The sequence below is a fragment of the Heloderma suspectum genome, chromosome 1 (assembly GCF_057233095.1).
Source record: "Heloderma suspectum isolate Gila_16-S chromosome 1, 16-S_ref, whole genome shotgun sequence".
Taxonomy (NCBI): domain Eukaryota; kingdom Metazoa; phylum Chordata; class Lepidosauria; order Squamata; family Helodermatidae; genus Heloderma; species Heloderma suspectum.
In genome coordinates, this window is record NC_139458.1 from 10,278,585 (window position 1) to 10,422,763 (window position 144,179).

Consider the following 144,179-nt stretch of genomic DNA (forward strand, 5'->3'; position numbering starts at 1 on the left):
CGTGCAATTTCATTTGGCCCTCAGATGGCAGACTGTGGGCATTGCTTAAAAGCAGCAAATTTTCAATTATTTAAATTTTGTATCAGGTCAACTTTATTTTATTTATTTGCAACTATGTTTATATAGCCGCCCCATAGCAGAAGTTTTCTGGGCAACTCACAAACAAGTGAAACATTAACATACAGTATAAAAACAGTGCAATCTTGTATATGTCTACCCATAAGTAAGTCCCATAGAGTTTAATGGGGCTTATTTCCAAGTAAGTAGACATAGGATTCACAGCCTGAGGCCTGTTGCATCTTGGCTGAAGTGAAGCTCGGTGTGATATAATATGATGTTCCTCCGCAACACACACAGGGCTTCTTCACATGGAGCTTTTATCCTGCTATTGAGATTGATTACTCATGGACATTGGTGGATCCTTTAGATGACGTTGTCAACCTCCCACACGAATGACCTTTATTCCATTATTTAAAAGATCAGAGATAATGAGCTATCAAATTATCACGCTTGAGTTCCACTTAAGTTCCCTCATGAAAAAGGAAAAGCCGCGAGAAGAAGAGCTGGACCACAGCGCCATCTAGCGGCTGTATAATGAAACATATGGAAGACTCAGATAAGGGGGAAAAGGAGGGGAAAAGTGGGAGGAGAGGAAGCGTGTGTAAAAGGAGTCCATTGTGATCCTGCATTTAAAACAGAAGCAGAAAGCCCTGTTTTAAATGCGGGATTTTAGGCTGGTGTAGAGATGCTCACAGTCACACCAAGATGTCTTATTTTTGAAAGCCAACCATCGACTCCCTCTGAACATCTCCTGGCCCTTCGTCAGTTCTACCACAGGCCAGTCTCTGAGGACCACCCCTATCCAGTTAAGTGAGAGCAATTCTGATGAGGAGACCAGAACGTTACACAGTGTTCTGACTGAGTAAGGGCAGGCCATTGATTTGTATAATAGCATTATAATCCCTCTGAATTAGTTTGCTTCCCCATTCGTAATGCATTCTAACACCCTGTTCCCATTTTTATCCTTAGCGGCACGATAATCTTATTTATGCAATTACATTTATCTGAATGACCTGAGGGATGCCCCAAACATTCAAATAACCAAATGCTTTGGATAACTGGGAGTGTTGTTTATGTTGGGCGACAAAGGCACACTGCTGTATGTACACCACCGAATATACTGACATCTCTGGAAAATGAAGCCAAAGGTTATACGCTGGGCAATGTTGGTGCTTAGCATGTTTTGAAAAACTGCCAGTGTCTTCACTCTGTTCCCACTCACCCTTGTGCTTAATTGAAAGAGGACAGCTTTTTCATGGTTTTGGTAATCCCAGAGAATGGGACATCCCCAGCCCAGAACCGCACCTATCCCTCTCAGTCCCAAAGACATGATCATGCCATGGAGCAAGTGGTTGTTGGGAAAATGCTGGCATTTTCTGGTAAAGACTTTAAGAGCACTTTTTGTGTTGTCTATAAAGACAATTCATTGCGTTCTCTTGGACTATGTTCCTCAATGCAAGAAGCAGAAAGGGAAAATTCAGTTACTTCCATACCACCCAGGAAGCTTAACAACATTACTGGAATGGTCAGAATATGGAACTTTGGCACCAAACTGAGGACTCAAAGGGCCAAACTATACATCATAAGCTGATGTATGTTACATTCCTCCATTTTCTTTTAAATTTAAAAGCAACCTTCGGAAGGCAGAACTGGGAACAAGATAATGGCATGGGGGAAAGGGTTGTTTAAGTCTTTCGCACCAGCCATTTCCCCACTAAAAATGGATCCCCCTTGTTGCTTACTAGGAGGACCAGGGCCTTTTCATTTGCCATGACAAGCTTACAAAATACCTTCCCCAGGGAGGCCTGTCAGGTCCCGGTACTTCGGGCCTCCCGGCACCAGGTCAAAACTTAGCTCTTGAAGAAGGCTTTTCGGATTCATTAATTGATTTGGTGTTTTTGTGTCTCAGTGTGGTGATAGTTTATTTCTGCTCCGCTGTTTTGTTTTATGAGGCCCAACTGTAATGCGATATGATGTGATAGCAATAAGACAAAATGCCCCTTCCTGTAAACCTGTCACTTCATTTGCAGGTGGCAAAAATGAAAGGGCATTTCATCCATAGTGGGAAGAAGTAACATTCCTTGAACATTTGGGGGCTTTATCTTTGCTGACAAGCAGCAGGGGTAATTCCTTCTTTCTTCCTTTATACTTATTTTTTGCTGCTGTTTGTTGCATCAGTGAAGCTCCTTGCAATTGTCAATAGCGGCCATTTTCTCCTACCAGAATGTCTCTGGAATGACCCAACGCCGTGATGTAAAATCATTCTGAGGGGAGCATCTAAGAAAAAAAAGGCAGCTGCCAGTGGGGCTGCTATTTGCCTCCTCAGAATAATGCTACGGCAGGACACAGCATCATTCTGAAGGGGCTTCTGAGGAAAAGTTTCCAGGGAAAAGTTGCTATTTCCCCACACACACACTCCCTCAGAATGACACTGCCTCTTATGTCGTGCCGTTCCGGGGGAAGTCTGGAGTAGAAAATGGTGGCTGTGAGCCAACGGCAGGTGTGAGAAGCTCTGTTTCTACCGCCGCCACCGGCAACAAAAAGAAATTCTAAAAGAAAAGAGAAAAGGAACTGCTGTCACTGCTGTCAAAGGTAAGGCCCTGAAATGTTCAAGGGTTTTTTCTCCTCCACCCATCCCAAATCAGCCCCCTTAATATAATAATGTCGTTGCTGTGGCTTTCGTGTAGGTGTGCGTAACCTTGTTTTATTTTTGATATTTTACTCTTTTAACTTTTCGTGTAAACTGCTTTGTGTTATGGGAGGGGCTCATGGGTTTAATCCAGCCCAGGGGCTGAGCTGTAGGGTAGCCAGGTGTCCTACTTCTCAGACGACAGTCCTCTGTTTGAAGATGTTCTCTGTTTGAAGGGGTGTCCAGTCCAAGGCAGGTTTAAAGATAAAGAAACATAAGAAACCATAAGGATTGGGAGCAGGCCGGGGCCTTGAAGTTGCCCATCCACTGTTGGCACCTGGGCAGCAAACTGAACAACAGGCACACATATCACATGGCTGCCATCTTCCCTGCAATGGTGGGATGTGCTGCATTTCTATCTCTAGTTATTATTCCTAAATTTGCAACTATACATATACATGTGCATTCATGGTGTCCTCTTTTCTCCTCTTTTTTGGGTGGTGCAATTCCTCTTGGTTGGCAATGCGTAAGTTCCCCACCCCTGGTGTATGCGAAGCATTCCCTGTCAGGAGGACCACAGGTGAGCTGAGAGCAGTCATGGAGTGAGGGCTGCACCCTGGGGCTGAAGTCCAGGGCCCCATAGCCCAGCCCCCCAAATGACCACCCAGAGAGTGGCAAGTGATAGTGGCTGGCATGGGCATGCCTCAGGCATTCCACCGGGGCTGACACTGCTTACCGCAGCATCCTTTCCTCTTATTTTTAAGAACATTCCATAGACAGGGGGCAGGCGGGCAGGCATGTACACGGTCACAGGTGCCCCTTTTATTATTATTTTTGCTTTAAAATAGATATTGCCCCTTTCTACAACAACATGGTGCTTATTCCCAAGTAGGGATGTACAAAATTGACTCACCGTTTTGTCCGGGGTCATTTGCGGTGGGGGGGAAGTGCTCTGTTCCTCTCCCCGAAATTCTTCCTGGCTGGCTTCGCTCCGTGGCAACTCTGCAGAGCCACCGGCCGGGGCCACCCGCAGCCAGACATCCGGCCGCTGGGCTGCGCAGGGATGCAAATGGCGGCCGCCATAGCCACTGCCATTTGCGTCCCTGTCTTTTGCTGTGATAGGCTACGTAAATATATACATAGCCTATTATGGCAATAGGCAGGAACGCAAATGGAGGCCGCCGTAGCCGCCGCCATTTGCGCCCCTGTCTTTTACCGTGATAGGCTACGTAAATATATACATATAAAAGACAGGGACGCAAATGGCGGGGGCTACACTGGCCGCCATTTGTGTTCCTGCCTATTGCCAAGATATATATATACTTACGTATATATTTACGTAGCCTATTCACACAAATGGCGTCCCTCTGTTAGCCTTGATAGGCTACGTAAATACTTACGTAGCCTATCACGGCCATTCGAGGAGCACCGGAACAGCTGACAAAGGTATGCTCCATTCCGGGCCCATTTTGCGGGGTGGTGGGGCGGGTGGCTTTGTTCCACCGTGGATTCCAGGGGGCTGAATGCGCTGGCATTCGGCCTCCCTGGAATCCGTGGCGAAACTCTCCAACATCCCTATTCCCAAGTCAATTTGTTCGGTATCAAGGCAGCAGAAGCAAAGTCCATTTTAGTCTTGTAGTCATGACTACATAGCTATGATTTCATTGAATTTGAAGTGCAAAACTGCACATCTCAGAGTATTATTATTTTTTAAATCAGCATTAGCGAACGGTTTATTTGTTTGTTTGTTTTGCTCTAACATGTCAGGAAGGTGGAAGCACTGCTAAAGCATGGAATGGAGGAGCAGGGGAGAGAAATGCTACCTATGTGCTTCACCGTTGAAATAATACACTTGGCCATATAAAGCCTCCCCTTCCCCCCCCCCATTAAATCCAGCTGCACCACTGGCTAAGAGTGCCCACCCTATGCTAAAGTCCAGATTTGGCATTTATATGGTGATTATATAATACACAGAATATTGTCATGGGCTATATGTAAAATAATAGATAGATTTGAGCGGGACTTGGCAGTGCTTGAGTATATTCTGTGATTCATTTAGCCCTGCTAGTACCTGATAGCCTCATGGACACAACAATTCCAGAAAGATGTAGCTATTCTCAGTGGGTTATAATAATGACATAACAACATCACCGCCTCCTTCGCTAGCCACCCCGAACCCAAGGAATGCCACACTTTTCACAATTGCCCTTGTGGGATTGTCAACAAAGCCCACTGCGACGACCCAGGCTTGCTGCTTGCAAACCACCAACCGCCAACAGAATTCAAACTGATCTTGATAGGCTGGAGTGCTGGGCAGAAAACAACAGAATGGAATTTAATAGGGATAAATGCCAAGTTCTGCACCTAGGAAAAAGAAACCAAATGCAGTTACAAGATGGGGGATACTTGGCTCAACAATACAAGCGAGAAGGATCTTGGAATTGTTGTCGATCACAAGCTGAATATGAGCCAACAATGTGATGTGGCTGCAAAAAAGGCAAATGCTATTTGGGGCTGCATTACTAGAAGCATAGCTTCCAAATCCTGGGAAGTACTAGTTCCTCTCTACTCAGCACTGGTTAGGCCTCATCTGGAGTACTGTGTCCACCACCCTTTAAGAAGGATGCAGACAAGCTGGAGAGGGTTCAGAGGAGGGCAACAAAGATGATCAGGGGACTGGAAACAAAGCCCTGTGAAGAGAGACTGAAAGAACTGTGCATGTTTAGCCTTGAGAAGACTGAGGGGAGATAGGATGGCACTCTTCAAGTACTTGAAAGGTTGTCACAGAAAGGAAGGCCAGGATCTCTTCTTGATCATCCCAGAATGCAGGACACGGAATGATGGTCTCAAGTGACAGGAAGCCAGATTCCGGCTGAACATCAGGAGAAACTTCCTGACTGTTAGAGCAATACAGCAACGGAACCAATGACCAGGGAATGTGGCGGGCTCTCCCACCCTGGAGGCATTCAAGACGAGGCTGGACAGCGACCTGCCAGGGATGCTCTGACTTGGATTCCTGCACTGAGCAGGGGGTTGGACTCAATGGTCTTATAGGCCCCTTCCAACCCTACTATTCCATGATTCCATGATTCCATGATTCTAACCCAACAGAGAGAGGGGAATGAGTGGATTAGCCACAGGAACAGCCAGTGTACTATGAAAATAAATAAATAAAAAGTGCACAGAGTGATTTGCTATTGGCACACGCAGTGGTTTGACCATGAGGGAGAAATGCAGCCAACCCGCAGGCTGTTCCAATAAAGCTTTCTCTGACACCAAAATCGCCCACCACTTACACACGTGTTTACATACTTTGAAATTAAACTTGTGTTCTGCAAGCCTTGAGATACATGCTTGTGCTTACAAAATAAAATCCTCCCTAAGCTGATTCAAGCGAGCAAAAGGGGGCAATGGAATGGCCCATAAACCTGTATGAGGGGGCTGCTGCCCTATATTATGAAGCAAAGCCCATGCCCTGTATTTCAACTCTTAGAAGCAAAGCTGTTTCCAGACATTTCTAGTAATCAGGATCGCTTGGGCAATGAGTATACCAATTGCCAGCTTCCTAGCTAGCGTGGGAGCTGCGTAACCATTTCGTGGTACTCTCTGTGCCCCCTATTTAAGGGAGAGACGTACAAATGCCCAGTTTTCAGACTTTTCTAGCAATCAGAGTGGTGTATTCCAAATTTCAGCTTTTGCAGTAGTGAATGTAAAATGCTGCTTTCTGCAGAGTTACGCCTGCCCATCTAGACTAGGGGTGGACAACCTACAGCCCTTGGCTCAGTTTTATGCAGCCCTCTGCCTCATTTCAAAAGCCCTCTTGAAGTGATCAGTTCAGATCTCTGGCAAGAACAATCTGTCCTTCCCTTGACAGCCCTCTAGGTAGGGAGGAAGAGGGGGGGAAGAGAAGGAAGTGGCAAAAAGAGGGAGGAGATGGGGGGTGCCTGCCACCCACTTTGGCTCTGGCCCCACCTACTGTTGGCTTCAGCTATACCCACAGCCAGCATGCAGCCCGCCTATATGTGCCCCCACTCATGTGCCCCCACCAACAGAGGCAACGCAACCCTTGACAGAAAAAAAAGTCCCCATCCTTGATCTAGACCAGTATTAAGAACATAAGAAGAGCCCTGCTGGATCAGACCAAGGGTCCATCTAGTCCAGCATTCTGTTCACACAGTGGCCAACAGTGGCAGGTCGTCAAGGTATCAAGCAGAGGTATTTTCCCAGCATTGCCTGAGATCTTTAAGCAATCCCTCTCTCACACATTTATATCTTGGCTTTCCATGGAAGAACTTGAGGCAGCTAACGACAAAATGAAAAACATAAATTAACAGTTTTAAAACAGTCTAACACTTAAACAGCAGCTGGAAATAACGGAATACAGCAACGATATGAGCATCTCTACACCAGCCTAAAATCCCCCATTTAAAACTGGGTTTTCTGCTTCCATTTTAAATGCAGGATCACAACGGGCTCCCTTTACACGTGCTTCCTTTCCCCCTCCTTTCCCCCCTTATCTGAGTTTTCCATATGTTTCATTATACAGTTGCTAGATGGTGCTGTGGTCCAGCTCCTCTTATCGCTAGTTTTCCTCTTTTCACAGAGAGAACTCAAGAGGAACTTGAGCACTGTAATTTGATAGCTCGTTATCTCCGATCTTTTAAAAAATGAAATCAATAAAGGTCATTTCGTGCAGGAGACACCCTGGAGGTTGACAACATCATCTAAAGGACGCTCAAACATTGTGAGTAATCTCAAAGCAGGATAAAAGCCCCGTGTGGAGAAGACCTCCGTAACTGATACTTCTACGCAGTTATGTTGCAATTTTAATTCATAAGTGACGTTCCTTTTCAGTTCAACAGGTGGTTATTAAAGCCCTATATGCCAACAATTGAATCTGGCATCTTCTGCATGCAAAACATGTGATCTGTCAGTGAGCTAAGGACGTTGGAGTACACCTTGACTACTCCATTTTCAAGAAGAGATTACAAAGGTCCCCACTCCGGAGTATTCTAATAATTCGTGTGTCTTGCGATAAGACGCCTACCAAATTTCAGTTTTCTGTATGTTGTAAACACAACACCTTAAACAGTTAGAAGTACATTTTTGGCCAAAACAGTCATTATATGTGGATTCTCGTATTATACTCATTTTTTTTAAGGAAACGCAACCCCAGAATAGTTGGGGACATGCAGAGCTTCCAGGAGTTGGCGCTTCAAGACACCCCGAGGCAGCAGCTCCCAAGGAAGCCGGTTCCATGTGCCACTCCCCTTTCCGGAAGTCTCTCGGTGCCTCGAAGTTCCAGTTCCTGAGAGAGCCATCTCCATGTGTCCCTCACCTTTCCCAATGGTGAAGCACTTTGAATACCCTTGTGCCCTGCCTCTGTTTTCCTCCCCTCCCTCCCTGTAAGGTTGGAATAATAATAATCTGTAATAATAAAACAGAATGTGTGTCCATCTGTCTATCTATCTGTCAGCGCCCTAGTGGCAGGACTGTGAAACCTAGACACAATCTGAGAATGCACAGGCGGGCATCCAGGAAAGTGCCCGCTTCGACAGTCTTCATGAGAACCTGTATTACTTGTGATGATGAATACCATCGAAACGGGCACTGTACCAGCTACCTGTCTGTGTGCTCTCAGATTGTGCATCTTTGAATGGATCTCCATTTGTGTATTTTGAAAGTGTAGACCTGTTTCTTTGTAATTTCCCCTTCTTTGTACATGGGCTTTGTAGTGCTGTATTTTGCACAATTGAATGTCCACCTTTTGTATAATAAATCACACCTTTGATATTGTTAATTACAACTTTGGGCGCTGTTTAGCTTTTCCTTTTCTTGTTGTTTGCTGGTCTGCAATGGTTGCTCTCCTTTTTGCTTTGTTTCTTGGCAGGTACACTAGACCAGCTGTAGTGTTTGATCTGTGATGGTTCAATCACACATGTGGCATCTCTTGATGCTGCTGTGCGAGAGACAGAGTGCATGTATGAACCAGACCTTCATTTTTTCTAAACCAGAATTACTATTTACATCACTATAACCTCACTAGACTTCAAGTCATTCCCTACTCCCCATTTCCCATTCCCTTCTTTTTAATTCACTCATTAAATGTACATACCGTAAGACTAAAACTTAGCAAACAGAATCTATGCCCGGGAGCAAATCCTTTGCACAATATTTGAGGAAAAGAGAAAATAGTTATCTTGGGTATTGAATGACAGAGGTGAAAAATAATTAAATTAGTCCTGCCTCAAATGCAGCAATTACTCAGGAGGAAGACTCCTCTGTTTAAATATTAATTTGAAATTTGGCATTGCATTGATCCATAAAGATGGGTTGGTGGTGCATTTGTGTGATTTAATGTGTGTGTACTAAAGGTGTATTGACATAGCTGGCTGTAATTACTGCTCAAGGAAATGTTATAGGCTTCAGTCCGTTATGTAAGTTGAGCCGCGATTTGGGACATCTCCTACTGGATCGTCTTAATAGTGTTGGTCATATATGCTCATATTAAGAGCTTTTGGAAGGCTTTTCTGTGTCAGGTTATTCAGCCCAGATCAAATGCCACCTTCATCCAGACTGATCATTAAAGAAGAGTAGATCACCACTCCACACGTATACTTACAGCTGACCCGTTAATGACTTCTATTGGATATCATGCATAGAGGACAGCTAATTAAATCATGGCATCAACAAAAGCTTGCTTAGCCTAGTGGCTAAAAGACTGAGCTGGTTCAGTTCTCACCTCTGCCATGAAGTGGCCTTAGGCAAGGCACAAACTCATAGCCTCATGAGATATTGACCTACCTTACTGAGTTATTGTAAGAAGAATTATTGAAAAAAATGTATGTGATTTGTTTCTGTACTTCCATCCCTGCCAACTCTGATATTCGAAGTGGCAAACAAATGGTCACGCCTCGAGATTTGAAAGGACACCCACATTAAAAACAATCACACAATAGAAACACATGAAACCCAACCAATACCAATCACAGGCACAGCCATAGAAAATCCCCAGCAGTCAAGAAATAAAGGGTTGCAGCTGGCTCGCTCGTTGTAATTGGAAAACAGCTAGAGCTGAGGTGAAATTTCTCAGAAGGCATTTTTCTGAGAAAATTTGTACGTTTCCTTTTTCTCATCCCCATAGAAAAAGAAGGCCACTTTGCTGAATTTTCTGCAAATATTCCTCACCCTATGGGGAGAGGGGCACCTCCCCCCATACACACACACACACACACACGTCTAGAATGACACTGCATCCAAGGCATTGCAGAGAATCAACAATGGTGACCAGGCTGTCAAGACAGTGCGAGGGGAGTGAAGGTGGTGGTGGGGGGAACATTGGGGAAAAGAAATAAGGTGTGCTACCACCACTGCTAATGGGGAGCCCCACCCTGAGAAACTGTTGGATAATTTCTTCTTCTGGGAAAATTCTGTGATACGATTCATCACCGATTCTCTGCCCACCAATAGGGTGGAAAACATTGAGAGGCCATTTGCACACATCTCTAGCCTGGCCACCTGGGCAATATTACCATGTGAGTCTCACTGCAAAGGGCTTTGCAGAGTCAGGGTGCAGGCTCAAGGGATGTAGTGCCCCGTGCCCTGGCTGAACGAACCCGCCTAATTTAGGGTAATAGAAAACTACCTTATTCCAAGTCAGGCAATCTAGCTCAGGTTTGCCTGTTCCAGCCTTCCCCAACCCGGTGCCCTCCTGATGAGTTGGACTACAACTCCCATCATCCACAGCCACCATGCTGGCTAGGGATGATGGGAGCTGTAGCCCAACACAGTTCGGGGAAGGCTGCTCTGCACTGACTGGCAGCGGCTCTCCAGGCTTTCAGCCTTCTCAGACGTATTTGGAGATGCCAGCGATCGAACCCGGGACCTTCTGCATGCAAAGCAGGGGCTCTGCCTCGAAGTTAGTCCCTCCTGTAACATTTTTTGAAACATGGAGAAAGGCTTCAGCCTCAGATGTGAATGAATGTGGTGGGGGACATACAGGGGAAGGTATGGACCTAGACCTTGTATGGCTTTAAAAGTACCAGATGTTGAACTGGAGCTGGAAACCATTTGGGCAGAATGGCCGGTTCAGTTCTGCCCAATTGGATGAAATTAGGGATGTCAGAGAAATCTGCAATGGAACCAAATGCGTTGGGTTTTTGTGACTGATTCCATAGTGGACTGGCTTTTCCCCTGCAGGGCGGATTCCACAGACTTGCAGACCAATTTTCTAACTTTCCCAAATTTTGAGCAAATTTCATAGTAGAAAAATATGCAAATTTTTTTTAAAAAAGGCCCCAAATGCATATTTCCCTCATAGGATTAAATGTGAAAATGAGCATTTTGGGGGAATTTGTGCATTTTCGCACATGCAAAATTGCACAATCATGCATTTGTGCAAAAGTGCATTTGTGCAAATTTGGAAACAAAAAATTTGATTCTGTTGCTGGGTGTTGCTGATTCTGTTGCAATCTGCGAAACACAGACAGAATGGATTTTACACAGCCCATACATCCCTAAGATGAAAAGTATGATCCCAGCAGTTTCTTCATTGATCTTCAGCAATATTCAGCGAATGAGTTTGGACGCAATACTGGGTTGCAGCCCAGCCTAAGGTGGGTTGTAACACCATATGGATGGATGGATGGATGGATGGATGGATGGATGGACGGATAGCTCGATAGAGATGGGCCTCCTGATGTATGTGTCTGGGTCTGAAGAGGCTGAAGACTTATATCAAATTATTAACAAATGAGCCATAGAATTCTACACAAGCGGTGGCATCTTAACCGTCATCAAGGGCAGTCCCATGCAGAGCTTGTTGCAATAAACTAAACAAGTGGTTACCAGTAGGGCTGTGCACCGCTTCGGCGCAAGGCCTGAACCCTGAGTCGAAGCAGGCTGCTTCAGGTCACTTTGAGCCCCTTCCGAGGTGAGGCGGAGGGGGCACAAAGCGAACTGGAGTGGGTCAGGGGCTCTCCGAAGTGCTCAGTGCCCTTTGGAGTTTCAGCACCCCCCACTCAGCCACGCTGGCACCTCCAGGTCCTTAACTGAGCCGCCCACTTCTCATCCTTCGCTGCCTTCTCGTCTTCCACCGCCTTCTCGTCCTTCGCCGCCTTCTTGTCCTCCACCGTCTTCTAATCCTTTGCCGCCTTCTCATCCTCCACCTCCTTCTCGTCCTTCGCCGCCTTCTCGTCTTCCACCGCCGTCATCACCACCGCCACCTTCTTGTCCACCACCTTCGCATCTTTCGCCACCTTTGTGTCCTCCACCACCTTCTCGTCCTTCGCCGCCTTCTCGTCCTCCACCGCCTTCTCATCCTTTGCTGCCTTCTCATCCTCCACCACCTTCTCGGCCTTTGCCGCCTTCTCGTCCTCCACCTCCTTCGCCGCCTTCTCGTCTTCCACCGCCGTCATCACCACCGCCACCTTCTCGTCCACCACCTTCGCGTCTTTCGCCACCTTTGCGTCCTCCACCACCTTCTCGTCCTTCGCCGCCTTCTCGTCCTCCACCACCTTCTCATCCTTTGCTGCCTTCTCATCCTCCACCACCTTCTCGTCCTTTACCGCCTTCTCATCCTCCACTGCCTTCTCCTCCACCCCTCCACCACCACCTTCTGCTCCTGCCGCCATCATTGCCACCACCGCCACCTCCACCACCATCATCATTGCCACCAGGTCCTGAGGCCTGGATGCGCGCTGACTCTTATTGCAGTGAAGTTCTTCCAGGATCTTCCAGGAGGCTGCCATCTTAAAAATGGCAATTCCCTGCAAATAAGGGTCAGCATGTGTCCAGGCCTCAGGAGCTGGCGGTGGCAATGGTGGCAGCAGTGGTCAAGGCGGAGAAGGTTGCGGCGAGGAGAAAGCAGCAGCAGAGGTGGCAGCGATGTCAGAGGAGAAGGCAGTGGCAGCAGCAGGGGAGGCGGTGGCAAGGTAAGGAGCTAGGGGCTTGTGTGTGGGTGTCGGCGGGGGGGACCCAAAGCAGGGTTTGGCATCTGAATCCCACTTTGGGTTTGGGGCCGAGTCGGGTCATGGGCCCCCCAAACTAGCCCAAGCCGAATTGGGCCCGCCTCTGAAGCCATGAAGCGGGTTCCGAGTCAGATTGGAGGGTCTCTGCACAGCCCTAGTTACCAAGGCACGGATGACAGAAGCAAGATTTTGGTCTGAGAGGAATGGATCACAGTTGGCTCACTTGCCTACATGGAAAAAGTGCTCTTAGTAGGGATGTCAGAGAATTCTGCGACAGATCTCGGTGAGGCTGAATGCCAGTGCATTTGGCCCCCCAAAATCCGTCACGGAATGAAGCCCCTGCCCCCCCAACCCTTGAAAGGTGCGCGGGATGAAGTCTTCACCACCCCCACTCCATGAAAGGTGCGCGAAAAGGAGCACTTACCTGCTCCCGTCCGCACTGCTTTGTGAATGGCAGCCGTCCTGCGGCCGCCATTCGCTTCCTCCTCTTCATAGCCCTGATAGGCTATGTCGTAGCCACCGCCATTTGCGTCCCTGCAGAGGCCATGATAGGCTACATAAGTATTTACGTAGCCGCGGGGGGGGGAGGGAACCCAGCGTACGCAAATGGCGGCGGCTACCGCCATTTGCGTACGCTGGGGTTTTCCCCCCTGCCGTGATAGGCTACGTAAATATTTATGTAGCCTATCATGGCTCAATACAGGGACGCAAATGGCGGTGGCTACGACAGCCGCCATTTGCGTTCCTGCAGGGCTGCCCAGTGGCCGGATGTCTGGCTGCGGGCGGCCGGAGCCAGCTGGCGGCTCCGCGGCTTGGCCGTGGAGTGGAGCCGGCCAGGCAGGATTCCAGGGGCAGGGACGGAGCGCCTCCCCCCTGTCGAGGATTCCAGGGGGAGGGACGGAGCGCCTCCCCCCCACCGTGGATGCCCCTGCGTGGAGCCAGGTAAGGGATTCGTAGATCCCTAGCTCTTAGAAGCTGACACCAGCTCAGAATCCAGAGCAAAGCTGTATCTAGTAGACACCCCCTCCCCACAAGCCGTGTGATATCATCAAGAAAAAACCCCCTAAAAACTCGTTCTCTTGCTTGCCCACCCTCAATGCTTCTTGTCTGAAATGAGTTTAAGTCATAGAATCATAGGATCATAAAATAGTAGGGTTGGAAGGGGCCTACAAGACCATCGAGTCCAGCCCCCTGCTCAATGCAGAAATCCAGGTCAGAACATCCCTGACAGATGGCTGTCCAGCCTCATCTTCAACGCCTCCAGTGTGGGAGAGCCTGACACCTCCCTGGGTCATTGGTTCCATTGTCGTATTGCTCTAACAGTCAGGAAGTTTTTCCTGATCTTCAGCCGGAATCTGGATTCCTGTCACTTCAGCCCATGATTCCGTGTCCTGCACTCTGAGATGATGGAGAAGAGATCCTGGCCTTCTTCTCTGTAACCACCTTTCAAGGTCTTGAAGAGCGCTATCCTATCTCCCCTCGGTCTTCTCTTCTCAAGGCTAAACATGCCCAGTTCTTTCAGTCTCTCCTCACAGAGCTTGTTTCCAGTCCCCTGATCATCTCCATTTCCCTCCTCTTAACCCTCTCCAGTTTGTCTGCATCCTTCTTCGAGTGTGGTGCCCAGAACTGGACACAGTACTCCAGATGAGGCCTAACCAGTGCTGAGTAGAGGGGAACTAGTACTTCCCTGGATTTGGAAGCTATGCTTCTATTAATGCAGCCCAAAAGAGCATTTCCCTTTTTTGCAGCCACATCACGTTGTTGGCTCATATTCAGCTTGTGGTCAACAACAATTCCAAGATCCTTCTCACTTGTAGTATTGTTGAGCCAAGTATCCCCCATCTTGTAACTGTGCATTTGGTTTTGTTTTCCTAGGTGCAGAACTTGGCATTTATCCCTGTTAAATTTCATTCTGTTGTTTTCTGCCCAGCGCTCCAGTCTACCAAGATCACTTTGAATTTTGTTTCTGTCTTCCAAGGTATTAGCTTTCCCACCCAGTTTTGTGTCATCTGCATCTGTAATGCTCAATCATCAGTCCTTAATCGTAGAATCACAGAATCCTAGAATCACAGAATCCTAGAATCACAGAATCCTAGAATAGCAGGGTTGGAAGGGGCCTACAAGGCCATCAAGTCCAACACCCTGTCCAGCCTCCCTCGTCTTGAACGCCTCCAGTGTGGGAGAGCCCATCATATCAGGAGACACAGATTCAAGGAACATACTGCTTCTCCTGGATCAGATGTGAAATTTTGCTAAAGAGGTGAAGCGGGTTGATCAAAGCGTTCCATCGAGGAAGGGCAGAATTCGCAGCCAGGTTCAAGACTGAGGGTTGGATCCAATAGGACCCTTGCGCTGGTGACCCAGGCCTGCCTCAACAGTGCATGTGTGGTCCCTGTTGCTGGTGGCCGTGATGTAGCGCTTCTGTGGCCAAGCAGCGAAATGAGTGGAAACACTGGTTTCTGGAAGGGGCAGGTTGCGTTCATTTTGGTGCCTGGCCACAGAAGCGCTATATTGCGGCAGCCAGTGGCAGGGGCCACACATGCGCTGCCACTGGCAGGCCTGGGGCACTTGCACAAAGGTCCTGTTGGATCCAACCCTTTGGCTGCAATCTTATGCACACTTGCTTAGGAGTAAATCCCGCTGGACTCAGTGGAATTCTCAAACAATGAGTAGGACTGGGCTCTAAATTTATTGGCATTGCTTTGAGCACCTCATCATAACCAGAGATGCAGACCTTCTTACGGCATAATCACATGAAACCTAAAATACAGGCATGTACCCTCCATGTTCCCTAAATACCCCCCCCCCATACACACACACACACACGCTTGCAGAGAGGTGATATAGAAATATTTTAAACTACTGGGGTTTGAACTACTGGGCTTGGGGCCCAGACGTAGGCCATGCCAAAGCCAGTGGCTCCACCACCATTTTCATTGTCTTTTTTTAAAAAAAAAAAATTATGGGGAGTTGTTGTCTCTTAAGTGGAGAGAGAGAGAGACTGAGAGTAGGACAGAGAATGTGGAGACACAGAGAGAAGGAGAAAAATCAAGGAAGATGGGCATGTATGGCGTTTTTTAAAAGAAGTGGTTCCCTTGTGTAGAAGTCAGGCAAAAGGTGAGCCCCAGATCCGAAAGAGTTAAAGACTACTGCTTTCCTCAAATAAATAAAATACATTTCTTGACTTCACCCCTTGGCAGTGATTCCTTTTCTAAAAGCCCCTCTATTCGGCTTAATCCACATGGGACAGTCTTCAAAACACCAGGAAACACCAGGCCTGAAACAGGTCAACAAATAGAACACCCCTTTCCACATTTTTGTTCTCTAGCATGTTTTGTGGGTGTGCAGGTGTGGAAAACTGCTTGACTTCCTGAAAGCAAGGAAGGCCATTGCCGTGAGCCATGTCTGTGCTGGCAGAATGCTCATTCTCATCACCATAATTAGAGGGGGAAACAAAACCAAAAAAACCCCTCTCAGAACAACACCCAGATCTTTTCAGCTACTTTTCGAGGGTGCTGGAGCTCCAGATTTTGATGATCTGAAACCTTTCCAACAACACATTTCTTAAAAGTGCTATAGCTCCCTAAAGCATCCTGTCCCTGCTTTTCTCACCCGCTCTCCCTCTCTCCCCCCTCTGCTTTTGTGCTCCTTTCAAGGTCTTCTGAAGTGAGGCAATCTTTTTATATATTTTCCCCCCTCCTCCTCTGTCTGCATCAAAGTTAGGACTTTGTTAGGGAAGCTTGCGACCAGCATCTGTTCCCTCTTTTTCTCAGGGGCTAAGGAGCAGACTGCTGTTTGGCTGAAAAAGGCCTGCATTCAGTTTGGAATTGCCTCTCTTTGCTTCTCTGTCACACTGTCAGGCTCAATCAGAAGGCAATGAAAGTGATACAGAAGCAAGACTTTGCTGGCTAGTCTTAGAACAAAGAGAACTCCGGAGCCTAGTACAGATTTCACATCCAATTTAACTCTTTGCAAAAGGATTTTAGAAAATACATAGTCAAGAGTTGGGAGAAAAAAATAGAGTTGGGTCTACTATAAAGGCTAAAGTATTATCCAGGCTTAGATAAGCCACAAAGATAGGTTGATAGTATTTTCGAGCATAAACCACATTAGCCGGTATTACACGTTGAGCTTTCTTTACTCGTTAAGTTGCAAGGAGATTTGAGGGGAATTTAGCAGCTATATAAAATGACTCTTTCATGATTCTTAGCCTTAACAGTCATTTTACTTGTACAAGGTGCATGAATAGCAGGGGCTGAAATCACGTTGTTTAACAAATCTGGTATTAGAGGGTTAGTCTCAGTTTACTTATTAAGAATTTAGTTGAGTAAAGGATTTTAGGCTTCAAGTCTTTGTGCGGGTGACAATGAAGCAAGGCCAATTCTTGTATTTTTGGATACATAGATTGGCTCCTCTTGTTTGATCTCTCTTGTTAGGCCTGCAATTAAACCTCTTCTTAATTAGACGTTGCAGTTTGTACACACAGAGGGAAACCTCCATCTTTGGGAATGGTGATGGTTATTTCTGGAGCCTTACACCCATAGTATATTTCTCCTCTTTATATTTACAGATCATTTTGCAAAAGATCAAAATATGTTGAGGGTTCAGTCATGAACTTTTGTTATTTGTATTGTTTTTACTGGAGAAAGTGAGAGGCAAAATAAGCCTTTGAGCTTTCTTATTTTCTTCTACTGGCACAAGCTGAAGTTCTTGGCAATGAAAATGATCAGCTGCTTTATCTTACACAGGTTTGCTCAGAAGTAAGTCTCATTGTGTTCAGTGAGACTTACTCTCAAGATAGCACTGCTGCCTTAGTGCAACTAAACTTAGTGGTCCACAGCCAAAATGAAATCCACAAACTTCATTGCTGTGATGGAGAGGACACCAACTCTCTGTTGCTCAGTATGAATGCTAGTTTGCAAGTATGTGCACAAAGGCAATTCCTTAAAGAATCAGTGTGGTGTGATGACTATTCTCTATTCTTTTTTTGTCTTTCTTATGAAAGAAAGACAATAAAACACATAAAACACAGATCAAACAATGCAACTTTTAGTTGACAATTAATTCATTTTGTTAAAAAATGTCAATTACTGTGAAGTTTCCGTGGCCGTTCCCATTTACTCCAAAAAAGACTTTTGTGGTTTTGCAAATGCATTATTCACCCAGTATTCCAAGGCTGCTAATATTTTGTAATCATCCCCTATAAGAGCCGACACTGGCTCCCCATGAAATATTATATTATAGTCGTGGAAAGAAATGCCTCTTCGAAAAGTCATCTACCTTGGAGAGAATTTATCTCTTTAGAAATTCCCCAAGAACAGGAGATGATTACAAGGAAGCAATATGACGGACAGTAACATTTCATCTCTGCATACAATTATGGTACAAATTAGAAATGCTATTATGTTAGTGCTTCATAATTAAGTAAGCAATTAAAAACAAAAACAGTTCATTAGCAAATTGTCAGCGCTATGCAGGCAAGTGCCCAGGAAGGTCATGGAAGGCATGAGCAACGAGTGAATGTGTGTGTGTGTGTGGGGGGGGGAGTTGGAGAGCAAGCCAGACTAACATGTTGGCAATTTGCAGGTTTTAGTTATGGTAGGAGAGAGGGGGGAAGATTGGGGGGTGCTCTTATCCCCTATAAAATGATTATTTCAGGAAGTTGGTGAAGTAGACAGTTAGTGAAGTATCTTCATTTTGACTTGTTTGAAAGGCTTGCATGGTGGAGGGTGTGTGTTGTAGCAAAGCACTGTTTCCATAACCCTTTGATTGTGTGGGATACATCTTCCCATGAGATTGCAAGGAAACTGCCTTTTGCCAGAACTCCAACTGAAAATTGGGCTTGCTGGCAAGATGCAGTTCTTGCTACAGACAGCGCAACCAATGAAATGGATAGAGAGCACAAGGGTGAAAGCAGATGTAGTATGTTAAGAGTGGCAGAAACGGTTTGGTAATACCTTTGCTGCATTGTAAACAATGCCTGTTTTTCTTTCTTGGGATGAGAATTCGGGTACAACTGGTTGTATGGGTTTTCAGAATGGTTCACCCTGAATAGGTAAAAGCTGGCCATGGAGGAAGCTTATTGGCTAGCACCTGTGACATCACCAATGCACCTCTGCCCAGTCCCTGGAGACTGCTGTTTACATGTTTGTGAAGATATTTGTTTTCCGCGGGAGAACAATGAAGGATATGTGTGTGTGTATGAATAAACGTACACTGTGTAGCATGCTTGAAGTACATCAGGAAGAGCAAGATTCAAGACTGATCTGGCATTTGATGTATGTTGCATAGGTGTAGAATGGAATGAGGCTTACACTCAGTTATGTTATGTGCCTGCAAAATAGGCTCATACTGCAGGTACATAAAGTAATCCAATATGATTGCACTTTATTATAAACCTCTCTTCTTCTAACATGCTTGTGCAAGTGTCTGTTAGACAGCGTTTGTCATATCACTTAGAATGAGGAACATAACTCTAACCTCCCCCCACACACACACACACACACGTTGATCTGTTGCATTTTGGAGGGTTTAAATTTTTTTGAAGTTCTTTAAGAGCGAGTATTTATATAGCCTTCCTGAAAAGGGATAACACCTTTCCAAAATAACTCACCCTATCCCTGTTCAGTAACCTTTAAAATGTTGTGTTAAATGTTCTTAATTGAAGTGGATCTCCTTTCCACCAAGCCTCTCATTCTTGCAGCAGTGGTCCTCTGCCATATTGTTCAAAGTTCCTCTACTGCAGTAGGATCAGAACTAGAATGAGTGTAATGCTAAGAGGGGGGTTACTCCCATTGCTCCTAAAAATGATCAAACTTGCACTCCGTTGTGCATGTGAAAGTTCCACTGTTTACATTAGTATATGCAAGACTGCAGCTCAAGGTGATAGCTATGGCTTCTAGCCAGTACATGGAAGAAAAAAGTGTCATCTTAATGTTGACAGATTCCAGCAGGGTAGCCATATTAGTCTGTTGCAGTAAAAACAACAAATAATATTGTGGTGCCTTAAAGGCTAACATATTTATTGTGGCATGCGTTCAAGCCATTTAGTGCTGCATGAACTAAAATGGGCTCTGGCTTATGCCATTATAAAAGTTATAGCCTTTAAAGTGCCATGAGGCTTTTTGTTGTTATTTTACATCTCAGTGTTATGTTGTACCTCAAATTGCTAGAGGCCTAATTCTAAAGGCACAACACAGAAGTCATTCCTATTGTCATCAGCAGGACTTATTTCCACTATGCCGAATGTTTAGGACTGGATATGGTCCTCAAATGGTTTGATTTAAAAACAACAACACCCATGTTATATGTGAGCTGTTTTTCTAGCAATGTATTCAGAATAAACCCTATTAAAGTTAGCAGGATGTATGTCCAAATAATGTATTCAGGAATAGGGTGTCAGACTGCTATTGGAGGGAAAATGTGTGCAGATAAATAAAAAAAAAAATGCTTATTTATAAAAATATTTCCTCTAACAACATTCTGAGATTCACCTTCAAAATATTTTGCTCCCCAGCTCCAACACTACTGTTTGTCTTGAGTTTTATCAAGCCACAGAATTGTGCACTCTTAATGACCATCGTGTTTCCTAGCAAAATATGTATTTGGCTGAACAATATTTTCTTAAAGACAAACAGTTCATCTTTGCTAGTGATACCTCTCACTTTTTAAATAAATGCTGGTAATATACATGACACATTTCACTTGGTTAATGGCAACTTTGAACAAATGGTTTCATAAACTGTTGAACTGACTTTGAAATGAATTCTGGGGAAAGTAGAGGAAAAAATATGGCATGATCCAGACTTGGCAGTGGGCCGTCTCTAGTGGGAACAGATGCCCACCAATTTTGGCGAGGAGTTTTTTTCTCTTCTATCTGTTGCCGTTCACAATCCTAATGAATGTTATGTTTAAATAACATGAATAAAGATAAAGTGAAAATGAATTCAACTCCAGTTTGAGCAGCGGAATAAAAATGAGCAAGCCGTATTATCTCTTGCCACCTAATCTGGGTTGAATTTCCTCTGTATCTTTGTGTGTGTATGTGTGTGTGTTTGTTGAAGAATCCTTTTCTTGAGTCTCCTTGGCCATTGACAAGGTCTTTTGAGATGAATATGAAAAGATAGATTTAAAGGTTAAGGCCAGGGTCAGTTGGTTGCAGATGTTTTGTGAGAGATTGTTCGGTTGAGTTGCGGCTACTTCTCCTGACGATGGAATTTCAAGCAAGCAGTCATGACCGGTGGGGCTGTCGATGAAATGGGGTTTTGTTTCACAATTGATCCTCACAAACACAAACACACATGAGATGAAGTGTTTGCTCTCTTTTTTTTTAATGAAAAAGGGGGGACAGTTGGGGCCTATTCCGTACACCCTCCATTTGTTTATTGATATGCTTCTTAGATATGCTTCCTAACCTGTATCCTTCATGGCTCAGAGCAGGTGACCCCCAAAAGGGTGGTGGGAAGAATATACCCTAACCAACAATCAGTGGGAGCATACGTATAACTGTTAGGGAGGTGGGAGACATCAAAGAAACGTTTTATACACTACAACCACACAAGGGAAATCTAATATAATCACAAAAAGGTTTTAATATATGATACAGGACGTACTTCTTCCAAATAAGCAAGAGATCAGATGACAACAACATTTAAAAATCTCCCGATATAGTGAGCAAAATAAAATGGCCATTAAAAACAAAGCATGCGGAAACAAATTCTTAGAGCAACAAAGAGTTTTGTGGAATCCGATGAAGTGGAACATGTCCACAAAAGCTTGTGGCATCAGATGCCACTGATGAAGTGGGACAGTGTCCACGAAAGCTCATGCCAGAATTTATTAGTTAGTCTACAAGGTGCCACAAGACTCTTTGTTGTTTCTGCTGCAACAGAAACAACAAAGCTCTCAATTGCTGAGGTTTTCTTTTTCTTTTGGTGGGTGTGCGGGCACAAGAATGTTTACACACTTCACCAGTTGCATTAACTTTGGGTACATGACTGAGTGGTTATTTTTTTTACTCTAAGCTATAGAGTTTTTATCAGCTCAGATTCTGGGGGTTTCTGTATTTGAGTTCTTGATCATGATATCATTTGCTTCTTTACATGCAGCGTGATATAAATATCAAACCATGATTAAAATAATAACATCCAATAACTATAAAAACAACCATACCAATAAAAATAACAGTGTCAGACCAGCATAACCAATGAAATAATAATAATAATAATAATAATAATAATAATAATAATAGTCTGCTAAAGCAAAGAAGGGATTTCACACAATTGGAAATGAGGCACGATTTTAGAATTCATATTTGTTTTCAGGCTCAGAAACATTCCGGTTTACATTTTGAAATTCAGCTATTATGGGCACTTTTCTTTTTAAGTCCTCAGAGACTTATATAGCTGTTGTTTCTCTGTTGCCCTCATGTCCTGCTTGTGGGCTTCCCAGGGGCATCTGGCTGGCTACTGGGAAACAGGATGCTGTAGAGAGGTCTTTTGCCTGATCCAGCCACAGCGCTCTTCATAAGGGTGCGATCCTATGCATGTTTAGACAGAAAAAAGTCCTACAACTCCCATGGCTGACTGGGGAATGCTGGGAATTGTGGGACTTTCTTCTGTCTAAACATGCATAGGATTGTGCCCTAAATTGCTGTTGTTTGGACTATTGTTATTAAAGATAGCTGCCTTTCAACCAGAGTGACTCAGGGGTTACATGAACTGAAAAACCACAAAACTCCAGATACTATAAAGCAAGGGTGGGCAAAAGCAGAGCTAGCCACCCAGGTGGAACTGCAGCTTTATTTAAGATTTCTGCTTGTTGCTCAAGCAACATGTGAGCCTGCTCCTATGACTCTCCAGCCTGAGCTTCAAATGGAACTATCCAGGGTGCTACCTGCTCTTCTTGGCCTTGGCCTTATCAGAATGTGAACTCTTCTTTGCTTGGACTTTGCCTTGCTTCCCTTGCTAGAACTCAAACTCACGCCTCCTCCATGTTTGGCTAGAACCCCATCCAGCTGAGACCATCATCTGGGACAGAACAAGCAACCCCTGAACCAGTGTAGGAATACATGAAGGGTGCAGGCCCTCCCAAAATGGCTGGAGGTAATCTAGCTATGTTACTTCATGGAAACACTTATGCCATGGGGAGATCCCATTTTCAGTACAGTCTTGCTGAGAAAATGCAGTTCTGTGTCTTCTTCCAAAAGTAGCTAAGTTTTAACAGAGAGAGAAATGATTTGTGGGACATTTCTAGGTTACAGCAAAGGAACATTTTGAGTAGCCCTACTCAAATACTCAAACACACATTCCCCTTTTTTTTCAACGGAGAGTGCAGCAACAGTACTCACACATGCACAGAACCTTCTATAAGCTCGGAGCTGCCTCTCCTTTGACATGAATGGACTCTCTTCAGGGTGAGGGAGCTCCACATAGATGTCATTGAATCCCTATTGGGTTATTTTAACTCTCTTGGCTGTGGGTTGGCCTTCTAGTGATGCACAACCATATTTTGGGTTTGAGATGACCTCATTTCATCCTAAATTATCTTCTGGTCTATTTGAGAAGAGGTCCTCTTGCAGCAGCAGCAGCAGCAGCAGTCCAGAGTGACTGAACAGCCCATGTTACCATAGTGATGACACCTGTCCCCAATGTGTACTGGTAAGAATAAGAAACCAGAGCGGTTTGAAGCCCCCAGCCTGTGAGGTACTGCTGGCATCAGATATACCAATACCACATACCAAGTCTCCTAAATTAAGAACATAAGAACATCAGAAGAGCCATGCTAGATCAGACCAAGGGTCTACCTAGTCCAGCATTCTGTTCACACAGCGGCCAATCAGCCGTTGAACAGGAACCTGCAAACAGGAAACGAATGCAACAGCACCTTCCCACCCATGTTCCTAGATCCATGTGGATGTGCCTTTTGAAATAGAAATTAGATATGTCTCAGAAATAAATACCAGTATGGCAATGGAGTCAGGGCTTGCAAGGTCAAAGCAATGGGTCATTTTGGTTAGTGGGGATGATGACATCATCTGCCACCCTCCCTCAGACTTTCCTCTGAGCTTAGCTGCAATCCTCACAGAAGCTGAGATGGGGATGGATTTTTTCAGCATCACTATATTGTTGTGAACTATCCCTGTTGTCATGCAAAGTATTTCCGGGTGGCTTGGTCTTGCATGGGCAATGAAGACCCATTAGCTTTACAAAAGACCTGCTCCTGGTGGAGATAAAAACATCTAGGACTGGTATGTTGATATGGATCCACACAGCTGCCTGCATTTTGGACTCTCCTTGGGGACCTGGCTATGGGCGACTGTCATACTCATAATGAACCCCTGCACTTCAAAATTTACCACTATGCCACTGGGCTGCACTGAATATTCTGTTTTGATTTTTTTGATGGAACAGAGCAATTTAGGTTGGACTAAATTCAGGATATTTCCTGAAAAATCCCTTTGTAAAAATAATCATCTTTTAACATTCTGTTTGGAGGCATTCTCCCCCCCCCCCCCGCCACCCTGCCAATACCTGCTGGTTTTGCCTTTCTGGATTATTCACTGTGACCTGGTTCCTGTGATTGCAGAGTGGTTAATAAGCCGTGGTGGCTTGTTAACCACCCTGCGCTTGCCAATCACATGCCAGCTGGATTGACGTAATTATCCTCACTGACGCAGCTTGTTGTGATGTCCAAACATGGCAAGGGTGGATGGTTGGGGTGGTTAACAAACCACCCAGAACCCATGTTTTAGGACTGATAACCACCCTGCAATTGTGCAAACCAGCCCACTGGGTGATCTCAGTCAATTAGGGACCACATAGCAAACAGGATGATAGCATAATGCCATATCGCCAATTAGATCTGCTTAGCTGATGATGTCACCCAAGGGCAAAGGAAGGGCCTTGGGAGTGTGGGCATTGTTTCCTGGCTTAATCCAATGGACATCACACCATAAGATTGGCTACAGGAGGACAACACTTAGGCCTAGTAAAGTCATGTCAGAATAATTATTTTATTTATTGCATTTATATCCCGCCTTTTTTCCTCTTGCAAGGAACCCAAGGCGACATACATAATCCTCCTCTCCTCCATTTTATCCTCACAACAACAACCCTGTGAGGTAGGTTGGGCTGAGAGTCAGTGATTGGCCCAAAGTCACCTGGTGAGCTTCCATGGCTGAGTGGGGACTAGAAGAACCTGGATTTCCCGGCTCCCAGTCCAACACTCTCACCACTACACCACACAGCTGCCTGCATTTTGGACTGTCCTTGGGGACCTGCTTTGCATAAGGCTTCACCAGATGTTATTATAGACATGGAGCAGGAGCTGCTCTTTCCCCCTCTTCCTCATAAAATTGAGGTAAACACAATCTGTGACCTGATGTGATGTAGGGAGGGGTGAGAAAATTTCATTTCAGTTTTGATAAGAATTTACCAAAATTTGCAAAGTTCTCCATATTTGGGACAAAAAGAACTAAAGGTTTTAAAAAATTGAATGTGGGAGAAAACAGACCCAGACCCAGGGCTTTGAGTGCCTAACTCTTAAAAGTGTGGGGTTGAATCCATGCTAATACTTAATGAGGATGGCCACCTCTTTGTTCCGACAGGCTCCTTGTCATTATAAGCTGCGTGGCAGGCAGATGTACCATGTCCTCCCTTCAATCATTGTACCTACTGAATTTGTACCTAGTGCAGATGGGTAAAATTTTTGACTTCGTTTTTCAAAAGAATTTACCAAAATTCATGGAAGTTCTTCATATTCAGGAGAGAAAGAACTTAAAATGTTCAAATGTGGAAGTAAGTGAAACAGACAGATTCACCTGTCCCTAAAGTGATGTCGCTGTGCCTTACATTGAATGTTGTCCCACCTCTGTCTCACACCCTTGGCTAGTAGTCTGGAGATGGGGCAATGCGCAAACAAAATGATGATGTAGTGTGTTGCACACCAGAGTTTACAGAGCAGAGGCAGCAAAGCGACATGGTGTGTTGCACAACAATGTATATTAAAGGTGGCGGGCCGTGGCCCTCTAGATGTTGTTGGACTACAAGTCCCATCAGTCCTGGCAATTGGCTGTACTGCCTGGGGCTGATGGGAATTAGAATCCAACAATGGAAAGTCACAGGTTCCCTACCCCTGATGTAAATGAACAGGCAAACATATTTGTACATGGATTGCTAAGACATAATTAACAAAGGGAAGCATTTTTCAACACTGCCAAAAACATTCATGGAAAACTGAGAATAGTTTTGGTTTGTTCCTAGAAAGAGATATCCATTGCCTAAGCATTGCCCAGAGCCCTTGGTTTGTGCAAAATGTTGGGAATTATAAGAAAATCCTTCCAGAACTTTAGAAATCTAAGATGTTCCCAGATGACAACTAGATTGCGATCTTCTAGTGCTCTTTCCTTCAGTTATCGCTTTCCTATCAGTCGCTTCTCACATTAACATTCCTGCAAGTTTTGTCCTGCATAATATTAGCAATATAATGTTATATAAGCCTTTTGTGCATTGTTCTGACGTGATACGTCATAAAAAACCAACCAACCAGGTATAAAGATTAAATGTATAAACCCCAAAGTGGCTAATCTCACAAACTTTGTTTAAAGGAGAAGAAGGTGATGATCCTTTTTCATGGCAAAGGAAAATTCATGTTTCTCTTGATTAATCTGCTTCCTGGCACATTTGCTCAAAAACAAGTCTCCCTGAAAGCCAACTCGCAAGGAAGTTTTAATTCTGTGCCCCATATTTATCTGTTGTGCTCTGACACCAAATTGAAATGTTGTAGCTACAGTAGTGTAGCGTAGTGGCTAAGAGGTTGTGCTGTGGACCAAGAAATTCTGGGTTCAAATCTCATCAATGCTACCAACTCATGAGGTGGCCTTAGGCAACGCCACCCACATCCTTTCCCAGCTGCACACCTGGCACAAAGAGGTCTTGTCCTCCCCACAAGACCCCCCCCCCAAGGGCTCCGCATGTGTTACAAGGTGTCTGAGGGAGCATGATTTCCAGTGTTGTAGTCGTAAATTTTGAAGTGCAGGTGCTTATCATGATAGTCCCCATAGGCATAGCCACATCCCCAAGGAGAGCCCAAAAATGCAGGTAGCTGTGTTGAACCAATGCATGCATTATCGACAGACACACACACACAGCTCAAGATTTCCAGGACTTTCTTTTTCCAGCACCAGGGAGAAACATTTGATCAACAAACCAGGTCTAGCAGCTTTTACCTCCACCAGGAGCAGGTCTCTTGTAAAGCTAATGGATCTAAATTGTCCATTCAAGAGCAAGCCACCCCAAAACACTCTGCGTTAGAACAGGGATAGCTCACAACAAGATGTCAGGATCGCCCTAGCTGCCTCTTGCAGTCCCCACCAATAGCCAACTCAGGACACAGACAATGAGGAATTCTTTCCAAGGCTTTATTCCTTTATTCCTTTATGATTCTTTCAGAATACTAGTTGCTAGCGCCAAAGCAAGGAACAGCACTGGGGAAAGATAGCTGGGTAGCCTAAGCTCCAGGTAAGGCAGTTGGTCCCCATTTGAAGGAGAACCACAGGAAGACCCTGAACTTATGGGCTATGGAGAGATCCTCCCTCTTTCCCTTGGGTCCTTGGGACGCGACCGTTGTTTGCACGCCAAACGAGCGCTACACCTCCTTTCCGTGCCCTCCATCTGTCGCCGCTCCCTGTGTCTGCGCCGAGCGTCCAGCAAGCCCCCCTCCAGCGCTCTCTCACTGCCAGGGTCACTATCTCTCCCAAGAATGCTGGCAGGAGGAATCTCTGCCAGCTGCTGTGCTTGTGAGAGATGAGCGAGCTCCTCTCCCACGGATTGCTGATCCTCCTCAGAATCAGAACTGCTCTGGGGCTCTATTGGCTCAGTTTCCACCCTGACACAAGATAATGTTCCTGGGAAAATTAATCCCCCCCCCAGCTACTGTGAGGATCACAGCTGAGTTCAGAGGGAACAAGAAAGTCTCAGGCCAGAGGCTGATGATGCTGTCATCCCTGCTAATCAAAAGGTGTTGGTGCTTCGACCCTGTGAAGCCAGCCTCCACTACACTGCTGGTGATTTCTCATTTTATAGAGAGCGCTCTGGACAGTCTGGCACTCTAACCTTGTGTGGGGCCTTCTTGAGAAACAGAAGCAGCAGCACCCTTAGCTCGGTGCAGCTCTTAGCAGCCTCTGGTCCTTGACAAGAGGCCCCCCAACTTTCTGACTGCTGGCATTCGATGTCTTGATTATCCATCTGTTACATTTAGACTCTGCTTCTCAGCCATGACTGGTTCCCAAAGCAGCTTACGCTTAAAATCCACAGAGATGCGCAATATAATTAGTGATGTGTTGGGAGCAGTATAGGAGTCTGGCAAGAGGTGATACCGTCCAGATTCCAGGCCCTTCCCTCAGTTGGAGAGGGGGGAAAGTGCAGGGAGACAAAGGGGCTGGCTGATGGTAAAGATGCCACCTGGCTGGACCAAACAGAAGGCAGCAGTCTCCCATTTATTATTCACTGGCCTGAGATAAGCATGGAAACAGGAAGCAGCTGATAGCTGGCACGAGGAGTAGAAAGAAACCTCTGCCCATTTTTTGGCCTTGAAAAACCTTAAACCGGTGTTCAAATGGAGAAGCAAATATATTTTACTTCTGACGACGACTTTCGAAATGGGCTACACTACCGGATGCCTGTCACTCGTCTTCTATGATTTGTGCTTGATTTGAGTGTTTCTCCGTTGTGTATCTTGACATTTATTTATTATTTATTTTAAAAATTTATTGGCTGCCTTTCAGGGCAGAAGCCCTCCCGAGGCGGCTCACAGCACTGAAAGTTCAATCCTGTTTTATTGGAATTTCCCCTGCTTTTTTTACATGGGCCTATTAGTGCTGCTTTTGCACAGTTTCACCTTTGGGCACATTGGTTTTTGTTACATCACAACAGGTGGGTGCTTCAGTTTACATGCAGTAACTCGCAGAAGCGGCCATTGACTCCGATGTGCCTGGGCCAATGCTGCCAGACACTTACACTTGTCCCACAGTAATTATAAGCATATATACAGCTCCAAACACACACTCCCTTACATCTCTTTTCTCTTCTGTGAGCAAGGGAACACTCCACGCATGCAGTGGGAAAGTTTCACACCCATCTGGAGCATCTCGCTTTACAGAAGAGACTGTGGAGCTTGCTTGCTGAACATGAGAGGTATTGGATAAAGCCTATGTAAGAGGACAACATGCATCCCCCATGTGCCGCCATCTGGATTAGCAGCACCGTGCATTCCCAATATGGCTGCCACACATGATGCATGCTGACCCTGCAATCCAATGGCCAGTCTTAGCCCAGTAAGGCAACTAGAAAGCATTGGTAGCAGTCCGGAAGGCAAAGTCGTGCAAGAGTTGAGACCAATCAGAAAGTTAAGCTTAGGTGCAAGCTGGCCAGGCCTTACCAATATTTATTTATTACCGAGTGGCTGGGTGACCGGCCAGATGGGCGATTAATACATTTAATTAATAAATAATAAATTTATATCCCGCCTTTTCTCCTCCTTAAGGAACCTAAGGCAACATACATAATCCTCCTCTCCATTTTATTCTCACAACAAGAACCCTGTGAGGTAGGTTGGGCTGAGAGTCCGTGACTGGCCCAAAGTCATCCAGTGAGCTTCCATGGCTGAGTGGGGACTAGAACCCGGATCTCCCAATGCCCAGTCCAACACTCTAGCCGCTACACCACACTGACTCTCCAATGTGTAACAACACGTAGGACCTGCAAGAAAATATTTCATGGAAGGCTGTGTGTGTCTGCCCATTGGGTTCTTTTTTCTTGCCCCGGGAGTTGGGGGGGAGGTTTGGGGGAGTTTGCTGTGAAGGGAGGGGCCATTGCTCTTTCTTGAGCTCCAGCTAAGGCTCGAGTAACTGCTTTGCCTTGCTGCACAAGCTTTCATTCCATGCTTTTCCCCGACCCCCCCACTCTCCACATGAGCACACCTATGTGCCATTTTTTCTCTTTATGTTGTCCTTTTTAATAAATAAACTGCTTCCTCCAAGCTTGCAGATATATCCCTCTTGCTTCATTGTGGGCCTATTTTGCTTACAAAGTAGTTGAGTTCATCATTAGAGGGAGTGATTTCAACCCAGATTTTAAATATCCCAATCTAACACCATCAGATCAGCTGCACTATGTGGGCTGTCGTAAAGACAGGTCAAATATTCATCCTCTAATGCAGCCATGACAGGAAGGATGCATACGCTATTTTCCCATTTTTTATTTTCTTTTTTGGCTGATTTCAGATGGAAATGATGTCTGTCCTACATTGCATTCAGCTATAACCCTGTCTTGCAAATATCAGGGATAGGGGATATCAGGTCTTGAGCTTTGGGATTTTGGTTGATTAAGTAGCATCCCTGTCTCATTTATTGTGTCGAAGTGGAATGTCATTTCAAGAAGTCAGGGTTTTTAAAATTTGTTCTCCTAGATATATACAATGTATTTTTATTTTTTTTAAAATGTAATCTATAGCTCAAGTAGTCAACTGCTTGGGGAAAAAAAACACATGTAACTGACAGTTTGTGGGTTTTATGGAAGTGTTGGCATTAAAGGGCATTATTTAAATTTGCTTCTAAATACTTGTTTGATAAGTAGGGATCCGTATGATTTATTCATATCACAATTTACTAAAGCATGTTAGATAGCTTCCTTCTCATTCATGTCCTCCTGTCATTCTGTTTTTATATATGTTAGTTTAAAAAGATTTACCCAATGTAAATAAGAACAATTATAGAATTACAGAGCAGGATTAAGTCTGAGAGAATCACGGTGTGGCGGGACGGGGCCGGGGGGGATGGGGAGAAATAACCCTACAGTGTGTTCTTAGTGGCTATTCTCTTTGACTCTATCATTAAGGGAGGTATTCAAGAATGTCTAGAGGGTGAAGAGAGCAAAAGTGTGTTTTCTTTTCGATATGATAGCCGCATTGAAGATATTCTTCCCTGTACAATGGATTTTACCTAGCATTATCTTTGTAGGAAGCTGCTTTCAGCTGAAAAGCAGAAGTGAATAGGGGTGTCATGACACGGGATTAACAGTACAACCGGATAGTAAATCAAATGTTTGAGATGAGGGGTGTGTGTGGGGGAAGCGAGGCTGGAGGGGGTGGGTAGGAGAGAAATGTCTAATGTGACATGCATCACTTGAATGAACTGGCAGTATTTCATGGAGACGAGCGGAAAAGATAATATATAATTATCCAGCAAGGTTCTTGAGACCTGTACTTTAATGCAACTTTGGGGAAACACGCAACCCATTTTAACCAGTCAATCTCTCTGTAATGAATCTAATCGCAATGTAAAACATTCCCAAAGACTGTAGGCCATACTGAGTACTAATTAGGGAGGAAGCCAGTCTTTAGAGGGAGGGAGGGAACACAACACTTCAGCCTGGTGGTAATCAAATAGGCTTGAGATACCAATTCTGTGCAGATGGTTTCGAAAGCTGGCAAGTACCAAAGAATTATTATTTTTATCCTTCGTTTTCTAGCCAGCCCCATCCTACAGGTTCGGGGCAGGTAACAGCGTATATCTAAAAGAGCCAATTGATATGAACAAAACGAATTGTAATTTTCATAAGCAGCAGATGAGGTGGTAAGGACCTGTGTTAGGACTGTACCATTTCAGACTGCAGATGAAGGTAAGGTATGACTGAAGGGTGCTCTATATTAAAAAAAACCACAACAAAAATGCCTCACAAACGTGGCTCATGTCAGGGGAAAGGGTGGGATGGAACCCTTCTCCTTGACATGCTAACTTTGTGTCTGGAGTGGATTCTAAAAATTTTGCACAGAAGAGAACTCAGTCATCTGAGCCCTTGCTGGCAGTCTGACATGAGATAATTCAGACACATGTTTACCACCATTTCTGCTGCTTGTGAGAATAAATTTCCACTAAAAGGTACCATCTGCCATGTATTTGCCCATTTTGTGACCTGTCACCACCAAACCAGGTAGGTAACTGCCAGATACCACCCTTTTCTGGAAGTTCAGGGGGGATAAGAGCAGCAGCAGCAGCAGCAGCAACAACAACAATGTGCAAGAATATCAACCACAAAAGCAATTAATTAAATACAGAAATAAAAAAGATAGAGTATAGAAATGTTATTTGCATCAGCCACAAGCCACTGCAACATCATGCACAAAACACAACAGAACCGATAAAATTGGCAGACTAAAAACTATAAAAATTTACAGTTGCCACAAAATGCATCAAATATAAAACACTAATAAGCAAATAGAATTGACAGGCTAAAATAAAAATATAACAATAGAACTCAGGGCACAATAATAGTTGTTGTTGTTCATTCGTTCAGTCGTGTCCGACTCTTCGTGACCCCATGGACCACAGCACGCCAGGCCTTCCTGTCCTGCGCTCTCTCCCGGAGTGTGCTCAAGTTCATATTCATTGCATCGGTGATGCTATCTAGCCATCTCATCCTCTGTCGTCCCCTTCTCCTTTTGCCTTCAGTCTTTCCCAGCATCAGGGTCTTTTCCAGAGTTTTCTCTTCGCATTAGGTGGCCAAAATATTTCAGCTTCAGCTTCAGGATCTGTCCTTCCAATGAGCACTCAGGGTTGATTTCCTTTAGGATGGACTGATTTGACCTCCTTGCAGTCCAGGGGACTCGTAAGAGTCTCCTCCAGCACCACAGTTCGAAAGCATCAATTCTTCGGCGCTCAGCCTTCCTTATAGTCCAGCTCTCACAGCCATACATTACTACTGGGAAAACCATAGCTTTGATTAGACGGACCTTTGTCGGCAAGGTGATGTCTCTGCTTCTTACTATGCTGTCTAGGTTGGCCATAGCTTTCCTCCCAAGGAGCAAGCGTCTTTTAATTTCATGGCTACAGTCACCGTCTGCGGTGATCTTGGAGCCCAAGAAAATAAAATCTGTCACTGCTTCCATTTCTTCCCCTTCTATATGCCAGGAAGTGATGGGGCCAGATGCCATGATCTTAGTTTTGTTAATGTTGAGTTTCAAACCAGCTTTTGCACTCTCCTCTTTCACCCTCAACAAGAGGCTCTTTAGATCCTCTTCGCTTTCTGCCATTAGGGTGGTATCGTCTGCGTATCTGAGGTTGTTGATAATTCTCCCGGCAATCTTATTTCCGACCTGTGATTCATCCAACCCGGCGTTTCTCATGATGTACTCTGCATATAAGTTAAATAACCTAGGGCGACAATATACAGCCTTGTTGTACTCCTTTCCCAATTTTGAACCACTTGGTTGTTCCATGTCTGGTTCTTACTGTTGCTTCTTGACCCTCGTACAGGTTTCTCAGGAGACAGAATCCTGGCCAGCTGGCTCCGCTCCGCAGGGATTCTGCGGAGCTGCCGGCCGGCTCCAACAGCAGCCGGACATCCGGCCGCTGGCTAGCAGGGACGCTAGCCGCCACCGTTTGCGTCCCTGCAGTCAGCCGTGATAGGCTATGTAAATGTTTACGTAGCCTATCACGGCTGATTTAAAACAAAAACCATGGGCTGCCGCCATTTGCGCCAAAACAAAAACAAGTTCTCTTGTTCAGTGTCAAAAATACACTGTCTCAGTAAGGGCACAATCCTATGCATGTTTAGACAGAGAAAAGGCCTACAGCTCCCAGCATACCCCAGCCAGCTGTAGGCCTTTTCTCTGTCTAAACATGCATAGGATTGCAGCCTAAATCTCTTGCTTTAATGAAACCAAGAGTTTGTAACTGTTGTGGTGAAAGGCCAAAATAGCAGAGCCTACGATTGATGGCTTTCAACCAGCTGCTCTCATGAGAGTCGAGTCGCCAATAGTTAAATGTCCTGAGCCAAGCCTGCATAGAAATAGAAGGAAGACCAGCTTCCAAGCTCGAGGAGGCATTTCTGGGGCACAACCTGGGACAGAAAAGCTTAGCCTAAGAAATTTAGACTGCACATCTTCTAGTTGTTTTAAATTAGCATCAGCCCAAACTTGAATTCCATAAAATAGTTGAGCTAAGGGCTTAGCCTTGAAGACTTCAAGCACTGAATGGAAATATAAAATGTCCCCTTTAAAAATCCACAATAGAAGATACTAATTATGGGATATTAATAATAAGTAGAAGATTCTAATAAAGATACCAGTAATACTAAGAGGAGCCACGACTAACATATGTCCCATTGACTTCAGTGGGTCTACTGTAAATATGACTAAGTCTGAATTCAACCCAATAAAACCAGTCATAGAATCATAGAATAGTAGGGTTGGGGCCTACAAGACCATCGAGTCCAACCCCCTGCAGGAATCCAAGTTGGAGCATCCCCGACAGATGGCTGTCCAGCCTCATCTTGAATGCCTCCAGTGTGGGAGAGCCCACTACCTCTCTAGGTACTCCCTTCATCAGGTAAAACTCTCCAATAAAACCAGTTTGGGAGGTGGGGGGTGGGGAGTAAGCATATACTCAAAGGCCAAAGGCCTTTCTAAAAAGGAACATATTTGCCAGGGCAGCCCCAAGACATTTTTCTGCCTGCAGTGAAGGACAAGATGGCACCAGCCCCAGTTTCGTGTACAGAAGGTGACTGGAAGTTCAGTCTTCAACAGTGGCAATGGGGCAGCATCCTCTATCACAGCTGAGGGAAGCAGGTAGGGATGTATGAATCCCTTACCTTGTTCCGGGTGGGGTCATTCGCAGTGGGGGGGAGGCGCTCCTTTCCTCCCCCCGAAATTCTCCCCGGCTGGCTCCGCTCTGCGGTGACTCCATGGAGCCACTGACCGGCGCTGCCCGCAGCCGAACATCCAGCTGCTGGGCTGTGCAGGGACGCAAATGGCGGCTGCCATAGCCACCGCCATTTGCGTTCCTGCATATTGCCATGATAGGCTACGTATATATTTACATTAGGGATGTACAAAAGTCACTTACCTTTTTGAAGGGTGACATTTGCGGTGGAGGGGAGGCGCTCTGTCCCTCCCCCCAAAATTCTCTCCGGCTGGCTCCACTCCATGGCGATTCCGTGGAGCCGCCGGCCAGGGCCGCCTGCAGCCGGACATCCGGCCGCTGGGCAGCCTGCACAGGGACGCAAATGGTGGCTGCCATAGCCGCCACCTTTTGCATAGGGATGGCGGAGAATTTCTCCCCGAATCTTCGGGGGGCCGAGTGCCAACGCATTTGGCCCCCCGAAATCGGCGGTGAAATTCTCCGCCCCCCCCGCGCCCCCCCCCGGGATAGGACTTACTTTTGGCAAATGTCCCTCCCGGCGGCGGATCCCGGCGGCAGTTCATCGGCCTTTCATCAGGGGCGGGGGCGGCAGCTGGTCTTCCGACCGGCTGCCGCCGCCGCCATTACAAAGTGTGAAAAAAAACCAAAACCCCGTGATAGGCTACGTAACGATTAACGTAGCCTATCACGGCTAGATTTCCAAAGTCAGCCATGATAGGCTATGTAAATGGTTACGTAGCCTATCACGGGGGGGGGGGGTGTTTTTGTTTTTACACTTTGTTTCACGGCCGGGGAGACGGGGAGCTTCTCCCCGGCCTGAATTTCGGCCGGGCGAGGCGGGAAGCCTCCCCCCCTGGCCTGAATTTTGGCCGGGCGAGGCGGGACGCCTCCCCCCCCTCGCCTGAACTTCTGGGGGAGAAGCGAAGCGCCTCCCCCCCAACCACGAAGCACCCCTGCGAAAAGGTAAGTGACTTTCGTACATCCCTACTTTTTCATCCCTGTATTTTGCTGTGATAGGCTACATAAATATTTACGTAGCCTATCACGGCAACCCCCCCAAAAAAACAGCGAACGCAAATGGCGGTGGCTACGGCGGCTGCCATTTGCGTTCCCGGTTTTTTTGGCCGTGATAGGCTACGTAAATATTTACGTAGCCTATTATGGCAAAAGAGATGGGCACAAATGGTGGCCACCACGCCATTTGCGCCCCTCTCTTTTGCCGTAATAGGCTATGTAAATATTTACGTAGCCTATCATGGCCAAAAAAAAGGGAACGCAAATGGCGGCCACCGTAGCTGCTGCCATTTGCGTTCCCTTTTTTTTGCTGTGATAGGCTACATAAATACTTACGCAGCCTATCACGGCTTCCTCAGGGACGCAAATGGCATGCCTGCATTAGCCGTGATAGGCTACATAAGTATTTACGTAGCCTATCACGACTATAATTGAAGAAGCGAATTGCAGCTGCAGATGCAGCCACCATTCGCAAAGCAGCGCGAATGGCAGCAGGTAGGTGACCCGTTTCGTGCGCCTTTCGTGGGGTGGGGGTGGGGCTTCGTTCTGCCATGGATTTCGGAGGGCCGAATGCACCGGCATTCGGCCTCACCAAGATCCGTAGCGGAATTCTCTGACATCCCTAATTTACGTAGCCTATCACGGCAAAAGACAGGGGCACAAATAGCATCCCTGCGTTAGCCATGATAGGCTACGTAAATATTTATGTAGCCTATCATAGCCATTCGCAGAGCACCAGATGGCTGACACAAGGTAGGCTCCGTTCTGGGCCTATTTCATGGGGTGGGGGTGGGTTGCTTCGTTCCACCACAGATTCCGGGGGGCCGAATTCACTGGAATTCGGTCTCCCTGGGATCTGTAGCAGAATTCTCTGACATTCCTAGAAGCAGGCTAACTTAGGGTGCAGCTGTGTCCTCAAACACCTTGCTGCTGCCCCCCACCCCACAGCATATGCTGCCCAAGGTGGCCGCTTCATTTGGCCTAATGGTAGAGCTGGCTGGCTCTGGTATTTGTCATTGGGCAAAAAGCCATTTTGATGTGGAAACGAAAGGAGACTCTCTTGGTATGGCATTCTGTTGGCTAGGTGCACTTACCGAGAGGACCCTCTCCCTGATTTTAGACAGAAGGGCCACAGGGATAGATGGAATGGATGAGAGGACCTCTTTTGACTACCTTAGTGAGCGGGCACAAAGGTCAAGAATGATCAAGCCCCCGGTGGGCTACCAAACATGGTTAGTGGGCTGTGTTCAGCATGGTGAGTCATTCGCTCTGTGGGCCTGATCTGCCAGGAAGTTCTTCTGCAGAAGCACCTTGAAATGGGAAGATGTTCTCTTGCACAGCTTCCATTCATGCCAATTCAATGAGGAAGACAATTCAAAACTGGGATTCCTGACAAAGCTCAGCACATATACCTACAGAAATGGCTCATATATTTCATTTGCTCTGAAAACATATATTATTTCTTGTAATTCAAATTATTTTGACACTTCACTGGGGTAAGTGATTTGATTAGTATTTATCTACAACTAAATGTTTTCTTTAAATCATATAGGAAAATATAAATAACAGAACCTTGGCACTGACTTTACTCTCTGAGCTTGGTCTGACCCATAGACTGTAACCATTGTTTAACCTGGCAAACTCTAGGTCAGACCAGCCATTCACCACATTCGTGTAATGGATAGCTAGAGGCATCATTTTAGTTAATTTTATTCTTAAGTGTTATTTCCTTGGTAAGTTTTGAAACCTGTAGACCATCTTTTTATCAGGCAGTGTCAGAGCTCTGGTGCCTTGTAGCCATTTCTTTGCCTATTATCATTTCAGATTGGCTATGAGAAATAGAATGACACACCACGCATTGCATTTCTGCAAATCAAGTTAAACCTCAAGTTCTCTTTTTCTTGCTCTTACTCTTTGCTTTCCTCAGAAAGCCTTCTTTCCAAACACACACTCCCTGCCATTCCAATACAGAGAGGGGTTTTGCCCTGTGTGTTTTCTTCTTTTCTGTCCCTTATAGATGGAGCTGTCCCATCTCTGCCATCCCTGCAATGATGGCCAGTTCCTGCCTTCTCAGGAGTAGTCCTGTGGTTCAAGTATCAGGAAGGCCAGGCTAGCAGAGAGCACTGTAAGAAAGGTGTTGCTTTAGCAAGGACTAGGCTTCAACTGAGCAACTTCATAGGGGATGTTGATGTGCCACCCCTTCCTGTCTTGTCATTAGGGCCCCAATTCAGAGCATATTTCTTCCTCATCAGTATGACTCATGGATATTTGATGTGCTGCCACATGGGCACAGTATCACCGGTTCTGGGTTTCTGCCTGGACACACTGCCACCTTGTTCCTGGGATCCTGGGGTGATTCTGGTAGGCATCAGAGAAATCCACAAATGGATTCAAATGAGTTTGGCTTTCTATGAATCTGATCTGTGGATTCTGCAGAGGACCAGCTTTTTCTGAGTCATGTGGGTTCTGTGTACTTAAAAAAAGAAAAAAAAGAAAACTTTTGAGGTGGATTTGGGTAAATTCCCATTTGTGCTAATGCAAGTGCAAATGCACATTAGTGCAAGTGGAAAGAAATTCTTGTACATCCCTAAAAAAATCTGATTCTGTCCATGAGCAGACAATGGAACAAAAGACATCTGACAATCCGTGAAACACAGATGGAATGGATTTAACAAAATCCATACATCCCTAGATTCTGGTGCGTCTGGAGCAGGGAGACAGGACCAGTTTAGGTGCTTTGGTTCGTCTAAACTTTAGTATCTCAAGCCACGGCCATCTTGGGTCTTGGGAGGGCTATTGACATCTTCCAACTTCCCCGAACCTTCAAAACCACTCTGACCAGCAACAGGATCCCCCTCCTCCTTCAATTCTGTCAATGAGTGGACAACGGGACAAAAGGCAGCTGAAAATCTGTGAAATGCAGATGGAATGGATTTTACCAAATCTGCACATCCCTACAGGAAAGTGATGGGATACGATGGGCGTCCATAGAATATGAATGATTCATTAAAATTATGAATTGTTGACAACCCTAGTCTCATTTAGTGAACTGTGTTATCCTGGCCTCTCTGATCCTTGGCATATCCTCATTTCGGTTTAACCCCCAGAGCTTCTCCACCCTCAGTAACAGGCGAAGGAGCTAAGTTGTGCATACAAAAGGCCCCATGTTCAACCCCCGGCATCCCCAGTTCAAAGGATCACCAGTAGCCAGGCTGGGCTATTTGAACCAATGTTCCAACTCAGTATAAGGCAACTTCATATGTCCATATTGCAGTTATTTCCCAATGAGATTATGTCCCAATTTGGGGAACATGGAACAGGTTTCAATTTGCACCATGTTTTCCACTATCTCTTCTTAATGGAGGAAACATTTGTTTGTATAGGGAAAGGGGTTAAATGAAGGCTCGTATGATGTCCCTCTAATATTTCCCTGCAAAGTTAGTACAAAAATACTCTGTGCTGCCAAAGCCCATTAAATATTCAAACTTTAATATATATTCCTCAGTAACAAATGTACAGTTAGATAACATATAAAGAATTATGAATGACTAATTATATTTTGCATATTTACAGCAAAGACAATTAGCAAATAGCTTTTATATGCAAAATAAATGAAAAAGTAATTAAGATGCACTAACTAGAGCAGCAGTATCAAGTCTGTTGTCTTGTGATTCACTCCTAACAAACATAATAATTATGCATTCATTGTCATATAATTAAAACAGCTCTGTCCTTTAGGAAACTGGTTATTTACTGTATAATAACCTGAAGAGCTGCAGAAGTTCCTCATAATAGTGAGAAGGGTAATTAAAACATTGCTGCATGGAGTCTGCTTGCCTAAACTTGGGCAAGAGACCCATTTCTGATGGGATTGCAAATGTCTACTAAGCAAACCCATGAGTTCCAGAGCACAAAAGTTATGCCTTCTTTGAATGGGCAATCAATAGACCATTCCCACTGCACTGGAAAGCAGCTCGCCATTCTATATGCCACACTTATTTAATATGAACCCAGCTGGCACGCCAATCCAACCCATAAATAAGCTGTGTGATGATCCCCAGTGCAGATAAACTACAGCACACTTGGATTTAGGTAGCTTCAATCCTGTTAGATTCAATAGGACTAATTCATCTTAAATCCAGGTATTGGGTTAACTGGTTTATGGCTCAGACTGTGAAGGTGAAATCAGTCTCCACCCTTCTATGTGTTAGGATTTAGATCCCATTTAACTGAGGTTTCTTGCATGGACCTCAGCTGCTGACATGAAGAGCTGGTTCACAAAACTGATTTGATGTGGTAGATGCTGTTGACTGAGCTTGGGTTGGTTTGCGGACTCAGTTGTGGTTGCTTCACCATGCATCTAGTCTCAGCCCAATCCATATTTATGTGACCACTGCAAAGTTTCTGAAATGTAAATTGGTGGTGGAATGGTAGTAGAAGTGGATTCAGGTCAACTGTAAGTATGGTGAGACAACCCCATAACCACATCACCCCAAGCTCTCAAGTCAGTCTTAAGCCCAACCCATATCCCTGAAGTAGTTGTGTGTGAATCAGCCTTTATAGTGCTGAGGGTAGGGATGTACAAAATGTACTTACCTTTCCATGGATTATGTTTATGGTGGGGGGAGGCGTTCCATCCCTCCCCCCGGAATCCTCGACGGGGGGGGAGGCGCTCCGTTCCTCCCCCCCGGAATCCTCGATGGCCGGCTCTGCTCCGCGGCGGCTCTGCGGAGCAGCTGGCCAGGCCCAGCCAGGCCAGAGCCGTCTGCAGCCAGATTTCCAGCCGCGGAGGGCTCTGGAAAAAAACACACAAAAAACCGCATATGCAAATGGCGGCGGCTACGGCCGCCACCATTTGCGTTCCTTATTTTCGGCCATCTTAGTCTACATAAATATTTCAAGACATGATAGGCTACTCAAAGATTTACGTATCCTATCATGGCTGGGTAAAAAAACCCCAAAACCTGCGTATGCAAATGGCGGCGGCTATGGCCGCCGCCATTTGCGTTCCTTATTTTTGGTGTCTTAGTCTACGTAAATATTTACATAGACTAAGATGGCGAAAATAAGGGGAACGCAAATAGCGTAGTGGGCGCTATTTGCGTCCCTTTTTGATTCGCTGTTTTAGCCTACGTAAATATTTACGTACGCTAAAACGGCAAATCAAAAAGGGACGCAAATAGCGCCCACTACGCTATTTGCGTTCCCCTTATTTTCGCCGTCTTAGTCTATGTAAATATTTATGTAGACTAAGACACCAAAAATAAGGAACGCAAATGGCGGCGGCCATAGCCGCCGCCATTTGCGTACGCAGTGGGTTTTTTTTTACCCAGCCATGATAGGCTACGTAAATCTTTACGTAGCCTATCATGTCTTGAAAAAAAAACAACAACAACCCAGAAGTCTGCAAATGGCGGCGGCAGCAGCCGGTCGGAAGACCAGCCGCTGCTGCCGCCGCCGCCAGAGCCCGGAAGATCCGCCCCAGGTAAGTCCCGTCCCGGGGGGGATTCGCAGGGGGGTGGCAGGCCGTTCCACCACAGATTTTGGGGGGCTGAATGCACTGGCATTCGGCCTCATTGAGATCCGTGGTGGAATTCTCTGCCGTCCCTAGCTGAGGGCAGTATCCAAGTATGTCATTCCATTAGTGCAAATGACGTTGCACTAGCAGAAAATACGTTCTAAACTATGTGTAAGAGAAGAATCCAACTAAAGTTACATTTGCACAAGCACAGTTGTGCAAGTGGTTGTGCATTATGCTTGTGCTATCTCTTGTGCAAACCATTGTGCATAACTCTTGTGCAAACCATTGTGCAAACCACTGTGCAACCAGTTACACATTAGTCTTGTGCAACCTGTTGTGCAATCAATTGTATTTGTGTCCCTGCAGTCAGCCGTGATAGGCTATGTAAATGTTTATGCAAATCAACTGTTTGCAAAACTGGTTGTGCAACTCCTCGCACAACTGGTTGCACAAGTATAATGGGCAACTGCTTGCACAATGGAAAGATTCAGTGGAGCTCCACTAGTGCTATTTGAGTTTGCAGAATGACACCTTTGCATACTGCCCTGAGATTGCCACTCCTTTGCCTTTGATTGGCTGTCCCAAGATGTTCTCAGATTGGCCGCTCCTTAAGAACATCAGAAGAGCCCTTCTGGATCAGACCAAGGGTCCATCTAGTCAGCATTCTGTTCACACAGCGGACAACCAGCTGCCCCTGGGAAGCCCACAAGCAGGACATGAATGCCACAGCACACTCTTTGTAGGTTACCCTTGTAGGAGACAACAGTCAGGTCTATAATCAGTTACTAAGACCCTTGGTTGGTGTTGCTTGACTCTTGGTCTCTTACTTTGGTGTTGGTCAAGACTGTTTGCCAACAGTCAACAAGGAGAGGCACCTGCTAAGGGATGGGCAACACAGAGCCCTTGGTAGAATTTTAATTTCTTGGAAGAATTGGATGAAAGAAAATGCAGGGATAGTTGCCCCTTCTGAGCAGTCAAGTCCGCCAAACTTCAGAAGGATAGCCACAGGGATGTTTGTGCAAGAGCAGCCTTGAAATTTTGAAGTTCTCCAAAAGAGGACAGGCTTATCCCCCTGTATTCCTTGTGGATGACTGTTCTGAAAATTACAGAAAATCTAGAGGTCTCCTTAAGTAAGGAACCTGAAAAGTTCCAGAAGGATAAGTGCAGTGGTTCATTTGGAAAGGGAGTTCCCCAAAGGTAGGGGGCATGATTCATTTCCCTTTCCCTCCCCTGCATGGTTTTTTGTTCAATTTGTATGAAAATGGCACATGTCATAGAGATGTTCCCAGGCAAGAAACTTTGAAGGAATACGAATGATAGCTGCAGGGGCTAGGGAGCTATGATGCTTGAAAACCAGTTTAGGGCTTTTTCATTGTGAAGTGTGGTGGCATTGGAAGAACAGCCATCTGACGGTCCCATTCTTACCCTCCTCCAAAGCACAGTGATTGGAGCCAATGGTAAAATGTGCCCTAGGATTAGGTGAACCTGTCAGTCACTCAACTGCACTCCTTCTCTCCCCTTCCCTTTAGAGAAATGAAACCAAAAGTCGCTCTTTGGAGACATTAAGTCTGTAATTTACAAAGCATTGTTCTGGAGCAGCTTTAGTTCTGTTGGCTTCAGAGGGAAGCTTGCTTCACCTTGGGACCTGACAGAACTGGACTGAAGCAGCCCAATTCTGCTCAGGCTTCAGACTGTGTCCAAATCCAATGTACATCCCAAGATCTAAGCCAGTGTAGGCTTAGAGTGTTGGAGTGGGACTGGGAAGATCCGGGTTCTAGTTTCCACTCGGCCATGAAGCTCATTGGGTGACTTTGTGCCAGTCATAAGAACATAAGAAGAACCATGCTGGATCAGACCAAGGGTCATCTAGTCCAGCATTCTGTTCACACAGTGGCCAACCAACTGTCAACAGGAAACTGCAAGCAGGACGTGAGTCCATCAGCACCCTCCCACCCATGTTCCCCAGCAACTGGTATACATAGGCTCACTGCCTCTGCTACTGGAGGTAGCACACAGCCATCAAGACTAGTAGCCATTGATAGCCTTCTCTTCCAGGAATTTGTCCAACCCCCTTTTAAAGCCATCCAAATTGGTGGCCATCACTACATCCTGTGGTAGCGAGTTCCATAGTTTAACTATACGCTGTGTGAAGAAGTCCTTCCTTTGATCTGTCCTGAAGCTCCCACAAGTAAGCTTCGCAGGATGACCCCTTTGGGTTCTAGTATTTTGAGAGATGGAGAAAAATGTCTCCCTATCCACATTCTCCACACCATGCATGATTTTGTACACCTCTATCATGTCTCCCCTTACCCTCCCCTTACCCTCCATTTTTCTAAGTGAAACAATTCCAGCTATTGTAACCTTCCCTCATAGGGGAGATGCTCCAGCCCCTTGATCATTTTAGTTGCCCTTTTCTGCACTTTTTCCAGCTCTACAATATCTTTTTTTTTAGGTATGGTGACCAGAACTGTACACAGTATTCCAAGTGTGGTCACACCATAGATTTGTATAGGGGCAGTATGATATTGGCAGTTTTATTCTCAATTCCTTTTCCAATTATGTCTAACATGGAGTTTGCCTTTTTCTTTTCTTTTCTTTTCTTTTTTTTATAGTGGCAGCACATTGGGTTGACATCTTCACTGAGCTGTCCATCACAACCCCGATCTCTTTCCTGGCCAGTCACTGACAGTCATTGACTCTTAGCCTAACCTACCTCACAGGGTTGTTGTGAGGATAAAATGGAGAGGAGGACAATACAAGCTGCATTGGGTTTCTTGTAAGAGGGAAAAAGGTAGGATATAAATGTAATAATGAATGCAAATTAAATTAAAATATCTTGTCTTGCTAGTGGTACTGTATTTACTGGGAACTTTGCATTCTGACCGGAAGATGGGTTCCAGGCCCTGTACTGTGCACTGTGTCCAAACCCAGATCATGAATCTATTTCTGAGGTTCTGATCCCACTGCCCCCCAAAAGTGTTTTCACTGGATATTTCATGAATGTGTTCCTAGGACTGGATTCCACAAATCAGTCCCTAAGCAATTTACCACCATTTTTGTTATGGTGGGTATTGTTGTGATAATGAAATGCAGAGAAGGAACCAAAGATTCATGTCCTTGTTACACCTGGGAAGAAGTCTAGGTTACACAGCCAGAAAAATAAATGTAGCAGCCATATTTGTATGTAAGTTTCTCAACACTGTTAAGTGGAGTACTTAGTCTATGCGGTTGTTCTCTGTAGCATTTTATGTGTAATAACTAGGGATGGACGAATCTGTCAATTTTGGTTTCTCTTAGTTTCTCATTTTCCCAGTGTTACATTTGGTTCATCCTGAACTGTTTTTCAGGAAGGCTGAGGAAAAAGATTCTCAGTCAACTCTCCTCTGAGAAATTTCAGCTCAGTTCTACAATAAACCCGCCAACCATCCAAAGTCTCTGTTGGAGAAGGCAGAAGGGACAATTGGAGGTCATTCAATGGCTCTACACTGTGCATGCCTCCAAGTCACAGTGCCACCCCTTAAAATCCCATGCTGCCTCCCTTGATGGGTTGGGAGGGACCGTGGCTTAGTGGAAGAGTGCATGCTTTACATGTGAGGGCCCCAGTTTCAGTCCCCAGCATCTTCAGTTGGGTGGATATCTGGTAGTCAGACTGCCTCTGTCAGACAAACAACCTCTTGTTCCAGTGTTCTTTGCATACCCTGGTCTGACCAGTTATCGGTCAACTACTTCCAACTTCTGCTGCTCTTCTAGGTCAGCTTCCCCAGACCTTGCCCAGCACCCACTGGTCTCTTGGCCTGGCTGGGACACCTCTACCCTCTCATGCACCCACTTCTAGCAACCCTGAGAAACATACATGTCCCAACCAAATTTTAAAAAGTGACTGTCAGAATCAATAACCACCTGTTGACCTGAAAAGTCGCTTATGAATTAAAATTGCAACCCAACTGCGTTGCAGTACCAGTTACGGAGGGCTTCTCCACACGAGGCTTTTATCCTGCTATTGAGATCACTCATGGAAGTTTGCGGGTCCTTTAGATGATGTCGTGAATCTCTGGGGTGTCTCCCGCACCAAATGACCTTTATTCCATTTTTTAAAAGATCGGAGATAATGAGCTATCAAATTACCCCGCTTGAGGTCCGCTTGAGTTTCCTTGTGAAAAGAGTGCAATAAGAGGAGCTAGACAACAGCGCCATCTAGTGGCTGTATAATGAAACATATCAACGACTCAGATAAGGGGGAAAAGGAAGGGGGAAAGTGTGTGTGGTGGGGAGGAAGTGCCTGTCAAGGGAGTCAGTTGTGATCCTTCATTTAAAATGGAAGCAGAAAGTCTAGTTTTAAATGTGGGATTTTTGGCTGGTGTAGAGATGCTCATAGACTTCCCCAACCCGATCTCTCTTCTCAAAGATTGTTCATCCACTGCCATCAAATGAGTTTCTTGCAAAAAGACCACAGTGGTGTTAAGTGTTTTTAACTTGAACTGTCTTCTATGTATTTGACATTCCATGAAATCACATAAACATACAAAGAAAAAAATAAGTCAGATAAACATGTTGCTCACCTACTCAAACAAATCTTGCCAATTTTACTAAAGTTACCTACTTTTACATGATACAGTGTATAATTCATAGCATTAATACATTTCAATCCCCAAAAGTAAAAAAAAAATCAAACTAATATTTCACAAGACCCTTGAAAATCGTTTGTTGGTCCTCCTCATCCAACATTTGGGAAGCATTGCCACTATGTAAGAACACCTCTGCGAGATGGACTTTTCCTCCAGTGTAAATATGAAGACACATCTTCTAGGATTCTCTAGATCAGACCATTTCTTTTCAACCCAGGAATCCCAACCAGATTAGATTATCCAAGCCCCCTCCAAAGGTTTGACCCTTATAGCAGCCTTGCCAAACCTGGTGCCCTCCAGATGTTTTGGACTACAGCTCCCAGCATTCCTGACGATGGCTGGAACTGATGGGATTTGAACTTCAAAACATCTGGAGGCCACCAGGTTGGTCAAAGTTTCCCTATAGGGTGTCACCTGCAAATCTATCAAGATAGTGGAGAACCATCATCTCAACCCATAGCTTCAAATGGGGGAACTTCTCCTATATGAACTCCATTGCAATGAATGGGCATGACAAGACAGGACACATTTGCACAAGTTCCATTCACTTCTAGTGAGAGGGCATAAGGGGAGTTCTCAGGAGAAGGGATTGCATCCGTATTTATGACCTGGAGAGGTCTCCTTTCTCCCGTCTTTGTGTATTCAGGTGACCTGCCTGGGCATGTGTGTGTCATTTGAGTGAGGATTGTGATGCTCTGTGCACACTGTGTGTGCATATGGGTGTGAGAGACAGCTGCTGTTTTGTCTCTTCTGGGCCCATCATCACAGGCCCATCTCCTAGGGGATAACTCCAAATGGAAAATAGTGTCTTCACCTTATGAGAGGGCAATGAATTCCAAATATTTTACTCTGGGGATGTAACTGGCAACATTTTGTCTTTGTGTGTGCTCCCAGCTTGTTGGCTTCCAACACCTGGCCTGTCATGAAACCTTCTTAAGGTATAGAATGCTGCATTCTTCACAATACCTTCCATCAGGAATGTTGGTGACCCACCAAGAAGCCTTCTGCATCCATGAACCCTGGCCAACCGACTGGGGCTCATCGTGACCATACTAAGGATTACCACCCTGGTTAAACACCATGGCTCCAAACAAAGGTGTTTTGGGAACTGTGGCCCTAGTAACAGTCCAGGTACCTCTAACAGAATTTTCAGCATCTTCTCAAAACTACAGTAACCACAATCCATTGGGGGGGGCGGGATGCACAAAAGTTAGACCTGATGTAATATAGTGGCTGAGGAATGGAGGTACAAATCTGTTCAAATCTTGCCTCTGCCAAAAAGTCACAAATAGTGCTATGCCAAAAATTTATCCCACATTTTTTTTTAGCATTCTCATTCAATTTCATAGAAAATAAATTGCTTTTGAAAAGAAATTCAGAGGAGGAGAAATTTCAGAGTAATTCTCACAGGTTGGGTTTGGGGATCTCGCACTTACCTTACTTGTGAGGGGGCTGAGGAGTGTGCATGAGTGTCTGTCATTGTACAGTAATCTCTGTAGCAGCCTGTAGCCTCCTCGGCTTCCCACACTTCAGTTAATGCTATCGTGAGGAAGACGTCATGAGGGAATTCCTCTACGAATGTTGGAGAATTCTGCCACAGACCCCATTGGGGTCCATGGCGGAACGGAGCACTCACCTCCGTGCCCCTCCAGGATCTGTGCAGGTTGACTCCTCCACATGGTGATCCTGTGGAGCCAGCCGCCAGCGCTGGCGATACGGCCGGCCGCCATTGCCGTGCCGTATCGCTGTGCTAAGTCCGGACGTAAATGGCGTCCACTACGCCATTTGTGTCCCTGTTTTCACATGATAGGCTACACAAATTATATTTACGTAGATCTTTGCATAGCCTATTGTGTGAAAAAACAGGGACGCAAATGGCGTAGTGGACGCCATTTGTGTCCAGACTTAGCACAGCGATACGGCACGGCAATGGCGGCCGGCCGTATCGCCAGCGCTGCGGAGCTGGCGGCCAGCTCCGCAGGATCACTACAGAGCGGAGCTGGCCTGGACGGATTCTGGAGGGAGGGAGGGAGGGAGGGATGGCCTCCCCCCTACGGACCCCCCAGCCAGAACAGTGTAAGTGATCTGCCCACCCCTAAATTCCTCCCATGGGGTTTTTTCAGTTCAGGAAGTGCAGGTGGCCTGGGAGGCTGCAGAGCAATGGAAAAATGTGCAATAGAGAGAGAAAACACAGCACCCTCAGCCACCTCGCAGTGATTAGGTAAGCTCAAAAGTACCACCGAAAGAAATGCAACATTCTGCCTCACGAAAGTGGAAGCCTCACCACAGCTGATGCTGTTGCCCCCTTCAGAAGCAGCACAGTAAACCAAAAACCCTGAGGAAAAAAGAAAGAAGCTGTGCTGCAACCCCTGCCGATAGTGAGCCCTATCTGTGAGAAACCGTTGGAGAATTTCTCCTCCTCTAGGAGAAACTCGGTGAAATTCTCTGCCTGCAAACAGGCTGGAGAATTTTGAGAGGCCATTTGTTCACAGCAATAGTCACAAGTTGGCCTTGGGCCAGCTGCTCTCCCTCCCTCCCTCCCCTCAGCTGCTGACGACAGTATAAGACCTGCCACTGCAACCTGATAATGTATGTAATGTGTTTTGAACACTGTCATGTGCTGTATAAATCAGGGGTGTCGAGCCTCTTTCAGCCTGTGGGCCAGGTTAAATTTTGGAGACATTCTTGGGGGCCACATTCCAGTGGTGTGTGTGTATGTGTTTGGGGGGAAACAGGGTGGAGCCAACGTACCAAAAAGACCAGCCTATTTTAGTTTCAAGTCTTTACGGCCAGCAATGACGCCTTAGGAGAGGCATTTCAACCTTTTGCAATGGTGGCGATGGTGGAATGTGCAAATGCCAGGAAAACACCAAACAATTGGGAGTTGGGGAGAAGGGGTGGAGCCATGGAAAGGGGGTATGGCCATCTGGTATAAATGCTTAGGGAAACTGGTTTGAAATCAGTTTAAAACTTGAGACTGCACAGCCCATGTTAATTCTGTGCCTGTCACGGGGAGGACCCACAAGGGCCAGAGAAGGGAGAGGCACCTCACAGATCTGGAGTGTGGGGAATCGAGACGTCAGAAACAACGAGTCCTGCGGTTTGTGAGAGGGGGGTGTGGCCCTGGAGGAAGCGGTTTTAAAAGGTAGAAATAATGGTGGATTTGTGACTACAGGAAAGGAGGTGAGGAGAGGCCCTTTTGAAAGAGCGGCTCACAAAAGCACCAAAAGTGGCAGGAATCAAGCGGCATTCGCCACAAGCTGGGCTTACGTTTGACTGTAATAATCCAGAAGCGAACATGGATTCTGAAGAAGTCGCTTCTTCAAACTTTCATGCAACAATTAAGTATTCCATTGTCATGGCTCAATTAAATGGTATGGCCTGAGAAAATTGGGGATTGTAAAGTGAGGATGGAATGTGCTTTGATCCTCCTTCCAGGGTTATTGTTTCATTAATAAATGAACATGTCATTTGTCTCACCAGAGGGAGCTCATACCCTCCAGGCTTTCTTCCCTTTTTTGTTCAGGTTTTATAAAGATGAATTTCCAGTGCTCTGAAATACCATGGATTAGAAGTTAAGCCTGACAGCACTTCGGGGAGCGGTGGGCTTAAAGAGCCCCACACAGGTCTCCAAAGCACTTGTTTACTAATAGAGGAAACCGGCCGCCGTCTGCAGCTGCTGATATCGTATTACCATTTAGAAAGACAGGAGCTGAGATAACAAATCACACAGTTTTAATAATTACTCCTGCATTCCCCCCTTTTTTTGTTTCCTGCATGACTGCGAAGGTTGGATCCCGTCCAAATAAACAGATAAAAACAGTATGGAACTTTTATCTTTTAACGATAATGACAACGCATCATGTTCCGTGAAAAGTTTCCTGCTGGATTTCCCCCCCCCCTCCCCTATTTCTCAAGTTTCAATAAAATGTGATTATACTTTATAATTCTGCTCTTTTAATCTTTACTTCAATAAAAAAAGGGGGGGGGAGAAAAGAAACCCAGCTCCCGCAAGGTTCTTAGTTTTGTGTTCCGAAGCACGGTTGTGGCAGCACTTATGCGCTTTCCCACACTGAGTTGTGAGTAAAAACCCTTCTTTGGGTAAACTTGCCATCAAAACTCTATGCACAAACACAGCTGTTTTGCATTCAAATTAATACCTAGTTTAATTTGGATGCAAAATAGCTCCATTTGCACCATTATTTAAAACACACACACACAGTTAACTAAGTCATTTGGCAATGAATGGGGACTAAGATATGATATTTCTTCTCCTTTTTTTAATCCTAAATTGAGCTGACATTAGGACTGGTATATTTTAATATCAATAGATTAGCCCTACAGAGGAAACCCTATTTAGAAAATCTGCATTTTTTATATGCTCTCCAGGAGTCAAAATGGGCCCATGTAGACAAATACTGGATTTTACTGGGCTGCTTTGCTTCCTCCTGGTGTTCTTGAGAAAATCACACATTGTTGTAGGAGACCAGCGAGAAACTCTATTTGCTAAACAATGGAACGGACTAATTTCTGGCAGTGGAGGAAAGAGATAAATGTACTATAATTATATCTTCACCGTGAAACCTGAAGTCTATGAGCATCAAGGTAACCTAAACTTTTCCCAGAGGTTTTGCTTTGCTTATGATCAGCCCATGTTCTATTGTATGATTAAAGACAGCTCTCTCTCTCTCTCTCTCTCTCGCTTTCTCTCTTTTTTAAAAAAGCATTTATTTCAGAATAATCTTAATTGGTGCAAGGTTGAGGCCTTTCTAGGAGGGGAGGGGAAAGGTTGAATAGTCTTTTCAAGTCACATGAAAGTTTCTGGGATGAATGTACGATAATTAGATTAATAAGTAGCTTAATTTATCACAGCTGAGGATTTCAGCAGCCACACATTAGAGCAAGGGGGGGGGACTAGTGTGGTGATTCTAGGTTTTTTGGTGGGGGGATGTGCTGAAACTCGATTAACCTTAATCACACTGTGCTTTGTGCGTGCGTGCGTGTGTGTGTGTAAATTCAGCAGTTGAAGGAAGAAATTATCTCACACGCACACGCACACGCACACATAATAAGGGAGGTCCTGTTCTGTCTTTTTGGGCTTTGTAGCTATTAAGATTTGTTGAAAACAACCTTCCCTTATGAGGTAATTCTCAGGAAAATGTTGGATTTGAAAAGAAGCCTATGGTTCCTTTTAGACTCTCAGACTGCTTTCATCATAAAAGACGTGCTGGATCTGGAAAGGGCCCGGCCATCGCTCGGTTAATAAGAGTCATATGGAACCTTCCAAGGGCAAGGCAGAGATCAGAGACAACTAATGCTGTCACGCGCCGGCTTCCTTATGCCGGCCATTGTACGCCAGTGAAACAGATGCGGAACATCACAGAGATCTGGAAAATTCCATGTAGCGAGGGTAGAACATATGGGCAATATTCACACTGGATCAATAGGTGCCATGTAGACACTGCAGAATAAACAGAGCCCTTTTCATAGCAAAAGAAATCCTCTTAGGATCGACACCTCTGAATTGGAAGAAAATGTAGCATTTCTTCAAAGCAGGTCATCCCTTGGATACAGAGGACTGCATTTTAGGCAGTTTGGGCGCTCTTGATGGTACAAAGCACGCCTTGCTTCCCTCCCCACCCCACTCCAGGTCTCCCTTTCCTTGTGTTCTTAGATGACAATTTGTTCCTAGAATTCTGGTCTGCCTCTGCTGTTTTGATGTTGCCATCCTGGGAAGTGGAAGCTTTGTGTCGTGTCATTATTTATCAGTCCGGATGCCTGATCTCATTAAACTAACCCCTTAACTCTTGTGTTCCTATAAATGGGGAGTGGTGTGGCAGAAGAGGGAAAGAGAAATTCCCAGTGCTTCCCCCCCCCCCTTCTTTTTAAATGAAAGCTCTTGGCACTAGTGCAAAGGAAAGCTGGGGTTTGTGTCTTCCAGCCTAGTGCTGTGGTAGCTGTCAGGACTCTGCAGTCGTCATCATCTTGAGAAGACCCTAATGAAAACCCAGCAGTCGAGAGACACTCTTCTACTCGTGTTCCCCGGTTCTCTGCAAGGATCGTCTCTTTGAAATGGGATGATAAGACAGCTCTTGATATTGCTTACAACCATCTCCAATGCAGTATCCGCTCTCTCTGCAGCCTAAAGGGGAGGGAAGAAAATAAAATAAAATAAAATAAAACCAGGACACCCATACTTTAATGTATGGAGAAACAACGCAACAAACTGTTGCGCATATATATATATATATATATATATATATATATATATATATACATATACACACACACATACATGCATGCATGCATATAATCTGGCACTTAAGAGAGACCTATTGGAAAAGGGAGGGGGATGTAGAAACTATACTGATTAACCAGATAGCACACACAGAAAGCACCATTGTACCTGAAAAACTGGTGTTGGGGAAGGGAGATGATAAAATATTGGAAGTGTTTTGGATCGCGCCTGCACTTGCCAGCTTGATAAGACTGATAAATATAACCAGTAGCTTAGGACAATCGATTCCTCTCCGTAGGAGATCCCTCTGAAAGCTCACATCTTCTCTTCTGTTTATTTGAAAGCAACACTTTCAAGATGTTTTATCACCCAGTAGAAAATATGACGTGGAGTTACAAATGAAATGTTTCTTCTTTTTCTAATCTTGAAGGAGATTAAAAAAACACACACAAACAGACCAAACAACAAGACAGTATTTCATTATGTGTATAGAACAAACCAGTAGGGATGAGGAGAAATTTGGGGTGTGTTTTTACTTCTTGCAGGCTTGCAGCCTGATGAACCCAAGTGTCTGGCTCTAATCTGAAATGGGTATCTAATTATTGTATAACACTATTTATTTAGTTGGCGTTACGACCTCTAATTTGCCTTTAAATGATTCATTTAGTGTTTAAATAAAGCTCCTTTTATTTAATAATGTTTTCTTTAACCAATCTTTGCTAATGTCAATACACTCTTTGTTTAACCTTCTTAAAGGAAGCATTTTCCCAGCTCTGAGACAATTAGGAATTATTACAGCGGTCTGGTGTATCTGTGTGTGTATGGGGGCAGGGGGAGAAAATGTGCTAAGGAATCAACAAATGGTATTGTGACGTGGTTATGTTTGAAATATTCCCTCGAAACCACTGAGGAAAAGCGAGACGAGGCCGTTTCCCAAATTGTGTGCATTTTGGATTATACCCGAGGTGGAACTGCATGTCATAAGAAAAACACAAGGTTCCCAATGAGGTTTTCCTGGTGAGGCACATGCAAGGTGGGGCGGTGGGGATTGCATGCAGGGGAGAATTCATGCTTAATCCCTCTGGTATCTGTCAATTTTCCCCTGAAATAACCGCCTCCCCCTCCTGAGGCTACTTAATACTCCCCCCCTTCCCCCCGAAAGCAGGTCAAGGATACAGGACAGTATCCAAATTAGATTCCGAATGTCAGTGAATCCAATTAAAGTTACATCTGTGCAAATGTGATTGCACAAGTGGTTATGCCAACAGCTGTGCAATCACTTGCACAGCCAGTTGTGCACGCGCCATGCGCAAGCGCCTGTGCAACGGAAAGCTTCGGCGGAGCTCTGCTAGCACTATTTGGGTTTGTGGAATGACCCTGTTGGACACAGGAAAGCGACTTTTATATTGAGGAATGGCACATGTATTTATTAAGCAAACAAACAGAAGTGCCCAGGGGAACATTTCAATGGGAAAATGGTTAAGGGCGGGAGGCGTTAAGCTCTTTCCCGCTCTCCTGCCACTTTTCCGCTGCAAAAGCTTCTCTGTCTCTCCCTTATCATGACCTAGGAAATGCAGGTAGGAGGAAGCATGCTTGGGTGAGGCGTTCCTTTGCCCTTAGATTCTTTGAAGGTGACAATGCAAAACTCAAAGCCCTCCGGGGGGGGGGGGCACAGGGGTCGGGAATAGAAACCATTTGCCTCATTATAAGGTTGGAATTCGCCACCGAAAGTTGAAGCCCCACGTTGTTTGCTCATGGCATTTAATCATGACAGTGACTGTGACATCTTTGTGGGGCAGATCAGCCAATATTTATTCCCTGATCCAGCCCACCACATGGAGGAGAGGACAAGCTGCCCACCTGGTGCTCTGAGGTGCAAATCCAGAGTTGAGGGGAAGAGTGACTCGATGGACATGGTCCTGATCCATCAATATGGCATTTTTGCCGGAGTGCTTGTGGAGACACCCACTGATGAGTATCGTCTTCTGTTATGGAGTGTAGGCACTGGGCAGAAGGTGAACTGGACTATGATGCTCTTGTGCTCCTGGCCTTAAGAACAGCAGAAGAGCCCTGCTGGATACGACCACAGATCCATACACCCCAGCATCCTGTTTCCTCAACCACTTGCCTCTGAGAAGCTCACAAACAAGGCAAAACCATATCTATAATTTAAACAGAAATACAAGACATCTCACCATCGTGGGGAAGACTGACCAGATGACCGGTGTGCCTGCTGCTTAGCTTGCTGTCCAGGTGTCCACTACTGATGGGTGATTGCAAGTACCCTGAGCTCCTTGTCTTCTGGTTTTTTCTCTTCAAATAAGACTGGGACTGGACAGCTTTTCAAAGACAGGTCATCTTCAAACAGAGGACTGCCCTCTGATAGTTCTTCAAATAGAGGACTGTCCTCTGTAAAGGAGGACACCTGGCCACCCTACCTGGTGCCATCTTGTCTGGTAGCCATTGATACAGTAGATCTATTGGTCTACTGTTTGGATTGGCTAAATGAAGAAGCTAATATAAAATATATTTTGAATTCTGTTGCAAGTCATATGTGGTCAAATATGGACTGCTGAGGCATATCCAAGGAACATAAGAAGAGTCGTACTGGATCAGACCAATGGCTTACCCATTCTAACATCTTGCTTCCCACTGTGGCCATCCATATGCCTATGGGAAGAAGTGGGGCAGGAAGGCAATGACTCTCTCCTTTGCTGCTATGAGCTATCTATGGCTATGACTAGTAGCCATTGATAGCCTTATCCTCCATGAACTTGTCTAATCCCCTTTTAAAGCCATCCAGCTTGATACAGTCTGTCCCGAATCTCCTACCAATCAGTTTAACTGGATGACCCTCAGGTTCTAGGTTTATGAAAGAGAGAGAAAAAACTCCTCTTTGCTTCCTCGACACCATCCATAATTTTATAAAGCTTTATTATGTCCTGTCCCACAAGAGCCTGCTAGCATCTTTTTTCTAAACTAAAAAAACGCAGATCGTTTCAGCCAGTCCTTGTCGGGGAGATGGTCCAGTCCCCCAATCATTTTAGGGCACAATCCTATGCATGCAGACAGAGAAAAGTCCTACGACTCCCAGCATTCCCAAAGTCCCCAGCCAGGACTTTCTTCTGTCTAAACATGCATAGGATTGCGCCCTTATTTGCCCTTTTTTCCTGCACCTTTACCATGAATTCTTTTTTAAAAATTATTTTTTGAGATGGAGTGGCCACTTTACTCTCTACTCCGAGTGTGGCCATGCACCATAGATTTCAATATTCATTTCAAGGGGGCTTGTGAAGGAGAACATTCCAGGAGATTCTGCCACACGAATTAGTGTAATACTGAACAGGTCAGAGGCAATGAACTGGATGCATGTCAGTGCTATTTTCAGGAGCTTTGTGAGACAAACCAAGGCCTTTGACCTTTCTGTTCCTACCATCAAGGACCTCTTAATGGGCTTGGAGTGAAACCCAGATGTTCTGAGGCCTTGACTTGGCCTAGAAATCCATCAGAGATGGTGCACTTTCAGATCTCAGGGCACAATCCTAGGAAGGTAGTCGGCAGCATCCGAACTCAGAGGCAGCTGACTATCCAGTGCAGGGCAGCTGGAGCGCGGAGGTCTGCATTTCTGTCTAGTGCCAGCATTTCAGAAGGGGAGGGAAGGAGGCTGGGGAGGCCATTGGAAATGTCATATGGCTGTTGCCCCAGTTTCCTCCCCTCCCCACCCCCAGGAATGCCCCCTTTCCCCATTTCCATGTTCCATTTCCAAGCGTGGAGACATAGCCAGAACCTTGCTGGCTCCGAGGGGAACAGGGCAGGGAGTGCGGTTCCTGGGCTCCGAGGTTGGAGCTCTGCTTCTGACTCTGGAGCCCAGAAACCGAACAATCCTATATCCCCGCAGATGCTGTCTAGGGGGACATAGGATTTCCCCCTTAGAGTCCTCTTCTAAGGTTCTGACTTTAAGGTTCTTACTTGCCCTCATGGGCGAGAGAATGCAACCAGAGCTGACCCAAGGCTCAAAGTATTTGAAAATATATTTTAAAACCTAAGCAGGAAAACAGTGAATGCCCTTTAACTTATAAAAAATGAAAACCATGCCACACAGGACGTATGAAGATATGAATGATTTACTGACAAAAGTAAATGCAAAAGAACTTCACATGCAAACATAAAGTTTGAAACATGTTATGAATATAGAGAAAATACAATTGGAACTATGAACTAATGATTTCGGAGAAATCTGCAATAGGTTCAAATGAGTTCAGATTTCTATGAATCCAGCCTGTGGATTCCACAGTGGACCAGCTTTCTCTGAGCCGTGCAGATTTCATGGACTTGTGGACTGATTTTCTTTTTACTTTTGGGGGGATGGGGGGATTGAGGTGGTATAGAAATGTAAGAAATAAATAAAATTTGTGCAATGTGCATCCGTACAAGAGTGTGCTAGTGCTAATGTGCATGTGTACATTCCTGTTTGAAAATGTGCATTAGCACTAATGTGCACTTTCAGAAATGTGCATTGCCACAAATACGCGTTTACAAACAGGAACTTAATTCTTGTACAACCCTAACCCTACCCCCCCCCCCGCCCCCCAATTCCATCAATGAGTGGACGATGGAATAAAAGACAACTGACAATCTGTGAACCACAGACAGGACACAGGACAGATTCAACGAAGCCCATACATCCTTCCTATGAACTACAAAGCGGTGTGACTGTTTCATGCAAAGATTACATCATGCAAAGTAAACTATGGTTTAACTCTTGCTGAGGCTTATTTGAAAACAATATTAGGGAAACTGTATTAGGGCACAATCCTATGGGGCACAATCCTATGGCGGCTGACTATCCCACACAGGGCAGGCAGAGCACAGAGGGGAACCCTCTCTTCCATGCTCCAGCCACTCTGTGTTTGTGGCTAGACAGCCGATTCTGTCTATCTAGCTGGGGACGTCAGAGCAGGGGTGAGGGGCCGGATGGTGCATAGGAAGCGTTCCAATGATGCTTCTGCAGTCTCCTCCTGCCCCGGCCCGTGGGAATACCCCCTTTTTGCCTGCTCTGTGGGGACAAACTGCACCACCTACGGGGGGGTGGTGAGTGAGTTTCCTGGGAAATGAGCTTGGAGCCCTGGCTCCGAGCTCGGTTCCCAGAAAGTGAAAAATCCTATGGCCGTCTAGACATTGTCTAGCGGCCATAGGATTGCTCCCTCCAAGCATCAAATGGAATAGCTATGACTAAGGATGTTGTGAGCGTCCATCCAGGGTTGGAGTCCAATGGACTCCCCCCTGTTTGGCCCCCCGGACTCGGCTCACCGAGCCCCCATCCACCCACCAAAATGCCGAGACTTACAGTCCCACCCGTGAGCACACGCAGCCGGCCATTGCGCACAAGATTGAATTAAAAGAAAACAAATTGCTGTGGGAGTGCAGCTGGGTGTGTCTGTGATCCTTTCTCCCCCTCCCCTCCCTCTCCCGTGAAGGAAGCGGCCTGATGAGAGGAGGGAGATGACAGGGAAGGGAAGCCCCTCTCGCTGCCCTGCTCTTGTCAAGCCGCTACCCCCGCGTAACTGGCCCGGGATGGGAGGGAGAGACAGGAACGATCCTCTCTCTTCCCATCATCCCAGCTCTGTGAAGGGAGCAGCTTAATGGGAGAAGGAAGGTGAGAGCGAAGCCCCTCTCGCCTTCCTCCTCCTGTCAAGCCGCTGCCCCCACAAAGCTGGCCTGGGAGGGGAAGACAGGAACGACCCTCCCCCCCCCGCCCCATCCCACCTGTGCTAGGCCTGGCCGCGCCGAGGCACTTCTTCCCCACGCCCAGCCATGGCCAGCCGGCGCAAGGAAGAAGGGTGACAGCAGCACCCCAGCACTCTCACCCTGGCCTCCTCTAGAGTAGGCCAGGGCGAGAGTGCTGTGGGCTGGCTGTGCCGAGGACTCCGCCATCAAGCCCTTGTGCACATAAAACACAAGGGCTTGACTGGAGCCCGGCGCTCGCACGCGGCTCCTGCAAACCACCAGCCGGCTGGTATCTCAGCGGGAGCAGGGGCGGGCAGTGGCGACCGGGTCGCAGGGCGGGGTCAGGCGTGTTTGCATATCCCATTCCCTAGCTATGACATGCAAAAGTTACAGTAGGCCAAACTAGCAGCAGTTTAATTGTTACTTAGCTCCATGTAAACTCCCACTATGGATGAGATTCTGGAGGGAACGGACACGACCTTGGGGGAGCTGGGGGTGGCGACGGCCGACAGGAAGCTCTGGCGTGGGCTGGGCCACGAAGTCACGAAGAGTCGGAAGCGCCTGAACGAGTAAACAACAACAACAACAAAACTCCCACTAGTCCAGACTAGTTAAGTGCAATTCTTAAAGTTTCCAACTATATAGCAGCGTAGTCCAAACCTGTATTTATTTGTTACATTTCTAATCCACCCAATTGCTAACATTCTCTTTAGGGAAAAGGAAGCAGGAAAAGAGAAATTATAGCTACCTATCCCAAGCAGAGAACTAAGGAACAGGCTCCTACGGACCCAGATGAAGATCTGAGGAGACCCCTCCCAGGGTCCAAGGTACCGTGTCGGGCCCAGCAACATTCGGTAGGGAAATTAATCCAAGCAGGAAGTGGAGAAAATGTTTTACAAGGAGAAAGTGGGGGGAAATGCTCAGGAGGAAATGCCCAGATGCTCAGGAGCCAGCCTCAAAATACTGGGGGGTGGGGAGGAGATAGCCCCAAACTACCTCAAAGACAGGAAAAAGACATGTTCAGAAAAAGGGAGGAGGACACTGCTTCTCTCAAAAGAAGGCGAAAACCAAGCTGAGGCCAAAAAGGCCCCCCAACAAGCAAAATATGCTAACGAAATCCAAAGTGGAGCCAAAAGTAAGAGTCAAGCAAAGAAGAGGGGAACAAAGGTGAGTTCCATGAACAGGGTGCAGTTGCTTTTTGATCCCCTTACGCCCCTAACTTTCCTGCTTTTTCATTGGCCCCTTTCCCTTCTCCATAGTTGCCAAATGGAAGATTTGGTTCTGGATTGCTGAACAACATGTTGGGGGTGGGAAACCTGCAGGGACAGTTTTCCATTGCTTTAGGGGTTGCCATAACCCTACTTCTTATCAGGGTACAGGGGAACACTCTGCACTCACAGACCTGGTAGCTGTGAGGAGTAACAAATGCTGTAACTCCTTCTCTCACTGGTCCATTGTTCCCTGGCTTGACCACAGCTTTGTCAGCATAAGTGTCTGCGTCTCAGACTCCAGACACCAAAACTTTCTGCCCTTAAAGAAAGACAGGCCTGCTGGTGAACCAAAGTTTTACTCCCGTTTCATTCTGTGGCTCCGTGATAAGCCGTTTGTTCCCAACACTTGAACTCCCCCAAAGGGATGGGACCTGAGTAGCATGTGCTATAAGGCTGTGCAAGACCCATGCCTGTGATTAGCCAACAGAATGAAGCACCTGGATCGGCCAGGCTAGGCATGGGTAAATCCTGGGAGCGCGGCCTTCTTCCCTTGCCTGATCAACAAGAGCAGAAACATCTGCTTGCTTGTTGGGCTCTAGGTGACATTTTTTCCAGGTCAGACTCTCAGCTCTGGCTAGTCACGTGAGCTGAATCTAGGTTCAAATAAAACTATCCAAAGCCCCCCTCTTGTTCTAAAGTGCCCGTGTGGCATATGCTTCCTTGGCACCATCTTGGAGATGTTCGACACCATGCAGCAATTGCCAATGGAAGAGGACAAAGCAGCAAGATGCAAGGACAATGGTATGGCCTCAGCACACATCACAGAAACCTAGGACGTTGCCTTATACGGAGTAAGACCCTTGGTTCCTCTAGCCCAGTATTGTTGACACTGACTGGCAGCAGCTCTTCAGGGATCCAGGTGGGTGACCACACATGAGAGGGCCTTCTCTGCAGTGGCCCCACACCTTTGGAACAAGCTGTCACTGGAGGTCCGTCATGCTCCATCACTGACGGCTTTTAAAAAGAGCTTGAAAACACATTATTTTACTGCGGCCTTCTCCTGATATGACTGCTGTTGTTGCTGCTGGTTTTATTGTTGCTTATATTGATATTTTATTGTGTTTATGTTTTTATTGCTTTTAATATTTTAACTGTTTTTATGTATTTTATTGCTGTGAGCCACTGGGGGTGGGGGGAGCTTCTGCCTTGAACGGTGGCCAAGAATTTTTTAAAATAAATAACATAAATAAATTCAGGCAGGAATTTTTGCTGTCCTAACTGGAGATGCTGGGGGTCGAACCTGGGACTTTTGCACACAAAGCAGGTGCTCTGCCACTGAGCTATGGCCCTTCTCCACAGTATACTTCAATACTCGAGGTTGGGGACATTCCCTGATTGGAAGCGTCCCAGGGATACCTAGATGGCTACAGGACTTTGTGGATGTTGACCTCACCCCACAGGGCATTTTGTGTGTTCTTATTCATATACGTTGGAGCCTTCCCCAACCTGCTGCCCTCCAGATGTTTTGGACCACGACTCCCACCATCCCTGACTAGTGCCCCAGTTGGGGCTGATGGGAGTTGTAGTTCAAAATATCTAGAGGGCACCAGGTTGGGGAAGGACATGGCCAAACCTTATAAATACCCTCCCACTCTCCCCAAGGCCAATGTGGAGATAACCTAAACTCACCGTTAACGAAATAGGCATGGATGGTGCAAGATGAAATACAGTATATTTCCTGAGCTGAGCAATGAACACGAGACAGGAAATAAAACAAAGAGGCTGGGGGTGGGGGAGGGATGGAAATCAATTGGCCAGAAAAGCTTGAAGGAAGGATTCTTCATTCCAGCCTGATTTACGTCACCAGTTTTTGTGAGTCTCTCCTCCTCTCCGGCCCACCTTCACCATGGACTTCGGGGGGGGGGGGTGTCAGCAACCCACATTGGGAAAGTCTTGGGTCACAGATCTGACGTGCTGTTGCTGAGCCACCTGATTGTGCTCTGTGCTCAAAGGAAAACAGAAGAGCGCTGAAATCCTCCCCCCTCCCCCCCTTGATTTATTGGAACAGCTTTAAAAATCATCTGGTACCAGAAACACATTCTTCCCCCACAGGGATAAACGGGAGTTTCAGCCAGCAAACCTGAAGCTAATGTGTTGCATAGCATTAGGCCGGTGATGTGTGCGTGTTTGAGCAGGGAGCGCGATGGACACTTTCCGAGATGAGGCAGCTCTCTTGCAATGCAACTGCATTCGTTACAGCAGACCGGGAGGTTCATAATTAAGGTCAGAAAGACACGAGAGAAAGAGCGAGAGATGCAGAGGGTGACCCTCCTCCGGATTACCCAGGCCTGGATTTAGGGGCAGGTGACCTAGGCGGTCACCTCGGGTCCCGGACTTGAGGGGTGCCTGACTCAGCCAGGCTACCCATCTGCACCAGTAGCCTTCCGCCTTTTCGGACCTCGTCCCACCTTTGGCCCAGTCCTGCATTTGTGCCCCTGGGTGGTCTTTTTCAATCGTATATTTGCCGTAGATCAGGCTGAGAGCCAGTAGGGGGTTCCTCCCGGTGCTGGCTCGAGGTCTTTGAGCATCCGTGGGCAAGACGCCCTCAGTGGGCCCCCTCCCTTCTCATCACCATTGTCACCAGCTGCTCTTGGCCTCACCCTCTTTTCATCATTGCTACCACTGGCAGAGAGCCAACGAGCAAGTCGGCTGGGGCATCTCCTGCTGGTTCTTCTCGCCACCTCAGCTGTCTGGCCAGAGCGAGAGGCAGCTGAGCAAGCAGGTTGCAATGGGGGAGAGGAGGAGCAACTCTACTGGCTCTTGTCGGGGGGCCCTGCTGGTCAGGGCAGGTGCCTGACCATGCCTACACTGGATGTCATGTGCCACCCCCTCAGGCTCCCCTGTTCCCTCTGTCACAACACCGGACAGGCCACTTAACAAGATCAGCCTCAGATGGCCTTCTCTCTGTCCCATCAGCCAGGACAGCTAGACTGGTGAGGACAAGGGAGAGAGCCTTCTCTGTGTTGGCCCCCACTCTGTGGAACTCCCTCCCTAGGGAACTCCGCCATGCCCCCTCTTTAATGAGCTTCCGCCATGCATGAAAAACGTGGTTGTTCAGGCAGGCATTTGGGGTGGGTTAGAGTATTTTTAGAAATATGATGTTTTTAATGTAGAATTTTACTGTTTTAAACTGTTTCTGTTATTGTACATCACCCAGAGTGGCTGGGTGACCAGCCAGATGGGCGATTAATAAATTTAATAAATAAATAAATAAAATAAAATAAAAACAGCTGGTGGTGTAATAGATTTTATCAGCCACAATATATTGTTGAGAGCTATCTCTGTTGTAATGCAGCGTATTGTGGGGGTGCCATGGTCTTGAATGGGCAATGAAAACCCAGTAGCTCTACAAAAGACTTGGCCCTGGTGGAGATGAAAAGGGCTAGAATTGGTTTGTTGAAATGGACCCGCACCACTGCCTGCAGTAGGACTCTCGCGGCAGTCACCACTTCAGCCCTGGTCACGTGGAGCGCCCTGCTCTTCATCATTTACCACTACACCACCACCCAGGAAGCCAAGGGGACAAGAAGGCCAAGGAAATGCAGATTTGAACGCTGCAGCCTTCTCATTTATCTCTATTTAAATGACTTGGATTCCTGCATTCTGACTTGGATTCCTGCATTGAGCAGGGGGTTGGACTCCATGGCCTTGTCGGCCCCTTCCAACCCTACTATTCTATGATTCTATGATTCTAAATCACGCTTGCGACTTTTGCTGCTCCAGATCATCCAAGGGTCTCCTGCTCTTACAGGGCGATGGCAGATGAAATACGGGGTCGGGGGGCTCCCAGTGGCTCCTTCTCAGCTGCACTGTGGCAGACACGCACGCTGGAGAATCAAACGTCAGGCAGGCCGCCTGTCTGGAACTTGCCCACTCATCCACTCCGGTGACATTTGCTTCCTCTGGCTGCGGAAAGTTAACTTAACACCACCCTCTGCAGCTGCGCTAGAAGGCGCTATCTAGCGAAGTAATTCATCAGCACCACATACACTGGAGGTATTATATGATGATGGGGATGACGACAAAATTGAAGGTGTAAAATAAGGTGTCCCGTGAGTTTGTTTAGCCACCTCCCTGCAAACACACACACACACACACACTTTGTAAAGGCATTTGCCACCCCTTGCGGCAGCCAGTTCCATACATGACTTACGCCTTGTGCAAAGAAGCCCTTCCTTTTGCCTGCCCAGAATCTCTTGTCAGTCAGTCCCATTGGATGGCCCTGTGTTCCAGTTCTAATAGAGGAGGAGGACAGACCTTTCTTTCCATCGTAAGAACATAAGAGCCCTGCTGGATCAGACCAAAGGTCCATCTGGTCCAACACTGTGTCACACACAGTGGCCAACCAGCCGCCTGTGGGATCCCCAGAAGGAGGACAAGAGAACCCGCCCAGTCATGTTCCCCAGCAGCTGGTATACAGAGCCATACAGTGTCTCAGACTAGAAGTGGCATGTAGCCATCCGGACTGGTAGCCAGTCTTACCCACCATTATTTTATCTAATCCCCATCTAGGTCCCTGGGCATCACTCCATCTTGTGCTAGCAAATCCCACAGTTTATCTACATGCTGTGTGAAGATGTCCTTCCTTTTTATCTGTCCTGAATCTCCCACCATTTAGCATCATTGGATGACCCCGTTGGGTTCTAGTATTATAGAAAAGGGAGAAAAACTTCTCCCTATTCACTTTTTCCAAACCATTCCAAGCCTCCATCCAGTCTTTTCCTTAGTACCTGTGATCTTACACCCACTGACTTGAAAGTAGGCCCCACTGAACTCAATGGGATATACTTCTGAGTAGACTTGTATAGGATTCCGCTGTTCATTGCTCATCTTTTTCCCCTCAAGAAATTTCACAAAGCTGTCAGTCAACCTTCCCTCACTTCAGCTTTCTGTGGCTAAAATATAATGCAGGTTATTCAGGCCTCTCTCCCTCTCCCCCGCCCCACTGTCTGCCTTTTGTTTTTCCCCCAACTCTACCTCCATCTCCTTAGCAGTCAATCTGGGCCAGCCGGGCTGCCTACAGAGGTGCTTCCACACCCCTGTGCTAATTTTCACTCACAGCTGTGGCAATTAGAAACGTGTGCTTAATGGAGTGTCATGTTAATTGTTGCTGAGTTAACCAATTTCTCCCTTTAATTGTCAATTGATTAACCTATTGAAATGTTAAGTGACTCAGTTTCCTCTCCGAGCAAACATGGAGGCTTCATCTGCTGGAGGGGAGGGGGCGGCCGCACAGCCTCTTAAGTGTGCTGGTATTTTCTCTCCACCACCACCCCGAGCTTTTTAATTAGATGAGCCAATTTGACATGCATTTGTCTGCTGGAAAGGTTATCAGCTCTGGAGGTGACCTGTGGAGGCAAGGTTGAACAGAGCATCCTTAATAGGAAGGGGTTTATGGGGATGGCTGCTGTACTCGATTGCATTGTGATGATAATTAACAAGATTCTGCCTTCCTCAGTGACTCTCTCCTCCTCCTCTGTAGCTTTAATGCCACACGATGTTTCTTCCATGGTATATATGCACATTAAGTAGTCATTAGCTTGTAATAAGCATACAAATGGTCAAGAGTTTCTTAAATGGAAGGTTGACTCTATGGAGTTTTGGGTGCAGGGTGGGGAAGGAGGTTACAACCACAGTAGCCTCTGGCAAGCTTTTAATTTTTTTAAATAAAAAGAACATATACAAGTTTCCATCAGATTGACTACTGTTGTTGTTGTTGTTCAGTTGTTTAGTCGTCCTGTCTGACTCTTTGTGACCCCATGGACGCCAGGCCTTCCTGTCCTCCACTCTCTCCTGGAGCATGCTCAAGTTCATATTCATTGCATCGGTGATGCTATCTAGCCATCTCATCCTCTGCCATCCCCTTCTCCTTTTGCCTTCAGTCTTTCCCAGCATCAGGGTCTTTTCCAGTGACTTTCTCTTCGCATTAGGTGGCCAAAATATTTGAGCTTCAGCTTCAGTATCTGTCCTTCCAATGAGCACTCAGGGTTGATTTCCTTTAGGATGGACTGATTTGACCTCCTTGCAGTCCAGGGGACTCGTAAGAGTCTCCTCCAGCACCACAGTTTGAAAGCATCAATTCTTCGGCACCCAGCCTTCCTTACAGTCCAGCTCTCACAGCCCTACGTTACTACTGGGAAAACCATAGCTTTGATTATGCGGAGCTTTGTCGGCAAGGTGATGTCTCTGCTTCTTACTACGCTGTCTAGGTTTGCCATAGCTTTCCTCCCAAGGAGCAAGCGTCTTTTAATTTCATGGCTACAGTCACCGTCTGCGGTGATCTTGGAGCCCAAGAAAATAAAATCTGTCACTGCTTCCATTTCTTCCCCTTCTATATGCCAGGAAGTGATGGGGCCAGATGCCATGATCATAAATATATAGAGTTTCTAAAACCAGTTGTGACAATTCAATGCCTTGTAGGCATTTATTAATATAATGACTTTCTGGCAATTCAATTTTTTTACAGAATCAATTGATTAAGTGTAATCCTGTACATGTCTACTCAGAAGTAAGTCCCATAGAGTTCAAGAGGGCTTACTCCCAGGTAAGAGGGTATAGGATTACAGCCTAAATGATTAATCAATGTAATGGGAGGCAAAGAGTGGTTACTCTCTGCTAGCCTGTGCATTAGTTTTAGGATATCTGCAATGTCTCTCAGCCTCAGTCCTCTAACAGGAGTAATAATGAAGACTTACCTAGTTCAGTTGTAAGGATTACAGAAATATGAAGCACTTTGAGTGGTAAAAACAAGCTATCTCAAAGCTTGGTATTCAGTCTAAAAATAGATTTGCATAAGGGATGTGAAAATCTGTAAAACCCGCACTCATTGAGGTCACCTCAAAGCTCATCCCAAGTTGTGTCCATAACAGATTGCGAGCTCTTTTCTCCCTGTTGGCACAAAAAAATGTGTGTAGTTTGGTGTGCATTTTTCCAAAGGTATACATTTTTGTGCCCATTTTTTAAAGCATGTTAGTGGGCTTTGTTTTGAAAGTATGCACTTTTTCCATGTGATGTTTCAAATGTATCCATATTTGAATGCACTTTTTCTTTGTCCACAAATTGCATTGCTTGCAAGCTCAGAAATGTGTGGACTTCGACTGCAGATTGAGTTTGAGTTCAGGAGGTGTGAATCAGGTAAACTGTAGTCTGGACTGAGCTGAACTGAATTTCTCATTCATCCCTAATGTTCATCATATGACCAAATCTTCAACTGTCATGCCTTTTTGAGATACTGAAGGTAAGTTAATATAACACTTGGTGTTATGAAAGGCCCATTTTAACATTTCATTAACATTGCCTATTACAGTAACAGACTAGAAGAAAACTAACCACAAAAAAATTACACAGATGTGTCCCGAATTCTCAGCTTAACCAATTAATACCACTGCCTTCAGTGTGTAATGAAATAATATACAAATTTAAGTTGGCCAGCGTTTTCAGCCATTGTCATTATTATTATTGCTGTTAATGCTTTCAGTGATGTATAAATAAGATTTCAGTCTCATTTAGCTGAGTGAATGTCTACAAGGGATATCATGAAGAACAGTTTTTATCCCGTAAAATATCTCAGGTGGTCCAGAGAATGGAAGTGAACTGTTTCAAAATCGACATGTGGGAAATGTCAAACAAACAATACTATTTCAGCATCCCATGTGAAAATGATCTGGGGATTTTGATGTGCTTTTTGCCACCTGGATTTAATGGAGGACAAAACAGTACTATGGCTCAGCTTGGGACATGGAAACAAAGTCGAAAGCCAGATCTACACCTCGTGTCATATCGAGATGATCCCATCACCATAATGCTGTAGCTCCCTTTCACGTTTATACCTCGTAGGACACACAAGGATATCTGTTGCAGTATTTTGGATAATAAGGAATAAAAAGCAGGAAATAATGCTAGAAAAGTGGTATATGGAATATGTAATGTGCCCCAACAGTTATCAGGGCACAATGCTGATAAAAAGCACTAGTGCAGAGCTAGCTGGAGAAGAGCAGATGGCATTTTCTTTCCCTCTCACCTGCATAACCACAACCAGCCAGTTCATGAGACAGTCTTCCAAGCAGTCTGGACTACAGTACCTCTCGGGTCAGAATGTAAGCGCTGAGGCCATCTGACCAGCTCTGGGGCTAAGATACAGAAGAGACAGGGCTGTGCACCACCTCCGTCTCGTAATATCTGTCTGCCTATCCATCTATCTATCTCTATTTTAGAGAGATAAAAGTCCCAGGGCCTGGTCTGAAGGCACGTGACATGAGGCAGCCACCTTGCTGAAACTAAGCAGGTCTGGGTCTGGTCAGTGCTGGGAGGGGAGACCACCTGGGTACCACATGTAGTCACCTTGAGTTCCATGATGGAAGAAAGGTGGGATATAAATGTAATAAATAAATATTTTCTTAAAGGATACCCCATATAATACCCCCAATGCAAAACAAATACAAATTATTCAGCTTATCCCTCCCTTCCACTTCCTTCCATCCATCAGGCTTTCTCTCCATATCATTTTTTAAACACATTTCTACTTGAATGCATTCATAGAATCATAGAATAGGAGGGCTGGAAGGGGCGTACAAGGCCATGGAGTCCAACCCATTATCCATTCTCTATTGTCTATTTGAAGGGCAGTCCAGTTCAAGCCCAGTTTAACTCTTTCTTTCTCTTCCTGCCCACCCAACTGTTGATCAGAGGCAGATTCAGGAGCAGGAAGGAGAATCTGGTGTCCTAACATTCTTCAAATGTATTTTAATTAAAAATAATTTTTGGAAGTGGGGAGGGGGAGTGGAACGCTTCATGGGCTCCTTGGAGGTCTCTGAGGGCACACGGGAGCCCCCTTTTTAAATCCAGGAAGTGATGGGGCCAATCAAATGGCAGAAGGAACTCTAGGGGAATTCCAAAGGCAAGGAACAGAAAGAGTCAAAGGGGTGAAGATGGGAAATGAATGCTTTGATTCGGCAAGTAACTATTAACCCACCAAATTAAGCAGTGCCCTAAAATCTTAAGACAGGCTCCCCCAACCTGGTGCCCTCCAGATGTGTTGAACTAAAACTCCCATCATCCATTGGCCATGCTGGCTGGGAATGTTGGGAGTTGTAGTCCAACACATCTGGAGGGCACCAGGTTGGGGAAGCTTGTCTTAAGATGATGAAGCCCAAGAGCACAGCTACAACTGCTGAATTTTTGACTACTATGGCTGAATCTACACACAGCAGTTTTACCATTATCATACTGCAGTGATAACTATTGGTACCCATTGGTGTCATGTGCACCAACAGTTATCATTGCAGTATAATAACGGTAAAACCGCTATGTGTAGATTCAGCCTGTGTTGGCCACTGTGTATGTGACTGTGGCAATTGTCATTGTTTTTACACTTCCAGCCAAGAGTTTAGGAGTGCTCTCGGGGAGTGGTAGGTGGGCTAGTCTCTGATTTTTTTAAATTATTTTTTACTGAGTTTTAATTACATGTTTTCAGTGTAATCAATGAGCACATAAAAATATTCTAAAAAAAACACAAACACTACAAAGGAAATCCAGTTACAGTCAACGGGGACCACAGGAGTTTCAATGTATTAATAACCTTATATTTATCCACAGAAGTTCTTCAGGGGTTTAAGATTCAGTTGTAATTACCTAAATGTATCTTTCCATATCTGTCTATGACGTGTTGGTGGTTTTCTCTGGGAACTTTGTTTATTAATAAAGTCAATGAATTTATACCAGATTGTATGGAAGGTGTCCGATTCTTTTTGTTGTCTTTATGCCCTCATCTGTTCAGTTAGTTTTTCAGCCAACACAATATTCCAAAGGTGGTTATACCACACAATTATTGATAGATCTGTAGATCTCTGATGTAACAGCGGATCGTCCCCGCCCCCTTGCCCAGCTGAGAGAAATAGCATGGAGGGAAACCTTTGTTGCAAAGCTTCTCCATGAACTCTGCGGGCGGGTGGGTTGGGAACCAGTGTGTTCAGCTTCTGCTTTTTGTGACTATTATAGGCACAAGAGCCCTAGCAGGAAAAAAGTTGGTAACTCTATATTTACAGTATGGCCAACCCTTGATTTAGTTCAGGGCTGGCCAATCTCTGCATGGCTGTAGCCAGAACTTTTCTGGTGGCAGTGATGGGCTAATGAGGCAGGGCATCATGGCAGAAGAGCCAGTGCTGGAATACAAATAGATTCACATGCTCAAAATTATTTAGGGTGCAATCCTAGGGGCATAGGCAGCCGCCTCCAAACTCGGAGGCAACCGCCTATCCAATGCAGGGCAGGAGACACATGGAGGGGATCGTTCCCTCCGCGCTTCTCCTGCCCTGCATTTGCGGCTAGGCAGCCGATATCAGCTGTGTAGCCACAGGAAGGCGGAGCGGGGAGGAGGCTGCCGGACAACACATAGGATGTGTCATACCGGAATTTCCTCCTTCCCTGCCCTGGAACGTCCCGTTTTCGCTGCTCCCGTGCTCCTCTTCCAAGTGCAGAGCACGAGGCTGTTCCACACTGCCTTGGGGGAAGGTCGGTTCTCCGGGAACTGACCATGGAGCACAGGCTCCTAGGTCGGTTCCCGGAAACCCACATATCCTATGGCCATCTAGCCGCGGACTAGTGGCCATAGGATTGTGCCCTACATTGCATTACTTCTTAGTCAGGCCAAATACCACCTACACACTTGTTATTATTATTTATTTTTATCTATTTTATTTAGGAGCCCAAGCCAGTGTACATGATCCTTCTCCTCTCCATTTTATCCTGACAACAACCCTGTGAGGTAGGCTAGGCCAAGAGTTAGTGACTGGCCCAAAGTCAGCCAGTGAGCATCATGGCCAAGTGTGGACTACAGCCTGGGTCTCCTGAGTCCCAGTCTAACACTCTCACCACTACACCACACTCGCTTTTTCTTATATCTCCATAAATCAAAGGTACTAGAGACTTAGCTTGCTTTTTTTAATGAAACCTTACCATTCAGGAATGGGGGCCTGGAATAATCAAGGGGGAGGGGGAGCCAGGACCACATGACCCACACTCTGATTACAGCCCTGTACAACTGCTCTTCTCAGGGGATACTCTATTCTACAGTTGCTAGTTTGAGGGACAATCTGACCCTCTTACTGATGGTTTATATTAAAGCCACCTTTTTCTAGTGGTAAGTGCTGCTGTTGCACACGTTTGCCATGCATGCGCTCAGACCACTTCTGAGGCCATCATTTGGGGTGTGGGGGATTGGTTTGGAAGTAAATGTGCTTCTTCAAACATCACCCGAGAACTTGGCAAAAGTATTTTGCCCTTCCAGAATGCACATATGATATGAAGACTGACAGCTTCCCATGAAATAAATACATGCTGTCTTGTTTTTTCTTTCTCTCTCTCTCTCTTGCATGTGGAAGGTTTGACCACATCTTGATTAAAAAATATATAATCGGATAAAAGTGTTTTGGGAGCCAAGGCTGGTCACAGGCCCATCAATTGCCCATCTCTGGTTTAGTTTATCATTACATATTTGTTTGCAAAGCCAGCTTGTTGCTGCTTTATCTAACCAAGATCTATGTCAGGTTTGCATCGATCATGCCTTGGTTAGCGATGAAGCTAACCCTTGACAAAAGGTCTCGTTTGGTTTGGAATGAAGAAGGAACGTAACTGCCTTATCTTCCACATTTTGAAATGTGACAGTTCCCCCACTCCACTCCATGGCCACGAGGAAGAGAAGCTTTTTCTTCCCTTTAAAAATAAAACAAAAGGAAACATACCTTCATTTCGATGCTTGTGTGTCATGATGCATGATCACATTTTAGGTATGAAGATGGCTATGAGTTGTCTGAGAGGAAAATAAAAATGTGTGGTCTCATTGCTGGTGTTTTTCTTATGGTGTTTCTTTAGTGGACACTTTTTTATTAAAATGAAACCACAAACAATTGTGCATAGGCATGGTTGAAAAAATGGTAGCAGGCAGCAGAGACAATAAGATTACCAACCTAGGTTGCATTCAATAGTCTCCGTGGAAGATTTCACACCCACCATCCCCTTAATAGTTTTGCCTCATTCACGTTATGCAGAGGGCATTTGTTCTTCAAAAGAGGTGGATTAGAAGAGTTTCAGGGTTAGGTTAATAATTCCGGACTGAAAATGGCCGTGTACCATTGTGCCGGGGTGTTTCTGCCGTCGCCTGGCTCTTTCTTCCGCTCTGCCAGTCGGCAGCTTTGGCCCAGTTGGTAAACAGCTTAAGTCCAGACATCTTTTCATTCTGTTAAAGTGACGTCTTGAAATTAAAAAAAAAAAAAAGCGCATGCACCCACACACACAAACACCCACATCTAAGTGGCGACTGGCTGGCGCTGCCCTCACAATAGCCTGTAACATTATGCAAGGGTATTTACACAGGCCTTAGTGGAGAAGCGAGGGGGGCTGCGGGGGCAATGGGTGATTGGGTGGGGCACACATATTAGGGAAGTTTGTCCAATGTATCCTCGGGTAAAGATCTTTTGTCAAAGTCTATGGAAACTCATCAAACTCCCCCCTCTTCATCAGTCCATTCTCCTCCTCCCCCCACACCCCCCTGGCTGCACCCCAAGAGAGATTAAGGACTGGAATTTAGCAAGAAATTCTTTCTGTCTTTATTTTATTTTTAATTTAAAACCTTACATGTAAAGAGCCAAATCTGGTAAAGCTTAATAATTTTTTTAAAAAAAGTTTAGCTCTTCTATATTTAGATTGGAAAGGAATTATGTGTATGTGTGTGAGAGAGAAAGAGAGAGATGCAGGATCTATTTTGTACAGCTTTGTCGGAGCAGAAAGCCTTAATAAAAGAATCAAACCGTTGGCAGGCCAGCCTGCTGGACAGGGGGTGACTGGGAATAAAAGGGGCGGGTGTACGACGGTTGCAAGGTCTGACTAGCCCCTTTTAGGACAGAGGGCTGAAATTTAAGCTGATTTGTAAGTATTTAAGGGGGGGGGTGCTAATTCCCACCACTCTTTGTTGTTGGCACAACTCCACCAAGGTTATCCCATATTTGCAGCAAAAGTAGTCAAGATCATGATCATGTAAGGATTCTTCCCGGTTCTTTTCAACCCATTGTCCACAAGGACATTTTTTTTAAGGGTGATCAGACTGCATGCTTAACACCTGACCTCAGGGGATCTTCGCAGTAACAGTTTCAATGTTTTGTTCAGGTTGCCACATTGCAGCATAGGGTGCTGTCAAGTCAGACCATTATCTCACGGTTTCTATGCGAACTGGCGTAGAAACCTGTCCAGGGTTTCAGCTTTCCCAGCCCAACCTGGGCATGCTGGGGATAACCTGCAACCTCCTGCATGCAAAGCATCTGCTCTACCATTGAGCTATGGCCCCTCCCCAAGGCTGAAGCTCCGTGTATAGGTAGTGTGTGTGTGTGGGAAATGTCTTGCAGATAGTACTGGCACTGATCCTGTTGACCCACACTTCGTTGAACTGTGACTACTTAGCCACACCGCTCTGCCGTTGGCCACACCCCATTTGAAAAGCAATAGATCTGAACCTGCCTTTGAAAATGGGTTCTGATGGGCATTTTGAAACCAAGTTACTGGAAGGGGGCAGTGCTGCTGCAGTTACTTAATTCATGGGAATTGTGACTACAGCTAGTCAAAGTCAGCTAGCTTGACATCCCCTTCCTTCCCGCTGCCCCCCCACCAACTTCCACCATTGCCGAGAGCACATGTTTGCCCTCTTGCTCCTGCCAGTGTAATGGAACACAAAATGGAATGAACAAACTCTTTTGAATTTCTACACTGTACCTGCATTGTATATGCAAGAATGTTTGTGAGTAAAACTGTTTTCTTTTCTTCACTAAATGAAGGTGTGGTCTCCTTTTGTTGTTCGAAGATAGCCTGTGTGCAGGTGAGACTGGTAAACACTCATTCTGTTTTGCCTTTTGTTTTTTGTCTGCGAATTGCCTTTCTAACAGGAGGCATCATTACTAAATAATCCCATCAGGTTGAAGGATCGTCCAGTTTTCAGACCTCAAGCACAGTATGTTGTCTTCCTTGTGTATGCATGGACTTCCATGCATGGAGATGTTACAGGGAGAGATTGGGTTGTAGTAGTGTGTTTTATATATTCCCTGGCCTCCTTGAAAATACTTGTAGAGCCTGACCTGGGCTTCAAAACTCAAAGCGTAGAATGGTGTTTTGGATATATGCACAAACATTCATTCCAATGTCTCTATAGCCTCATTCGTATGGCCAAGTAGGGATACTGAATGCATGGAGGGAATGGGGAGAGGGGCTGCAAAGGCAGACCCCACTCCAAACCTCCATGCGTTCATCAGCTCTTTTGCATAGAGCTTCTTTTGCAGAATAGCTGATTAATATATGTAGCTCAGGGGTGGGGAGCCTAGTGCCACAATCCCACTTTCTCTCCCCCCCCTCCAGTTCTTGCACTCAATACACTTGGTCATGTGAACAGAGCTAATGTTTAAGGGAGATTTCACAATGTGCTGTATTTTTGCATTTTCCTTTCCCCACCAAACAAACAGCTATGGTGATTGGGCTAGTATTTGAACATGAAATGTAGAATTGTATGCTGAATGTGTATGCCACTTTCCTTCCAATACCTCAGTCTTCAAGGTAGCTATTGCTATATGCAAACAAATTGGACTTGTGAGGTGCTCCAGAGAGTTTCCTTCTCTGAAAATCTGGCATACTCCTCCATAAAAATTTCCTGAAATAACCCCCTCCCCCAATTTTGTGGCCTGTGATAGGGAACACAAAATTGGTGGGGGATTTCAGCATAGGCCTAGACCATGATAGCCCCCTACCTTCCCTAAATCTTATGCTGGTATTCTAGGCTTGACCATACCTTAGGGTGGCCAGGTGTCCTACTGTACAGAGGACCGTCCTGTATTTTGGAGAGCTCTTTGAAGGTGGCCTCTATCTGATGGGCTGCCCAGGCCAAGTCTGGCTTAAACTCAAAGAACTGCATAAGGAGGAAGAGCCCAGGGGCCTTGAATTTGCCCATCTACAATTAGCACCTGGCTGGGCAGGTCACCTGGTCAGTCTTCAGTCTTGACTATAGCGAGATGTATTGCATTTCTATTTAAATTATGGTTATTATTTGTAAATTTGGATCTATACATATAAATTTGCATATGCAAATTTGGTCCTCCTTTTTGGTGGCGCAATTCCTCTTTTTTGGCAATGCGTAAGCAGCCACCCACCACACCTGCTCACTTTCATCACTGCCATCTTTTTAATTCCACAAGGCAGCAGGACAGGAAGCAGTCACAGCTCCAGCTTCTCCCATCTGTTCTCCTCCAGTCCATTTTTTTGTGCCCCAACCCTACTGCGTCACACACATCTGGGATCCTTGTCCTTACACCAGGTGAGCAGAAGAGCAGGACATTGTCTCCTCCTGCATCAAGGAATGTAAAGGAGCAGCCCGGATCTCAGAGAACCAAGGAAACAACCCAAGTTTAGTGCTGGAAGGCACCACTCCTCTGAGACACCAGAGCCTCCTTCCCCAACCCGGCACCCTGCAGTTGTGTTGGACTACACATGTGGAGAGATTTGCCTCTCTCTTTCTTGCTCTCTCCCTGGTACATTGGAGATGGACCAATGGCATAGTTCAGCCTTCCCCAACCTAGTGCCCTTTAGATGTTTTGGACTACAACTCCCAGAATTCCTGACCATTAGGGACGAAAGTCACTTACCTTTTCGAAGGGTGACATTTGCGGTGGGGGAGAGGCGCTCTGTCCCTCCCCCCAAAATTCTCTCTGGCCGGCTCCGCTCTGCGGAGATTCTGCAGAGCCACCAGCCGGGGCCACCCGCAGTCGGACATCCGGCTGCTGGGCATCCTGCAGGGACGCAAATGGCGGCTGCTGTAGCTGCCATTTGTGACCCTGTATTTTGCCATGATAGGCTATGTAAATATTTATGTAGCCTATCACGGAAAAACAAACAAACAGCGGACGCAAATGGCGGCAGTTACGGTGGCTGCCATTTGCGTTCCCCCCCTTTTTTTTGCCGCAATAGCCTACGTAAATATTTACGTAGGCTAAAACGGCCAAAAAAAAGGGAAGGCAAATGGCGGCCACCGTAGCCGCTGCCATTTGCATTCCCTTAGTTAAGCTGTGATAGGCTACATAAATACTTATGTAGCCTATCACGGCCTCCGCAGGGATGCAAATGGCGTCCCTGCGTTAGCCGTGATAGGCTACGTAATTATTTATGTAGCCTATCACGGCTATAATGAGGAAGTGAATGGCGGCCGCAAACGCGGCCACCATTCGCAAGTCAGCACAGACGGCAGCAGGTAAGTGCTCCATTTCGCACGCCTTTCATGGGGGGGGGGCGGGGGGCTTCATTCCGCCACGGATCTTGGGGGGCCAAATGCACTGGCATTCAGCCTCACCGAGATCCGTGGTGGAATTGTCTGACATCCCTACTGACCATTGACCATGTTGGCTGGAGTTGTTGGGAGTTGAAGCCAAAAACATCTGGAGGGCACCAGGTTGGAGGAGGCTGGCCTAGTTTGTATAAGGCAGGGTGGGCAAACTTTTTGGGCCATGGGCACATTTGGCAATTTGAGAAACTGTCATGGACACCACCACAAAATGGCTGCCATGGGAGGTGTGGCAAAGGACAAGTAGCCTGCCCAAACACTGAGTACAAGGCAAAAGTGGTGTCTGAGCCTCAGCACACTAAATACCTCCTTTGAACCCATAATTTTCAGCACTAACAGACACCCATTCCACAGCGATCGCAGCTGCATATAAGAAAATACGTTAATTGGAGAAAAGTGGGAGGGGCAGGGCACCTTGGTGGGTGCCAAGGAAGATGTCCAGGGGCGCCCCGGTGTCCAGGGGCGCCCCGGTGCCCAGGGGCGCCCCGGTGCCCAGGGGCACCATGTTGCCTAGCCCTGATCTCTTCATATCCCACTAGGTTGACCTAGATCCCAGGATTCTTCTTTCTCCTTGATTGGACAAGCCTGCTAGCAGGTTTACACTCATTTCCAAGACGAGTCTATGGGCACGGGATCCAAGGCCCTGCCAGGCTCAGCACGGGGGTGGGTGGGGGTGTTTTCCCATTTTTGTTTTTGTGTTTTGGCGGTTTCTCTTTCAGATTTCCCCTCCCTTGGTCACAATGGGGGGAAAGCAAGCCTGCCGGCTCCAGGAGAACAGGGGGGCTTTGGTTCTGGTGGATCTGCCAGACCCCAGTCTACCCTATCCCAGAATGCCTTCTTTTTTCCATGGCTGCCATCGGAGAGCGACAGCACTGGAGCAGCAAGGGTGGCGGAGGTCTCCATGCCTGCAGCGGCCAGGCTTGTGAGGGTGGACTTCCCTGTCTCAGGCACAGAGAGAGATCAGCTGTATCCTATCTGACCTGGATTTATTTATTTATTTATTAAATTTATTAATCGCCCATCTTGCTGGTTCACCCAACCACTCTAGGCGATGTACATAATATATAATAAAACAGTTTAAAACAATAAAATTCCACAGTAAAAACATTTTTCTAAAAATACCCTAACCCCCCCCCCCAAATGCCTTCCTGAACAACCATGTTTTTAATGTGCGGTAGAAGCTCATTAAAGAGGGGGCATGGCGGAGTTCCCTAGGGAGGGAGTTCCACAGAGTGGGGGCCACCACAGAGAAGGCCGTCTCCCTCGTCCCCACCAGTCTAGATTCCTGCCTTGAGCAGGGGGTTGGACTAGATGGTATGGTAGGCCCCTTCCAACCCTACTCTTCTATGATTCTAGGGTTCTATAGCCCCTGGAAAGCATAGTCCTGTGAGGGGAGGCCTTGGGCTGTAGCTTAAGGGAGAAACTGGAGCTCAGTTGTAGAACACACGCATTGTGTGCAAGAGGTCAGAGGAACAGAGGAAGCTGCCTTAGGCCGAGCCAGGCCATTGGTCCATCTAGCCCGGTATTGTTGACTGGCAGCGGTTCTCCATGGCTTCAGGCAGGAGTTTCTCAAGCCCTACCTGGAGATGCTGCCGGGGATTGAACCTGGGACCTTCTACATGCAAAGCATCTGCTCTCCCACTAACGTCCCAGGTTTGATCCCCAGCAAGTCCATCCAGATAGAAGAGACTCCTGCCTGAACACCTGGAGAGATGCTGCCAGTGAGTGTATATGGTAGTGACCTAGATGGTTCAATAGTTTGGCTCAATATAAGGCGGATACCGATGTCCCTGCAGATTTCCAACACAGCATCCTCAGCACACTCATGAAACAGCAGTTCCAGGTTTCTTTGGGCCCAAGGTACTGCACTCAAAGTGATATGTGTAGATATACACATAACCACTGATGGGAGAGCCGTCGTTTTGCTCCGGGACACTTTGACAGCTGTCTTCTCGATTCAGTAGCGATCGCTCTGATATTCACAACATGTGAGAGTTCCAGGTCTCAAAGCATGCCGCTGCTCCACAGAACATGGAGCTCATCCTACAGTTGAAATTGTGTGCCGCTAATCCACTCCCAGAGCTTGTGTCATCTGTTTGCCATGTTGTACTTAATTCGCCCATTAGGGGTGGGGGAGAAATTTGTTCATTTTGCATTTTAATGTGAATTTACTTAATTTCACCCTTCTGAAACTACGCACAAACCGAAATTCAGGGATCCTCCTCTGAATTGTGCAATGGAGTTCTAGGATTTTTTTTTAAAAAAAAACTGTTCAAGAAAGTATATATTAGGAGAAAGTGCACGCAAAAATGCACATGCTCATGAAAATAACGTTTAAAATGCATTCTGTGAGGCAAAATTGCTTGCAGAAATGCATATATTAGGCAGAACTGTGCACAAAACGTGTGCATTAGAAGAAATGTGCACAAAAATGTGTGTGGATTTTTGTGCAAATGTTGTTTTTTTAAATCTCAAATTGATGTGGAAATGGGATGAATGGAACTAAAGACTGGGAAAATGAGAAATCGAGAGGAACCGAAATTGGCAGATTTGTCCATCCCTCCTTGCATGTGGCAAAAATGGATGAAAAATGACCAGGTAGAAGGAATTACCACTATTACTCCTTTTACTGCTTCAATAAATTATTGATTCGAAAAGTTCATATTCCACCCTTCAATATAAATATTTCCAGGGCAGCTCGCAATATAAGGCAATTTCTTTACTTATTTATTTCTACCAAGAAATATGGCACTCAAGGCAGCTTAATTTTACAAAAAAAGATAAAAATCACAAAACAGCAAAGAAACAAGACAAACAATAAAAGTGAAGATAGAGTTAGGAATGTTGGTTTGATTCCTTAGAGGCATTAAGTTATGGACATTAACAAAAAGAAAGTATCCTGACCTCCTCTCCCCACTTTGTCCATGGGCACCCCTGAAAAAAACCTCTCCACAGGGTTGGAGGCCTCCTGAACAATGCAAGAAGGGGTGCTGGGAGAGCGGAGAATAGTCCAAAACGGGGGTGCTGGTGGCTGTAGCAGGAGACAAAGTGATGGGAAGCTTTCCTTCTGTGCCCATGCCAGTCCAGGAGCTGACCTGGGACCCGTTTGCCACTGTCCTCATCACTTGCCACTCTCTGGATGGTCATTGGGCGGGCCCCTGGGCTATGTGGGTGGGGTGCTAGATTTTGGCCCTGAGATCCAGCCCTCTAGCTGCTCCATTGATGGCATGAAGGAGGAGGAGGAGGAGGAGAATGAATTTCCACACACCCAAATTGGTGGATGCCAAAGTTTTGTGCCATGATGCAGGAAAAAACCTCCTTTTTAACGATAATTCACTACAAACCTGAAATGACTTGTCTGCTCCATATGCCTATTTCCCCTCAAGTATGATGAGCGTATTGAAAGATGTGGCATAAAACACCATGTTAGCCTGCTTTAGAAAAAACATAAGGGCAATGCAGAGAGAATGTAATTCTATTCCACTTCCTTGAGAGGAAGGAGTGCGGAGACATTAAACCTCCAGAAATCAATGCCTCATTCAAGGGTATTGATCAGGACTAAATTAATTAGACTTCAAGGCTTATAGTAGTTGATAAGACAACCTGTTAATTTAGTCAATGCTAGAGTTTTCCCTACAGCAGCAAATACCCTCTTCCTTGGAAAAGACATTCTGAACTCTTGCTGCAAAGGTGTGTGCGTGTGCGTGTGTGTGCATGTGCATGTGCTGGTGTGTATATGTGTGTGAGGAAGGGAGAGAGTGGCCTCAAAAACCCAGTTTTAGTATAAATTAAGGTTCCAGTTTGGACCAGGACCTGTTTCCATTCAGCTGTCTTCCCAATATGCTTCTTTGATGTTAAGGAGATCCTATGGGCCTATTTCAGCTGGAACAGCCGGAGGTGTCTCAAGCCCACAGACAGATCACATGCATAGGGTGGGCACATTTCAAGTAGGGATGAGGTAGGATTCTGTTCGGTCCACATTTGTAAATGAGTCAACCAGCTTTGCACTTCCTGGACCGATAGATGGATCAGAACACAGAGATCCTTTGCACTGTGCATTTATCTGAATTTTGCAGTGCAGCTCTTGGCTGCAAGATTGTGTACAAAAATGTGTACATCAGGGAAAGTGCAAATCAAGTCGCTTCGCTTAAAAATGCAGACTGAACAAAATCTTTCAACATCCCTAATTACATGGCAGTGTGTTCCTTCATGCCCATTAAGAGACGAGATGCATCTGACCCACCACCACCACCACCACCACCATCAGGGACTTAATTTCTAGAGTTTGTAGAGCGGGAGCTCGAACCCTGAACCAATCTAACAACTCAAGCTAAAAAGATTTTAACAAGGCCTCCCCAAAGGCAGAGACAGTGACAAAAATAGGAATGGTGATTCAGGGAGAAGAAACAGAAAATGGGTAACTGGTGGGAGAGTCAGGACAGATAAAAGGAAGGACTTCTTCACACAGCACATAGTTAAACTATGGAATTCGCTACCACAAGATGTCATGATGGCCGCCAACTTACATGGCTTTAAAAGGGGATTAGACAAATTCCTGGAGAAGCCTATCAATGGCTACTAGGCTTGAGGGCTATATGCTACCTCTAGTACCAGAGGCAGTGAGCCTATGTACACCAGTTGCTGGGGAACATGGGTGGGAAGGTGCTGTTGTACTCATGTCCTGCTTGTGGGTTCCTGGTCGACAGCTGGTTGGCCACTGTGTAAACAGAATGCTGGACTAGATGCACCCTTGGTCTGATCCAGCAGGGCTCTTCTTATGTTCTTATGGTAACCAGGAACCAATAGAGCAGCCTTCCCCAAACTGGTGCCCCCAAGGTGTTTTGGACTTCAATTCCCGTCAGCCCCAGCCCTCATGGCCAGTGGGCAGAAATGCCATAGTCCAAGACATTTGGAGGGCCCTGGGCTGGGGAAAACGTCATCAGAGCATCTGTACATACTTTGAACGCAGAAGGCCCTAGATTCATTCTCCATGGTCCCCAGCCAAAAGGATTCCAGGAGCTGGGCTGCGAAAGACTCCCTATCTAAGGGGTACCACGAGCTGGAGCAGACAACACTACAACCGGAAGGCCAGTAGACCAGCACCTTCATCCACGAAACATGTGTTTGGAAGATGTGAGGGGACACCTTCTAAAGGTTCAACAAAGAAATACATCGGAACTCTCTGTTGGCATTGCTTCCTCTTTTCTCGCGTGATGTACAACAGCCGTGATTTGGGCTGTTGTACATCAAAGAGTAAACAAAGAGGAAAGGGAGCCTGTCAGTTCTGCAAACTGTGAATGGAATGAAGGTATCCCAGAATGCTTTGAACATAGGGCAGTACTTCCTGCTGGTTGGGATGGGGGTGGGGAACACAAAGCAGATTTGAGGGCAAGGGTCCCACCAACAGCTTTCGGAGGCAACAGTCTGCTATCAGCTGTACTCCAACCCTGTGAGAATGCTAATAAGCTAGTGAAGAGCTTGGCTTCCCTGCCATAATTCTATAGAGAAGTTGAGTACCCCATAGTGTTCACCAAATAAAGACAACTAATTGAGAATTTTTTGCACATTTGGCTAGGGGGACCCGTTGTTCACACATTTCATTGTGGGAGAATGCGTACTCTCGCTGATGACAGGGAGCGACTGTTTCAGGGGCGGTCCCCCTCTTAGCTTTATTTCCTCGGGACTTTCAAAGTATGACAAAAATGTCTAATTTAATTTTGAGGGTATTTCTTCCTCCCCCCTGCCCCCCCCCCCACACTGGGTTATGTTTCTGAGAATTATTTTGGCATCTCTGCTAGAGAGCCAACTCATTGAATGTTTAAGTATTATTAGTATTAATATTATATTTTTTTTTTAAAAAAAGAATGCTGACGGATTAATATTATTATTATTTTCGAATTAATTCCTTTCTCTCTTTCCCCCTTTGCTGTATATGCTGAAGCGAAGTCTACATTTTTGTGTCTGCAGGTGACACACTTTGATTGAAACTAAAATTAATAAATCAGTGGCAAAGCACACACCTATGGTTCACAGCGGGGCCTGCAAACACGTTCATAAAAGGAGCTTTTATGCCTGCGTATAAAGCAGGAATAAATTACAGGAACACTTGTTGCCTTTGGTCGCGATTTTGCTCCAGACTAGTGTCTTATTTTTGAAGACTTATTCATAATCAACAGGTTCCTTGGTGCTTTAGCAGGTGACTTTGCTATTAATCTCTTATTTGACTATTCCAGCATATTAATGAGGGAGACTCCTCTTTCCCGCATAAGGAATTAGTTTAAAAGGGGGCAGTTGTGTCTCAATTGCTTGCAGCTCGAAAGCAACCGTGCCGATGCCGACCAAACGCAAAAGAGCATTTTCCCCAGCCTGGGTTGCACTAAAGAGTATTTGACTAACATTATGTCCCTTGCTGTGCTTTTCTTCCGACGCATACTTATTTCTTCACCATGGAGCACTATTACCAGGTTTCGCCAATCATTTGTGTGTGCGCGCGAATGGGGTGTGTGTGTGTGTTTGTCTCTGTATATTATTACATATTTTCCTCAACCCTTTCTAAACCAAATCTAGAATTTATATCCGTGTCGCACAATAATATCCTTTCTGATTAATGGTGTGCCTCTTTTCCCCCCTCTCCTTCGTGTTAATTAAGCAGTTCCAGCCCATTTTGGGAGGAGGTTGTTTTATATCTCAATGGAACACCAATGCACATTCAGTTCAACATTTCCCTTTCAGAATCACTTTAATAAATATCATTATATTTTTTTAAAGTGTTGGAACGCAACCAAACCTGTCCCACCTTCTATTTGGGTTCTGATGGGAGCCTGAAGAGAGAATTCCTAGGGCGGTTGTTTAAGAACATTTAAGGAGAGGAAAAATGCTAAGGATTTAAGTCTTAAATATGTGATTACTACAATCTGCCAAAATATATAATATTATGACTTTAAGCTTACTTGGGGGAAAAATGCCCAACAAAAGCCCCCTCCTACACTGTGGGAAAAACAGTTTTGCCGCAATACAATAACGTCCACACTTCCAGAGAATGCCCCTGACAATGCATCTCTTTTTGGTGTTCCATTCTTTTAATTCCGAGGCAGGCAAGGATGCCACCGGCCTCGTATCTGGTTCTGGAGGCATTTCTATTTAAATTTGCAATAAATGTCAAGTTTACATATTCATAATTTCATTTTTGTATGTGTTAAGCCTGCCACAAGCCCAGCTGTGCTGACATCGGAGGTGTCATTCCTCGATGTTTTAGCCTTACTGGCGAAATGTTGGCCTTTTGTGGATTACACTCACAGCTATCATATCATTCTGGGCCTACCACTTGGACAGCAAGAGGCTCTTCCTTGTATAAACCTGTGATGTCAATAGGAGCTGAGCAAGAGCTCCCACTACCTAGGGAGGTGGTGGGCTCTCCCACCCTGGAGGCATTCAAGACGAGGCTGGACAGCCACCTGTCAGGGATGCTCTGACTTGGATTCCTGCACTGAGCAGGGGGTTGGACTCGATGGCCTTGTAGGCCCCTTCCAACCCTACTATTCTATGAGTCTATGATTCGAAGAGTGGAGAGACAAACATGCTTTGCAAGGACCTGAAGTTTGGCGGTTGCTTATAGGAAGGGCTGTATGTGCCTTCATTCAATGCCAGGGTGGCCGCCAATAGGAGGGGTGCCATCTTTACCATTAGGCCTGCCTGCCATGAGCCCACTGGCAGTTCTTTCTGCCCCTTCGCTCTGGAGGGAGGAGCCAAGAACCTGGACAGTGTTATCAACTGCCTGGAGCCGGTAGCAGGACCACCACATAACCCTAAGATATTGTACCTCTGCTCTGCATGGATTTTTATTGTAAGCCCTTTTGAGAACCCATCTTGGTTGAAAAGTAGAGCATTAATATAACTGCCTTTCCCAATCTGGTGCCCTCCAAATAGCCTGGTTGCCCATCACCAGGGAAAGTAGCCATTGTTAAAAACAAAGGCTCTGGGGGAGGGGGAAAGAAAAAGAGAGATGAGGGTGTGTGAGAGAGGGAGAGAGAGAGGGAGAGAGAGAGGGAGGGAGGGAGGGAGGACGAGAGCGCGGGGGGGCACAGGGAGAGGGAGGGGGGAGGCAGAGGGAGAGGGAGACCAAATGAGAAGGCCATGCCTGAATTAGAAAAAAAAACATCGCGGAGAAGCCCCAATTCTGTGAGGATAACGCCTTAATTTTAAAAAAACACATCCGGAGCGGCGGATAGGAGGGGGTAAAACTTAGTCTCATTTGAAGGGATAGAACATCCCCCTGCTCAGTGCAGGAAGCCTGATACCCAGGCAGTTGCCCATCCAACTATTGACTGGGGCCGACCCCGCTTAGCATCCGAGATCAGACAAGCGCGCGCAGGAAAACAGCAGGAAAACAGCACAGCACTCGAGTGTGAACCGAGCATTCGATGAAGCACTGCAACGGGGAAAATGGGTGAGTGTGAATAATCATGTTTTAATACTAGAGTGTTTAACCCGACGGGACACTGAATTCATTGCGATGGCAGGCGCGATGTAGATCGGCCCTAAGTGGCAATTTTGAGGGGCAGCGACCTGCCTTTCTTTTTCTTTTTTGGCTTTTAAATGGACTGGATGGTCTGTTTTAGAGGTGTGTGCTTCTAGGGATGTACAAAACTCTTACCTGGCTCCGCACCGGGCAATCCGCGGTGGGGGGGAGGCACTCCGTCCCTCCCCCTGGAATCCTCCCCAGCCGGCTCCGCTCCGCGGCGACTCTGCAGAGCTGCCAGCCGGGGCTGCCCGCAGCTGGACATCTGTCTGCTGGGCTGCACAGGGACGCAAATAGCGGCTGCCATAGCCGCCACCATTTGCGTCCATGTCTTTAGCTGTGATAGGCTGCGTATATATTTATGTAGCCTATCACAGCAAAAGACACGGACGCAAATGGCAGCGGCTACGGCGGCTGCCATTTGCGTTCCTTCCTATTGCCGTGATAGGCTACGTATATATTTACGTAGCCTATCACAGCAAAAGACATGGACGCAAATGGTGGCCGCTATGCCATTTGTACCCCTGTCCTTTGCCGTGATAGGCTACGTAAATATATACGTAGCCTATCACGGCAATAGGAAGGAACGCAAATGGCGGCGGCTACAGCAGCCACCATTTGCGTTCCTTCCTATTGCTGTGATAGGCTACGTAAATACTTACGTAGCATATCATGGCCTCCGCAGGGATGCAAATGGCTCCCTGCGTTAGCCGTGATAGGTTACGCAAATACTTATGTAGCCTTTCACGGCTGCAAGAACGCAAATGGTGGCCGCAGCAGCCTGGCCGCGGCTGGCCAGGAGACCAGCTGGAGCAACCACCGCCGGAGCCACCGCCGCATCCACCCCAGGTAAGTTCCGTCCTGGGGGGATTCCGCGGGGTGGCAGGGGGTGGGAGGCCATTCTGCCACAGATTCCGGGGGGGCGGATTCTTTAGAATCACTGGAATCCATGGTGGAATTCTCTGACATCCTTATGTGCTTCAGCTTCAGCTTTGGGTGTTTTTTTTCTTTTATTGTGTCAACTTTATGCCAAAAAAACTAAACAAAACCCATGCAAATATTTATTTATTTAATAGATTTATATACCACTGTCCATATTTTAAAGTATCTCTAAGCAGATACTGCAAGAAAATTTAAAACATTAAAACAGATCATGACTTGCATTAAAATACACTTAAAATACAGTCATTCCCTCTACTTATGCAACACTCAGTTTGCACAATTTGTTACTAAGAGAGGCAACTGGGTTATTGCCTGCTTTGGGCAGCCGATCTACTGTCAAGTCTGGAGTTGAATAGAAGAAACAGATTATTTCAATTTAGGTCGTTGTCACTTGAGGCTCAGCTGGCCTCAGTGGCATGGAGTGCCTTCTACCAACTGTGGTTGGTGGCCCAGCTACGCCCCTGTCTGGACAGGGATAACCTGGCTTCAGTTGTCTGTGCTCTGGTAACCTCCAAGTTAGATTATGGGAATGCAAATTAGAGTGCAAGTTCGATAATGGGAATGCGTTCTACATGGGGCTGCCTTTGAAGACGGTTCAGAAGTTGCAGCTCATGCAAAATGCAGCAGCCAGATTGAGAATTGGGACTAGAAAGTTCGCACATAAGACAGACACCAGCCCACTTGCACTGGCTATGTATATGCTTCTGAGCTCAATTCAAGGTGCTGGTTTTTACTCATAAAGCCCTAAACATCTTGGGACCACAAGACCTGATGGCTCACCTCTCCCAAAATGAATGTTCCCATACTCTGCATACAGCATCTAAGGTCCTCCTCTGGGTGCTTCCTCTGAGGAAAGCTCAGAAGGCAGCAATGAGAGAGAGGGCCTTCTCAGTGGTGGCCCCCATCTGTGGAATGAGCTCCCCAGTGACGTCTGCCTGGCGCCAACATTGTTATCTTTTCATCGCCAGGTTAAGACCTATCTCTTTTCTCAGAAATTATATGATGAGTTGTAATTGGTCCTGGATGTGTCTTTAGTCATGACTGACTGTTCAGAGTTGTTTTTAGTTATATGTTGTTTGTGCATATTGTCTGTGTGCTTTTATGCAAATGGCTTTTAAACTTTGTATATTGTATTTTAATGTTTTAACTTCTGTAAAATACCCAGAGAGCTTTGGCTATGGGGTGGTACAGAAATGTAATAAATAATAACAATAATCCCTGGAAATGTGGACTAAAAATTGCAGCACCTAAGTGCTGTGGTCCTTTTTCTGTTCCATTCACCCCTGGGGCATACTCTGTCCTGTCCTCCTAGAAAATATTACTTGTGTTTAGGGAGGTACGGATTTTGTCAAATCTGTTCTGTCTGTGTTTTGGAGATTGTCCAGTATCTTTTGATCTGCTGTCCGCTCATTGATGGAATCGGATTATTTTTAGGGATGTACAAGAATTCTGTTCCACTTGTGTTAATGCGCATTAGCACAACTGCACATTTGTGCAAATCCCACTCAAAAGTTAAAAATGACCATGTGACTCAGAAAAATGTCTGTGTGACTCAAAAAAACTGGTCTGCTGTGGAATCTACAGGTTGGATTCGTAGAACTCTGAATTCATTTGAATCCATCGTAGATTTCTCCAACATCCCTACTTGTGATATATATTAGTTGTGCTGAAAATTTTGATTCTTCGGTTTTTGGCATTTCTTGTGGAGGGATAAAGACTCTGGCGAAAGAGGCTAGGAGAGGTAAAAATTTTGGAGAATTTTCCCCTTGAGGAGAGGGACACAGTTTCCACATACTTTTTTATGTGTAGGCAATTCTTGAGGGGTCTTCTTTCTATTTTTTATTTTTTTTTAAATAATACCCCCTGCACTTGCAGGAGCCCAGCACTCTCCTCCAGCCCGGCAGTTCTTTCTGAACTCCCAGGAGACCATGTGACCTCTCCCTCTCCAATAGGCATTCAGGAAGAACTCCTGGCTAGAGAAGAGTCCTGGGCCCCTGCAAGTGCAGGGGCTGTTTTAAAAAAAATAAAAAATAGAAAGAAGACCCCTCAAGAATTGCCTACACATAAAAAAGTATGTGGAAACCCGCTCCCCCTCCCCAAGGAAAAAACTCTCTGAAATTCTCCCCCTCCCTGTGAAAGAGGCAGAGAAACAATGCCACTTTCGCAGGGAGAGAAAAAGTTTCCGAAAATAGGGGGCAGGATTCGGCAAAGCATGTGTGTGTGTGTGTGTGTGTGTGTGTATGAATGAAAGAGAATACCATTATTTGGGCATGCATAATATGTGTTTCTTGGGAAATGGTTTAAGGCCTGTAATCTTCTGTCTCACACTGTTGCTCTTACGATAAATTATTAATGGAAATTTGGTGATCCAGCTGTGGTTTTTAAGTCTGACATTATTATTAGTAAAAGTAATATTAATGTTAATATTAATATTATTAAAGAGTGGTATTCTTTAAACTCTGGTTTTTTGAATTTATAAGGACATGGCAATTAGCTGCAACTTTTTTGTTCCTTCTCAAATCACTCACCGACTGAATCGATGGTCTTGTGTGTCAAGGACTGGCACATAATGATTTTTTGTTTTATTTAGCTGGAGCTGCAACCCCTGAAATACAAGATTTATCATTGAAATACTGACAGGTACTTCACTGAAGTGGCAGTAGCAACGGTCGTCCTGAAGCGTATTTATAAGGGGTGACAGTCCGCTGAACATTTCTTGGAGGGAGGCCGGTGTTCCTGCCCTCCTCTTCCCGGCTTCCTTGAACAACTTGGAAGGTTTCGACTAGTTTTGTCTTTTCACGACTTAGCCAAGATCAGACACAATTCTGCAATGCATATGCAGATTTTGCCTCTTGTTACTTTCTCTAATGAGCTCTCACATAATCAATTTGACAGTAGCCTTTATTTCCCCCCCACCACCTCCTTTTTGACATACATCTACCAGGAAAGTATTTCAGGAAGGAGTGTTAGCAGTTTCAGGGGGTATTAGCAAAACGAAATCGTGACAGAGCCAATTTTAGGGGGATTGAGGAGTGTTCCTTTCAAAAGAAAAAAGTGGGGGGGGAGGCAAAGTTCAAACCAGAGGAGCGAAGATCTCCATGGAAGTATGACTTGCAAAAGCATTAAAATATCAACACTATTTGAGCATAATTTTTTTTTTAAGCTGCTCTCAAGGAACGGATAAATCTTTGTTTCTTTTCATTTGTAGGCCAGTTCAGACAAGTTTCCCAATCCAGCAGCTCCAATCCACTTGGAGGGGAAAGCATGCAAGGGCTGACGCATGAACCTTAGCAGTGGGAAGTGGGGTCACGTCGGCAAGGCGGTTCTCATGTGAGCACACAGAGGCCTGCACAGATTTGGATCGTGGCTGCAATGTTTTGCACCCACCATGGAGTTGCTTTCAGATGGATTTCTTTGGACTAGGGCAACTGTGTATTTAGGCCAGTATCCCAAGAGTGTTTTGCATATGACCTCCATTTAATTATTATTTTCCTCCTTCCATCAGGGCTTTCAGGGCTTTCTTCAAGGTCTGCCATGATGGGCTTGACAGGCCCCAGCTGGTTATTCATTCCAAAGTTGTGGGGCCACTGCAGAAAAAGCCCTTAAGGCACTCAAGCTTACCTACAATTTTAAAATACTACAACAAATGTTATAACATCTAGAACATAGTGCTCTCAGGCCAACTGATGGTCTCCTCAGGGGCCGAGGGCACAAACTCCCTGACTTGGGGTCCTTCACCTCTGCCTTCCCTAAGGTCTTGAAGGTGTTAAGTAGCCCCAAGGAAGGTGGTGGAGGGGCTGCCACCAATGCCAGTTCCAGGTTTTTGAGAGCCCTTGGGCAAGACACCCCCAGTGGGCCCCCTCCCTCATTGAGTCTGGCTTCTTAGTACCATTGTCACCAGTTGCTGCTCCTCCTTTTTCTCATCATTGCTACCACCTGCTTACTTGGCAGTCAGACAGCCAGGGAGCAAGCAGGCCACGGCATCTCCTGCTCTTCCTTCTCACCACCACCGTTGTCTGGGCAGAGCGAGCGGCAGGTGAACAGGCAGGTTGCAGTGGGGAAGAGGAGGAGCAACTCTGGGGCTCTTGTCAGTGGCCCCCTGCCAGGGGGTCGGCCCTCAGGCCCATCAGGCCTAGCCTTGATGCCAGCCCAGGGTATCACAGTCCCATAACAAAGTTGCCATTGGTGGCAGTAAGTGATACACTACGCGATACACTGAGCTCAGATGGCTCAGTCGTCCGTTGTAGGGCTGAAAGATAACTGAGCTTGCTGAAGAGTCCGTTCAAGAGGCTGGATGGTCATCATCCTCTGCTTTTCCAGAATGCCCAGGAGAAAGGCGTACAAGAAGTTGCATGTGAAGTATATACGTCGCTGCTTTTCCTTACAAGTGCCACAGCAGGTGACATTTTTCGCCACACCTCGATCCAACTTTATTACTTGGATAAAGCACAACAATTCATATTTATTTTCATATGCAATTTCCCCTAGCATCTGCATGTTTGTATGCAACTTTCCCTAATATATGCAGTTTTTGAGCCAAGAGCTGCATCGCAACATTTGGAGAAGTGAAGAATCTGAAGGATAGCTGTGTTCTGAGTCTGCAAAGTGTGAATGAGATTGGTTCACTTAAAAATGCAGTCCAAATGAAATTCTTTTCCATCCTTACTCCTGAAAAGTTCCTGTCTACTTGCCACAGCCTTCATCAGTTGTCCAGGCTCTATGCAGCAACCCTACCATCAAGTAGAATTTTGGGATTCCTGATAAACTGTAAGGAATTCAGATGAATTTGGCATGGCTGACATCTGAATCTCCAGATCATAGAATACTAGGTTTGCAGGGGCCTATAAGACCATCGAGTCCAACTACAAGACCATCAAGCTCAATGCAGGAAGCCTTATTCCCAGGCAGTCTCACATTCATTCAAACAAAGGCAAGTGACACCAACAACAATCATTGTAAGGAGGGAAATATGCTCCATGAGGAGTCCTAAGAATACAGGCCAAAGAATATCAAGAGTTTCAAAGTTTACATCAGAAAGGCTTCAACTGCATCATTTATTGTAGGTAGGGATGTACGGACTGTATAAAATGAGTTCTGTCTGTGTTTCACAGATTGTCAGGTGCCTTTTGTTCCATTATCCACCCGCAGACGGATGCGAATATTTTTTTCGTCAGGCAGAAAAATCAGTAAATAATTACGTAAGTGTTTATGTAATATTTACATAATTTACCTTAGTACATAACATTTAGTGTATTGTCCCTCATTCCATTCAATGTTTCCTCATCAGAAACTTATATATTTTTCTACAAATTTATATGCGTAAATTTTGGGAAAGTAAAAAAACGACTGAAAGTCCACGGACTCCATGAGGCCTGAGGGGGTCGCTCTGCAGCGAATTCCACAGGTCGGATTCTTAGAAATCTGAGCTCATTTTAGTCTGTCTCAAATTTCTCCAGCATCCCTAATTGTAGGCCACCTTGGGTCTTTTAAGAAAAACACAATTTTTTAGTTTTTAAAAAAATCTACATTAATAAGCTCTATTGCTCCTGGCAACCTACTGGTGATTCACAGCCTACTATCCGAATATGCCTGCCCTTCATTCAGCAGTCTTCACCACTGTGCCAAAAGAGGGAAAAGGTGACTTTCCACCATGACAGCGGGATGGCCCCGATGCTGCTCTGGCTGAGAAACAGTAACTCCATTGTGGGAGTGACCCTTCCAGTCTGGAGTCACAGACAATCCAAAGAGGATTTACCACTGTTGTTTTTTTCTTACTTTGCCTCCCCCCACCCCCTGACACAGAGCTGTTCCCTCTCTCTTGTTTTTCCCCCTACAGCCAGAAACCTGTGTGTTCTTTGCAAACAAATATAGTATTGTCCACCTCACTCCCTCCAGCATAAACTTTTGGCTCTCCGGAACATTCCTGCTGCCATTTTTATTTTATTTTGTAAATTTTTGTGTGTGACTGTCAGTGATATGTGGGTTATTTTAAGAATGTAGGACAGAGTAAAGGATTAGTGGCTTCATTCTCTTCTCTGTGTATCAGAGCTTCTTAGCCATAATTAATTGGGACACGGGTTTGTTCTTTGCGTTCAGGTCATTTGCCTATGAGCTGCCCACATCTTTTTTTTTTCTTCCTATTTTTCTGACAAAGGCATATTGCATATGTTCCTGGGTACCTTTTTGAGAGCAGATTTAAACTTGCCAGTTGAATAATACTTCCTTACAAGTGTTTGGCCCCAGGCAAGAAAGCAAAAAGCAAAGAGGGGAAGAGAGAGAGAGAGAGAGAGAATAGGTTTGCTTCGTATAACCATCGCCTGGAGCTGCAGTCTTCCTGAGTTTGATGCAACTGGACTCACACTGTCACATGGCCGTGATGTAAGACCGAGAGCGCCCTGTGTCAGACAAATCTGGATTTAGGGGAATTATAGCAGATGTTGCAAAATGGCAACAGTTTAGCGAGTTCTTTTCATCCCAACGTTTGGGAGGCAGGTCCGCTAAGTGTACCAGACAGAAAAGAATGTTATCTTTGATCCCTAACACTCATGGGGAAAGAAGGCAATGGTAGGGCTTTGCTAGTTAGAAATATACAGAACCACTTGGAATAATGGAGACGTGGAGGCAATGGGCAACAGATGTGAAGGAAGGAGGACTTCTTCTAGAACCCACAACCCATAATTTGTGTCTGTGTCTGCCCTGCTTAGACATTTGCATTTATTAGTATTTATTTATTATATTTCTATGCTTCCTTTCTGAAGCCAGCCAGGGTAGTTTACAAAGATTTCAGAATATAAAAACTATAATCAAATCAAAAACAAAGTAAACTGTAAAACAACAACCCACAGCCCTTAAAAAGTCGTAAGAATCATAACACCAATTTTAAAACTCCAGTGTAAAAGGTGTGTCTTGATCCCCTTCCTGAATACAGAGAGAGGGAAGACCAGCCCCAGCCCCAAAGGGAGTGTGTTCCAATATTTGGGAGCAATACAGGAGAATGCCCTAATTTTCTCTTTATAGAGTCATCATTTATATCATCTGAAGCTTTGGGGTGGAAATATCAAAAATAATCTGAATCTGGCTAGATTAGAAAGCAGAAAAGGGTGGTGGCACAGTATCAGATGGCTGAATAGGTGCAGACAAGAGTTTTGTTTGAAAGTGGGGGCTAGGAAGAATGGAGGAGAGCAAATTTTCTCCATCTGCCCCTCCCCATCTAATCAGCATGATTCCCTGTAGTTCTGAATACAAGCAACAATGGTTGCCTGTCTTTTCCTGGTATGGGAGCTTTGCTTGACATATGGTTGGATCCCGTTGCAAGAAAGGATCATGGGGCAGAACTTTGTTCTGATCCAGCAAGGGATATTCATATTAGCGATGGGTGAGGATTTCTTTTCAGAGTGCTTTTGATATGTTTGTTTTACCAAAATCTTCAAAGTTCTCTATATTGAGGACAAAAAGAACTTGAGATTCTAAAAAAATGAATGTGAGAGAAACCACACCTGACAGATTAGTCCCTCCAAGCCCAGGGTTTGATTTCATTACTCTTAAAAGTCTGGGTTTGAATCCCTGGGTATTCTACCATGGTACTACTGAATTAGGGTTTCCGCCTCTTTTTTTCCTGACTCCTCTGCTTTAACAGTTCTGTGGTACATGGGAATAGCACTACCTATTGAATTTGGCTGGTGCATAGGTGAAAAATTCATTTCAGATTGTTTTTGGTAAGAATTCACCAAAATTCTCAAAGTTCTTCATATTCAGGAGAGAAAGAACTTGAGATTTTAAAAAAACGGAATGTGGGAGAACAAGAAACAGACAGTTTCACCCATTCCTAATTTGTATATTTTCATGTCTACCTCCTCTTGAATTCACTCCAGATCTACTAAACCCCTGTGCTTAAGGCACTGCTGGCTGTGAATTGGACCTACCCCTGGATTTTAATCTAACTGGGGTTTGGCCAGCTCTTCCTAGGTGGAGTTGCAAGGAGATAGAATGGACTGTACCACTTCAGAGTCTGCAAGTCAGCAGTGGGAAGGAAGTAGCCATATGTCAGTGCTGGGTCCATGCTTTCTATGCAGGTCCAATTGCTGATATCTCTCATTAAAAGGCTCCACTAAGAGGGGATGTGAAACACCTCTGCCAGAGCGGCTGCCAGACAAATGAGACAGTATTGGGCTTGATGGACAAATAGTTTGACTAAACATAGAACATAAAACATGATTTTTTTTCTCTGATGTGTGTGGTTTTTACTTTCCAGAAGTTTGTGTGTGGTTTTTACTTTCCAGAAGTTTGTGTGTGGTTTTTACTTTCCAGAAATTGTCCCCCTCCCTTCCCCGTGATGGTATGATACCACTGTGATCTGAAGGGGTATGATACCACTTCAAGAATGTGTCACCTCTCTCTCTTCTGCCAGTGTTGACCAGATCTTTTAAGTTAATGTGCTCCTCATCCTTTGAGAAGAGGCCCCCTTCAGCTATGCTCTCACTAAGGGAGTCAACCTATGTCTGGGCTGTACCACTGCAGACTCTGACGGTGGGAAGGGAGGCTCACATGATTGCCTCCATTACGACATTGAATGTTCCTCCATATATTAAAAAAAGAGAGGAGGGAAGCTCTCCACACAGAGAAGTAGATGTCCCTGAGAAGGCCAGGCTAGAACCTGTTCCCTGACATGCTGGTTTTCAACGTGCAGAGGATATGCGAGATGGTACAGTATGGAGAGCCATTCAGTCATGAGGTGCAGTCAGAGGTGGTACGGCCCAAACAGAGTTTATTGCTAGGCCCGAGCCTTCTAGGGGCTGTGAAGAGCAACGTTAGCATGTGTCAGAACTGAACAAATTGAGTTGTTCATAAGGAAGGACTTCTACCCAAAACATTTTGGGCTACAGCGAGAACCGTGGAGGCCCTCTTCTGTCTCGGAGAATGTGCTCGAAGTGGAGGCCAGTGGCTTCGATGTCAGTGGGGTGGTGAATCCGTTCCGGGTTTCAGTCAGAAACAGTCGGAACTCTAAAGGGGCTCTCCAAGGTGCGAAGCAAATGTGTGAGGAGAAGGAATGCTCCAGCCCTGCCCCACCCCTCGTTGCATTTGTCCCCTCTACTCGCGGAGGGCGACAGTCTAAAGAGGAGAGCCTCTTGCTGTAGAGCCTCTCCACACGAGCCAGAACCCTGGTCCCCGATGTTCCAGAAGTGCGGCAGAGCTAATTTCTCACCCATCCCTAGTTGCCGACGTCCAACACAGGCGGGGGAGGCTGGTGTAAAGGCATGCGACACAGCAACCTTACTGAAGCTAAGCAAGTCTGGACCTGGGCATGGCTGGACGGGAGGCCGCCTGGGAACCACATGGATGCAGAGCTGAGTTCCACCATGAAAGGGAGAGAGAATGTTAATCTAATAAATAAGAAGAGCCCTCCTGGGTCAAACTAGGATCCATCTAAATCTAATAAATAAGAAGCCCGTGCTGGCTCAGACTAGGACCTCTCTAGTCCAGCAACTTGTTTCCAACCATGACCATCTAGATGTTGTTCCTTCCCTCTGGTTATTTATTTATTTACAATATTTATATACCATTCCACATCAGTTTCAGAGTGGTCAACAGCAAAGATAAAAGAATAGAACACTATGTTAAAACAATTAAAACATCTTTTGAAAAAACAAGTTCTAATAAGACTGAATTTAATAAACGGTGGCTAGTCGCTCAGGGAAGCCTTCTGAAATAACAGCGACTTCAGGCGGTGCCAGAAGCAACACCATGTTGGTACCTGCTTGACCTCCAAAGGCAGAGAGTTCCACAGGAAGGGGGCCACCATACTGAAGGCTCTTTTCCTGGTGGACTCCAGCCAGGCCATGAGCCCATATGGAACCATCAGGAACATGATAAATTAGGGTAGCCAGGTGTCCTACTTTACAGTTCTCTATTTTGGAGTGCAGGCAGAGTCCTCTGTTTGAAGGTGCACTTTATTTGATGAGCGGTCTCCAGTCCAAGTCTGGTTTAAGGTCAAGAAACCATAAAGAAGGAGAGCAGGCCAAGGCCTTGAAGTTGCCCATTCATACCAAGCACCTGGACAGCAGACTGAGAAACAGTCTTCTTGACTATGGAGAGATGTATTGTAAACTATAATTATTGTTTCTATATGTAAACTATATGTAAACTATAATTATTGTTTCTAAACATGCAACTATACATATAAATGTATAGGGTATGCAAATATTATGCAAATCGGTGCCCTCTTTTGTCCTTTTCTTTGGTGGTCAATTCCTCTCTTTGGGCAGTGCATAAGTGGCCACCCGAACTCTCTTGCTGCCCTGGGCCCATTTTTCCCCTCCTCTTTCAGCAACCCCATGGTCCAGATAAACAGGCATCTGTTCAGACAGCCCCTGTTCCATGTACAGCACCCCATAAACATTTTGCAGCGTGTCCAGCTGTTTATAGACTGTATTCTGGAAACCACGGCCATGCTAACAGCAGCATCTGTTGTTCCTCTGTTTAATGATTTGCAGTATGCCAAACTACTAGAAAGCAGACAATCCTTAAAAAAAAAAAAAACCCTGGCAGGCTGGACTTCAGGGCTTTGCAAGTGTGGAGTCCAAATGTGTATTGTACTGTAGCTCCTGCTCCCGGCTAGTTGAGAAAAAGGTGGAGGGAAATTATGAATGATGCTCTGTGCACACTCACACACTGAATTTGGCTGCCTGTGCTATCCCTTTGTCAGTCTTTAGAGCTTTAATTTCCATCATACTCCACTTCTTCTCTCCCCACTTCAGTTATTTGAATTTGGCTAGAGGAGAGCCAAAATTTCTCCGAAGACCTTTTTTTTCTGAAAAATTGTCTGAGATTTTTCTTTTTCTTAACCCCGCCCCCCCAAAGAAGGCTACCTGGAAGAATTTTCTCTCCAGGTTCTCTACCATATTTTTGTGGTGGCTGCCATTCCACCCCACAACATCACAGAATGTCACTAGGCCCAAGGCATTGCGGGAGATGCAAAATGCTGGCTGGGCTGCCAACACAGTTGTGGCTGCCACAACTTACATGGATGGACACACACACACACATGAAAAAAACAGGAAGAAAAGAAACTGTTGGAAAATTGATCCTCCCCCAAGAGAAATTCATTCAAATGTCCCCACCCTGCCATTTCTCTGCTCTTATATATGGTGGAGAATTTTGAGGGGTGATTTGCCTCTCACTTTTTGCTTAACATCCAACCTGATGAAGAGTTCTGGAGAACTCGAAAGCTGTCTTGTTACTTTCTGACATTTTAGCTGCTCCTAATAAAGGTATTCCTCTACTGTCGTTTTCAGATGTTTGTTGTTCTCGCTAACGGACCAACACCGTCTACCTGCCATTTTGATGACAATTATTAATAACTGACAGCAGTAAAATGGAAACTTGTACTTTTGAGGATTGTGATTTCCCAAAATTTAAAATATGAGCAAATGGCATGAAAGTTGCAGGGGCGAGTGTTTCATTCCCTCCTTCCCTTCCTCAGCAGAGACCTCCCCCAGCCCATTCCTTTGGGCACATCCTTGTCTTAACTGGAAGTGCAACAATTGTTTAAAGAATAGCATCGCCCATGAAAAGATTTAGTGAGGGATGAAGAAATGTCTTGAACCTCAGGATGTGATCTGCTGACCGTTCCAATTCCCTCCACGGTGTTGCTTCCTGGGGAACTCCTTTCCCTCTCCTGCAGTCCCTCCTCAGCTCCTTATGTCCCACCTAGACAATCTCCTGGGACCCCCCCCCCTTTGTTGCCTCTCCTCCTTTCCCCCCTCTTTTCAGCCTAAACAGAACAAGAGAAGGGTTCCAAAGGGCAGGCGAACATCAGGAGATGGAGAAAATGCTTGAGAATAGGGTCAGAGTCTGACTTCTTCTGCCAACAGTTACTGGGGGGGGGGGGCTGCTCCCGTGAACAATGTTCAAAGGCTCTGGCGAGCTTTGTTCCGCTGTGTAGGGATTAGGCCGGGCGGTCTGAGAATTTGCCTTCTAATTAAAAAGGATAAAAGATAGAAGTAGCATTAGACTAAAACATAGCAATGATACTTCACAAGGTTGAGCTCTCTCTTTTTATCACCCCCCCCCCAAAAAAAACCCACACAAAAACTTTTAGTCACAAGACAACATAAGAAGTCACCATCAGGTTTGTTTTATACCTTTTGTTTTCTGCCCAGATTTAAACAAGGGGAAGAGGGAGGGAGGGAGGGAGAGAGAGAGAGAAAGAAAGAAAGAAAGAAAGAAAGAAAGAAAGAAAGAAAGAAAGAAAGAGGGGAAAGTTTTGAAAGTCTTCCCAGCTGTTCCGTAGTGCAGACAGTAGATTAATTGTATGGAAATCATCTTCTATTTACAGTGGGGTGGGGAGTTGGTTTGTTCTTTAAACTGTGACCAGGGTATATGGGAGGTGGGATTAGTGCTCTGCCCCTCCCTATGCTATCTTTAATAAGATACACTTAAAATGGGGCTATCCAACATCCTGTCCCCCACCCCCATCCAGCGTGCTTGCTATGAATTTGAGTTGAGTTGACTTATCTCCCCTTTTTTTTTAAAAAAAAAAAAAAGCATCTCTGCACTTCTTCTGTGTGAACAGGTGCGAGTTCTCATTAAAATATTTCCCCCGCTTGTGCCTGCACCATATGTGAAAGATGGGCCACCAGGTTTGACTTAGCAAGCGGTTCTTCTGATACTCTCTGATAGCTCCTAACATTTCTTTTGGGGGTAGTGGTGGAGAAACCAGGCATCTTGGCTTTGTGGAGATGAGCATCGGGCCTCAGTCCTGCTCACTCTTGTGATCGCTCTCCTACCAAGCTGATCGGATGATCCACTGGACTCAAGACAAAACGATATGATTTTAGGTGTGAATTTTTGGAAAGGGTGACCTTTTCCAACAGAACAGAGAAAAAGAACTGTGGCTGCTGGTGGAATGATGGGCAAGAATGGGAGAGTGATCATAAGAATGTAAGAAGAGCTGTGCTGGATCAGACCAAGGGCCCATCTAGTCCAGTACTCTGTTCACACAGTGGCCGACCAGCTGCCCACAGGAAACCCACAAGCAGGACATGAGTGCAACAGCACCTTCCTGCCCATGTTCCCCAGCACACATTCCCCAGTATAGGCATACTGCCTCTGATACCGGAGGTAGCATATAGCCATCAGGACTAGTAGCCACTGATAGCCTTTTTTTCCATGAATTTGTCCAATCTCCCTTTAAAGCCATCCAAATCGGTGGCTACCCTCTCTTCCCAATGTGCCTGGACTTTAGTGCTGGGACCCAGCCGCACACTCTGTGGTATTGTGTTGCAGAAGCCATCAGTTCCGTTATTTTAATGCTCAGTTTGAGCCTGTCTGTGGTGCATCCCTTTTGGGCAAGGGAGAGTTCCCAGATACGCCTCCTTCGAAAAGAGGAAATGCATAATCAAAAATGAAGACAAAAGACCAGCGTATTTTAGCTTAAATCTCTTACTCCCAGTAACTAAGCCTAAGGAGAGGCATTTCAAGCTTTTAGAATGGGGGTGGGTGTGGGGACTGTGCTAAAGCTGGCAGACCACCAAATGATTGGTCATTGGGGGAAAGGGGAGGAGCCAGGAGAAGGGGTGTGGCCATCTGGGGAACGCTGGAGGGCTGGACTGGGATGCCAGGTGGGCTGGAATTGGCCATTGGGCCTGAGGTTCAATACCCCTGATTTAGGTTAGAGATGTCCATTTAGTAGGGATGTATGAAATACTTACCTCCAGGCTCCGGGGACATCTGTGCAGGGGGGGAGGCGATCCGTCCCTCCCCCTGGAATCCTCCCTGACTGGCTCCACTCCGCGGTGAGTCTGCGGAGCCGCCAGCTGGGTCTGTCCGCAGCCGGACTTCTGTCCGCTGCCAGGCTGCAGCTGCAAATGGTGTCTGGTGTAGGGGACGCCATTTGCATCCCTGCTTTAGCCGTGATAGGCTACGTAAACATTTACGTAGCCTATCACGAAAAGAGTAGCGATGCAAATGGTGTAGTGGATGCCATTTGCGTCCCTGCTCTTTGCCGTGATAGGCTACGTAAATATTTACATAGCCTATCACGGCTAAAGCAGGGACGCAAATGGCGTCCGCTACGCTGGACGCCATTTGCGGCCACAGACTGGAGCAGCGGATGGCAGCGGACAGACCAGACCAACTGGCAGCAGGTAGGGTCCGTCCTGGGGGGATTTAGGGGGGTGGGGGGGTAGTCATTGGAGTCCATGGCGGATTTCTCCGCCATCCCTACCATTTAGAAATTGTTTCCTATGAAAGATCTTACCAAAGCAGGGGAAACTGGGACCAGGTGAGCTCTGCACCTGCTGCTCATTCTGCTGTCCATGGGCTCACTTATGATGGGCAACTTCAGTGCCCTGTTCTCCCTTCTTTCACTGTTAAACCAGACTTAGACTGGACATCCTTCAAACAGAGGGTGCCTTGAATCTGGGAACTGTCATAGGAATATAGGAAGCGGCCTTAGACTGAGCCAGACCCCTGGTCCATCTAACCCAGTATTGTCAACACTGACTGGCAGCAGTGGCTCTCTAGGATTTCAGGCAGGATTCTTTCCCAGCCCCCCTATCTGGAGATGCTGGGGATTGAACCTGGGACTTCCTGCATGCAAAGCAGGGGCACTGCCACACCTGAGTTATGGCCCACGCCGAATGCGCTGGGATGGTAACTCAAGCTTAAGATTCATTTCAGACACAATCAGTTGGTGAGGCTTGAATCAGGACACAGGAACACAGGAAGCTGCCTTGTACTGACTCAGGCCCTTGGTCCATCCAGCCCAGTATTGCCAACACTGACTGGTGGCAGCAGCTCTCCAGGGTTTCAGGCAGGATACTTTCCTAGCTCTACCTGGAGATGCTGGGGATCGAAGCTGGGGCCGTCTGCATGCAAAGGAGGGGCTCTACCGCTGACCTATAGCCCCTGTTCTCCACATACGGCAAGGGGCCTTTTGGGGCAAGGAGAGGGCAAGAAAGGATGGAGGAGAACCAGCTGCCGATTGCACCCGAAGTGCTGTTGGAGCAACCCTTCACCCCCAGCGCCTGGGCAAGGTTATATGGGCCTTGCCCATCTGGCATCACTCCGCAGTGGGGACATCAAAAAATGGTCAAGGTTCTTCTGTAACACACAGCAAGTTGTCATTTGGGACACATATACTACAACCAGAGATGTCAGAGAAATCTGCGACGGAACCAAAGGAGTTTGGATTTTTATGAATCCGTCCCGTGGATTCTGCAGTGCACCAGCTTCCCCCCTGTTGCGCATAAGAACATAAGAAGAGCCCTGCTGGATCAGACCCAGGGTCCATCTAGTCCAGCACTCTGTTCACACAGTGGCCAACCAGCTGCCCCAATGGGAAACCCACAACAAGCTGGGCACAAGTGCACCAGCACCCCCCCCCCCCATGTTCCCCAGCAACTGGTGTACGTAAGCTCACTGCCTCTGGTACTGGAGGTAGCACCTAGCCATCAGGACTAGTAGCCACTGCTGGCCTTCTCCTCCAGGAATATGTCCAAACAGTCCAATCCCCTTTTAAAGCCATCCAAATTGGTGGCCATCACTACATCCTGTGGTAGCGAGTTCCATAGTTTAGCTATGCACTGTGTGAAGAAGACCTCCCTTTTATCTGTCCTGAATATCCCACCAATCAGCTTCATGGGAGGATCCCACTGGGCTCTAATATTATGGGAGAGGGAGAAAAATGTCTCCCTATCCACATTCTCCACACCATGCATGATTTTGTAGACCAATATCATGTCTCCCCTTACCCTCCTTTTCTCCATCCTAAACAATCCCAGCTGTTGTAACCTTCTCTTAGGGAGGTAAGAACCCATCCCAGCTCAGGTTCTCCAGCAGGTGCCTGCAGAAGCACAGCCCCCACTCGCCCCCCCCAGACCTGCACCTGGGCCACCCATGAGCTTGGCAACTTGCCTGGACTCACCGCAATCCCCTCTGGTGATCACCCACCATTCTCCCACCTTTGTTGTCTGTGCAAAAAGGAAGTTAAAATGCGCATATTTAAATATGCGCAGTTTGGGGGCCAGGAAATCTTAATGTGTGCAATATTAGAAGCATTGTGCATTGTGTGTGTGTGTGTGTGAAACTGCATTTTGTGCATGCACATTTTTGCACATGCACAAATATGCGCATTTGCAAAATGCATATTTTTGCACATATGCAAATATGCGCATTTTTGTGATTGCTGTTTTATTTTTCAAAACATGGTGACTGCAGAGCTCAACGAGGCCGCCGGGGTGTGTGGGCTGATCACCAAGTGTGAGAGGGACTTGAGCACTGTCCGGGGACCATCAAGGGGGGGCAGGGGCTGGATGGGAGCCCGGAGAACCCAAACAGGCATGGGTGCGCATATCCCTAATGAGTGGACAATGGAACAAAAGACATTTGACAATCCACAAAAGACAGATGGAACAGATGTCACAAAAGCTGTACATCCCCTAACTACAAGTTCTACAACATGTTAGGATTGCTGGTAATATTTCCATCACCCCCTCAAAATGTAGGATATGACATCTGCCTTATAGCTGTCCTACAAGGCATGGCTAGGACTGGAATGGTGAGCTGTGAGCATTGCATCTAGCCTCATCTTCCCATCTGCAATATGGTGGTGACTCTAGAGTACTGACCTATCATAAAGGGTTGTTGTAAGGATAAATGACTTTGAACCCTTCAGAGTGCTATATCAGCGGTGGGCAGACTTCAGGCTCAAGGGGTCTGCTTTGGATTTTATTAGAACTCTGAGATCCATCAAGCAAAACCTGGTGCAGAAGTCATACAACAGAATTAAGGAATGTTGCGCCCAGGAAGGACTCCCAGAAAGGGGAGAGGTAACGAGTGGGGTACCGCAGGGCTCAGTCCTGGCCCCAGTGTTCTTCAACATTTTTATTAATGACTTGGAGGAGGAGGTGCAGGGAATGCTGAGCAAATTTGCAGATGACACAAAATTGGGCGGGATAGCTAATACTTTGGAAGAAACAAAATTCAAAGTGATATTGATAGACTGGAGCACTGGGCAGAAAACGACAGGATGACATTTCACAGGGATAAATGCCAAGTTCTGCACCTAGGAAAAAGAAACCAAATGCACAGTTACAAGATGGGGGATACATGGCTGAACAACACTACAAGCAAGAAGGATCTTGGAATTGTTGTCGATCACAAGCTGAATATGAGCCAACAATGTGATGTGGCTGCAAAAAAGGCAAATGCTATTTTGGGCTGCATTACTAGAAGCATAGCTTCCAAATCCCGGGAAGTACTAGTTCCCCTTTACTCAGCACTGGTTAGGCCTCATCTTGCTGATCTACTGCAAATCACACAGGGATCCAACAGTAGATCCAAATCTACTCGATGGCCTTGTAGGCCCCTTCCAACCCTACTCTTCTATGATTCTCTTCTATTATTGTTTACAAAAGGGCATTTTTAAGAAGTAGTCACCCCACTTTTCAATTATGCCTCTCCCTGTCACTTACTCTTTTTAACATCTATGATTTTCAGAATGTGTTCCAGTTCATATGGATTTTCATGCCTCTGTATCTAAAAGCTTCTACAGATCACACCACAAAAATACTTTCAGGTACCCCCAAACTGCTCTCTCTCTTTTATAAAAAGTGCATGGTTAAGTTATCATTACGTGGCTTATTAGGGCTGCAACTGGATTAAAGAAACTGTAATCAGTGAATCATATGAGTTGTGGTGGACTAAGTTTGCATCAGTTTGCCTATAGGTAAAAAAAAAAAAAAATCTGCAGCAAGCAGTCTGTTTTCTTTGTTTTCAGGTCATATTTTTTGTCATAGCATCACCATGGAAGAGAAGGGAGAAGGCCTCTTTTAAGATACTGTTGCCAATGGCACTTTTTATGAACACTTGTATTAAATATATATAATGATTTTTAATGCTGCCTAATTAATTGGGGCACCTTTTTGTTGATTAAAAGTATTTTTACCAGTTAATCTAATCAATAACATGTTGCAGCCCTACTTTGTATTAATGGTATTTTATTCCTTTCCCCCTGTTTTTCAACGTTTTACAAGGTCACAAGCTTATAATCCTTTTGGGGGAGTAGGGTTGTGTCAGAAAAGACCGGAGACTCCTGCTCTAGCTCATCTGTGGATGATGGGAGCTGTCCAACACATCTGGAGGGCACCAGATTGGGAAAGGTTGCTGTAAACGTCTGTGTTTTATGCACTTATTCATAACTGACATGTCCAGCTTTGCTCCTGAATTGTTCTGAGTAGCCACTGCAGCCTCCCATCTAGGCAGCTGACAGCACTGGCCCTGCTTAGCTCTGTAGTTATTTTGTAGGAATTATTTTGTAGGAATTACAAGCAAATTCCAGCAAATGAGCAGAGGAAGAATTTGCTGGGGGAAAGAAAGAAAAGGGGGAAAAGAAAGAAAAGGGCACTCCTATTGGCTTCATGACGTAACGTGAGACGTGTGGGAATGAAAAGGCTGTTCCTTTTACGCTTGTGTGTGCAACCAGAGCTGGGTTGCTCTGAAAGCTTAGAGGCCTGTAGTGCAACCCTTTACTCCTTGTCTTTCCTGAATGTCGTTCCTATAATCCTGTCAGCCGCTCTTGGGGAAATACTCACCTCCAGTTCCTTCTTACGATAATGTTGCTTGAACCTCTCCCCAAAGTGCACGGAGAGAGTGAACAAATGCCTTATTCAAGGAGTACAAGCCATATGCCTCTTATTGACAAGGGTGGCATCAACAGATGATTCCACAGGCTCCTTCCCAAGGAAGAGGGCGAGGGAAGTCCCCTGCCCCATTTATTTTTTTATGAAATGTACACCCCACAACCTTTAGCATAAGTGCTCTTAGTGCAGCTCACAACGAGATAAAACAAACAAAACATTGATGAATAAAATCAGAATAATAAAAAAGGATAACAGCAGGTAAAACACAATCCAATCAATAAAAAAGAGAGAGGTAGAAACTTAGGGTGGCTTAAAAGAACTAAGGAAGATGTAACCCCTGGGAAAACAAAACAAACCCCTGGTGCTAAAGGGGCAATAATGAAGGCCCCAGGTGAGCTGCTCTGAGGTGGGGCGCCAGAGTTGGATACAAAAAGATGTTCAGGTTTTCCTCACCAATGGGATGTCAACATGGTTAGGGTGCAACAGGAGTCCCCAACCCTTTTGGGCTGGTGGGCACATTCAGAATTTTGAGAGACTGTCATGGTTGCTCTCACAAAATGGCTGCCATAGTGGTAGGGATGTACGAAACCACTTACCTGTTTCGTAAGTGGCATCTGCGGTGGGGGGGAGGCACTCCGTCCCTCCCCCCAGAATCCTCCCCAGCTGGCTCCGCTCTGCGGCGACTCCACGGAGCTGCCGGCTGGGTGCATCCGCAGCCGGACATCCGGCTGCGGCAGGTCTGCGGACGCAAATGGCGGCCAGCATAGCAGCCACCATTTGCATCCCTTTGCTGAGCTGTGATAGGCTACGTAAATATTTACATAGCCAATCACGGCTCAGTGAAGGGACACAAATGGCGGCCGGTGTAGCGGGCCACCATTTGCGGCTGCAGCCTGGCAGCGGCCAGAGCTGCTGCCGGACCGCGGCCAGGTAGGCTCCATTCCGGGGGGCTTCTGCAGGGTGGTGGGGCGGGTTGCTCCATTCTGCCACGGATTCCAGGGGGCTGAATTCCCTGGAATTCGACCTCCCTGGGATCCGTGACGGAATTCTCTGACATCCCTACATGGTGGGCATGGCTGGTCACAAAACTCTCATTTCTCACAAGGCAAACTGGTGAGACTAAAAGAAAAGTAAGTTGCCCCAGAACTTAAGCAGAAAGCAGAGATGGGATCTGAGCTCCAAAATACAAAAAAACAGTATTTTGTACCCAAATAAAGGTGGCTCTGGAGGGCGGCACTTTGTTTTGCAGCGAGCCGTTGTTTCAGTTTTAAAAAATTAATTAAAAAAAATAAATAACATAAAGGTTGAAAGGGCCAGGTAGCCTGGTGGGCACCAAAACAGGTGAGAACTGGCACCATGCTGGAGATCCTAGATAGAGACAGCTGAAATCTGGAGTCCAACATATTGTAATTACTAAGGAAGGCTGAAATGGGGCTTGTTTACCTTTCTCCTCTGAAACACAGTTCAAAACAGGGACCTCGACTACCGTGCATATTAGGGTGGCCATGTGTCCTACTTTCTATTTGAAGGGCTGTCTATAGGAATGGATGAATTGAATCCCTCAATGTTGATTTCGCTCCATTTTTCATTTTTCCAGTCTTAACTTTGGGTCTCCCTGAACTTGGAGAATTGTTTTTTTTATAAGTTTGCATGAAAATTCATAGGTATTTTTGTGTGTGTTTCTCTCTATTTTGTATGCAATTTTGCCGAATACACACATTTTTGCAAGCAATTTTCTTCATCGAATGCATTTTTGAACATTGTTTTCACTGATATATGCATTTTTTGCATGCACATTCCCCTAATATATCCATTTGGTACATATATTTTGATTGGAGAATTCCATTGCAATATTGAGAAGTGCAAATCCTGAAGGATCACTGAGCTTCATTTTGTGCATAGGTTCAAAAGTGTGAAATTAGGTTTCCATTAAAATGCAAATGGAATGAATGCTTTCCCATCTCTAGCTGCCCAGTCTAAGGCCAGATTAAAGATCAAGAACCATAAGAAGGGAGAGCCCAGGGCCTTGATGTTGCTATCCATTCCATTTGCCATTCCATTTATTTAGTATTGGGCCATAGGTCATTCACATATATGGAACAAGTCAACAACTAAAGCAAATTCGGGCAGATATATCATCAAGTCAAAATCTTAAATGGTTAAAACTAAAATATATTCACCGAATATTATTTAAAATCCATTTGAATTCATTTAAAAATATACTGCTTCCACGTTTAAATGAATAATGATGATCTATCCATGTTCTTCCCCTTCATGGATCACTGCCTTGTTGTGGAGAAGGGGCTTGCGTAACTCAGTGAAGCCATAAGCTATGCCGTGCAGGGCCACCCAAGACGGACAGGTCATGGCAGAGAGTTCTGACAAAATGTGGTCCACTGGAGAAGGAAATGGCAACCCACTCCAGTATTCTTGCCAAGAAAACCCCATGGAACGTATCACAAGGCTAAAAGAGATGACGCTGGAAGATGAGCCCCTCAGGTCGGAAGGTGTCCAATATACTACTGGGGAAGAGCAGAGGGTATTTCCAAGTAGCGCCAGAAAGAGTGAAGCGGCTGGGCCAAAGCTGAAAGGACACTCAGCTGTGGATATGTCTGGTGGTGAAAAGAAAATCCGATGCTGTAAAGAACAATATTGTTTAGGAACCTGAAATGTCAGATCAATGAATCAAGGTAAGCTGGAGGTGGTCAAACATGAGATGGCAAGATTGAACATTGACATCTTGGGAATCAGCGAACTAAAATGGACAGGCATGGGCAAATTTAATTCAGGTGACCATCATATCTACTACTGTGGGCAAGAATCCCTTAGAAGAAATGGAGTAGCACTCATAGTCAACAAAAGGGTGGGAAAAGCAGTACTGGGGTACAATCTCAAAAACGATAGAATGATCTCAGTACGAATCCAAGGCAAACCATTCAACATCACAGTAATTCAAGTCTATGCCCCAACCACTGATGCCGAAGAAGCTGAGGTTGATCGGTTCTATGAAGACCTACAACACCTTCTAGAACTAACACCAAAAAAAGATGTCCTCTTCATCATAGGGGATTGGAATGCTAAAGTAGGAAGTCAAGAAATCACTGGGATAACAGGCAGGCATGGCCTTGGTGTACAAAATGAAGCAGGACAAAAGCTAATAGAGTTTTGCCAAGAGAACACGCTGATCATAGCAAACACTCTTTTCCAACAGTACAAGAGGCAACTCTACACATGGACATCACCAGATGGTCAATATCGAAATCAGATTGATTATGTCCTTTGCAGCCAAAGATGGAGAAGCTCCATACAAGCAAGACCTGGAGCTGACAAGTAAAAACAAGACCTGGAGCTGACTGTGGCTCAGATCATGAGCTTCTTGTTGCAAAATTTCGGCTGAAATTGAAGAACACAGGGAAAACCACTAAACCATACAGGTATGACCTAAATCATATCCCTTATGAATATACAGTGGAGGTGATGCATAGATTTCAGGGATTAGACCTGATAGACAGAGTGCCTGAGGAACTATGGACGGAGGTCCGTCACATTGTTCAGGAGGCAGCAACAAAAACCTTCCCAAAGAAAAAGAAATGCAAGAAAGCCAAGTGGCTGTCTGATGAGGCTTTACAAGTAGCTGAGGAAAGAAGGGAAGCAAAAAGCAAGGGAGAAAGGGGAAGATATATCCAACTGAATGCAGAGTTCCAGAGAATAGCAAGGAGAGACAAGAAGGCCTTCTTAAATGAACAATGCAAAGAAATCGAGGAAAACAACAGAATGGGAAAGACTAGAGACCTCTTCAAGAAAATTCGAGATCTCAAGGGAACGTTTTGTGCAAAGACGGGCATGATAAAGGACCAAGAAGGCAGGGACCTAACAGAAGCAGATGAGATTAAGACGAGGTGGCAAGAATACACAGAAGAACTATACAGGAAAGATCTGAATGTCCCTGATAGCCATGATAGTGCGGTCACTGAACTTGAGCCGGACATCCTAGAGAGTGAAGTCAAGTGGGCCTTAGGAAGCATTAGTAACAACAAAGCTAGCGGAGATGACAGTATTCCAGCTGAGCTATTTAAAATCCTAAAAGATGATGCTGTTAAAATGCTGCATTCAATATGCCAACAAATTTGGAACACTCAACAATGGCCACAAGACTGGAAAAGGTCAGTTTACATTCCAATTCCAAAGAAGGGCAATGCCAAAGAGTGTTCAAACTACCGTACAATTGCACTCATTTCACATGCCAGCAAGGTGATGCTCAAAATCCTACAAGCTAGGCTTCAGCAGTATGTGAACTTAGAACTACCGGAAGTACAAGCTGGTTTTCGAAGAGGCAGAGGAACTAGAGATCAAATCGCCAACATTCTCTGGATCATGGAGAAAGCAAGCGAATTCCAGAAAAACGTCTATTTCTGCTTCATTGACTATGCTAAAGCCTTTGATTGTGTGGCTCACAACAAACTGTGGCAAATTCTGAAAGAGATGGGAGTACCAGACCACCTTACCTGTCACCTAAGAAACCTGTATGAGGTCAAGAAGCAACAGTAAGAACCGGACATGGAACAATGATTGGTTCAAAATTGGGAAAGGAGTACGACAAGGCTGTATATTGTCGCCCTGCTTATTTAATTTATATGCAGAGTACATCATGAGAAACGCCGGGTTGGATGAACCACAGGTCGGAATTAAGATTGCTGGGAGAATTATCAACAACCTCAGATATGCAGACGATACCACCCTAATGGCAGAAAGCGAAGAGGATCTCAAGAGCCTCTTGTTGAGGGGGAGAGTGCAAAAGCTGGTTTGAAACTCAACATTAACAAAACTGAGATCATGGCATCTGGCCCCATCACTTCCTGGCATATAGAAGGGGAAGAAATGGAAGCAGTGACAGATTTTATTTTCTTGGGCTCCAAGATCACCACAGATGGTGACTGTAGCCATGAAATTAAAAGACGCTTGCTCCTTGGGAGGAAAGCTATGGCGAACCTAGACAGCATAGTAAGAAGCAGAGACATCACCTTACCGACTAGGGTCCGTCTAATCAAAGCTATGGTTTTCCCAGTAGCAACATATGGCTGTGAGAGCTGGACTATAAGGAAGGCTGAGCGCCGAAGAATTGATGCGTTCGAACTGTGGTGCTGGAGAAGACTCTTACGAGTCCCCTGGACTGCAAGGAGGTCAAGTCAGTCCATCCTAAAGGAAATCAACCCTGAGTGCTCATTGGAAGGACAGATACTGAAGCTGAAGCTCCAATATTTTGGCCACCTAATGCGAAGAGAAAACTCCCTGGAAAAGACCCTGATGCTGGGAAAGATTGAAGGCAAAAGGAGGAGGGGACGGCAGAGGATGAGATGGCTAGATAGCATCACCGATGCAACGAATATGAACTTGAGCACACTCCGGGAGAGAGCGGAGGACAGGAAGGCCTGGCGTGCTATGGTCCACGGGCTCACGAAGAGTCGGACACGACTTAACGACTGAACAACAACAACAATCCATGTTCAGTACCTGGAGCACATACTGAGCAGAGGGGCACATTGGTCACACCTGGTCACAGTCTTCCCCCCTGTGGTGAGGTGCACTGTATTTCTATTTCAATTATAAAAATTATTTCTAAATGCACGCACACACGCACACACAAACCATTTGCAAGTTTTATGCAAATCTGTGTCCTCTTTTATCACCATTTTTGGGTGATGCGTAATTGGTCACCTAAATGCATCATCTGTGGGGCTTCCTTTCAAGATTATTCCACTGGTTTTCAATATGATGGCTGCACTGGTGTTGAGAGATCTCAGTGGGAACCATTCGAAGTGCTGGGGCTGACCTTTAAAGGACAGTGCTGTGCCAAAAATTTCTCCTACATTTTTTTCAACCATTCTCATTCAATTCGATAGAAAAGAAATTACTTTTGAAAAGAAATTCAGAGGAGGAGAAATTTCAGAGAAATTCTCACGGGTTGGGTTTGAGGTTCTTGCACTTACCTTACTTGTGAGGGGGCTGAGGAGTGTGCATGAGTGTCCTGTCTGTCATCGTACAGTAATCTCTGTGGCAGCCTGTAGCCTCCTCGGCTTCCTGCACTTTAGTTAAATCCATCGTGAGGAAGACGTTGTGAGGCAATTCCTCTCATGGGGCTTTTTGAGTTCAGGAAGTGCAGGTGGCCTGGGAGGCTGCAGAGCAACAGAAAGATGTGCAAGAGAGAGAGAAACACACAGCACCCTCAGCCACCTCGCAGTGTCTAGGTAAGCTCAAAAATACCACCATAATAAATTAAGAATTCTGCCCCCAAAAGGTGGAAGCCTCAACACAATTGATGCAGTTGCCACCTACAGAAGCAGTGCAATAAACCAAAAACCCTGAGGGAAAAAAGAAAGAAGATGTGCTGCCTGCCAATAGTGAGCTCTACCTATGAAAAACTGTTGGAGAATTTCTCCTCCTCTAGGAGAAATGCGATTAAATTGTCCCCCCCCCCATTTCTCCGCCCACAAATAGGCTGGAGAATTTTGAGAGGCCATTTGTGCACAGCTCTATTAAAGGATTGGGACCCGGATATCCGATTTGTTGATTTGGGGGTTGTTGTTTTTAATGTCTATACTCCCTTCAGTGTAAATATTGTTAGGGTGGTTTGAACAATTAAAAGCACAGAACAAGAAGAAACAACAAGAAGAAATGTAATAGGATGCCACACAAATTAAATTTAAAAACATAAAAGAATAGATAAAAACTGGGAGCAATAAAATCACCACAGTTTAACAAAAGCACAGGGTTAGGGGTATACACACATATATACACACAGGGAAATATTTCCCTGTCATAGGGCTGCCCTTTCCTACAAATGGGGAGAAGGCCCTCTGGAATCGTACTTTACTTATAGGATTCCCAGGGAAGTTGGCTTGGTACCTGCCTTATCATGTTTCAAATAACAGTTCAATAGGATTTTACTTGCTCATGTTTTATTTTGTCTAATTTTATGCTGACTTTATTTACAGTTGTATGTGTGTGTTTAATTTTATGATGTTTTGGTGATATTGATTTCATTACTTTAGCCTGCAAGGATGCAGTCCTATGGGTTGCACCCTCAATAATCATAAGCCCTTGAATTCATAGGCTTCCAATCATCCTATGCATAGTAGGAGGTGCAGCAGAGGTGCTCTTCACCTCCCCATCTCACCACCCTGCATTTTTTGCTAGACGGGCTGTTTTGCCCATCTAGCAATGCTGTTTTGGAGGGGGAGGGAAGGAGGCTGGAAGAGGCTCAGAACAGCTCATATCCTGGCCTCTCCAGTCTTCTCCTCTCCCCACTCACTGAAACGCCCACTTTCCCCCCTCTCCAAGGTCGATTTTCCAACCCTGGAAGCCAGCTGGCGTGGTTCTTTCCGCACCAGCTGCAAGGGGCGTGGTGGATCTCCGATTCCCTCCTCTGAGGTCAGAGTGCTGTCTCTGATCTCAGATTGGGGAATCCAGACTACCTTATGGCTCCTCAGACACTGTCTAGGGGTCACCAGATTGCTCCCTAAATAATAATTAAAAAGACTTGTATAAGAATCTCTTTGAAGTACAGTAGGTTGTACCCAATTTTCCCCTCCCACCAATGGAATGGCTTCTATCAACAGGACAGAGAGGGGGCAATTTCACCTCCCCCATGTAATCCCCACATGCCCTCAACAACTGCTCCAGAGTGTTGAGGGAGCCTCCAGAGCAGATGTATTTGGGGTACAGGGGGAGGAGCGATGGGGAAAGTCGCATTGTGCAAGCTATAGTTCATGTGCACAACATTGCACAGTATTATTATGTAAGTCTGGGAAAGCATTATATGATCCTACATATTGCACATAGTTTTTGATGCTAGCTAGCAACCATACACATGCACACACGCACGCACGCACGCACACACACACTTATTTATTAATTTGATTTCTACCACACCTTTCCACCAAGGAAATGGTGCTCAAGGTGGCTAACAATAATAAAAACCCAAAATTAAAAATTAAAACTTAGTTAAAGCAATCATAAAACAAATGCATTGAAAAACACACACAATTAAAACTGCAACAATAAAAGAATAAAACAGCATCCAACCCAACAGAGCAACTTATATGCCAAAGACCTACTTCAATAGAAACATCCTTGCCTGTTAGGAGAAGGACACCATAGAGGGAGCCAACCTAGCCTCCTTCAGCAGGGTGTTCCAGAGCCTGGGGGCAGCCACTGAGAAGGCCCTCTCTGATATTCAAAGACACACACACACACACACACATATACACACACATGCACGCACGCATATTTTTGCAGCATGCACTCTATTATATATGAACACCATATTTTGTACTCAAATGCATTGTATGATTTATTTATTTATTTATTTACTGCATACTTCTTTTTTCTTATTTGGGAACTTTATGATAGAGTTTGACTATCCATGGGGGTTGGGGTTATTACTCACAGCCCTTAGACTAGTGCTTGGATAGTTGTGAAGCCCCTGAGAAGACATTGTCGTGTGCCATCTGTGAGATAAATGCCCCTGATAATTCTTGAGAAATAACAATCTTCTAAAGACTTGTCCCTTCATGGGACAAGTCTTTAGGGCCCTTCATGGATCACTGCCTTGTTGTGGCGAAGGGGCTTGCGTAACTCAGTGAAGCCATAAGCTATGCCGTGCAGGGCCACCCAAGATGGACAGGTCATGGCAGAGAGTTCTGACAAAATGTGGTCCACTGGAGAAGGAAATGGCAACCCACTCCAGTATTCTTGCCAAGAAAATCCCATGGAACGTATCACAAGGCTAAAAGATATGACGCCGGAAGATGAGCCCCTCAGGTCGGAAGGTGTCCAATATGCTACTGGGGAAGAGCAGAGGGTATTTCCAAGTAGCGCCAGAAAGAGTGAAGCGGCTGGGCCAAACCCGAAAGGACACTCAGCTGTGGATGTGTCTGGTGGTGAAAAGAAAATCCGATGCTGTAAAGAACAATATTGTTTAGGAACCTGGAATGTCAGATCAATGAATCAAGGTAAGCTGGAGGTGGTCAAACATGAGATAGCAAGATTGAACATCGACATCTTGGGAATCAGCGAACTCAAATGGACAGGCATGGGTGAATTTAATTCAGGTGACCATCATATCTACTATTGTGGGCAAGAATCCCTTAGAAGAAATGGAGTAGCACTCATAGTCAACAAAAGGGTGGGAAAAGCAGTACTGGGGTACAATCTTAAAAATGATAGAATGATCTCAGTACGAATCCAAGGCAAACCATTCAACATCACAGTAATTCAAGTCTATGCCCCAACCACTGAGGCCGAAGAAGCTGAGGTTGATCGGTTCTATGAAGACCTACAACACCTTCTAGAACTAACACCAAAAAAAGATGTCCTCTTCATCATAGGGGATTGGAATGCTAAAGTAGGAAGTCAAGAAATCACTGGGATAACAGGCAGGCATGGCCTTGGTGTACAAAATGAAGCAGGACAAAAGCTAATAGAGTTTTGCCAAGAGAACATGCTGATCATAGCAAACACTCTTTTCCAACAGCACAAGAGGCGACTCTACACATGGACGTCACCAGATGGTCAATATCGAAATCAGATTGATTATGTCCTTTGCAGCCAAAGATGGAGAAGCTCCATACAGTCAGTAAAAACAAGACCTGGAGCTGACTGTGGCTCAGATCATGAGCTGCTTCTTGCAAAATTTCGGCTTAAATTGAAGAACGTCGGGAAAACCACTAAACCATTCAGGTATGACCTAAATCATATCCCTGATGAATATACAGTGGAGGTGAGGAATAGATTTCAGGGATTAGACCTGATAGACAGAGTGCCTGAGGAACTATGGATGGAGGTCCGTAACATTGTTCAGGAGGCAGCAACGAAATCCATCCCAAAGAAAAAGAAATGCAAGAAAGCAAAGTGGCTGTCTGATGAGGTAGCTCACGAAAGAAGGGAAGCGAAAAGCAAGGGAGAAAGGGGAAGATATACCCAACTGAATGCAGAGTTCCAGAGAATAGCAAGGAGAGACAAGAAGGCCTTCTTAAATGAACAATGCAAAGAAATCGAGGAAAATAACAGAATGGGAAAGACTAGAGAGCTCTTCAAGAAAATTGGAGATCTCAAGGGAACGTTTTGTGCAAAGATGGGCATGATAAAGGACAAAGAAGGCAGGGACCTAACAGAAGCAGATGAGATTAAGACGAGGTGGCAAGAATACACAGAAGAACTATACAGGAAAGATCTGAATGTCCCTGATAGCCATGATAGTGCGGTCACTGAACTTGAGCCGGACATCCTAGAGAGTGAAGTCAAGTGGGCCTTAGGAAGCATTAGTAACAACAAAGCTAGCGGAGATGACAGTATTCCAGCTGAGCTATTTAAAATCCTAAAAGATGATGCTGTTAAAATGCTGCATTCAATATGCCAACAAATTTGGAACACTCAACAATGGCCACAAGACTGGAAAAGGTCAGTTTACATTCCAATTCCAAAGAAGGGCAATGCCAAAGAGTGTTCAAACTACCGTACAATTGCACTCATTTCACATGCCAGCAAGGTGATGCTCAAAATCCTACAAGCTAGGCTTCAGCAGTATGTGAACTTAGAACTACCGGAAGTACAAGCTGGTTTTCGAAGAGGCAGAGGAACTAGAGATCAAATCGCCAACATTCTCTGGATCATGGAGAAAGCAAGCGAATTCCAGAAAAACGTCTATTTCTGCTTCATTGACTATGCTAAAGCCTTTGATTGTGTGGCTCACAACAAACTGTGGCAAATTCTGAAAGAGATGGGAGTACCAGACCACCTTACCTGTCACCTAAGAAACCTGTATGAGGTCAAGAAGCAACAGTAAGAACCGGACATGGAACAATGATTGGTTCAAAATTGGGAAAGGAGTACGACAAGGCTGTATATTGTCGCCCTGCTTATTTAATTTATATGCAGAGTACATCATGAGAAACGCCGGGTTGGATGAACCACAGGTCGGAATTAAGATTGCTGGGAGAATTATCAACAACCTCAGATATGCAGACGATACCACCCTAATGGCAGAAAGCGAAGAGGATCTCAAGAGCCTCTTGTTGAGGGGGAGAGTGCAAAAGCTGGTTTGAAACTCAACATTAACAAAACTGAGATCATGGCATCTGGCCCCATCACTTCCTGGCATATAGAAGGGGAAGAAATGGAAGCAGTGACAGATTTTATTTTCTTGGGCTCCAAGATCACCACAGATGGTGACTGTAGCCATGAAATTAAAAGACGCTTGCTCCTTGGGAGGAAAGCTATGGCGAACCTAGACAGCATAGTAAGAAGCAGAGACATCACCTTACCGACTAGGGTCCGTCTAATCAAAGCTATGGTTTTCCCAGTAGCAACATATGGCTGTGAGAGCTGGACTATAAGGAAGGCTGAGCGCCGAAGAATTGATGCGTTCGAACTGTGGTGCTGGAGAAGACTCTTACGAGTCCCCTGGACTGCAAGGAGGTCAAGTCAGTCCATCCTAAAGGAAATCAACCCTGAGTGCTCATTGGAAGGACAGATACTGAAGCTGAAGCTCCAATATTTTGGCCACCTAATGCGAAGAGAAAACTCCCTGGAAAAGACCCTGATGCTGGGAAAGATTGAAGGCAAAAGGAGGAGGGGACGGCAGAGGATGAGATGGCTAGATAGCATCACCGATGCAACGAATATGAACTTGAGCACACTCCGGGAGAGAGCGGAGGACAGGAAGGCCTGGCGTGCTATGGTCCACGGGCTCACGAAGAGTCGGACACGACTTAACGACTGAACAACAACAACAATCCATGTTCAGTACCTGGAGCACATACTGAGCAGAGGGGCACATTGGTCACACCTGGTCACAGTCTTCCCCCCTGTGGTGAGGTGCACTGTATTTCTATTTCAATTATAAAAATTATTTCTAAATGCACGCACACACGCACACACAAACCATTTGCAAGTTTTATGCAAATCTGTGTCCTCTTTTATCACCATTTTTGGGTGATGCGTAATTGGTCACCTAAATGCATCATCTGTGGGGCTTCCTTTCAAGATTATTCCACTGGTTTTCAATATGATGGCTGCACTGGTGTTGAGAGATCTCAGTGGGAACCATTCGAAGTGCTGGGGCTGACCTTTAAAGGACAGTGCTGTGCCAAAAATTTCTCCTACATTTTTTTCAACCATTCTCATTCAATTCGATAGAAAAGAAATTACTTTTGAAAAGAAATTCAGAGGAGGAGAAATTTCAGAGAAATTCTCACGGGTTGGGTTTGAGGTTCTTGCACTTACCTTACTTGTGAGGGGGCTGAGGAGTGTGCATGAGTGTCCTGTCTGTCATCGTACAGTAATCTCTGTGGCAGCCTGTAGCCTCCTCGGCTTCCTGCACTTTAGTTAAATCCATCGTGAGGAAGACGTTGTGAGGCAATTCCTCTCATGGGGCTTTTTGAGTTCAGGAAGTGCAGGTGGCCTGGGAGGCTGCAGAGCAACAGAAAGATGTGCAAGAGAGAGAGAAACACACAGCACCCTCAGCCACCTCGCAGTGTCTAGGTAAGCTCAAAAATACCACCATAATAAATTAAGAATTCTGCCCCCAAAAGGTGGAAGCCTCAACACAATTGATGCAGTTGCCACCTACAGAAGCAGTGCAATAAACCAAAAACCCTGAGGGAAAAAAGAAAGAAGATGTGCTGCCTGCCAATAGTGAGCTCTACCTATGAAAAACTGTTGGAGAATTTCTCCTCCTCTAGGAGAAATGCGATTAAATTGTCCCCCCCCCCATTTCTCCGCCCACAAATAGGCTGGAGAATTTTGAGAGGCCATTTGTGCACAGCTCTATTAAAGGATTGGGACCCGGATATCCGATTTGTTGATTTGGGGGTTGTTGTTTTTAATGTCTATACTCCCTTCAGTGTAAATATTGTTAGGGTGGTTTGAACAATTAAAAGCACAGAACAAGAAGAAACAACAAGAAGAAATGTAATAGGATGCCACACAAATTAAATTTAAAAACATAAAAGAATAGATAAAAACTGGGAGCAATAAAATCACCACAGTTTAACAAAAGCACAGGGTTAGGGGTATACACACATATATACACACAGGGAAATATTTCCCTGTCATAGGGCTGCCCTTTCCTACAAATGGGGAGAAGGCCCTCTGGAATCGTACTTTACTTATAGGATTCCCAGGGAAGTTGGCTTGGTACCTGCCTTATCATGTTTCAAATAACAGTTCAATAGGATTTTACTTGCTCATGTTTTATTTTGTCTAATTTTATGCTGACTTTATTTACAGTTGTATGTGTGTGTTTAATTTTATGATGTTTTGGTGATATTGATTTCATTACTTTAGCCTGCAAGGATGCAGTCCTATGGGTTGCACCCTCAATAATCATAAGCCCTTGAATTCATAGGCTTCCAATCATCCTATGCATAGTAGGAGGTGCAGCAGAGGTGCTCTTCACCTCCCCATCTCACCACCCTGCATTTTTTGCTAGACGGGCTGTTTTGCCCATCTAGCAATGCTGTTTTGGAGGGGGAGGGAAGGAGGCTGGAAGAGGCTCAGAACAGCTCATATCCTGGCCTCTCCAGTCTTCTCCTCTCCCCACTCACTGAAACGCCCACTTTCCCCCCTCTCCAAGGTCGATTTTCCAACCCTGGAAGCCAGCTGGCGTGGTTCTTTCCGCACCAGCTGCAAGGGGCGTGGTGGATCTCCGATTCCCTCCTCTGAGGTCAGAGTGCTGTCTCTGATCTCAGATTGGGGAATCCAGACTACCTTATGGCTCCTCAGACACTGTCTAGGGGTCACCAGATTGCTCCCTAAATAATAATTAAAAAGACTTGTATAAGAATCTCTTTGAAGTACAGTAGGTTGTACCCAATTTTCCCCTCCCACCAATGGAATGGCTTCTATCAACAGGACAGAGAGGGGGCAATTTCACCTCCCCCATGTAATCCCCACATGCCCTCAACAACTGCTCCAGAGTGTTGAGGGAGCCTCCAGAGCAGATGTATTTGGGGTACAGGGGGAGGAGCGATGGGGAAAGTCGCATTGTGCAAGCTATAGTTCATGTGCACAACATTGCACAGTATTATTATGTAAGTCTGGGAAAGCATTATATGATCCTACATATTGCACATAGTTTTTGATGCTAGCTAGCAACCATACACATGCACACACGCACGCACGCACGCACACACACACTTATTTATTAATTTGATTTCTACCACACCTTTCCACCAAGGAAATGGTGCTCAAGGTGGCTAACAATAATAAAAACCCAAAATTAAAAATTAAAACTTAGTTAAAGCAATCATAAAACAAATGCATTGAAAAACACACACAATTAAAACTGCAACAATAAAAGAATAAAACAGCATCCAACCCAACAGAGCAACTTATATGCCAAAGACCTACTTCAATAGAAACATCCTTGCCTGTTAGGAGAAGGACACCATAGAGGGAGCCAACCTAGCCTCCTTCAGCAGGGTGTTCCAGAGCCTGGGGGCAGCCACTGAGAAGGCCCTCTCTGATATTCAAAGACACACACACACACACACACATATACACACACATGCACGCACGCATATTTTTGCAGCATGCACTCTATTATATATGAACACCATATTTTGTACTCAAATGCATTGTATGATTTATTTATTTATTTATTTACTGCATACTTCTTTTTTCTTATTTGGGAACTTTATGATAGAGTTTGACTATCCATGGGGGTTGGGGTTATTACTCACAGCCCTTAGACTAGTGCTTGGATAGTTGTGAAGCCCCTGAGAAGACATTGTCGTGTGCCATCTGTGAGATAAATGCCCCTGATAATTCTTGAGAAATAACAATCTTCTAAAGACTTGTCCCTTCATGGGACAAGTCTTTAGGGCCCTTCATGGATCACTGCCTTGTTGTGGCGAAGGGGCTTGCGTAACTCAGTGAAGCCATAAGCTATGCCGTGCAGGGCCACCCAAGATGGACAGGTCATGGCAGAGAGTTCTGACAAAATGTGGTCCACTGGAGAAGGAAATGGCAACCCACTCCAGTATTCTTGCCAAGAAAATCCCATGGAACGTATCACAAGGCTAAAAGATATGACGCCGGAAGATGAGCCCCTCAGGTCGGAAGGTGTCCAATATGCTACTGGGGAAGAGCAGAGGGTATTTCCAAGTAGCGCCAGAAAGAGTGAAGCGGCTGGGCCAAACCCGAAAGGACACTCAGCTGTGGATGTGTCTGGTGGTGAAAAGAAAATCCGATGCTGTAAAGAACAATATTGTTTAGGAACCTGGAATGTCAGATCAATGAATCAAGGTAAGCTGGAGGTGGTCAAACATGAGATAGCAAGATTGAACATCGACATCTTGGGAATCAGCGAACTCAAATGGACAGGCATGGGTGAATTTAATTCAGGTGACCATCATATCTACTATTGTGGGCAAGAATCCCTTAGAAGAAATGGAGTAGCACTCATAGTCAACAAAAGGGTGGGAAAAGCAGTACTGGGGTACAATCTTAAAAATGATAGAATGATCTCAGTACGAATCCAAGGCAAACCATTCAACATCACAGTAATTCAAGTCTATGCCCCAACCACTGAGGCCGAAGAAGCTGAGGTTGATCGGTTCTATGAAGACCTACAACACCTTCTAGAACTAACACCAAAAAAAGATGTCCTCTTCATCATAGGGGATTGGAATGCTAAAGTAGGAAGTCAAGAAATCACTGGGATAACAGGCAGGCATGGCCTTGGTGTACAAAATGAAGCAGGACAAAAGCTAATAGAGTTTTGCCAAGAGAACATGCTGATCATAGCAAACACTCTTTTCCAACAGCACAAGAGGCGACTCTACACATGGACGTCACCAGATGGTCAATATCGAAATCAGATTGATTATGTCCTTTGCAGCCAAAGATGGAGAAGCTCCATACAGTCAGTAAAAACAAGACCTGGAGCTGACTGTGGCTCAGATCATGAGCTGCTTCTTGCAAAATTTCGGCTTAAATTGAAGAACGTCGGGAAAACCACTAAACCATTCAGGTATGACCTAAATCATATCCCTGATGAATATACAGTGGAGGTGAGGAATAGATTTCAGGGATTAGACCTGATAGACAGAGTGCCTGAGGAACTATGGATGGAGGTCCGTAACATTGTTCAGGAGGCAGCAACGAAATCCATCCCAAAGAAAAAGAAATGCAAGAAAGCAAAGTGGCTGTCTGATGAGGTAGCTCACGAAAGAAGGGAAGCGAAAAGCAAGGGAGAAAGGGGAAGATATACCCAACTGAATGCAGAGTTCCAGAGAATAGCAAGGAGAGACAAGAAGGCCTTCTTAAATGAACAATGCAAAGAAATCGAGGAAAATAACAGAATGGGAAAGACTAGAGAGCTCTTCAAGAAAATTGGAGATCTCAAGGGAACGTTTTGTGCAAAGATGGGCATGATAAAGGACAAAGAAGGCAGGGACCTAACAGAAGCAGATGAGATTAAGAAGAGGTGGAAAGAATACACAGAAGAACTATAGAGGAAAGATCTGAATGTCCCTGATAGCCATGATAGTGCGGTCACTGAACTTGAGCCGGACATCCTAGAGAGTGAAGTCAAGTGGGCCTTAGGAAGCATTAGTAACAACAAAGCTAGCGGAGATGACAGTATTCCAGCTGAGCTATTTAAAATCCTAAAAGATGATGCTGTTAAAGTGCTGCATTCAATATGCCAACAAATCTGGAACACTCAACAGTGGCCACAAGACTGGAAAAGGTCAGTTTACATTCCAATTCCAAAGAAGGGCAATGCCAAAGAGTGTTCAAACTACCGCACCATTGCGCTCATTTCACATGCCAGCAAGGTGATGCTCAAAATCCTACAAGCTAGGCTTCAGCAGTATGCGAACCGAGAACTACCGGAAGTACAAGCTGGGTTTCGAAGAGGCAGAGGAACTAGAGATCAAATCGCCAACATTCGCTGCATGATGGAGAAAGCAAGAGAATTCCAGAAAAACGTCTATTTCTGCTTCATTGACTACGCTAAAGCCTTTGATTGTGTGGATCACAACAAACTGTGGCAAATTCTTAAAGTGATGGGAGTACCAGACCACCTTACCTGTCTCCTGAGAAACCTGTACGAGGGTCAAGAAGCAACAGTAAGAACCAGACATGGAACAACCGAGTGGTTCAAAACTGGGAAAGGAGTACGACAAGGCTGCATATTGTCACCCTGCTTATTTAACTTATATGCAGAGTACATCATGAAAAATGCCGGGTTGGATGAATCAGAGGTCGGAATTAAGATTGCTGGGAGAATTATCAACAACCTCCGATATGCAGATGATACCACCCTAATGGCAGAAAGCGAAGAGGATCTAAAGAGCCTCTTGTTGAGGGTGAAAGAGGAGAGTGCAAAAGCTGGTTTGAAACTCAACATTAAAAAAACGAAGATCATGGCATCTGGCCCCATCACTTCCTGGCATATAGAAGGGGAAGAAATGGAAGCAGTGACAGATTTTACTTTCTTGGGCTCCAAGATCACCGCAGACGGTGACTGTAGCCATGAAATTAAAAGACGCTTGCTCCTTGGGAGGAAAGCTATGGCCAACCTAGACAGCATAGTAAGAAGCAGAGACATCACCTTGCTGACAAAGGTCCGTCTAATCAAAGCTATGGTTTTCCCAGTAGTAATGTATGGCTGTGAAAGCTGGACTATAAGGAAGGCTGAGCGCCGAAGAATTGATGCTTTCGAACTGTGGTGCTGGAGAAGACTCTTACGAGTCCCCTGGACTGCAAGGAGGTCAAATCAGTCCATCCTAAAGGAAATCAACCCTGAGTGCTCATTGGAAGGACAGATACTGAAGCTGAAGCTCCAATATTTTGGCCACCTAATGCGAAGAGAAAACTCCCTGGAAAAGACCCTGATGCTGGGAAAGACTGAAGGCAAAAGGAGAAGGGGACGGCAGAGGATGAGATGGCTAGATAGCATCACCGATGCAATGAATATGAACTTGAGCACGCTCTGGGAGAGAGCGCAGGACAGGAAGGCCTGGCGTGCTATGGTCCATGGGGTCACGAAGAGTCGGACACGACTGAACGACTGAACAACAACAACAACAAAGACTTGTCCAGCAAGTTAAAATTCTTGAAAGGCCTGTGGAGTGTTTTCATTCTCTCCCCCACCCCCACCCCCCTTTCTTCCCTTTTTTGGCTTTCAGAATGTCATCTTGGAAACGCCACCGCTCCCAAATGGATTCCTTTATCCATAAGCCAGGTTGGATTCTTTCCACCAGCTCAGAGTCTTAGGCACCTTCATCTGGTTTTGAAGACTGCCATCACTCAGGATGGTAAACAGAGATGAAATTTGAACTCTCCAACTTAACCTAACCCTGGCGAAAGGATGCCAGGGTTGCCAAATTGTTTGGCAGGGTGGGGCGGGGCAGCAGGAAGAGTCGAGGATGGTGCTTTGGTGATTTGAATGACTGTCTCCCAGAGATTGAGTTGGAACCTTTCAAGTCCCCAATCTGGGCAACAACCAAGGTCATGAGTTCAATTGTCAAGGCTTTATCCTCTCAGCCAAGCCCTTGCTGGAGTGGTTCCCTTTGATGTGAAGAATGCAAACCAGCTCCCTCTGAACTCAAGTCCAAGATGGTGACGGACGAAACCTTGGCTTCCAGTTCACATTGGCTGGCCTGGGCTGTTGGTTAGATGAAATAGTCGCCTGACCCAGACGACATCAAAAAGGACCACCAAGTCCTCGCCAGTTGTGTTAAGAAGAAAACATTAGAGAGAGATTATCTCCAGAGCCACTGCCATACATATACAATGTCTTCATTTCCACTTTAAACAGAGCCCTCCCTTTGAACACACAGTCGCCTTGGACAGACCCTGCTTCAGTTAAAGTCAAGCTCAAATTCTCACATTGGCTTTCAAGCCACTCTCCTCCCTCACCCCAAAACTTTCTTTGAAGCCACTTACTCGACTGGTTAGTGCATGTGAATGTGCTCCAATTAGGCATGAGGCTCATGGCGCCGCTGCCTACACAAGAACACACCTGGTATACCAGATAACATTCGCATACACAAAAGCCTGCCCGAGGACTGAGATCTGTTGGAGGGGCCCTCCTCTGCGTCCCACCAGTGTGAGACATCCACTATGGTGGGAGCAGGCATTCTCTGCTGTGGCACCCCGGTTCTGGAATGCCCTCCCCTTGGAGGCCTGATTGGTGTGTACATTGGTTTCATTTTGGCACCAAGTAAAAACATGGCTTTTTACCAAAGCCTTTGAGGGCTAAATGCATCCCCCAAAGTAGCACACTGTTTTAACTGTTTTCTTGTTTTAGATTTTAATTGGCATTCGTTTGTTTAATGGTTTAATGTGTTTTTACATGTTTAAATTATTTATTGTTTTATACTGTTTAAATTGATTTTACCTGTATGCTGCCTTGAGATCTTAATAATATAGGGCAGGATACAAATGCTATAAATAAATAAATAAACAAACAAACAAACAAACAAAGCCATCAGCTAGCAGGACAGGACTACTTGATAAAAGAGAACATGTGGCTGTTACCACAGGCAGTAGCTCTGAACCTGCTCTTCCTTCCCTCTCCCATACTAATATCTGGGAGACCTTGAAGAGGTTCAAGACTCTTGGTTTAGAGCAGAGCTGTGCACAGGTGGCCTCTTGAAATTCTCCACCTTACTTGTGGGCAGAGAAGTTTGGGAGAAAATTTCACCGAATTTCTCCAGGGGGAGGAGAAATTCTCAACTGTTTCTCCCGGCTAGGGCTGCCCACTGGCAGGGCTTGTAACACAGCTTCTTTCTTTTTCGGTAAGGGTTTTGGGGGGTTTCGTGCTTCAGCAGCATCACCGGTCTGGGCAGGCTGGCCCCCAATTTGCCTTCATTGCAATGCAGGTGGGGGCAGTGTTGTGTCCAGCTCCAGGGATGAGGCAGAGTTAGTGATCTGCCAAAATCTGCCCTCCAATTTCCTGGAAGTTTTCTCCCCCCATAAAAGAGGCTTCCATTGTTCTGTCTCATTCAGGAATGTTTTACGATCTATGTTTGTGTTGTTTTTGAGCTTACCTAATCACAGCTAGCCTCCAGGCTGCCTGCACGTCCTGCTCTGACAGCCCATGGGAGGAATTACCTCATGGCGCCCTAAACTGGGCTTTAATTGAAGTGTAGGAAGCTGAGGAGGCCGCAGGAGGCCGGAGAGATGATCGTACAATGAAAAACAGGACCCTTGTGCTCACTCTGTCACAAAATTTTAAGTACGGTAAGCCCGAGAAACCCAACCCCAACCCCTGAGAATTTCTCTGAACTTTCTTCACCACTGAATTTCTTTTCGGAAGCCATTTCTCTTCTATCAAACTGGATGAGAATGGTCAAAAAACTGTGGGAGAAATTTTTGGCACAGCACTAGTTTAGAGTTTCCCCACCGCTGCAAATAGCAGCCAGTGGTATGCCACTGTCACGTCAAGCATTTCTCCAGCCACAAACTACATCACTGACTGCTGTTTGCAGAGGTAAGGAGACTCTAAGCCAAGGGCACTGAACCCCTTTCAGTCCCGGGGCTCCATGCCAGTGGTGGGTGGGGATGTACACAAAAGGGACAGGGGCAGAACACCCGAAATGCCAGTGTGTTTTCGCTTTCAGGAGAGGCATTTCAACCTTTTAGAATGGAGAGAAAATCGTACAAAAGCCGGGACCAGCAAGTGCTCAGAGGTTGAGGGAAAGGCGGTGAGGCCAGAGGAAGCAGTGGAAGCCTGTAGGCCCGAATTGGGACCCCAGGTGGGTCAGATTTGGCCTGCGGGCCTGAGGTACCACCAGTGGATGCTGGCAGTTCCGGTGTCAGTGGACCAGTGAATATGGGTTTCAGTCAGAACCAGCACCTTGGAGAGCTCCTTTAGACCACACTTGGAATACTGTGTCCGGTTCTGGTCACCACACCTAAAAAAAAGATATTGTAGACCTGGAAAAAGTGCAGAAAAGAGCAACTAAAATGATAAAGGGGCTGGAGCATCTCCCCTCTGAGGGAAGGTTACAGCAACTGGGATTATTTAGCCTGGATAAAAGAAGGGTGAGGGAGACATGATAAAGGTGTACCAAATTATGCATGGTGTGGAGAATGTGGACAAGGAGACATTTTTCCCCCTCTCCCATAATACTAGAGCCCAGTGGGATCCTCCCATGAAGCTGGTTGGTGGGAGATTCAGGACAGATAAAAGGAAGGTCTTCTTCACACACTGCATAGCTGAACTATGGAATTTGCCACCACAGGAATTAGTGATGGCCACCAATTTGGATGGCTTTAAAAGGGAGGTAGGCAAATTCCTGGAGGAAAAGGCTATCGATGGCTACTAGTCCGGATGGCTATGCTCCCTCCAGTACCAGAGGCAGTGAGCCTATGTACACCAGTTGCTGGGGAACATGGTTGGGAGGGTGCTGTTGTGCTTATGCTCTGCTTGTGGGTTCCAGGTTGACAGTTGGTTGGCCACTTTGTGAATGGAATGCTGGACCAGATGGACCCTGGGACTGACCCAGCAGGGCTCTTCTTCTGTTCTTAATTCTGGCTTGGTCTGACTGAAACCCAGAGCAGATTCACCCCCCCACACACTGGCATCGGAGGCACCAGCCTCCAGTGGGTGCCACACTCTTGCTCTAAACATGACAACTTTGAGATGTATGAGATCAGCCTTCCCCCAACCTGAGATGCCCTTCAGATGTGTTGGACTGCCGTCATTCCCAGCATAAGGCTGCACTGGATGTTGCCATGAGGGAAGGAAGGGAGAGGCACAAGGCTCCCATGATCTGCAGCAGCAAGAGGTGCTCCGTTCTTGTGCAGTGGCTTTTCATTCATGGAGCTCTGCTGGAGGGATCAGACCAAAGAGCGCTCTAACGCACCATCTAGTCTCCCACAGTGGTCAACCAGTTGCCTCCAGGAGGCCGCAGCCAGGCCACAAAGGCAACAGCCATCTTCTGGTGTTGCTCTCCAGTAACGGTGGCATTATGTCATCTGAACTTCCCATCTAGCCAACGTGGCTAATAGACCACTGATGGCCGTCTCCTCCTTCATGGTTCTGTTCACCATTACAACTTGCAACAGCAGTAAATCAGGTGGGCGAGCTGCAGCCTGTGTACATTCTGCCCAGCTTTATGCATAGCTCTTGTGCCCCCCCCACCCTCTGCCACCCCCATCGAATTCATTTCTGTGGCAGTGGCAAATGTGGTAACAGTCAGCAGTTTGCTGCTCAAGTTTGGTGGCCAACCACAACAGAGGCCAAAGTAAGCTTTAAACTTGGCCCGTGGCTCGCTGTCGTAATTTGGAAGCAGACTGAAATTCATCAGCAAACCACCAATTGTTTTTCTGCAGCTGCCACCAAGATTTGGCAGCATGCAGCAGTGGCATCAGGGCGCGGCCCCCGAGGGAGGTGAAATTGGCCCCCAGAGCCCCTGATGTTACCCACTCCTGCTATAAATCAATGGAATGGCTGTCAAATTCAGCAAAGCAGGCCTTCTTTCCAAACTAGTTGCACACAAACTTTATGTACAAGAATACATTTCTTAAAAAAAGACGGTATAGCCTACACAAAGAGGATGAGTTTCCAGGAATAATAAGAGTTTAAGATTGACATTTTGAACACTTGGAGCCCTTCACTATACAACAGCTCTACAGCACTGGCAAATCTTCCCCAACCTGGTGCTTTCCAAAGATGCTGGATTACAACCCCCATCATCTGCAGCCAGCAGGCCATGTCCACAGTGGCTGGTGGTGATGGGAGTTATAGTCCAACACATTTGGAAGTGCCAGGTTGGCATCGGATGACAATGATGACGATGATGATGATTCTCCCTCATGTTGGAGAGGCTGTGGCCAGGACAACAGGAGCATCTCCATAGTCACCGAGTGTTGTGTCCTAGACTGAGTCCTGGCTACAGATGTTGGAGAAATTCGCGAGCAACTAAAATGAGGTCAGGTTTCTAAGAATACAACCTGCGGAATCCACTGTGGAGCGACCCCCTCAGGCCGCGCAGAGTCCGTGGACTTTCAGATTTTTGTTAACATTCCCCAAATGTATGCATATTATTTATTCATCGGAATATGCACGTTTCTGCTGAGACTGGTAAATATATGCGGGGGGGGGATTGAATGGAATGGGGGACAATACGCTAAATGAAAACTCTTATGCAATTCTTTGTGTATTTTTCTGCATGACAAAAAAAATCACATCCGCCTGTGAGTGGACGATGGAACAAAAGGCGCCTCACAATCTGTGAAGCACAGACAGAGCGGATTTTACACATCCCTCGTCCTGGCTCATTGCAAAGGGTCATGCACTCTGGTTTCAGCTCAATGTGGTTCAGGCTGAGGGAGTTGTGGTCAAGACACTAGGCAAAGAGAGGAGCACAGGCAAGCAGTTAGATACATGGGCATGTTTAGCCTTGAGAAGAGAAGACTGAGGGGAGATATGGCAGCGCTCTTCAAGTACTTGAAAGGCTGTCACAAAGAGGAAGGCCAAGATCTCTTCTTGATCATCCCAGAGTGCAGGACACGGAATAATGGGCTCAAGTCACAGGAAGCCACATTCCAGCTGAACATCAGGAAAAACCTCCTGACTGTGAGAGCAATACAACAATGGAACCAATGACCTAGGCAGGTGGTGGGCTCTCCCACACTGGAGGCGTTCAAGACGAAGCTGGACAGCCACCTGTCAGGGATGCTCTGACTTAGATTCCTGCATTGAGCAGGGGGTTGGACTCTATGGTCTTGTAGGCCCCTTCCAATCCTACTAATCTATGATTCTATGATACATGGGGCCAGGCTACGGCAGGCATGGTCAAGATAAGCAGGCAGAGATCAAAATACAGTTAGTCAGTCAGCTACATTACACAGTCCAGAGGCAGGGACAAGAAACAGTCCAAAGGTCAGTAGCACAGACCATCAATGCTTTTAAACAGAAGACTGAAAGCCCTTCAAATAGAGGACTATCCACTGTAAAATGGGACACATGGCCACACTAATGTCAGGCCTGGCCTGGAAGGGAGAAGGAAGGCGGCCCTAGTCTGGCAACAGTGGGGCAAGTCTCCATTATTTCTAGATTACAATTAGAACAAGCTGAGTCCATCCCTATTTTTAAGGGTTGCAAATATCAAGCTGTTAGTCGGGCATCTAAACAAATTAGACGCAAGCCTGGACATTTTGTGCCTGTGGGGAAACCCTGCATGTGATGATAGGCTAGAATCGGGCAGCAACCAGAGCTCTATGTTACAACATGGGCAGGAAACTTTATCACAAGGAATTGCCTGGGGTGCAGATAAGGTAGCATGGAGATTGTTCGATTCCAGTGATGCGTGTCATGCTTAGGGATGTACGGACTGTGTAAAATCTGCTCCGTCTGTGTTTTGTGGATTATCTAGGGATATACAAAAGTTACTTACCTTTCCGCGGATTATATTGATGGTGGGGGGGAGGCGTTCCGTCCCTCCCCCCGGAATTCTGGCTGGGGGGGAGGCGCTCCGTTCCTCCCCCCCGGAATCCTGGCTGGCCGGCTGTGCTCTGCAGCGATTCTGCGGAGCTGGCGGCCGGCTCCGCCAGCAGCCGGACATCCGGCCGCTGGCTAGCAGGGACGCAAATGGCCGCTGCCATTTGTGTCTCTGCAGTCAGCCATGATAGGCTACATAAATGTTTACGTAGCCTATCATGGCTGATTTAAAAACAAAAACAAAAATGTGCATACGCAAATGGTGACGACCATGGCCACCACCATTTGCGTTTTTTATTTTGGCACGTCTTAGTCTATGTAAACATTTACATAGACTAAGACGGCGAAAATAAGGGGAACGCAAATAGCGTAGCATCATTTTTTTTTAAAGTCAGCTGTGATAGGCTACGTAAACATTTACATAGCCTATCATGGGTTTTTTTTAAAAAACCTAGCCGTGATAGGCTACATAAATCTTTACGTAACCTATCACTTTTTTTTTTTAAAACTGGAAATGGCGGCAGCAGCAGCTGGTTGGAAATGGCGGCGGCGGCTGCCAGACCGCCGCCGCCGCCGCCAGGAAGATCCGCCCAAGGTAGATCCGCCCAAGGGGGGGGCAGGCCGTTCTGCCACCGATTTCGGGGGGCCGAATGCACTGGCATTCGGCCTCCCTGAGATCCATGGCGGAATTTTCGTACATCCCTAGGATTATCAGGTGCCTTTTGTTCCATCGTCCATTCACAGACGGATGGGGATTTCTTTTTCATCATGCGGCTGAAAAATACGCAACTAATTACATAAGAGGTTTTGTAACAATTTACATAATTTACCTTAGTATGTAACATTTAGCGCATTGGCCTCCATTCCATTCAACTTTTCTTCAGCAGAAACTTGCGTATTTTCCTAGGAATAAATATGTGTAAATTCCAGGAAAGTAAAAAAAAAAACATTTGAAAGTTCATGGACTCTGGACAGCCTGAGGAGGTCACTTCACAGTGGATTCTGCAGGTTGAATTCTTAGAAATCTGAGCTCATTTTAATCTGTCTCGAATTTCTCCAGCATCCCTAAATGCTACAGAGGGGTGTTAGGGAACCTGCATACCTGAAACAGAATATAAGGCCATTTTCAGATGACTTTAATTGCAAAGATGGAATACAGAACTGAAAGGAATTTGCTCCTTCCCACCCTGAAAAGTTCTCAAAATCTGATTTTGATGGTCAGTAGTCTCCAAATAATCTCTGGATGCTGCAGCTGGTACAGAACGTGGCGGCTCGCCTGATTAAAGGCAGCCGCCGGCGAGATCACATCACTCCAGTGCTGAAGGAGCTGCACTGGTTGCCAGTTGTTTTCCGGGCCAAATTCAAGGTGTTGGTTTTGACCTTTAAAACCCTATATGGTTCCGGCCCAGCCTATCTTAAGGAGCGCCTCCAGCAACACCAGACAGGCCACTTAACAAGATCAGCCTCGGATGGCCTTCTCTCTGTCCCATCAGCCAGGACAGCTAGACTGGTGGGGACGAGGGAGAGGGCCTTTTCTGTGGTGGCCCCCACTCTGTGGAACTCCCTCCCTAGGGAACTCCGCCATGCCCCCTCTTTAATGAGCTTCCGCCATGCATTAAAAACGTGGTTGTTCAGGCAGGCATTTGGGGTGGGTTAGGGTATTTTAGAAAATGTTTTTATTGTAGAATGTTATTGTTTTAAACTGTTTTATTATGTGTTGTACATCACCCAGAGTGGCTGGGTGACCAGCCAGATGGGCGATTAATAAATTTAATATTAATAATTAATTAATTAATTTAATATGTAGCATCTGCAGTTGGCTTCTGAAGATTTTGTGGTAGGTCTTTGTATTTTGACAGTATCAGTACACAGCAGCTGATGTTTGATATTATTTGATACATGACTTGAAATAAAATGTAGTGGATTTTGTATGATCATCATTCATTCATTCATTCAACCAATCAATAGTAGAGATGGTTGAGAATTTCATTTGGTTCATTTTTTTTTAATAAGAACTTACCAACATTTGAAAAATTATCCATGAGCAGGATGGAAAGAAGATGAAATTTTAAAAATTCTAAAATTCAGAAAGTGAGACCGATAGTTTTGTCCATGTAGGCAGAGGGTTTTGAGTGCTTAACTCTTAAATGTCTGGTTTGTGGTGTTGAATTAGAGTTGCCACCTTTTATTCTGACAGGTTCATCTTTAACAACTACATGTCAGATAGGTACAATCTCATCTTCTCCATACTGGGAATAGCTGTACCTCAGGGACGGGCAACCTTTTTGGGGGCCATGGGAACATTTGACAATTTGATAAACTGTCTTGGGCACCACCACAAAATGGCTACCATGGGAAGCATGGGCAAAGGCAAAGCAACCTGCCCAAAAGACTGAGTAAAAGGTAGAGGTGGGGTCTGAGCCCCAGCACACTAAACGATTCCTTTGAACTGACAGTTTTCAGCACCAACAGAAACCTCTTTCACAGCAGTCCTGGCTTCCTGTAAGAAAATGTATCAATTAAAAAAAACTGGGAGGGATACATTATTATTATTACTTTTATTATTACATTTATATCCCCCCTTTCCTCCATCATGGAACTCAAGGTGGCTACATGTGTTCTCAGGTGGCCTTCATTGGGCCAGTGAAGCTGGGTGAGAATTTCATGAATTTCATCTGTGGTAAAAGTTCAAACTGGACTTGGAGGTCCGTGCCCAGCTGCCCTCCAATTAAGCTCTGGACACACAGGTAAGATCCAAGAGTTTATTCGTGTACAACAAAGGCAGTTCTGTCAACCCAGAGGCAGCCCAGATCAACACTCACCAGTTACATTTATAATCATAATGTGGCTAAATAAGTGACATCAGCCAAGCCTAGCGCGCATGTCTGCTCATTCTCAATTAAACTTTTACTGGACCATCACCCCCGGCTTCTTCTCAGAGCCCTGCAACTTTTGCAAGGACGATAATTCTTAGGTCTGGGGTGAGTTGCTGTGGAGACAAGATAACTTATCTCTACTGTCCTAACAGTTTCTTCTTTTATACAAAAGAAACAAAGACAACAGTTACGGACTTTTGTGGAATCTGCCACATTGGCACAAAAAAAAGCCGAGACAACATGGCCTTGCCTTAGTTATTTTCCACACATCAAAGTCTCAAACCTGGGAGGAAGTGTGAAACTAACAGATTCATCTGTCCAAAGTCAAGAATAGAATTTCAAATTCTGAGATCAGATTCTGGCTCCAAAATGCAAGTGTCGAATTTTCAGGTCAAATTTCACGCTCAAAATCTGAACAGTGATATTTGAAATGTCATTGGATCTGAAAATATCACAACATTTAATTTCAGGTTGAATGGGTCTTCAGCGCTCCAGATCTCTGCATGGGGATGTTGCGAGAGTCCGGGAGGCAGGGGGGGTGGAGTCCGACAGACTTCCCCTTGCCCACCCTCCTGGACCTGCTTGTTGAGCCACAGAGCACTCGTGGACCCGCTCGGCAAATGCCGTGTGGCTCGGTAAGCACCTGGCAGCTGCCTCATCCCCCTAGCACACCTCCATGTGTGCAACAACGGAGCATTCGTGCCTGTAGTGGTGCATGGATGGGCCCCTTATGGCTGCCGACTACGCGATATTACTGACCGCCATTGTAGTGCACAATGGCAGCTCGCTAGGAGGACGGGCGGCTTTGTCGGGTGCTCGCCAGGCCGTGGCAAAGCTCACTCAGAACTGTGCGCAGGGGCGGGCAGCGGCAGTGGCTTGGCAAGCGCCCGATGAAGCCGGGCACTGGTGAGTCCGCCCATCCCTATCTCTGCAATCCCAAACTAGACAGGTTTGTCCATTTATCGCGATTCAGCTGTTGACGAGGTCTGAGTAGGGATGTATGAAACCACTTACCTGTTTTGTAAGTGGCATCTGTGGGGGGGGAGGTGCTCCGTCCCTCCCCCCAGAATCCTCCCTGGCTGGCTCCGCTCCATGGCGACTCCACAGAGGTGCCGGCCAAATGCATCCACAGCCAGACATCTGGCTGCAGCAGGTCTGCGGATGCAAACGGTGGCCGGCGTAGCGGCCACCATTTGTGTCCGCTGAGCTGTGATAGGCTACGTAAATATTTACGTAGCCTATCATGGCAAAGAGCAGGGATGCAAATGGCGTCCGCTGCACCATATGCGTCCCCGCCTCGCTTTTGCCATGATAGGCTACGTAAATATTTACGTAGCCTATCACGGCTCAGTGAAGGGACACAAATGGCAGCCGGTGTAGCGGCCGCCATTTGCGGCCACAGCCCGGCAGCCACCGCCAGAGCCGCGGCTGCTGGAGCCACCGCCGGAGCTGCAGCCAGATAGGCTCCATTCTGGGGGGCTTCTGCAGGGTGGTGGGGCGGGTTGCTCCATTCTGCCACGGATTCCAGGGGGCTGAATTCACTGGAATTCAGCCTCCCTGGGATCCGTGGCGGAATTCTCTGGCATCCCTAGGTCTGAGACCAGCCACTCAAATATGTTACATTACACCAGCCTTCCCTAGCCTGCTGCCCTTCGATGGCTATGCTGGCTGGGAATGATGGGAGATGTAGTCCAACCCATCTGGAGAACACCAAGTGGGAGAGGTCTGCATTAGACTTTGCTTTTAAAGCAACCAGGTATCTGTGAGTGGTAGCTTTATAAAAAGCTGGTTCTCCAAGCCATAAATAACTAACATAGGCAAGGCATGGACAAATGTTTGAGGGCTATTAGCCTTTGTAGATTTATTTGCAAGACTGGGGAAACCAGGGACGTTAATAATGAAATATTTTGCGATAAATGAAAGCGATGCTGACTGAAATTCAATACACACTCCTTGCTGCAGGCACAGCTGGGCCCAAGGAGCTTGTCCCCCTCAAGGACATTTGAGTTCCCTTTCCTGAATTTTCAGCCTTCTTAAATTTAAAACAAAAAGACTTTCTCTAGGCCCTTTTACTCATGGAGATATAAGGGGAAACGTGCAGACAGTATCCTGTATACTCATTGCAAACTCATTCTTGGAGTGGGGATAAAGTGGCTAAAATGGCACCACCCATGCACAAGAGGGAGCTATCCACAGGTTCAGGAGAAACCCCAAGGCTTGCAGAAGTGCAAAACACTGTGGAAAGAAATACGAAGGGGAGAGGGGCCAAAGCACAGTGGCAGAGGACCTGCTTTGCATGCAGAAGGCCCAGGTTCAAGCCCCTGGCATATCCAGGCCTGTGCCTGAAACCCTGGTGAGCAAAGTCCAGGTAGCGTAGGCCATACGGAGCTTGAAGAATCAGTGTGGTCTGATATAAGGCAGCTTCCTATGTTCCTCTTTAAATCAGTCCTTTTTTCAGAATCATGAGGACTGGAAACTTAACTAGTTTAAAAACAACAACAACAACCCACCAAAACAGCCCAATGAGGACTCAACATGTTCAGTGGGCTGGCCATAGAACTCTGGGTGACTGTTGCCAGGGGAGGGTGGTAGTGGAAAAATGGGAGGGGGGAGGAATGCAGTACCTGGAAAAGGTCCTCATTTTCAAATTGTAACTGCATTTTATTTCCATTTTTACCACAATTAAGTAAATATTTTAGACTACCTGCCTTTAGGTTCTGGTTGCATTCCTCCAACCTGTGTATCCCCTTGGGCCCTCTCAGCAAATCACTGTGGGTTATATGATTATATCCAGTGTTCATCTAACTTAAGTCCCATTCATTTCTGTGGGTCTATTCTATGTAGGACTAACGTTGGATACAACCCTCTGTCCACAGGCCTGCAAACACGTATAAAGTATGGAAAAAATCTGTTGCTTCTCCTCTAGTCTGGTTTTGAGCTTACACAGATCTATTCAACTGATTTGATTACACACAAATATAATATATTTGACACTATCAGAAAACAGTGGCAGACGTTTCCTCTGGGCAATTCACCTTACCAGGATTTTTTTCTTGGCTATTGTCCTAGCCATCCTCGACATCTGTTAAAACCAAGTTGTCTCTGTTTTGCTCAGCACAGCTGTCTGAAACAAACATGAAGGGAAACACTCTTTGGCACATGAAGCCATGAAATGCATGCAAAACAAAACCCAAGGACTTAATTAAAATTGCCTTTCCAAATTGCGCCGCTGAAAGGGGGCAGAGAAACTGCATCCTGAATTGTTCTAACGCCGCTGGAGCCCAGCAAAACAAAAACCGGCCTATGTATGAGATGGTAGAACATCAAAGGGAAACATTTACGAAATGGCATTTCTTGTCTTTCTCGTGCTATGTAAATCATCTACAGCATCGGATTCCTCGTCTGATCTTGCTAGTCACAACATCTGATGCCTCCTGCGGAATCGTACCAGCGAATAGAATCCAAGCATGTAAATCAGGTGGCAGGGCAGAAGGGGGATTGGTTCTGCAGCTGTTGATGTCATAATCCTGTCATCTACAGATCATGTAGACAGTATAGTATTTATTTATTTATTTATTTATTTATTTATTTATTTATTGTATTAATCACCCATCTGGCTGGTCACCCAGCCACTCTGGGTGATGTACAACAATAAAAACAGTTCAAAACAATAAAATTCAACATTAAAAACATCACATTTCTAAAATTACCCTAAGCCACTAGTAGTGATAGTTTGCTGGATTGGGTGGCCAGCCATGGACAAAAACAATGATCTGCCAGGACTGGAGAGATGAAGCAGCATCTTTTTCAACACCCCAAATGTGCCCACAGGCCCACAAAGATTGGGAACCCCCGGCCTGCACACTTCTTTCCTTTTCTTTGAACTGGTCCCTGCTTCACTCTGGCAATTTCAGTTGTAGCGCTGCTTTGCAAGACGGTCTGCCTTTCTCATTCAAAGATGATGTTGCGACGGTTGCATCTCAGCCGGCTGAAGACCATTTGTTCAAGTTCCACGTGCTTTAGATGTTGAACCCATGCAGCCAAAAGTGAGCACTGCTGAGTTCAACAGAGCTTACTCCCCGGTAACTATGCATAGGACTGCAGTCGTGCTGATCCTGATAAAGAGGGTATTATGTGACGTACTGCTGCTCTTGGACGAGCGTGTGAAAATGTAGCACTACATCACCACAACCAAGCCCCGATACATGGGCCAGTGGAGGCAGGTGGCTCCGATGTCAGTGGGGCAGTGCATCCACTCCGGGTCTCAGGCAGAACTCTAAAGGAGCTCTCCAAGGTGCAAAGAAGGATCCCTCTGTTTCTGCCACCATTGATATAGCTTTGCCCAGCATTGCTTGCACTGGTTGAATCAAAAGTGCCACCTTCCCTCAGGTTTAATATGTGGGAAAGAAATGCACTCTGCATGGGCTCAGAGGCACTCTTCATTGTTTCATTGGTTCTAATAACCATCTCCCCTGCTTAATCCATCATCAACTCAGTGGTGAAGGGGATATACTTTGCACTTCAGTTTTTATTGTTACATCAGCCCTAGGGCTCTAATAACTTTCCCCATGCTTTATTATTTATTTATTATTAATGCATGTATGTTTAATATAATAAAATCCCTGAGCTGTTTATATGTAACTATATTAAAATCACAGCTTAAAATAAACTATTTAAAACGATTTCAATACAATAATCATAAAAGCAATACAAAACAATGAAATGGTGGGCGGCCATGATTAATTATGATTAACTACAAGCCAGAGGCTTGTAGTTAAAGGCAAAGGTAAAGGCAAAACTGAAGTACTTTGGCCACATAATGAGAAGACAGGATTCCCTGGAGAAGATGCTGATGCTAGGGAAAGTGGAAGGCAAAAGGAAGAGGGGCCGACCAAGGGCAAGGTGGACGGATGATATTCTGGAGGTGACAGTCTCGACCTTGGGGGAGCTGGGGGTGGCGACGGCCGACAGGAAGCTCTGGCGTGGGCTGGACCATGAAGTCACGAAGAGTCAGAAGTGACTGACCGAATAAACAACAACAGCAACAACAACAAGCCAGAGAAAGCCTGCTTGAAGAAGGGCTTTTCAGAGTGCATTTTATCCGTAACAAATCCAATGGTTAAGAAAATGCACTCCGTATGTGCTCTGAAGCACTTTGTAGTTCATTGTCTCCGGGCTCACTCCTGCTACCTAAAACAGGCAAGGATCATCAGAAACCGCCTTGTACTGAGTCAGAGCCTTGGTCCATCTAGCCCAGCACTGACTGGCAGCAGCAGCTCCCCAGGGCTTCAGGCAGGGGTTTTCCATCCCTACCTGGAGATGCCGGGGATCAAACCTGAGATCTTTTGCATGCAGAGCAGGGGCTCTAGCCCTGAGCAACGACCCTTCTCCAGTTCCAGGACTGAGCCTTGGCTGACCCCATTTCAAATCAAAACCTTCTGTAAAATGGAGGATTTGATTCAGGGAGAGATGATAAGTTTCTCCATCACAGTTGAACTGCCACAATGCATGCTTTCTTTCTTTTTTCTTTTTTTTTAAAGAAAGAAAGAGAATGAGAAAAGAAGAAAGAGAGAGACAAATCTTATTCTTGACGTCTCCCACACAGTGACTGACATCAAACCAGTTCTGCCCTCGGCTGATTTCCACAATGTCTGTTTTACAGTTTCTGTTGTCATAATGTTTTGTCACTTTTTCTTCCCGATCTCCATTGACTGTTTAAGCTTTCCTGAAGCTGGAAAGCTCTGGGAGATTTATTTCAGGGGCTGGGGAAAAAATCCCTTCTGAAAAAGAGAATTTACTCACTGGGTGGGTTCCCTCAGCTCAGTCTTTTCATGTGCTTATTCTGCTGTGATATGTTGGTGGAAAATACCAGATTGGTAGCAGCAGGAAGATCTCAGGGTTCCTGTACCATTAGGAAACAGAACAGACCCAATACTACAGCTTTCCCCAACCTCGCATGACTCCCATCGTCCTTGCCAGAGGGGCCATGGGCTAAGCTGGCTGGGGATGATGGAAGTTGTAGTCCAACACATCTGGAGGTTGCCGGGTTGGGAAAAGCTGCAACTGGACATCAAAACCAAGAGTCTTCCACCAATTCAGGCTGAAGGCCACGCGTTTAATTCATTTAAAAAGAGGGTGTCCATTTGCATAGCATTTGCATATGCTAAGTTGTAGAGCGAGAGATGCAAATTTAGAAGTAATTGCTATAGTTTACATAGAAATACAGTGCATCTCACCACAGCAGCGAAGAGTGACCAGGTGACCTGTGTGCCTGCTCCGTCTGCTGCCGAGGCAGCAACTGCTGATGGGCAACTTCAGGGCTGGCCCCTGCTCTGCTCTCCCTTCTTTATCTTTAAACCGGGCTTGGACCAGAAAGCCCATCAGACAGAGGACACCTTTAAATAAAGGACTGTCCCCTGTAAAGTAGGCCACTGGGCCACCTTACAGATAATCAGGTCCCACGTTTTTGAAGGAGAGAGAGGTAAACAAGCAGAACGTTTCTGGACTTTTCTAGCATTCATGTTGACACCACATTTTTCGCTGTCCCTCACTTATGGGAGCTCTTCAGCCATTTTGAATGAATGAGTCTGCGAGGCATCTTTGTACATAGAAAGCCACAGTAAATGTAGGAGTTCAGGTGGTCCTCAGGACAGTCCTCATAACCATGCCCCCAAGCAGAGTCCAAAAATGCGGGCAGCTCTGTGTGTGTGTGTGTGTGTGTGTGTACTGTATACACAGAGACATGCATGCTAAAGAGCAGACGTACGTAGCATAATAACCCATTTATTTTATCAGGATCTTAGAATAGTGGTCTTAGTTGTCGAATTGTGAGCTGGCAAAGGGCAGTGTAGTGGTCAGCATGTTGGCTGATTGCTGGAGAGACCTGGGAGAGCATGAGAAAGGGCAAGAGAGGGGCACAACGTGTCTCCAAACAGTGTAAGACCCCCAGCTCAAGGTTTTCCAGGAACTGCTTTCCCAGCACCAGGGAGACGCATTTTATCGCAAAAATAACACACCGCTTCTAGCATGAGCCCATTTTGGGTGAAAGCAATGGGCCTTAATTGCCCATTCAAGATGAAGCCATCCCAGACCACTTTGCTTTACATCACGGGCAGCTCACAACACTGCACTGTTGCTGGGAAAACCCATTTTCCAGCCCGCTACTGTGAGGATTGCAGCTAAGCTCACTGAGAACTGGCTGGGAGATGAGGTCATCCACCCTGCTGATCAGGACACTGCGGGGGGAAAGACATTTACGAATGGCCCTTGAGGTTTTAAGAAGGAGGTTGTCGACAGCATTTTAAATGTGAAGTTAAAATGCAGGCTTGGCCATTTTGAACTAGAGCGATGCCCCCGGCCTCCCCATTTTGCAGGCACCCAAAATGCCCTTTTGGTTTCACCTTCCTTGCGCCATATCGCTCGGCACGGATCAAGCGTTTGTGGCGAGGTTGGGCCACTCCTGTGCAGCACTTTTATGGTGCTATCGTAGCCCATCTGAAAGAACCCAGACTGTTCCCTCCCTGGGAAGCTCAGCTCCGGCAAGGCTGCCTCCGCCACCACTCTCTCTTTATTTGTGAGCAACCTGGCCCTGTCCAAGAGAAGCAGGATCATCGAGTTTCAAATAGCAAAGGATTTTTTTTTCTGAAGCGGTGCTTAAATCTCAAACTGTTTGTGCTCTCGCTGTCCATTGTTACCGATGATCATAATAATAATAAAAAAGAACAGGGGGTAAAGATGGGCCATTATTTTCATCCAAAATTCCAAATCTCATCCTCAGCATGGGACCTCTGTGGTCTTTAATGGAATCTATTCTTCTCTCGACCCCCAGAGCTGCACAGAAACCAGCGGCAAGAGAACAAGCTGAGTGGCTCCCCTTTTTTTTGCAACAGCCGGGTTAGTGGCGATGTCTGCCATGATGTGCCGTGGTGGTACATTTCAAGGATCCTGTTTCAAGTCTCCCTGCTTCATTTATGTGTCCCCCACCTGCCACTTCTCCCATATACTTTTTTTTTAATGCTGCCATTCTTCATTTAGAATTTGCAAAATTCCCACCGTTGTGACGGGCTGAGTCTATGTGGAGGGAGGATCTCTGTATTATTGCAAGAATCGGCAAGGGGTTGCAATGTGTCTCTGTGCATAGACAGCCTTCCTCAACCCGGCACCCTCCAGATGTGCTGGGCTACAACTCCTATCATCCCCAGCCAGCTGGCTGGGGGTGATAGGAGTTGTCATCCAACACTTCTGGAGGGCACCAGGTTGGGGAAACCTGGGACAGAGACACATCGCACACATTAATGGAGAACAGGCCACTTCATGTCAGGGGTGGTGGAAATGTTGCCAAGCAGTCTATGTGTGTATGTGCGCGGGGGCGGGGGGGTGTTGTTGTTGAGGGGAACAGGCAGGGGCAGGGTGTGTGTGTGTGTGTGTGTGTGTGTGAGTTCCATTTTGGGGCCAAATGCTGGCATTTTTGTGTAAAAGCCAGAAATGTGACCTTGGCTTGAGGTGTTTTACTGACTGGCTCATAGCGTGTTCTGATTATTTGTTAGCCATGGGGAAGAGGGATAGAAACTTAAAAACCAAACAGACAGATATGCAAACACAAGTGGGACTGGCGACAACATGCATGCCCCACCAGGGCCGGCTGGCCCTCCCGTTGGGCAGAGTGAGGCATCCCCCTCATGTAGCAGGTTGTGGCAGTCGTGAAAGGGCAGCAACTGGTTAGCTATTTCATGGGTTATGGATGTATTTTGACTGCCAGGGTTGGGGAAAGGTGCTTGTGGAATTCTCTCCTTGGACTAGGGCGGGGTGGGGGAGGCCATTTGCTGTTCTGCCTCGGGCAGCGCAATGTCATGGGCCAGCCCTGACCCACGCACACAAATGCACCCCCACCCACCCACAAATGCACAAGTGAGAGCTGCAACAACATGTCACAGGGCATCTTACTCTCTAGCAGGGGTGCTCCTGTTCACACTTCAGTCAGCCAGCTATGCCTTTCTCCAGGATATTATTGGTCTATGGCAGTGGGGGGAGTGTTTTCGGGGGGGGGGAGATGATGCCTCACCCAGCCCTCTGCAGGCCAAATTATGTCAGGGGGTTAGGCCACACCCCCTGATGTCCTTTGGGTCCCAGCTGACACCCAGGGGATTCCTCTCCCAAATTCCTTTTCCAGCCCTTGGTAGCCTCCAGGTCAGGGGGAGGGGCTTGGTGAGGGGGAGGGGCTTGGGGCAGGCTGGGGACCTTCTGCGAGGCTCGTGGGCCAGAAGTTCCCCACCCCTGATTTAAGGAGATTAAGCATGACATTCCACCCCACACCCCCAGCTCTAGCATTCCATTTTTTTCTTTTCCAGCTCATCTCAGGCTGAGGGTCTTTCTTATCACTTGCTGCCTGATCCATTTGGAGATGGAAATGCCTGAGATTGAACTTGGAACCTTCTGCCTGCAAATTATGTGTCCTACTACTAAGCGAGGACACACACACACACACACACACACACACCACGTCCCCAAGCAATTGTGCTTATGGCAAACTAGTTAGCAAAATTCAATGGTAAGCTAAGGATGAATGGGTATTTCGTTTCAGTACGGTTTTGATAAGAATTTTCCAAAATGCTCCAAGTTCTCCATATTCGGAAGAAAAAGAATTTGAGATATAAAAACACGGAATGGGGGAGAAACCGAAACTGGGGGGTTCATCTGTCCAGGCCCAGGACTTTGAGTGCTTAAAAGTCTGGCTTTGAATCCCTGTTGTTGCTGAATTTGGGTTGCCACCTTTTTTTCTGACAGGCTCCTCATCTTTAACAGTTACATGGCGGGCAGGTACATCATGCTGGGAAGAACGGCACCTATTTATTTATTTATTTATTTATTTATGTATTCATTCATCTGTCTATTTATTTGTTACATTTATATCCCAACTTTCCTCCAATGGGGCCCAAGGTGACTTACATGGTCCTTCTCCTTCTCCATTTTATCCTCTCAACACCGCTGCGAGGTAGGTTAGGCTGAGGGTCAGCAGCTGAGTGGGGACTGGAACCCTGGTCTTCTGACTAGTCCCACTCCAACACTCTAACCATTACTCCACACTATCTATCGAATTTGGCTGGTGCGAATGGCTGAGAATGTTGTTTCAGTTCGTTTTGATAATAATTTACTAGATTTCACAAAGTGCTGCATATTCAGCAGAGAAAGAACTTGATTTTTTTTAAAAAAATCACATGCAGGAGAGAGCGAAACAGCCATGTTCGCCCAACTTTGCACTAGGCTGTGGTCAGCCAACCCTGTAAGGAACCCGCTTCAGGCAGCACTATGGGGCAGTGGGGTAGATGAAGGCAAGAACTGGTGTCTGAATGATGCAGCCCAGCACCTTCTAGGGTGCTTGGTTAGATGGACATCTGATCCAACAAGGCACTTACCATCTTTGGGGGGGGGGGAATGCCGACTTAGGATCACTTAACACAGGTTAGTTATGCCTTATCTCCTAAGAGCATCTGAATATAATCTCTTGCTTTATCAATTTACATTAATCATACCTCATTGAACCACAGGATTCTAGTTCAAAAAACAAACCAAAAAACCCAGACCACACAGGAGTGAAATTAGCCTGACCCTGCCTTTTCAAACCTCAAATGCATTGCTTCTATGATTTTAATTAACCTCCCGCGTTGCATTAAGGAATTCAAATAAGTCTCTATGTTTCCCCCCTCCCTCCTCCCCACGATCCTTGTCTGCATACCAAGAAATAGAAGCCAAGGGCCCCTTGACACACATTTCTGAGATGAGGTTCTTTTGCCCATTTTATGGGTTCCCCCAGGAAAAAAATGAAACTTTCTGGAATGAACCCACAGGACTCGCAATTAAAATGATGCCATGAGTTGGTGACTCCGATTTAATGCTACAGCTGTACTCACGTCCACTCCTAATGGTGCAGTCATTGGAAATGCACGTTCTAAATCACCTGTCTGATTCACTCAAGCACACAAGAATGGCCTCCTCGGACCTGGTGCTGTCCAGAGACTACAACTCCCCGGATTCCTTACCATGGGCCATGATGGCTGGGGCTAGGGGGAGTTGAAGTCCAAAATATCTGGAGAGCACGAGGTTGCAGAAGGGTGCACTAGAATGTTAGGGAAGCTCGCCTTAAGTGTACACTTCTGAAGGCCATGAAGGACCCTTCCTTCCTGTAAAATGTTGAACGGCATTGAATCCCAGTCTTACTTTGGCCTGGACTTCATTTCAATTGGGTCCCATAGGGGCTCAGTCCCAACACTTGCTTTCTACATAGTGCAGAGCCTTAGTTGCAGTTTTGTGCATAGCTTATGGTGGAAAACGAATGATTGGGTACTGTTAAAAGCCCCCAGCCTGGCTGTTGCCAGTGAAAGGACTAGGCCATTATTATTATTATTATTATTATTATTTGCATCAGCCACAGGCCAGTGCAATTAATACACTATCCACAAAACACAACAGGACAAATGAAATTATCAGACTAAAATCATAAAATTTTTTGCACCGATCGCAAAATCCATCAAATACAAAACACACCTGAGCCCATAAAATTGCCAAACTGAAATTTATACGAAGACTGAGGACTCAAGGTACCATAACCTTCCTTTTATTGGCAGGCTGGCAGCCACCAGAAAGCTTGCGGACTTTGCTGTCACCAGTTTATCTCATCCTGGAAGGAAGAAGGACACATACAAATCGGATGGGGTTCATACAAATCAGATGAGTGACCTGAGAGAGATACTAACAGTGGGCTCATTAGCTCTCCTCAAACAGGAGCAAAGCAATAATATATGAGTGAATGTTTCAATGCCATCTCCACCAGGACATTCAAGATTTTCCAGCAGGATTCTCTTGAAATGACCCTCAAGAGGACTTGGTCCCACAGCATGCACCCACCCTCTGGAAAACCCTCCCTGTGCAGTCTGGGAGGCAGAAAATGTAGTATGTTTCAAACACCTCCTGAAAATGCACTTGCCTACCCAGGCTTTCTCTGGCTTGTTGTTAATTTCAGTTAATCATACGCTGTTCCTTGTATTGTTTTGTATTGTTATTATAGTTGGTATTGTTTTCAGTAGTGTATTCTACGTTTCCTTTGTATCGTTGCTGTAGTTGAAATTGTTTTTAATAGTGTATATAAGTGTGATTTTTAACTTTTGTATGTGAACTGCTTAGAGGTTTTGTTGTATTAAGTGGTATGTAAGTATTACTAACAAATAGATAAATAAATTGGTCAAAATATGGTGTGATCAAGGAGTGGAAACCAGAATGCTCCTCCATAGATAAAGGGGTGGGGCTATACAGGAGGGGTGGAGCTATGCCCCCGTTCTTCCTCTTTCATTTCTTCTGCATGAACAAAGGCCTACCATTCACTCCTGTGTGACATTGTTAGAGTGGGAGCAATGCTTGCCCTTGCTCCTTGATGCAGCGTGATCTCCTGTGTCTGCTAAGGATCTTGGAGGGGGGGCAGTGTGTCTCTGCGCAACAATATCTACCTGATCGTTAGAAACACCTGCTGGATTGTGCCCAGAGTTAATCCCGTTCAAGCCATGGAGGCTGGTGGCTCCAATGCAAAGCACCTTGGAGAGCTCCTTCAGAGTTCGGTCTGGTTCTGACCGAAACTCGGAGCGGATTCACTGCCCCACCGACGTCAGAGCCACCAGCCTCCCCTGTGTTCAAGCCGTTTATTTCCACAGGAAGATCCCATGCCTTAATCCCTCCCATGGAAACCAAAGCAGGGGTGGGGTGGGGGCTTAAAAGTGCCCCCCACTTTTGTCTGGACCATGCCCTTTGTAAATAAGCAGCCACGTAAAGGGACTCCAGGCTCCTGTGGTCGTACCTGACCTTTCTCCCAAAAAGACTTCACTGCTTCCCTTCCGCCTGCCAAAGCGCTCTGTGGGGCTCAAGTCTTGCCTGTTCTGAGGCCATCATCAAACCAGCCCAAGGGAAGACTTCGCAATGCTGTGTTGCCAGTGCCTGAGGTTGTTCTTGAGCAGGTGCCTGTGGCAGCCTATGAAGTCTCATTAACACCCTTTTAGCAAAGCTTCCAATTAGTTCTCCAGCAATTTTGCAAAAAAAAAAAAAAAAGTCTTTCCCACCCGCTTCCACCCCATATCTCCCTTTCTCTCTCTCTCTCTCTCTCTCTCTCTCTCTTTCTTCTTCTTCTTCTTCTTCTTCTTCTTCTTCTTCTTCTTCTTCTTCTTCTTCTTCTTCTTCTTTTGGTCTCCTAACTACCCAGAGATTTCCTGAGGCTATTCCAGCTCCTGGAGACCCTAACCGACCCCTGCATTCCACCCGGTGTAGCTCACATGCCACCGAAGTTTGGCATGTTTGCAAATTCACATGGAGCGAGGATAAGTCCTCCCAGAGCAAAGGCCTCTGTCTGGGATTCCACCCCACCCCTGCCAAACGAGTATTGCCTGCTCTCTCTCCCCCACCCCCTAAATCTTCATCTTTTTCATTGAGTTCTGCATGGCAGCCAGCAAATTCTTTAGCACAGGCTTCAGTAGGCATGGAAACTGCTTCCTAGCTGCAAGTTGACTTTTTACAGGGGTTTGGGGGTTTGTTTTTTGCCTCTTCCAGGTTCCTTTCTCTCCTGCTTTCTATTTTTCCGATGATGACTTA